Source organism: Ptiloglossa arizonensis, chromosome 1 (genome assembly GCF_051014685.1).
Source record: "Ptiloglossa arizonensis isolate GNS036 chromosome 1, iyPtiAriz1_principal, whole genome shotgun sequence".
Lineage (NCBI taxonomy): Eukaryota > Metazoa > Arthropoda > Insecta > Hymenoptera > Colletidae > Ptiloglossa > Ptiloglossa arizonensis.
This window is the reverse complement of record NC_135048.1, coordinates 31,196,545-31,340,723: the sequence shown is the minus strand read 5'-3', so window position 1 is coordinate 31,340,723 and position 144,179 is coordinate 31,196,545. Positions and strand designations below refer to the sequence as shown.

Sequence of the window (144,179 nt, the reverse complement as noted above, 5' to 3'; positions counted from 1 at the left end):
TCCGTTTTCCTTCACCTATTCGACTTAATCCGTAAGAACCGCTCGTATCGTCCCGCTAATGTTCGTCCCATCCGATTACGGTCGTCTCTTTCGGCTGGCTGTCGTCGTACAATTAAATTCCAAACTCGGTTCCACCGTATATCTTGCTATTAGGATTCTAGGTAATATATCCACGATACAACGAGCATAATTTCCTCTTCGACCTACTCCACATCCTTTCATCTTCGACGTGCCACGTCCAATTGTATCTACCGTTCGTTCGCTAACAACATTTTTTTCTCAATTTTATTTCATCGATGTACGGCTCGCAACGATTCGGTATATTTTACTAACGTTCCAATGGGTGTGCCGATAAATAAAGATAGGCAGGTGTTGTCGACGAGGCAACCGAGCTGTTCGAAGTTGCTCTCGAGATTTCAAAGAGATACGATATTCTACTCCTTGTTCGCTAATTTATACAAGGTGGGGCAATCGCCAACTTCGATCACCTTGAATATCTCTGTTATTTTTAGAGATACGGAGAAACTTTGTCGACAAAAGTTTCGCGACATGTAATGGATCGTAACACGGTGGTAACAATTTTTTTATAATTCAAAGACTTTTCGAGATTTCAACGACCGATTCGAAAGCGACAAGCGTGATCCTTTGTAAGTCTAGTTGCTTTATTCTGTTGTCGAACGACCTTCTATTCGAGATCGTTGAAATTGTCCAAAAATCCGTTATTCTACCAAAGGGAAAATCCTGGAGACTTCCAAAAACCATCAAACTATAACAGAAAGTTATTACCGTCGTATCACGGGCCGTTTCATGCTGCAAAACTTTCGTTAACAATGTTCAAAAGTAACAGAAATACTCCAGATGGTCAAAGTCATTGCAACGTGTGTCAATTGTTGCATTCATTTCCACGAATTCGACGTTCGATTCGAAACCAAAGACGTCCCAACCGGTTGCGCGGTTATTCCAACGTGTTTTTGAAGACGTTAGGAAAGAAACTTACGCAACGAGGATCGAATCGATTCATTCTTCGAGGCGAAGCACACGATACATCCCCCGTCGTCGCGTGCACGGCCCCCGATTCCTCTCGAAATAGAAATAGGAACGATCGGATGTCCCGCACCCGAGGAATCGAGTATCTCCCATTGACGGGGCCTGGTAATGACAAAAAGGAGACACCTTTCGGAACAGGTCGTCGCGCGCACCTGGAGAGGAAGTCGTGGCTCCTCGTGAGCGCACGGTGCATCAAGCTGGATCATTTTTCCTATCGCCCTCGTCGATCGAAACGCTCTTCGAACGAGACAGACGCCCCACTTCCAAATGAATTTTCGACGAAACTCTCTTCTTAAGCTCGCAACGACCGCCTCCGTATTTCGTATAAACTTTACGTTTTTCATATATCGCTCGAACGATAATTACCCGGGTAATACTTCCTTTAAAAAATTGTAACCAAGAAAAAATCGAGTCAACGAACACGTTGCTTAGTTTGTGCGAAAAAGGGCAAAAAGAAAGACTCTCGGGGTACTAATGTGAAAAGTGTGGCGCGAGATTTTGTACAGACGACTGCTTCGAAGTATATCGCACGCTGTATCGTTTTTAAGATTAGTTGTTCACTCTGGACTGGCATAAGATATTGTCGTTGAGGGGCACGCGACCAATGAAAGTATATGTAACGAGTTCGATGCACTTAGAACGAGTCAGATGCAATATATAGATAAAATAATTTCGAATTCGTTGCTTCTCACAAGTCGTGCCCTTTACATTGCTATGACTTCTGACGAGCTCGATCCATTCAGGAGTGGTCAGTTGCAACGCGTACGTAAAATAGTCACGTAACCGTCGCTTTTCGCAAAGCACTCTTCTTTTGCCATGACTTGTGACGAGTTTAGTTCACTTCAGACGCGTCACACGCAACATACACATAAAACGATCTCAACTCGTTGCTCGTCACGAGTCATACCTCTTACTTTGCTACTTGCGACGAGCTCGATTCAATCAGGACTGGTCAGTTGCAACTCCTACGCAAAATGGTCACGAACTCGTCGTTTTTCGCAAAGCATTCTCCTTTCGCCACGACTTGTGACGAGTTCGGTTCACTTCAGTCTCGTCACACGCAACGTACACGTAAAACGGTCTCGACTCGTTGCTCGTCGCGAGTCGTGCCTCGAGGCAAGCCTCGTCATTTGTACAAGGCCTTCGCTCTCGAGTCTCGAGGATGTTTCGAATTCGTGGTTGGTACTCGTAACCGAATTTCGAGCGGGGCGCACGCTTCGCGCGGCGAGAAACTGCAAAGTCCACAGAAGCCACGCGAACGTCTCCGCGCGGCTGGCAGCCGCGACGAGTCTAACCGTAAACGCACACACGCGCCTAGCGCCCCTTCGCGAACAATTTATTAGACAGTCCCGGATAACTGGCAACGCTAATAACGCCCCGACTCGAGGAGGAAGCTGGAACGCGATAAGAGACCCGTCGCGGCATCGACTACCACCGCTCCACCGGTTCGGGTTTCCGGGTCGGTGTTGCTCGAGTTTGGAAAATCGACCATACTCCCACGCCTACGGGATGTGTTTCGTCTGTTCGACTCGCGGCCGAACGAGAGGGAGTTCCGCGTTACGACGTCGATTCTAATCCGAGAATCGAGCGATCCTCCGCGCTCGGTTAGTCCGTAAAACGAACACTGCTACTCTCCGGGACACTTTGTTACGAGGTTTATCGGTAGGCCTCGATGGTGTCCCCCCTGAACGATAAAGCGACACGGTAAAGGATCGACGCGTCCCGTTGAAACGCGGATCGCGAGAGTTCTCTCCGTTTGTTGGAACATCCGCGCGCGAGTAACGAGTCGTTTATTTTTCGTTCTTTTTTTCTTTTTCTTTCTTTTTCTTGAGGGAATTTACGGTAGATTTTCGGTCGTTTCGAAGGTGGGCGTGCGTTGGACGAGAGTCTCCAATGGAAATAATAAACGATTCTTCTCGACACGAGCTTCGTTGTTGGAAATGGTACCAGTTAATGTTAGAGTTGTTACCTTCTTCGATATTACCTTTTTCTTTTCGGAAAGACGCTTATTGTATAAAGTATACCTTTTCGTGGAATATTTCTTTTATTGAGCGTACCTTGTTTCACTTGGGAATTTTCGAAGTGATTATCGATGATACGTTACCGACTCGAGGATATTGCGTAGTTTATAGTGCTACGCGAGAAGCACACTTCCGGTATAATACCAGAGGGTTCATCTTCGAGCAATTGCTTCATCAGACTCTGCTCGCGTCATCTGTTAATTTTACGACGCAAAATGTCCCGATCCAAAAGGTTAGTCACGGTTCGTTAGAAAAGTCTCTGGAAATAACGGACGAACGTTGGTCGATGATCACGCTACCCGTTATTAACGCGGCGGTGATGGTTAATGATTTATCGGGTGAGAAAACGAGAAGAAATCGAACGCGCGCGAATAAAATCGGCAAGAGTACTCGTCGATGCAAGAAAGTTCCACACTGTAGCGATTATGAATATCTTGGCTATAATTAAACTTCATTGATCGGAAGATCGTTGGCTGAAAGTAGTAGCGATGTCCACCAGTACCGGAAGGGGAAATTAACTCGTAATAACTGAACATCTCGGCCTATTCGGACCATCCAAGATGAGTACGGGAGATCCTGGACTTCAGTTTCTAGTATGTGTGTAAAGTTGCACTTTGTAGCTTTTATAAATCTAGAGTTTTGTGCCTAGTATCTTATCGATGAGAACATCGCGAAGAAACAGTTGTCTGTCCCCTTGTATTCACCACTATTGACTCGGAATAACTATACCTCTTGTCCTCTTTGAATTCTCTAGAACGAAGGACTCTAGTCTCCACTATCTGTGTAAAGTTCCACGTTGTAGCTCTCATAAGTTTGAAATTTTGCACTCGGTATCTCATCGACGAGAACATCTCGAGCAGTCACCTATCCTCTGGTATCTACCGCTCTTGATTCGGAATAATTATTCTTCTCGTCCTCTTCGAATTGTCGAGAACGAAGGACCCTAGACTCTAGTCTCCAGTATCCGTGTAAACTTACACTTTGTAGCTCTCATAAATCTAAAACATTGCATCACTACTTTATCAACAAAGACATCACGAACATATTTACCTCTACTATCCACCACTACCTGGAGACACTCGATTCCGAATGACCAGACCTCAGATCGTATTCGAATCCTCCACAATAGACTACCCTAGGCTTTAGTCTCCAGTATACGTGTAAACTTGCACTTTGTAGCGCTCATAAATCTAGAACTTTGCATCCACTACCTCATCGATGAGGACATCACGAACATATTTACCCCTACTATTCACCACTACCTAGAGACACTCGATTCCAAATGACCAGACCTCAGATCGTATTCGAATCCTCCACAATAGACTACCCTAGACTCTAGCCTCCAGTATCCGTGTAAACTTGCACTTTGTAGCTCTCATAAATCTAAAACATTGCATCCACTACCTCATCAACAAGGACATCGTGAACATATTTACCCCTAGTATCTACCTCTCCTGGACACACTAAATTTCAAATGACCAGACCTCAGATCGTATTCAACTCCTCCACAATAGACTACCCTAGACTTCAGTCTTCAACAGTCATGAAAACGTTCGCTCTAGCCTCGTTTTCACCGCTAAAATTCTTCACGGATCCCATCGAACCGGAATTCGGACTCAGCTCGAGCGATCCATCGTCGCGAGTTACTCTCCGCTCGAAAACGCTCGACCATCGTATTTCGAGCTAGTCGTAAATCGCGATCCATCGTCTCGGGCGCGGATCTCGTTACAATATAAGGCCAGGTGCTTGCGCGCTCGCGTCGCGCTCAACTCGACGGAAACGCTCGACGAAGTGGAACGCGTACCACTTATCCGCGCGCGTGTCCGAAAATCCGTTCCTCGTGGCGGACGCGTTTCCGCGCGTAAATCAAACGGATTGGCCCGGCGAACGGTCTGAACGTACCGGGTGACACCGCGGACCGTGTCGTTCGGACGATAAGCCGACAGGCTTTTTCCATCGGGCGCGCGATAAATATCGAGGGCCCCCACCGGCTCACCGTGAACGAGAGTGATGCAACATTAATGGAACGAAGAAGGAATTCTCGTCGGGGTCATTGTGCCAAGGACGGAGAAAAGGGCCAGCTCGAGCGCGTACCGTCGAGAAAGGGACCACGGTTGGGGGGTGGAGAGGGGGTTGGGTCATCGGTTTCCCACATTTCGAGAACGGTGACGCGGGCGTGCGCGCGCGCTTCCACCTGTCTTCGGGTTGCCCCCGAGATTCGCTCTCTCGAGGAAAAATACCGTACTCGAGAACTCGTACGGGCTCGTCCTCGGGAGAGGATCGTCCATTGGGTCTCCGGGTGTCCCGTACAGGACAGTTTCACCGGTCGGGAAGGATCTTCCGCGAATACAATTCCAGCGTCGTTGCGGCTGTGCACGGACGGCAGGTAAACGGTGATAACAGGTTCACGGGTATTAGCATAATCGTCATAAAGCATGCAGCCTCGATGAATTATTTATCCGTCGGGAGGATAGTCGGTGCACGATATACGGAAAGGTGGTTCGAGGTAGGGACGGTGTAAAAAGTCGAGTTGCGCGTTCGCGCACGCGCAAAGGGAACCAACTCGGGAGGTAAGAACGAATTACCCGTGGTTGCGTATATCCGTTCGCTTCCCTCTTCTTGTTGTTCGCGGTCCCGGTTGTAGCTCCGCGGTCTGTACGGCGGTCTCGCGAGACGAGAAAGAACGCGAAGCGGAAGGCGACGGTGAACGAGATGGGTAAAGGGCGGGAGGGAGAGGCGGTGACGGTGACGGTGGCTGTGGCGGTGGCGGTGTCGGTGGCGGTGGCGGTGGGGAGAAGATATCTTCCATTCTCTTCCTCGTTTCGTCGAGGCGCGAGCCGGCCTCGAGACATTTGCATATTACGCCTGGGCTTTGGGTAGCCAGTCCCCCGAGCGGAGAGATGCGTTGCATTAATTCCCGATTCCGCGACAAGGGGGATGACCTTAACCCACCGTAGGACCCAGACGCGTCTGATTACCGTGCGAGAAAAACATTGCCACGTGCTGCTGCCCTGGAGACGCGGTCCACTCGTGGAATTCTTACGCGGGTTCCTTCGTCTCGCGTCCCTGATGGATACGATCGCGCACGAGGTCACCAGGTGGTCGCGAAACGGTTGGAACGAACCGGTGGCGGGTTACGCGCGACGAGTGCCAGAATCCGCGATCGTGGTCGAGACGATCGGAGAAAGTACGTTGGAAAGTCTCGAGTCGATCCGGTCGAGTCGCGGTGCCAACGGTTTTCCGTGAGAGACCGATCGGGAACCCTTCGAACCATCGCGAAATATGCCAACGAAATCCCCCGAGGTGTCCTCGAGCTCGTCCCTCCCCTACCGAACGGAGAGGATCGTCCGATAGGCAAAGCAGCCGAACACCACCACGATGTTCCTACGAGGCGGAAGCGTGAAGAGGAGACACCGTGAGAGAATCTTTCCCACAGTCTTCGCTGGTGGTGGCGCGGCACGATGCTTTTATTATAAATCTCCGATGATCGGGCGAGGAGAGAAGAGAGCTCCGAGAGGAGAGAGGTAGGGAGGGAGGGAGGGGTTTACGAGGTAGCTCGGGCTGTTTGAATAGGAAGAGCCCAGGTAATATGCCGATTTGAATATACCTGGCCGAAGCCTGTGGCTCGTAGGCCCCGCGTTGCCCTCGATGTCTCGGCCGCGGTGCGTTCACCGAGGTTGGCCCGGTGTCGTTGCATAATTTAAAATTCAAGGGTGGCTCTCTCTCTCTACGTGGAACCAGCTACGGGAAGAAGGCTACGGTAAAGGGGTGTAGGGGCGGTGAGGGTACGGGCTAGCGCGCAACCCTTCTCCCCGTCGTCGATCTGGAACAATAAACACCCGTGGAAAGGGTGACCCCGTGGTATCGGACGGATATAACCTTGCTCAGGTACGCGCGATTTTGCATAGATCTCCATACGTTACGCTCCGGTCCCTTCGCGTGGTCTCCCTCTGGCGCGGTCTCGCTCTCGCTCCGACGAGCCGCGTTTAAAGGTCCAGGTATACATCCGTACGGTGTCATCCCTATGGGAAAGTGTATGCAAACCATTGTGACCCCCGCGTTCCGTCCGTTCGAGCCGTGAGGGGGGACAGGGAGAGAGGGACCACGGCAAAGATCACACCCCTGAGATAGATGGTCGTCTCGAAGGCATCGTCGTCGAACCGTGAGGATGGAAACCCTTTCCTTCCTTCCGCTCTTTCCGCTCTCTCCCCCTGCGGGAGACAATCGTGCATACGTAAAGAGTTCTATCTAGAGCCGAGCGGTGCAGTCTCGCGTTCGATGCTGGGTTTCTCGGTTCGGGACCAATCGGCGCGAAAGCGTAACAGAGCGAGAGAGGGAGACCGCTCCTCCATTGTTAGGCAAAGAAGTAACCGCCGAGAGCTTTTCCATCGACCGTTTTTTTCTTTTCCATCTTTTTCCTTTCCATTCGGTCGACGCGACTCTCCCCGAGATATACGTTACGGATTGCTGGCTCGCTCGCTCGTTCTTACGGCAATTTCGATGTTCAGCGAAAGGATGCGATCCACTTCCCGATCCGCGAGATTCGCGACCTATCCGTGGATAGGATCGACGCTCCGTGGACGACGGGGAGATATTCGCGCGTGGTCGAGCGTAAACAGGTGTCGGGGACAGCGGATAAGTGGACGGTGTATCTATCGCTCGGTGGTGAAACGCGCGTGGGAATGGATTCTGACAAGGAACGAACCAGTCTCGGACGAGTCTACGATCGAGAGTTACTCGCGAACGTTCGGTTCTCTTTCTTGGAACCAACGCGTGCACAAAATCCTTCAACTCGTCGACAGTTGCCTGTAATTACTCTCCAACTTACGCCCACTTGACTCTGTCCTTTCCTCGTCTTAAAGTTCGCCTATATCTACCGAGTGTGATCGTTTTTCGAGCCTGGCGTGGGTCTTCTATGACCCATGATAACTTCCACTCGATCGTAGTCAACTTTGGAAATTGAGAAGAATCGCGACGTACGATAGAAGGTTCTCTGGTAATGTTCGCGGGAGTTCCAGTCACGGGTCACTTTGGACCCACGCGCGGTCTCTCCCGCGTTTCTTCTACGCGTTTCGTTCGTTTCGCCCGTGGAGATCTCTCGATCGAGTTCGAGGACGGTGGTATTTCGCGGCAGGGAACGGACCTTCGAAAGCGAAGGTTTCCCGAGCGGAAAGGGAAAGCGGACGAGACGCCTCGGAGGAAAGTTCGCGCGCGGGTCCATCGTGGTGCGAGTCTCGCAGGTCGGCACGAGCCGCGGCAGGTGCAACCGCCGCGGCGCACGGCCGACGTCCTTTGCACCTGATGAAATTAAAATAAACGCAGTCATCTCATTTTCATCCTCATTAGTATACGACGAACAAGTGGGTTAACGGCTTCCTACGAGCAGGAGAGACTCGGGGCCCGGACCTTCTCTCCCCTCTGTCTCCCTCTCGTCTCGTTCACGGGGTGAGGGAATCCCGCATAACATTAAAACCTTTAAGGCCGTCGAGAGTCGGTTCTCCTCTACCTCCGCCCCCTCCACCTCCACCACCGCCACCTCCTTATTCTCCTCTCGTTTCCACCTTTTCGTCGCAGGAGGTTTCCATCGGCGACACGCGTCACGATTTTTCACGACTCGTATCGTGGCTTTTGTTCCGCGGGAGCAAAAAACAAAAAAAAAAAAAAAAACGAAAAAAAAAAACCGTTGCGCGCTCGAAATACCCCCACCGTCGCGCGGCGTGCGACTACGTTGCGTCTCGAAACCTCTCACGGTCGCGTGCCGAGCCACCACCTATGAAACAGCCCGTGCCCGAGCAAAACCTCTATGCTAATGCGCGCCGCGTTGCGCACCGTCTTTCCTTCTCTCTTTCACCGACTTTCCACCTCCCGCTCCCTCCCCACCCTCTCGATCTATTTTCCCGTAGGTAGACACGAACCACTCGTGTCTTCGATCTGTAGAACCGCGAGCGAAACTCTCCGCGTTTCTCGCGACGATACCGAAGAGATCTGCGTTCCACCAGGGGTCAGTTTCGACCCACGCGCTATCTCAACCGCGGTCTCGCGAAGATCCACGCGGTCGCTCTTCGACCTTTCGTCGCTTCTTTCCCGAACACTCGTCGATCGAAATCTCGAGACACTTCAACCCGATCGAATCGCGCTCAATTGACAAAGTGTACTCCGAAAACAAGGAAACGGAAAAGTATAAACCGAGAACAGAGATCGCTCGCGTATAAATTTCTCTCTCTCTCTCTCTCTTTCTCCCGGGAACGACTCTCTGGATGTACACGTACCGTATCTTACAACGCTCGTTACACGCCGCGCTCTCGATCTCTCTCGAACCATACTCGCGCGCGTACTATGCGAACCATATTTTTCTCGCAGGTCGTGCTCGTTCTTCCGTGTAAACGTTGCTGGTATTGTTACGTGTTCTACCGGTACCGTGGATTCCAAGGGCACCGCATACTTTTTTTTTCGTCTCTCGAAGGAATCACGATACTTTTTCGAGACACGGTACCCTCGTGGTGTCGGAAAGGTTCGTTCGGGGGTCGTCGGTTGGATTCGAGGCGAGAGGTTCGGTCGCGCGGGGGTCGTACGTCGACGAGTAACGTTCCCGTTTGCGTATTCTATTAAAACGATAGGAAAATGATAAAGCGGTGATTAATGGTGGCGCGCGGAAGGTGAAGGATTAATGGGGGGACTGTAGTCGCGGCTACCAGATCGGCGGACGGTATACATAATGCTAATGCGAATTGACCGGTGAATGCGAAAGCCCGTTACACACTGTTGCTCGAACGGAGCTGGTAACTTCATTAACCGTGACAAAACGAGACGCGCGGTTTCATAGAAGAATGCGAGTTGACGTCTTACTGAACTTGCAATGCGCGAGCGAAACCCGAGACCGCGCCGCGCCACGCTCGACGTCCAGCTACGCGTAATATATGCGCGTGTTTGTCATTACGCGCGCTTAATAAATTTGCCGCTCGCGATGCGATTTATGCGTCTTCGAACGAAAATTAATTCGCGCTCGGCCGCTCGGCGATGCGTCATTTTCGTAATTCAACTCGACGCCGCCGGTGCTTCGTTCCTCTCGGGCCCGTGGAAAGCCTCTGCCCCCCGAACCCACTCCCCTCGTGCCCCTTCTTTCGATCGATATCGCCACTCGTCTCTCTCGTTTTTTTGCGAGAAGAAAATTTCGAGAAATTTTCACCATGGATATTTTTTATCACATTCTCCACCTCGATGGATTAAACGAATAGTTCTGGGTAGGGAAGTTGAGATTTTAGAACGGTGCATCGAAGATTTGGGAATGTTTATTGTAGGTCAATAACAGGAAAAATGGTCTGGAAAAATTGTGGTAGAATTCCAAGTTTGCAAAAGAGAAGAGTGTTTTCTTCTCGTGAGAAAGTTTCTTTTTTAGGGAAAAATTAGTCGTTTTTAGAGAATTTACTAATAGATTTTTTTAAGGATAAAGGAAGAGTTCAAAGCACGGAAATTGAGACTTTAGAACGGTGCATCGAAGATTTGGGAAAGTTTATTGTAGGCTAATAAGAAGAAAAATTGTGGTAGAATTCCAAGTTCGCGAAAAAGAAGAGTGTCTTTCTCTCGTGAGAAAGTTTCTTTTTTAGGGAAAAATTATTCGTTTTTAGAAAATTTACTAATAGATTTTTTGAAGGACAATGTTCTTAGAAAGATTCAAAAACCTATGATGGAAAAGAATATTTTCGATTGTGCATGGTCGAGGGCAGAAGGAATTTTCTTTCTTTCGTATCTATAATCGTCCTTCCTCTGAATGTAAAAATGTCACACTGAAGTGTAAAATTATGAACCAGCGAACTTGGCGGTTATCGGGAGCCCTGAACCATTTCCAATTAAAAATCAAGTCGGATGGAAATTGGACTCGAGGCGTATTACTCTCCAGTCGCATCGGTCCGCGGATAGAATTCAACGTTATATTCCGTATTCTGAATCAGCGACGAGTAACCTCTGTTTTACTATGTTCCAAAATTGAAAACCTATTCCATGCAGGCCGCAACGAACGCAATATTGAATAATTAAATAAGTTTGTGAAAAGAATTTAATTTCCAGAAAATTTCACTTCTAAATGTTTTGCATTCAACGATGAAACTATTCTTTAATTTCTTTCTTTCCTTCTACGCACATTTACGTTCCGTTCTTACAATAATTTGCTCAAGTTTCGACGAAACTTGTATCGATAAGTTTATTCGTGAATTACTCGTACACAAATGAGAAAGGCGATTCACACGATCGTGATAACTATAACGCATCGCTTCTTTCTACCAATTTTTATTCGTTTTCTCTCATCTTCGCGATTCTTTTTCCACTGACCACTCATTACGTGCTTTGTAACGTCGATAAATCACGCTTTTTGTTCAAATGTTTACACTAGGATTAAACCAAAATGTTTCAACGAGCTGCGAGTTACGGGTCGCCATTATACACCATTTACGCGCGCAAAAAAAAATCGTAACTCTTGGAAATTTTCCACGGATGGGACCCGTTAACCGAGAACGACGAGTTAACTCGTCATTGGAAAATGTTTCTCCAGCGCGCGCGACGAGTTAACTCCTCACGGATATTTTAAGACAGCTGTGTGACAGCTAAACGATAAAAATTCGTAAGTAATCACCGCACGGTTGTTTGCCTTTTAAATTACATCGTTCTGTGGGATGAAATCGAGTTTCCTTAAATTGTTTGCAAACGTCATTGTGTTACCTATGGTTCAATAATCGTATAAATCGAAAATTGAACAAATTTCATTTACCATGAACGGGACGAGTTATCTCGTCGTCGCAAATTTTGCACGCGGTGTACTTTCGACTCTCCGCTTAATAGATCAAGAGTGACCAGTCGTGTCGGTTCGAAGCGTTTCGATTCCCTGCTTAATAGATCTGGGTTAGGGAAAAATTATTCGTTTTTAGAAAATTTACTAATAGATTTTCTTAAGGACAAACGAAGAATTCAGAGTACGGAAATTGAGATTTTAGAGCAGTGTATTGAAGCTTTGGAAAAGTTTATTGTAGGTCAATAAGAGGAAAAATGGTCTGGAAAAATTGTGATAGAAGAATTCCAAGTTTGCGAAAGAGAAGAGCGTCCTCCTCTCGCAAGAAAGTTTCTTTTTTAGGAAAAATTATTCGTTTTTAGAAAATTTACTAATAGATTTTTTTAAGGACAAACGAAGAGTTCAGAGTAAGGAAATTGTAATTTTATAGTGGTGCATCGAAGATTTGGAAAAGTTTATTGTAGGTCAATAAGAGGAAAAATGTTCTGGAAAAATTGTGGTAGAATTCCAAGTTCGCGAAAGAGAACATGAGTGACCAGTCGTGTCGGTTCGAAGCGTTTCGACTCCCCGTTTAATAGATCAAGAGTGGCCAGTTGCGTCGGTTCGAAGCGTTTCGACTCTCCGATTAATAAATCAAGAGTGACCTGTCGCGTCGGTTCGAAGCGTTTCGACTCCCCGTTTAATAGGTCAATAGTGGCCAGTCGGATCGGTTCGAAGTGTTCCGACTCCCCGTTTAAGAAGCGTTTCGACTCCCCGCTTAATAGGTCAAGAGTGACCAGTCGCGTCGGTTCGAAGCTTTTCGATTCCCCGTTTAAGAAGCGTTTCGACTCCCCGTTTAATAGATCAAGAGTGGCCAGTCGCGTCGGTTCGAAGCGTTTCGATTCCCCGTTTAAGAAGCGTTTCGACTCCCCGCTTAATAGGTCAAGAGTGACCAGTCGTGTCGGTTCGAAGCATTTCAACTCCCCGCTTAATAGGTCAAGAGTGACCAGTCGCGTCGGTTCGAAGCGTCGACCGACGAAAGAAGCTTCGAAAATATGCCCGCTGATTTTTCCTATCGGAAACCGTCTCGAAAATCGTCGAGCTCGTGTCTTCTCCGTTGTCCCCCGTGGTTCACGCGCAAATAAATTGGGACCGTTAAGGCGTCGCCCCGCGAGAAATTCTTGCGTCGCGGCCGCGAGCCGTTATGTACGCGAAAAGCAGAAAACTCACGGCCGGTGTTCTCGCGTAGGACGCACGTGTGCCTTCGACCGGGTGAAGGTGGTCGTGTGGGTGCGACGCCTAACCGCGCAGTTGGGTCAGCTAGGTGGAATTCTCGCGCGTGTGGGTCAGACGGCGATCGTCGCGCGCAGCACGAGGCCCCGAAACGCGCCGTGCCTCGCCCCCTCGCCCCCCACCCCGCCCCACCGCGGAGACAGGGGGCCCCATTGCGCGACGCTCCTTTCGAAATAACGGAGCGGCTTGTTACCGTGTTTTTTTGAAATTTTCGGTCCCGTAGGTGTCTCCAGAGGAGACTCGAGGGAACCACGAGTTTCGATGGAGGCGTCTCGTGACGAGAGATTCCATCGAATGAATTCCATCGAACATACAGTAATTAATAATTTTCTTTTGTAAGTATTTTTTGTAATATTACGGAATTGAAAGTTACGAAAGTACCACAAGTGAGTTGCTAAGTTGACGAGTCGAAGGAAGTTTCGTTTCTATCGGAATAGACTCTGTTTAGTTATAATTATTAGACACTATAATTTTTGGAAATTATTTCTTACTACTCTGCGTGTGTGCGTTCAAAAATAGAGCATCGATAACTATATTGCTCCTATGACGTCTCGTCTACAGATTCTCTGTATTCGAAGGAAACTAACCCGGTGAATAATTATAGAAATTTTTTAATTAATAAAATCTGTAAAAATGAATTCAACATTCCGTGGCTGGTCGATCGAAATACTGCGTCGAGAATCTTCGTTACTTTACCCGACCCTCTCCAAATCGGCCGAGCGGATCCACGACGCCGAAACGTCTCGTTTGAAATATTGTAATCGAAACACCGGTGCGCGCGCGGTTTCAATAAGCCACGCGGGATGACGCGAGGACGCGTCCGTTATTAAAAATGGAATCGATCCGGATGAATGCATCGCGTTCTACTTAGCTCCGTAAGCCGACGCGTGTTCCTTGGTCGCGTCGGTGTTGAATTTCAACGAAATCGCTGCATTATTCCCCGATATCGAAACGAAAGGTTTATTAAACGAAAGCAATTACGAGCGTGGGAGGCCAGATGCGATTCCAATTGCAACGACTCGCCGTTCGCGCGGAAATTGAATTCGTTCGGTAGCGCGGGCGCGCGCGCGTGCTTGTCCGTGAGCGAGGAACGGAGAATAAAAAAAAAAAAAAAAAAGGAGGAAAAAAAAAAGGAAGAAAAAAATTGGAAGGCCACCGTGGCCGATTTTAATGAAATTATTGGAGGGTGTCCAGCGTGCGATTCCGGTTCCTCCTGTTTTGCGCGGCTCGCGCGCCATTATCGTTCCCGGCGATTGCCGCCTAATAGACGAAATTAATTGAAATGCGTCGACGAAGGGAACAACGCGATCGTACGCGCGAACAAGCACTCCTCCTCGCGTCCACCGAGACAGAATTTCACTCGTCCTCGCGAGGGAAGACGACCTACGCGAACCGTAGATACGTATCGACGCTTAACGCACCGCGGTGCAACTTTCTCGATGAATAAACACGTTGAGTATTATTTCCTTTCAATGGAGGAAAGTAAAGAATCGTGGAAGAATAGAAGTGGAAAATTTTTGAATTGTACTTTAAATCCATTAGTGTAATTCAATCGAGTGTTTGTTTATAGAGATTCTACGCAAGGGGGATAAACCTCGAAAGAGGAAGGATTGGAAAGAGAGAGAAGAATCTAGGAATTATAAATTCTTTCGTGTTGACACGCCGGTGAATAAACGTAGAATTCGATGCTACGTGAATCTCGATTCATCGAAACTGAGTGCGGAAGTTCATCGCAAATTTCGAACCTTTTCTTCGAAAATGCGTCATTAGTGTTGGACGTTATCTTTTCAACTAGATCTTTATAAATTGTAATTACGAAAAGTCGAAAAATTAATTCGGTGAAAACTTACATTAAGTTTTTCAAAGGAAACTTTACTTTTGTGTGGATCGATCGATACATAGTTGAGCTCTCTTCGAAAAGGTACCAGTGTGTTTAGGTTGAAAATCGATCGAATCGGTTGAATTTTTATCCTCGAAAAACTGCACCGATGCAACACTCGTAAATTGCATCGGGACTATCGGTCCGGAGCGTTCGAAAGCGGAGAAAATTTCCTCGTCTAACGATCGTCATCGCAATCGAGATTTTCAGCGTGGTTCCTCGCGAGCAGAAATGACTCTCGCTCAAAGATAGTCTCGATTTTCACGCGATGAGTATACTTTAAGTTTTTCTTTAATAAAACATTACTTTTGCGCAGCTCGATCGATACATAGTTGAACTCTCTTCGAAAAGCGTGTCTAGTTTGAAAATCGATCGAATCGGTTGAATTTTTATTCTCAAAAAACTGCACCGATGCAACACTCGTAAATTGCATCGGGACTATCGGCCCGGAGCGTTCGAAAGCGGAGAAAATTTCCTCGTTCAACGATCGTCATCGCGCTGGAGATTTTCATCGCGGCTCCTCGGGAGCGGAGGCGACTCTGGCGCGTTCCGACGACCTCGACGCGCGCTCGCGGCTCCCGCTCGAAGGTGGACTCGATTTTCACGCGGTGACGGACCGAGGCGTGACGTCGTTCTCCTGCTTGACGGGGCATGAAACGCTTTCAGATAACGCGACTGGAAAGGACATTCCGGTAGGCTTTCGGACCGAGAAACACGCTCGCCAGGGACTCGACGACGGTGTTCGAGGCTATCTCTTTAAAAGTCGGTGCGTCGATGTTTCGAACTATCTAGCGCGCGGAGAACGCGCGCGGTGTGCCGAGTATACCAGATCCTCGTACACCTCTCTTATACAGGGTGTACCGAACGATCACGGTGAAACCGTGACAGAAGGGTGGCGGACTCCGCTCTGGGAAAAACGAGTCGACGAAACGGTAGAAAATTTCAACGTTGGAGAAGTTTCTTATCGAGAAAATAAATCGTGGCCGCGTGCACTCGGAGATAACGGGAATCGGATTTCTTCGCGCTACGATCCTATTTGTAAACAATGTCGTTGCTCGTAACAACGTTCCTCGCCTCTTGTTATTCTCGTTACGTCCGGTTAGCTTTCGAATCGGTGTCCGCGAGACGTTGCGAACTTCCCGCTCGATTCCCACGAAGAACGAACTCTCGAGATTTCTTTCCCTTTCGATTTGTTTTCGAGAAACAGTGGAATCCTCTACCGTTCGTTCGGTGGTCCAGCGATCACTCGGTGCGCTCTGTGTTTCGAGGAAACGATTTCTCGCGAGAAAAAAAAAGAAGAGGGAACGAGCCGAGCGAATTACGATGTCTCCCCGTCGACGCGTTGCAGTTGCACGAGGTTTGCGGAAAAAATTATATAAAATTAACACGCGGAGCGAAATTAAACAAATTTCAGCCAGGGGCGGCCGCGAGAGCAAATATTACGTCGATAAACATTCCCGCTTCTGAAAGGATCCGGTGTGCTCGTCTCGAGCTCCCCGCTTCTCGCCGCGGCCTCATCTTCGACGCGTCGACGCGCTTCCGACGACTGGCCAGGAAACGGGACACTTCTGGTAACTGGTCGGGGGACAGTCCACGGGACGTCTGTAACCTCGTTGATAGCGAACTAACACGGTACCTCCTCTTTGAGACGAAGTTTTATTGTTCATTAATCAGGAACTGTTCGAAGAAACTCGAGCGAAAGGTTGAAATAGAAAGAATTTGAAAAAAAGCTCCAGAAGTGTGCACTATCGTTAATTTTATATTTTGTAAAGACACCATTGAGATTCGTAAGATGCACAGTTCTGGTATGAGAAGAAACTGTTCGATTTTTTATTCTGGATCCATGTAACAAAATGCTAGACTGCATCTCGTGGTATAGGAAGGTTCATGAAGAGTAGTGTTTGTTTCTTCGGAGGGAAACGAATGTAATTAAAAATTTATATTTTGGAATGTTAGGGAACGTATGTCGAAAGTTAGAAGTGTAGAACTGATTTGAAAAACAGTCTATAGTGTCTCTGATATCTGTCTGATACGGAGGACTCTAAACAGAGGTATTACATCAGCTTAGAATGAATTTTCTTTTTTACTTTCCAGTACATGGACTCGAATTGCAGGTAACTTAATCAAAATGTCCCTCAAGGTGACCGATTCTTCTAACATCCATAATATCTACTCTCCAGTATCCATCTTTACCAATAGTGTTAGGCTCGGACCTCTAGAGCTCTTTAAACTCCAGCAACAATTACAATACACTCAACTTTACATTTAACTCAATTCTATTAGGAATAATATTCTTCAAACTTCTTCCAGACCTACCGAATGTTAGGGAACGTGTATCAAAAGTTAAAAGTGTAGAACTGATATTCAAAACACTCTATAGTGTCTCTAATATCCATCTGATATAGAGAACCCTAAACAGAGGTATTACTATATTTCTTACTTCTCAGTACATGGACTCGAACAATTCAATCGAAACGTCTCTCAAAGTGACCGATTGACCTAATATCCATAGTATCTACTCTCCAGTATCCATCTTTACCAATAGTGTTAGGCTCGGACCTCTAGAGCTCTTTAAACTCCAGCAACAATTACAATACACTCAACTTTACATTTAACTCAATTCTATTAGGAATAATATTCTTCAAACTTCTTCCAGACCTACCGAATGTTAGGGAACGTGTATCAAAAGTTAAAAGTGTAGAACTGATATTCAAAACACTCTATAGTGTCTCTAATATCCATCTGATATAGAGAACCCTAAACAGAGGTATTACTATATTTCTTACTTCTCAGTACATGGACTCGAACAATTCAATCGAAACGTCTCTCAAAGTGACCGATTGACCTAATATCCATAGTATCTACTCTCCAGTATCCATCTTTACCAATAGTGTTAGGCTCGGACCTCTAGAGCTCTTTAAACTCCAGCAACAATTACAATACACTCAACTTTACATTTAACTCAATTCTATTAGGAATAATATTCTTCAAACTTCTTCCAGACCTACCGAATGTTAGGGAACGTGTATCAAAAGTTAAAAGTGTAGAACTGATATGAAAAACACTCTATAGTGTCTCTAATATCCATCTGATACAGAGGACCCTAAATAGAGGTATTACATCAGCTTAGAATAAACTATATTTCTTACTTCTGAGTACATGGACTCGAACATGCAGATAACTCTTTACTTGCAGATAACTCAATCGAAACGCCCCTCAAAGTGACCGATTCTCCTAACATCCATAGCATCTACTCTCCACTACCCATCTTCACCAAAAGTGTCAAGCTCGAACCTCTACAGCTCGTTAAACTCCAGCAACAGTTCCAATAAACTCTCGCCTCAGCATTGAACTCAATTCCATCACGAACAACACTCTTCGAACATCACCAAGACCTACCGCGCGCGAAAGATAATAGATCCTCCCCAATAGCTCGACAACAGTGCACCTTGTACCTCGGGCTGTCAATTCCGTACCGCTACTTACGGTACGTGTTCTCCATCATCTACCCCCTGGATTCCAGCACAAGCTAGACAACCAGATTAATTTCACCGTTACGATTCTCGAAACGACTCGAAGGTTCACAGAGGACCTTGCTCCTGACTCCTGCCAGTGGATGTTCCCTCGTTCGCGATTTTTCTCGATAATCGATACCAGTCCTCCGTAAAATGATCGCCCGGAGCGCGAAACCAACGCGACGAACGCTACACTCCTGTCTCGCTATCGCGGTCTCCGGCTTCCTGCATTCGCGAGAAGATTTAAAAGCCGGATCGACGTTACGACGTCGAACGCGAACTCACCGCGACAGCTTCCAAACAGATGTTGCGCAACTTCTTAACGACCCGCGGAACGACACGGCGCAATGGTATCGATAACGCGGGATCTGGTGAAAGCTGGAACACGCATCCGCGCGTAACGCGGGAAAAGGACCGCGACGAGGACGAGGAGGACAACAAGAACGACAACAACAACGACGTCGACGATATTCTCGACACTAGGAAGTTCTTAGGAAGACCTGGACGTACGAGTTACGCGCGTTCGTGGACGCGGTCTCTTAACGGACGCGACGTGAGTCGGACTCTAAAAATAGCCGGCCGCGATGCTGCGAAAAATCACTGTTTTCACGATAATTACCGTCACTTAGTGACCCGGCTCCTTTCATCGCGTCTCGCTGGTATCGTCCACGCGCACGACCACCGCGTCTCATCCTCTTCCGTGACGCGCAGTGTTCTTCGACGCGACACCGTAACGAACCCAACTCGAATGCCTCGGATAGCTACGGATCGGGACCTATCGCGGGGCTATTTCGAAAATGAAAATAAAACGAGCCGCGCTTATAAATCACCGATCACTTTTATACCTCTTCGCGATCCACCGACCGAATTCTCCGTTGCGGTCATCCGTCTTACGCCGCGGCGAACTTCAGGTTACGGACGTCGAGACGTACACGGGTTTCCACGGACCACGTGGCTCGATTTTCCGATCAACGGGGACATTTTTTCGAACGCGAACAAATTTTTTTTACAGACGATACGGTTTTTAGAGACTTAGAGGTGACGGTGTTCGATCTCGTGTTTTCGAGATCACCTTGGAACCTTTCCGTTGAAGAATGCGAGTCTCTTGGGTCGTTGGGTTAGGTATGCGATACTGGTTAGCTTAGAAGGTGATCTATTTAGATGTAAAAGTGGATAATGACTCGTGTGGAAGGATGAGTGTGCGTATGTATAATAATTATTGTGCGAGAGACTTTAATTTTAAGTTTATGTCGCGATAATGAGTCTAGTGTAGTGTTCTCAGAGTGAGAGAAATGTCCAGGGTGTTATTTTTCGTAGAGCATGTATGTATACAGAGTGAGAGGTAGACTATTGTATTACAATAACTTATTTTCTATTCACGAATTGTAAATATTTTTCGTCTTATTTACCAGCGTGGTTCGTTGTTATCCACCCTCATAAGATAGATGCTAGACGAGAGGAAGAAAAATTGTAAAATTGTGGATGACTTTGGGGTACACGAAAAATGAATCGTTATTGCTTCGAGATCATTTAAAATTTTCCACGAAGAATACTATCGGTTTCCTTCTTAATTATGAAACAAATTTAAGTGGTCTGCTCAAAGGACTCGGTAATAAAATATAATTTTCACCGCGCACAATCTTGAGCCTCGATTTCAATTTTCTTGCGAGCAGAGATTCAAGTAACGAATCAATTTCCTTTTATAATATAATTCGTCACCGATTTTTTTATACAAAGAGTGGTACCACGTGTCCGGGAAATTTTCCACGAAAATGTATTTCCACCGGTCGGATGCCGATGATCGCGCGGAGACGCGATTGGAGTCGGTCGAGTCGAGACCTCGTAGGCACGCTAGGTGCGACGAGGTTTATTATAGCACGAGGCTTCCGTAAGCGATTCGATTTATCTTTCAATTATCTCCCGCGCTGGCGGTTCTCTTCGTCGACAATAGGGAAGATCCGAAGGCTGAAAACGCTCCACGCGACCCACTTCGAGCAGGATCCGTCCCGAACCGTTTCGATCTCGTCCAAGGAATTACGAAATTATTTATTTAATCGCGCCACCGTCCCATCGTGATCCAGGTTAGGTTCTTAACCGTACACGGATATATTGTGCGGAGTCGAGGAGACCGATTTCGAGGGCTACGAGGAGGGAGGGGGAACCGCTGGTAAACCGTAACCCTTCTCGATTTTACACGTTACTTTTGCTTCGAGTGTCATTTCGAAACATATTTTTTAACGTAATTTGTTATATAGTTTCAAAAATCGTGGTACGATTCGAAAGGGAGTCATTTCTCGTACAAATATTGAAAATGTAGAATGACAATTTTGATTTTTCTTTTTAAGAAAATTGGAAAAAGAAGGTAACCCTTCTTGATTTTACACGTTACTCTTGCTTCGAGTGTCATTTCGAAACATATTTTTTAACGTAATTTGTTACATAGTTTCAAAAATCGTGGTACGATTCGAAAGGGAGTCATTTCTCGCACAAATATAAAAAATGTAGAATGACAATTTTGATTTTTCTATTTCAGAAAAACGAAGAAAGAAGGTAACCCTTTTACACGTTACTCTTGCTTCGAGTGTCATTTCGAAACACACTTAATTCGTAATTTGTTATATAGTTCCAAAAATTGTGGTACGATTCGAAAGGGAGTCATTCCTTGTGTAAAAATCGAAAATGTAGAATGACAATTTTTATTGTATTTTTGTTTCAAGAGGAAAAGGAATGTATCGTTTTAACACCGCCTTGAGCCATATACAAGGTACAGTGAAATCCGCTTATTACGATCGATCTGGGAGTTGCAATTTTTGATAAGAATTAACGCTCGACAGCATTACACGGTGGATAAGAAACCTTCGTTATCGAACTCAATTTATTACGATCAATTACGACATTCGTACACAGTTTCGCGCGATACTGGCTTCTCGCGTGGAAGTTTTCAATGCCATGCACTCGTGTAAAAGATAAAAGGTACTCTTCGGTTGAAAGTAACTTTCAAAGAGGTCCGTTCGGTACGAATCCGCTGAAAAGTCTAATTAAGGATCCTCGTCGGTCCCCCTCGAGTGTAATTATCACGATCGATGCCGATAAAAGAAATTCGATCGTAGCGGGCAGATTGCTGTATTACCAATTTTACACGAAATATTCCCGTAACACCGCTCGTAACGTTCGATCGATAACACTATCCTCGATCGTGACAAGTCTTCCACCGTGACGTCTAAAATTACTAAACAAATATTTGAATTTATTCACATTTATAAAAACTTTGCAAAAAGTGTCCGAAATTTAACGTACACGTATATACCGGTATCTTTGAAGGGAGGTTAATTTTTTTCCATTTCTCAACAAAAGGTGTTTTTAAACGTAATACAATTACATTTGGTTTCAACTTCACGTGTACATAACCTAACATTTGACTTCTTTTTAAAACCCTGTAAATATTGCCATGTACCGGTATCTTCGAAGAGAAGTTAATTTTTTTACACTTCTCCACAAAAGGTGTTTTTAAACGTAATACAATTACATTTGGTTTCAACTTCACGTATACATAACCTAACATTCGACTTCTTTTTGAAACCCTACAAATATTGCTATGTACCGGTATCTTTGAAGAGAGGTTAATTTTTTCCATTTCTCCACAAAAGGTGTTTTTAAACGTAATACAATTACATTAGTTTTCAACTTCGCATATACATAACCTAACAATGTTCGACTTCTTTTTAAACCTGTGTAAATATCAATGTTTTCCCGCGCTGGTCGTTAACAGGAACATCTTTTGGAAAACACGTATAGCGCGCCACGACGTAATCATCGTAATTACGTACCATCGTCGCCGATCCCGATCGTCTCCCGCGAGACGCTCGCCGACCGTTATCTCGTCCCCGACGAATCGGAACGTAGCAACGGCTCGAAAAAATAATTACCCGCGGATAAGGGCGCGATGAAAAAAAATAGAGAACTGGCTCCGACAGCGATCGCGATTTATCAGCGGATTACCGTTCCCTGGAAAACGGGCGCGAGCTACCGTACCGTGGCCGATCTATCAAGGATACGGTCCTTTTACGCGGAACGCGTCCGTTCAGCCTCGCCGCCTCGTCAAGGATAGCGGGGCGCCTCCACCACCACCACCACCACCACCACCACCACCACCACCACCGCCACCGCCGCACGGAAAACCGGAGCAAAGGAAGCAAAACGGTGGAGCTCGACCGGCTCGACGATAACGCGCGGGGATTCACCGAATCAGGGGCGAAGGTGCGCTCCGGATCGGTACGGGGAATCGGGCCCCGGTTCGGGGCCCCCGATACCGCGAGCCGACGTGTGTGGGCACGCGTGCTCGGATCGCAAAGGTCGAGCAATATAGCAGTATTCGGCCACCGCTTCTGCGGCTGTTGGTCCCTGTCGCTGCGAGGTCTCGCGGCCGGTTGGGCCGGGGCCCTACCTCCACCTCCACCTCCCCCTAGCCCCGAGCCTCCCACCCTCGCCCCGTCTCTCTCCGCGGCGTGTCCCGAGCCCGTCTCCGTTTCTTTCTCCGTCCGTCGTGGTGGTTCAAATAAGTCAAACCGCTTTTATTCTCGGTCTCTCGGATATTCTTTATAGCGTCGGTGGCGCGTCCCTCGGCCCTCCCGGCTCGATACGTGTGCCGTACGTTATGAAACGCGAGGCAGCGGCAGCAGCAGCACCGCGGCGCAAACTACAAGAAGAAACGGAGGGTCCGCGAGCCGGGGGCCTCCTCGTGTTCGGCCCCTTACTTATTGGACAGTTTACACGCCGTGCGTTTTCGTCTCTACCCCGTACCCCCTCCCGGCCCACTCCCGAACACGTACACCCACCACCGGGTGGATCGCGCGGGGCCCCGCGGCACGCCCACGGGAATCCCCCTGGTACGTTTTCTTCAGCGATATATCAAACACCGCGGCTCGAGTCGACCGCGGGAACGACCGAAATCGCGCATCGACGTTTACGATCGACCTTGTGGATCTCGCGAGGTTACGGGCCCTCGACCTCCCAGCAATTTTCCAAACGTATTATCCCGAGCTGCTCCGTTACTCGACAGTTACTCCGTTGGAGGATGAAATCGCGACCACGAGGGGTAGAGAGAAAAAGAAAAGAAAAAGGTTTCCTCGATCCAGCCCCGAAGAAAACGGTATCGAGAGTGGGCCGACGCGAAAGGTCGTTTCGAGCGAGGTAAAATGGGGGGATCGAGGGGGTAGGTAGCGGTGGGGGGGACTGCGGCGTGTACGTCTTCTGGAATAGCGGCTAATAATATGCGCGCGAAGTTTATGTCGCCGGTAGATTCATACGTCACGGCTTTATTGTGAGGTCTCTCGGTCGAGGGCCCGGGGGATCCTCGTGAGACGGCGTTTGCATAAAAATACGCCGGGTGATTGAGCACTTTAGAAAATTTAAGGGCTATAGATTACGCGAGGGCCACGACGGAAACAATGCCTCGTCGCGGCTTCCTTCGATACGGGGGACCGCCGACGAGGAATTTTCGAGACGATTTCCGGCCCGGCGCCGGTTTTCGTTCGTTTCCGCTCGCCCGGGCCACCGTGGATCGTCCTGGACCGCGTCTGGGGCCCGAAAATGGTTGCAAGTTTGCTTCGGGACGAGTCGAAACGTGACACGTTTCTTTTTTTTTTTTTTGTATATTTATCGGACGAGTATTCTTCCAGTAAGTACGACAACGCCCGCTTTCGAGTCGTTCCTTGAAACCGGGGTGACTCGAACGCGAACGAAATACTTTTTTCGATATTCGTAAATTTATCGGGCGAATATTGTATTTCGACAGGCTGGTAGATTTATTTTTTATATGGGCAGGGTAACAGAGTGCAATAATTCCCGCTTTCGAGTCATTCCTTGTAACGAGGGTAATTCGAAAGTAAACAAAAGATTTTTTTCAATATTTGTAAATTTATCGGACGAATACTTCGATAGGCTGGTAGAATTATTTTCTACATGGGCAAGGTAACAGAGTGCAGTAATTCCCGCTTTCGAGTCATTCCTTGAAACGAGGGTGATTCGAAAGTAAACGAAATACTTTTTTCGATATTCGTCAATTTATCGGACGGACACTTTGATAGGCTGGTAGGATTATTTTCTACATGAGCAGGGTAACAAAGTGCAGTAATTCCCGCTTTCGAGTCATTCCTTGAAACGAGGGTGATTCGGAAGTAAACGCAAGATTTCCTTTTTTAACAATTTATTGAACTTATATTTCGACAAACTATTAGAACTACTTTTTACACGATCTTCGCGAACTCAACTAGGTACGGTAGTTCCCGCTTTCAAGTCGTGCGTTAGGACCAGGGTAATTCGAACGTAAACGAGACATTCTTTGTACAAATTTATTGAACGAATATTTCAACGGCAGTATCTTCTACGCAAAATCCGCAAAATTTAATCGATTACGTTAATACCCGCTTTCAAGTCGTTCATCGATGACCGCTACGAAACATCATCTTCCGCGTTCATTCCGCGTTAACTCTTCGGGGACCAGTGTCGAGCTCGGTATATCCTATAGTGGACAATAAAAATTGATTTGAACCGTGTGTAACGGTTCCCCGAATTAAAATAAAAAGCCTCGGATAAAGAAAGTTTTAGATACCCTAGGAGTGCTCTCTTCTCCGTCCCCGAAGGGTCAACGCCATTCTTCGTTCACAAAAGAACGGGCGCGTTTTCCTCGCTGGTTCCAGACTCCTCGGTGTTCGATATTCGTGTATTTGCACGCGGTGCGCCGATTAATATTCTCGAAGGACCACCATTGCCAAGGGACTAACGAACGGTTCATTTTTCTATATTTATTCGAACACGACGCTCGGATACGAGTTGCACGGCGAATTTGAACTTCGATTCGAAAGCTCGAAGTCGACTCGGTCGATCCTGACCCGAGTGTTCGCGATCTAGAAACCATCTCTCACGTAGGGATTTTCTAGACGTCGAAATAGGTAACAGTCGCCCTTTAGGACGAAAGTATAGTACCTACTAGTAGTGTATTTTCTACTATACCAGTAGTGTAGTCTCTATTGTACCAGTAGTATAGTAGTAGTATAGTATCCATTATATTGGTTGTATTGTATCTTCTATGCTAGTAGTGTAATATCTACTGTACTAGTAGTGTAGTATTTACTATGCTAGTAGTGTAATATCTACTGTACTAGTAGTGTAGTATCTACTATGCTAGTAGTGTAATATCTACTGTACTAGTAGTGTAGTATCTACTATGCTAGTAGTGTAATATCTACTGTACTAGTAGTGTAGTATCTACTATGCTAGTGGTGTAATATCTACTGTACTAGTAGTGTAGTATCTACTATACCAATAGTATAGTATTATATTACCAAGTTCGTATCCAATCTCCATTGGAGAATTCGGTACATTATTCTCCTACTAACTATTAACACAATTAACCCAAATAGTTATCGACCTAATACGTCTAAATCGACAAACCGCGTAATCTGTATCACTCGTGACGACCGCTGTCGCGTTACCAGAGCGGTCAGTAGCAACGTTCTCGACCGAACCAGCATTGCCAGCTACGCGAGACTCCGTTCTGGAACGTCATCGAAGTATCGTTTCGCGCGGTAAAGTCACCTTTAACGTTCGCCCGTGTCGTAAATCCAGTAATCCGGTCTTCGACACCTCGACCATCGGTATCTAAACTCACTCACGGTTACTTCGGTGGCGAGCACGGACGCTCTCGTCTGGGTAATCTTGGGCCACGATCGCGATACTTCCAATTATGTCCGGCGAAGATGTCCTCGATACCCTCGAGGAAAGCGAGGATAGGTCGAGGCTCGAAGATCGTAAGGGCAGAGAAAGGTGGAAAGAAAGAGGGAATATCGTCGACGGTGGTTGTTCCACCCCGCGGTGAGATCCGGTCGAGTAGATGATTATCGGGGCATATAGGAAATTGAAAGGGTGTCTAAGGAGGTGTCTAGCGCGCGGTCCGCGGGGGCGGTTTTCTCGGCAGGGTGGCACTCGACTTATGGGGTCTTAAGGGTATTCGGACACCCACACGGGAAGATGCTGGCCGCCGATAGCCGCGTTGCCCGTCTCGGATAATAGGTTCCACGGGTTTCTGTGGGCCGCAGAAGCGGCGATGGTGGTGGCGGTGGCGAGTAACTTCGGGCTTCCTCTCGGTCTCTCCTCACGGCGTCCACGGGTCCTCTTCCTCTTCCCCGAGTGCCGATCGCGGCCGATTCTCGACTCGTCCTTCTCCCTCGGCCCCGTCTGACGCGCGCGCGCACCGTCAGGTGCACACCTCTTCGCGTTCACCGATCGCTATCTGCCAAATCACTATCAATCACTCGCTGATCCAGACACCGGACGCTCAATGAACCAACCTTCGAACCGATCCCCGCTAAGCCTCCTTTCTTCTCGCGATAAATAAATCGGACTAGCGACTTTAACGACCACCCGTCTCTCTCGCTCTCCCAATGGCTGCCTTTTTACTCCCTCCCGGTCTCTCCCGTCTCGGGGACAAAGCCCGACTCGAGGGGAACGTCGCTCGCCCCGGAGAACGACCGGGAAAAAAAAGGGAAAAAAAAAAAGAAAAACACAGAAGAAAAAAGGGGAAGGAAACTCGAACTTCTACGGCTATCGAATAAATCGCGAGAACAAAAACGATAACGACTTCTTCGCGATAAACATTCTATGATTTCTAATTTTTTCTTTTCTTCTTTTTTACTGCCCCTCCTCGTTCGAAGGCCCGGAAGAACGCGGGCCCCGATTCTCGTTAAAGTTCACCGTGAAATTTGGCAAGCTGCTCCCGCGTGGCTGGCCACCGCGGATCATCGATCATGCCCGGCTGACGGGGCCCTGGAAACGACGCGCGACCGGGAGCCTCCGGGGCCTCTGGCCGACGAGCTCGTCAAATCGCAATTAAGCGGACGATTTAAAAGAGATTTTTCATCGGTGATCCGTGGCTATCGTTGGCAACTCGGTATAGAACGGTGGGGGTGACGGTGGTTTCTGGTTCGGTTCGGCGACAACCGCGAGACGACGCCCCCTACCGGCGACGCGAGCGCCCCCACCCCTCCCTCTCACGATCGTTTAGCCGGCGCGCAACGGTCCGAGACCGGACCTTTATTATTGTCGCGGCGATACTATCGGCACGCGATTTATAAACGATCTAAATATAAGCGAGTCGAGCTCTCCCCGAACAGAAGCACGGTACAACGCTTACCGTTACCGCGGCGGACAGCTGCGCGCCGATACAGCGGACAAATGCGCGCTCCTTGGCCTCGCGATTAAATCGTTCGATCGGGCCGTCGTCCCGATGAAAAACTCTCTCTATTCTTGGACATTGCATCGGTCCGCGGGCAACGGGGACCGGCTACCGATCGACGCGGACCGCGTTGACTTTCATCGCGAGCTTTTGTTCGCCGAACGCTTTCGGGCGTGTCGTTCGGGGAAACCGCGCGGAAGTGCGCGTTTCAGCTTCGAAGGATTTCCTTCTGGAAACGATCGGCGATGGTTCTTCGCGCGAGGAGCAATCCACGTTGAACGGAGAACAAGATGGAAGCATTGGCCCCTGCGGGGATGTATCGCCCTTCCGGTTACTCGTATCGGGGTATGTACGGAAGGTTATATGGTAGGTTTGGAAAGTGAGAAAGCTTGCGACTGGAAACTGTTAGAGATGTTTTTTTTGTACGATGGAGATCCACGTTGGGTGGAGGGCAAGAGTAACATGGAAGTATGGGTTTTTGTTTGAAAGTATCATCCTTTATCTTGTATCCGGGCAAGTCGATACTGATAGGTATTGCAAAAGCAACATGGAAGTATAGGTTTTTGTTGGGAAGTATCATCCTTTATCTTGTATCCGGGCAAATTGATACTGATAGGTGTTTGGAAATGGAAGAAAGCGTCTCGAACGAAGGAAACGCGTGAAGAGAGTTTTCTTTTTGCAGAGGGCAATCCACGTTGAATGGAGAGCAAGAACAATATGGAAGTATGGGTCCCTGTTTGGAAAAATCCTCCTTCTGGTTCAACTCCAGGCAAGTTGAGAAGAAAACTACCTGCTAGGTTTGGAAAATGGAAAATAGTGTCTCGAATGCTGAAAACGGGTGGCGATAATTTTCCTTGCGGAGAACAGTCCACTTTGGGTGGAGAACAAGAGCAACATGGAAGTAAAGGGTTCTGCTTGGAAGTATCATCCTTTTAGTACTTTGTATCGGAGCAAGTCGATACTGCTAGGTTTGGAAGATGGAAGAAAGTGTCTCGAATACTTGGAAACGCGTGAAGAGGGTTTTTTTTTCTGGAGAGCAATCCACGTTGGGTGGAGAGAAAGAGCAACATGAAAGTAAGGGATTCTGCTTGGAAGTATCATCCTTTTGGTACCTCGTATCGAGGAAAGTCGAGAAGGCTACCTGCTAGATTTAGGAAATGAAAGACCACGTCGCTGGAAACTGCTAACGATACTTTTCCGCGCGAATGATAATCATAGTTAGACGGAAAGTGCAAGTAACACAGTAGTACACATTTTTATTTCAAATGACCACCCTTGAGTTTCTGAGAACTGTTAACCATGATCTTTCGTACGATAGAAGAGTCTGCATTAAATGAGAAGCGCAAGGGACACCTAACCCAGTTGCTGGTAGGTTCAGAAAGCTGAGAAAGGTACCTCGTCGCTGGAAACAACTAATGACACTTTTCTCGCGCGAGCAACCCAGGAGTATGCATTCTCGCAGGTCTAAAAGGATATCCCTAGGTTCAGAGAGCCGAAGAAGCTTTACCTGGTCTTTAGAAACCCCCAACGACACTTTTTCGCGCGAGTAACACAGGAGTACACGTTTTTACTTCGAAGGACCACCCTTGTGTTTTTGAGAACTGTTAACCATGATCTTTCGTACGAAGAGGAATCTACATTAGATGAGAAGCGCAAGGTAAGAACATAGTTGCTGGTAGGTTCAGGAAGCTGAATAAAGTACCTCGTCACTGGAAACAACCGATGACACTTTTCTTGCGCGAGCAACCCAGGAGTATGCATTTTCGCAGGTTTAGAAGGATATCCTTAGGTTCAGAGAGTTGAAAAAGGTACCTCGTCGCTGGAAACAACTAATGACACTTTCCTAACGCGAGCAACCCAAGAGTATGCATTCTCGCAGGTTTAGAAGGGTATCCCTAGGTTCAGAGAGTTGAAAAAGGTACCTCGTTGCTGAAAACAACCGATGACACTTTTCTTGCGCGAGAGATGCAGGAGTATGCATTCTCGTAGATGTAGAAGGATATTCCTAGGTTCAGAGAGTTGAAAAAGGTACCTCGCCGCTGGAAACAACCGATGACACTTTTCTTGCGCAAGCAAATCAGGAGTATGCATTTTCGCAGGTTTAGAAGGATATTCCTAGGTTCAGAGGGTTAAAGTAGGTACCTGGTCCTTCGAAACGGCCAACATTTTTTCTCGCGAGCAACACAGGAAGATCCATTCTCGCTTGGAAGTATCATCCCTGCGTCTCTTCCTCCAAAGTATCCCAGATCCATAACATAGATATCCCTACACTCGGAAAGCTAAAGAAAGCTAAAGAAAGCTAAAGAAAGCTAAAGAAAGCTTAAGAAACCTAAAGAAAGCTAAAGAAAGCTAAGAAACGATACTAATTTTCCACGTAGAGCGATCCACGTTAAATCGAACAGCCGAGCAACACGTGAACGTTTACTCTCGTTCGGAAAGTACCCTGTGCTTCCTCCCATCCGAGTAGTCGAAATCGAGAAGAATGTGCCAGCTTCGAAAAACGAAAGTATCTCGTCGCCGAGAACGACCAACGATACCTCCTTTTTTCCCTCGCGGAGAATGGATCCGCCTCGTGATCAGAAGCGCTTCGCAACCCCTTTCGCGAGCACGGAGGAGGAAACAAGAGATGTCGGTCGAGGTCGAATCGAATCCAGTCGAGTCGAGTCGAGTCGAGTCGAGTCGAGTCGAGTCGAGTCGAGTCGAGTTGAGTGGAGTGGAGTGGAGTCGAGTCGAGTCGAGTCGATTCGTTGGAAAAAGCACGCGTTCTTTCCGACTTCCTCGGCAGCTGCCGCGAGCGGATCGGGCGTAAAAAGGTGTCCGGTTTGGCAACGCGGTCGCCCATTCACCGTTAACCCTCGGAGATAGGTTTGCGGGTTAGAGAGCGGGTCCGAGATCACCGAGCGAACGAGACCCGTGGACGGACGTATCGTCGGGGAAGGGGGAGAAAGAAAGGGAATAGAGGGCTGGTGGGGGTAGAAACACGAGATCGGTGGAGGGGAGGGTCGGAGGCGAGACTCGTTATTCCCTAAAACCGATGTCCCTGGACCGAACACGAGCGCGCGATGATACCTGCGCGCACGTCCTCCTCCTCCCCTGCCCCCCGTTCCCCTTTCTGCCCCCTTTCTCCCGCGTTTTCTCTCTCCTGATATGGCCGGCCGTATCGGTGCGTTCGGTTACCAAACTGGACATAAATTAATCCCGTCAAATGTCCTCGTTCGTTAGCCGACCCGGGACCCGACAGTCCCCCGTGCTGCGCCCCCCGTACCCCTCCCCGTGCCCCCGCGTCGCTAAGCAAGGTTAATCTTAACTTATAGGTATACGAGGCTTGCGTAAGCCCGACTCGTTCGGCCGCTCTCGGTCGCGTCTCCTCGATCTTTCCCGCTTCTCTCTTTCGGGGCCGATCGATCGATCCGAAAAAAAAGAAAAAATGAAAAAAAAAAAAAAAAAGAAAAATATCTACCCGACGATCGTCGTGGTTCCGTTGCGTTCTCGCGCTCGATTTTACAATCGCAAAGAACGTTCCACGTATAGGAACGCTCTACCCCGAAAGTTCACGAAAGTCGCGGGCATACTGGACCCCCGGGCCGTGAAAGTTCCGAAATATCGTAAAAGCGGACGGTTCCGATGCGTTTTTAGCGCGAACGACAAATAAAACTAGTAGCGAGCAGCGGTTCTCAAACCGGCGAACCACTTTTGGTTTTCTAAATCGATTCCCTTTTAACGAATAAGTGATATCAACCCTTTACACTCGAGGCTTCTTTGCTACCGGAAACCGACGTCTCGAGAGAATCCTTCAAGTCGTAAAATTAATCCAAAATGAAACATTTTTATACACTTTGCGTACACGTGTTTACACTCTACAAGAACGTAATGTTTCAATTCCAATTTGAATTCCAAAACACCAAGATTTCTCGGATCTACAAGAACGTAATGTTTCAATTCCAATTTGAATTCCAAAACACCAAGATTTCCCAGATCTACAAGAACGTAATGTTTCAATTTCAATTTGAATTCCAAATCACCAAGATTTCCCAGAAATCAACCAGGAGGAGGTTAACCACCAAGGCTTAACCCTTTGCACTCGAGGTTTCTTTGCTACCAGTTACCAACGCCTCGAGAAAATCCTTCAAGCCTTAAAATTAATCCAAAATGGAAAATTTTTATATATTTCTTTTTATAAACTATGCGTTTACGCTCTACAAAAACATAATATTTAAATGTCCAATTTGAATTCCAAACTACGAAGTTATCCCCGATCGAAAATAGTACAGTGAATGAGGTGTCGAGCGAGGATCTCCTCTCGAGTCCAAAGGATTAACCCTTTCCACTATAGGTTTCTTTACTACCAGGAACCAACGCCTCGAGAAAATACTTCAAGTCGTAAAATTAATCCAAAATGGAAAATTTTTATATATTTCTTTTTATAAACTATACGTTTACGCTCTACAAGAACGTAATATTTCAATTCCAATTCAAATTCCAAAACACAAAGATTTCCTGGATCTACAAGAACGTAATATTTAAATGTCCAATTTGAATTCCAAAACACCAAGATTTCCCGGATCGAAAATAACACAGTGAATGAGACGTCGATTGAGGATCTCCTCTCGAGTCGAAAGGGTTAAAGTTCTACTTGTAAACGATAAAGACACCGAGGAACGGGTCACGGTGTTTCGCGTAGCGATAAATAAGACTCGGTACTGTTACCGAATAACCGAAAAACATTCAATAGTGAATGAAACGTCTCCCCGCGATTCGTTAATCGCGATAAACCGGAGAAGCTAATTACCGGACGTTGTTCCGTCGCGGAAGATTCCGAAAGCGGCGGCGTGGTCGTTCCCGGTGTCGTTCCCGAGACTCGACTTTCCACGTCGAGACGGAGCGACTTATCGTCGCTAAGCCAAGGTTTCGAGCCTCGACTTAAATCCGCCGCGAAAGTGATGCAACCGGCCGCAGCTGCCCGCTTACCGTTTTACCCAAAGTAACGTCTAAGGATGCCGCGCCGCGTTACCGGTTCCACGGGACAAGCCTTATCGGGCGGTCAATCGCGATCGATCGATCGCCGAGCCGAACGACTGTCCCAGATAATGGCCGCCGCGGGATCATTTCTGAAAAAGTACAACCACCGGGAGAACTCGAGGATTTACGGGCGGTGAAACGCGACGCGGACGAAAACCACCGCCCGGGTTTCGATCGAGCGATCGAACCGATTCTCTGGAAACAACAGTACAGGAGAGCGATCTTCGATCGGTTCGAAACACGAAGAACCGAGGATCCCTGAGAAATCGATCGATTTAACCCTTTGAACTCGAAAGGAGACCCTCGGTCACCACACAATTCGGTGTACTTGTTCCAATTGGAGAAAATTTCGTTACTTGAAATTGAAATTGGAAATTAGGTATTACACTCTTTTAAGATGTAAACACATGTACGTCAAGTATTGAAACAAAAATGTTCCATTGCGTATGAATTTTTCCGATTTAAAAGATTTCATCGAGGCGCCAGTTTCGGGTAGCGAAAACGCTTCGAGTGCAAAGGGTTAATTGTTTGTGAAATTTCGGGACATTTCGCGGGTCGTATTTATCGTTACGAGATATGTGAAAGAAGCTTATCATTCTGTGTGTCTTGTAATGAAATTTTATTATTATTTTTGAAAGAAATACGAATCAATTTGAAACGAAACGTTTGATTTCATTATTTGTGAAATTTCGGGAAATTTTCAGGGTTGTATTTATCGTTACGAGAGATGTGAAAGAAGCTTATCATTCTGTGTGTCTTGTAATGAAATTTTATTATTATTTTTGAAAGAAATACGAATCAATTTGAAACGAAACGTTTGATTTCATTATTTGTAAATTTCGGGAAATTTTCCGGGTCGCATTTATCGTTACGAGATATGTGAAAAAAGCTTATCATTCTGTGTGTAATATGATGAAATTTTATTATCATTTTTTAAAGAAATCAAAAATATCGTTAAGGAACGAACGACAGGTAAGAGGATCTTATTTTCTATCGTTCGATAATTTCGCTAGTTAAGGGAATAGAAAAGAACGAGAATAGGGGACAAGAAACATGAATAAAACCATCCCGAAACTAGCCAAGGATTCCAATGGGAATCCTCAACCTCGGTAAAATTTGACACGCGGACAGATTATTGAAAAAACACCATACGTATATATCGTTCGTTGGATGACGTTCACGGGGTCCGAAATTGCGAGTAAATTGGTTAGTTTAGATGCACTATTACTAAATATATTATAAATGTACAATTACCAAACATATGATAAATGTACAATTACCAAATATATTATAGACGTACAATTACCGAATAATCAATTATAAAGTATACGTACGAAGTTAATAATGATTGATCTGAACCGTGTGTAACATTTACACAACGAAAATGTTGGATTTTAAGCAAAAAGTCCAAGAATCATTTCATCTTCTCTGGTCCTGATAGTACTTTAAACCACGATTTGGAAATTCATCGACACCTTTTGTTTCCTTGTACCAATCTACCCACTTCTTGACAAACTGTGGTCACTTGTGCAGGTATTTCACAACACTTGCAAAGCTCATTTTTTGCCCTTTTGAGCGACTACACAGGAAAAACCACCTCGAACTGTTTTGCGTACACAGCACTCATCTCGGAAAGATCTGTTCTCGATGGAAACGAATTTAAAAGGAACTTAGCTAATACGTATTGGCAAGGACCATATACTATTGAATTGTTCGTAAAGTAATTTCGTTTTCCAAAATGAAGAATATATAATTGAATAAAACGTTTATACACTCTAAAAAAAATCGTGTTTCATTTTCACCAAAAAACGAAATGACTTTCCGAACAACCTAATAGATCGTTGAATAAGTTTTGTCGTTTCTTTCATTGTAAAAAAGTACTATAACACTTCAACGTTCAAACAACTGTACATATACGAACGAGTCAACAGATCTAAATGAAACTTCACACACATTCATCAAACGATAGTATCATCTATAGAAAAATAGAACAACGAACCTAACATCTTCATTTCTCCACAAAACTTATCGAGCAACTTATTATCGAGCATCATATACTATTGGGTTGTTCGTAAAGTAATTTCGTTTTACAAAATGGAAAACATATAATTTAATAAAACGTTTATACACTCTAAAAAAATCATGTTTCATTTTCACCGAAAAAACCAAATGACTTTTCGAACAACCTAATATCTTCATTTCTCGACAAAACTTATCGAGCAACTTATTATCCCTCGAACACAGCGCTTTGCACGAAACGTAAGATACAAATGACCAGAATTACTCGTGAAAAAATGAAAACCGACAAAGATCTCTAAACGTTTAGCCTACCAAAATGCGTCAAACGCCGATACAGTTCCGGTAACATATTCGGATAATCACACTCTCAACCGAAGTGTGTTTCAGTGGGTGTGGAGTTTCGAAGATATCGCCGACACGTTCTTACTCTACAGCCAGTACACTCGGCATCATTCTCCACCTCGGAAATATCTCCTGGAACGCGAAAGTAATCGATCGAAAATCATGTTTGGCGTTCAACTTGGTCGTAGATCGCGAAACTTTCGGCCAGAGGCTCTCCGCGATCTCGCAGTGCTCGCGAGAACATTAACTACACCCCGAGCTATCGTTTCGTTTCGTTTCGGGCCGTGGTCGCGATCCATCCCCTCGTTATAGAGAGAGGGGGAGGGGCCTTACATCCCTCCGTGCGGCAGTCCGCTGCCAAGTTACCGCGTAGGCTATAAAACGATACTGCTCCGCGAGAGAAAGCATATTGCGGTTATCGTTGAATTAAGCCGAAGGGTTCCGCTCGCGAGACGAGCTCGCCGAGTCGCGCGATCTCGACTCGGATCGAGCTCGTTCACGGATTCCGTGGTAGGATTATCGAGGAAATTCCAAGACGGATAACAAAAGAAAGAAGAAAAAGGGGAGCGAAATATCGAGTGGGTACGGCGCAGCTTCCGTCCCCACGGTGGATTCGAGCTATTCCAGAATCTCCCCGAGGTTCCGCTACAACGGGGTGTCTCGCGATTTATGCAAAATGGTACGTGGCTCCCCTGGGAGCTTCTCGATTCGACCCTCTATCTAACACGTGCGATTCGGTCGAGGTTCGCGGGCCCTCGTACACCACCCCCTTCGAGTCTCCTGCAACCACGCTCGAGGAACATCGGCCCCGAGAAGGGGCCCTCACCCCGTACCTTTCGATTCTCTCGCGTATAGCCGCGAACAATCTCCTCTCGAACGCCTCGAAGCCATTTTTTTCGATAGTCGACCGCGAGGATCGTCTACCCTTCAACGACCAACCGGCGATGTTAGAGCTAGGTGCGGTGAGAGTGAAGGTATTCCTATTTTTGTAGGAACTTGTACGTAATATGGCTCGATAAGTTTTGTCGTTTGTGTTGGAATGAATTCAACAGTGATCTTAAGGGTGCCAGATGTCGATGTCAGTTTTAAGGACTGTCTTCATATTGGCGCAAAAGGGTCGTCCGCCACGCGGTTAATGGTTTAGGTTGTTTTCCTTTTGGTTTTTGTTTTTAGTCGAGTTCCAAGTTTAGAGTCACGATGACCACACGACACTGTTGTGGTTTACATCAAGACATATAGTATCACTGTACACTTGTTTCTTCGGACTTTGTATTCTTATATGTACAACAATTATACTACTACATACGCGAGATCCCTGCATATTATGATAAACTAGATATTATAATCTGAACTTTACAACAGTTTGGTAAGAATTGATGAGAAGAGCTACTACATTTATCATTCGTCGTTTTGTTTTTCTAAAGACGGTACTGTTTGATGAACATGGCTGAAATTTCGTGTTGATCGAAGGATCGTCTACCCTTCAACGACCAATCAGCAACGTTGATGCTAGGAGTGGTGATAGTGAAGGTATTTCTATTTTTATAGGACCTTGTACGTAATAGGTTGGCTCAATAAGTTTTGTCGTTTGATAAGAAAAGCTATTAGATTTGTCGTTTTATTTTTCTAAAGACGGTACTGTTTAATGAACATGGGTGAAATTTCGTGTAGATCTGTCGACTCGTTCGTATATTTACGGTTGTTCGAAGTTTAAGTGTCATACTATTTATTTACAATGATGAAAACGAGAAAAGTTATTGAACAACCTAGTATCTTCAAAGTTAGACGGGGAAAGACAAATTAATTTACAAGTATCACTAGTGATCTGTTTTGACAACTGTCCACGAATATTCTAGGGTCTCGCAACTGCAGATGTTTTTTTTAATTCTTAATAAAAGATAAAAGATTCTACGTGTATTTTAGGTCCACTTCCCTTAAATTTCGTGCCAATAGGTTACTAGTCCACGAAAATTACTTAATAATTGAGTAATTTTTAAAAAAATTGAGCCCTTTGGTGATCCCAGTGTCAAATAACTAAAATTCGTAAGTAGGTACACAGTTTAATATTGTCTTACACGTTGTGTTGTGCAGGCATCGAAATTCCAAATTACTATTGGGTAAGACTAGATAGAATTTAGATCATTGCCAAGTCATGCAACTGCAGATGCTGTTTGTTAATAAAGGATAAAAAAATTCTACATGTATTTTAGGTCCACTCACTCCAAATTTCATTCCGATAGGTCACTGGTTCACGAATATTAGGCAAAGACAAGGTAAATAATCCAGTAATGTAAAAGAAAAAAATTTGAAACAGATTAAATCGATCCCTTTGGTGGTTCTAGAGTTAAGTGACGGGGAAATTTAAAAAATTTTTGAACGCGATCCAAACTATTTTTCACCGGGGCTCGAGTACCATTCGAGGGGGTGGAATCGTCCCCTCGAAATAACGCAATTTTTTCGGTAGGACGAGAGATATTGGAAGAGACATCGAACGAAAGTCGAAGCTAGGGGGTACAGAATTTATACTTCGGTGGTAACCTCCCCCTGAGAATTTCGCAAGGTGAAGGTCTCGAGCGGAAAAAAAGAAAAAAACAAAATAGAACGCGAAGCTCGATCGTACGCGCGAAATGTGATAAAAGACGTTTACGTAGAAAGATTTTCGGTAATCTCTGAAATGAAATTATTTCTCCCGTAATGGTTGCTGAATAAATTTACCCAGCAACGAGATTTCGAGGCAATATTACCTTGGGAATTTTAACCGTTTGCACTCGAGAGTCGACTATCGGTCGGAATTTTTCCAATTTTTCTACTTTTTCCAATCTCCAAGGAAAGCTTTCCAACTCGAGGTAAAAGAAATGCTGAAAGAAATGCTTCGCGACATGTACAAAGATATAAGAGTTGATTCTACGATTTGTTCTTTTGATTCAAGAGACGTCCACGAGGTTATCATTTTCCCGCGTAAAGGAACGAATCGAGCGCAAAGGGTTAACATCGACTGTAAAAAAGGTGAAAACGAAAGAAAAGAACGTTGATCGCGAGTATCTTTGTTTCGTTGAACGAGAAGACAACCTGAGGAGTCAGTGGGGGGTCTCGAAATTGGCGTCGCGCGCGCCGCGACGGAAGATTTCGTTCGGTTCGTAGGGCGTCGGAATAAATAGGCACTTACGAGCCGGATGATCGAGGGACCGTGGATCATTTAATTTAATTAGTTCGCGGGGGTTAATAGCGGAGATAAAGGTGGCTGGGCTCGTGCTGGATATTATAGAGAGTGGCCGAGCGCGGCGTGCCACGCTCGCCCCCGAGAATAAATCGTCCCCTCGCCGCTCCCCACCGTTTCGAACGAGGAGCGCCCCTCTGGTGGACGCGTGCTCGAAAAATTGCCTCTCGTTGCTTAATTTTCGAGACTCGAAGCTGTTGCGACGGTATCGAAGCACCCTCTCCGCGAGAACGCGTGTCTTGCGACAAAGACGATCTTTTGGACCAAAAGAGTGTCTCTCTTCCGCGAGAAAACGTCACGTGTTGCTCAATTCCGAGAACAAAAGTCGTCGCGACGTCTATCGGAGTATCTTGTATAGAAAACGTCACGTGGTGCTTAATTTCGAGAACAAATGTCGTCGCGACGTCTATTTAGTGTCTTGTATAGAAAACGTCACATGGTGCTTCATTTCGAGAACAAGAGTCGTCACGATGGCTATCGAAGTACCTTGCATAGAAAACGTTGCACGGTGCCTAATTTCGAGAGCAATAGTGGTCACGAGAGCTATCGGAACACCCTTTGCGCAAGAACGTGTAAATCCTGTCGAAGACAACATTCGAGAGCGGAAAAAAAAACTGGTTTCGCTGCTTAATTTCGAGAGTTAACAGTCTCTGTACTCTGCTAAAGTCACCGGTCTCACCGACCGGAGTTTTCGTCTCGAGAGCGATAACGCACATGGTGATTGACTTTCACGGTACCGCTCTACGAGGAGCTCGAAAGTCGGTGGAAACGTATAAAATATTGCTGCACGTCAGAGATGATTCCAGGCTCTAAATTGACGGTAATCGGAGGTTTAGAGTCGTAACGACAAAGTATCCTCTCGTCGAGAATGTTTACATCTCGTCGAAGACGACTTTCAAACACAGAAAAGTGTCTTAAAAATTGTTGAGCACTGTGACAATCTACCGTGTGCGTTAAACGCCTATAGGCGTTCAACGTATACGTGCAACCGATACGCGAGAAAATTTCCCGCACAGAGGGTACGTTTCGCGTCGAAGTAATCAAAGTAGTTACTTCCGTGGATGAAAACGATGACTAACAACGAAGTATCTTTCGCGTCTCGTCCAAGACGAGTTTCGAGCCGAAAGCCGCGTTTCCTTCTCGAGGAAACGTTGAGCGCGTCCCGAGCACGTGGATAGGTCGATTTGATTTCATAAACCGCAACTGTTGCCGCAATTCGGCTCGAAAGGGAGTCCCCCGTCCCGACCCCCTCCCGACTAACAGTTACGAGCTCGACCTCCTGCTCTTAATCGTCCGAACGACTATTCGACTCGCCCCCACCGCTCAAAATTCGAAATCGCCCTGTGTCGTCGTCGTCCCTCCCCCCTCGCACTCGTGCCCCAACCCTCTCCCCCACTCCACGCGCTGTTCCTCGAACGGTGTCGTTCCGCGGCGGTCGGACGTCTTTTTGCATCCGGCTAAGGGGAAAAGGAGCAAAAGGTCGGTTCGATTCGTCGATCGGAGTCGATGGGCAGAGAGACGACTCGCAAAAAGCACGACGCGAAAGAATTCGAAAGCAAACCGTAGGGCCCCCGACACGTGCTGCGTCCCCTCCGCTTCTCGTCTCGTCTCGTCTGGTCCCCGGGTCCCCGGGTTCGGTAATTTTCGATGGGCGGCCGTATTAACGATATTCCGATGATACGTCGGGCCCCGTAGGGCGGTTGGGCGGACGAGCGGAGTGACGGCGGGGGAGAGGGAGGGGGTTTGGGGAGAGGCGTGGAGGGAGGTTGAGCGGGGGCCCCGAGTAGACGGTTCGAGCCGCGGATGTCTCCGGCATTGTATGCAGATGAAGAAGGCAGGGCGACAATGACTCGGGACGTCGGAGACCGAGGACCCGTTCGTTTTGAACCGAAAGCGAGCCATCCGGCAGGAAAGGGGGCCCTTCTTTTGGCTCGTGCTCGCCACCACCGTGGCTGCCTTCCTTCCTTCCAGACGCGCTCTTATGTACTACGCATCCATACATTAACATGTCATCATCGCGCGGAAACCCAACCGATCGGGCCCGGACCCGGGCCCTCCTTCGACCGCGACGCGTCTCGTGACGCGCGACGCGCCCTCCACACCTCCCTCCCTTCCCCCGCCCTTCTTCCGAGGGCGCTCGAAACCTCGAGACGTTTTCGACGCGGTCCACGTGGGCGTCGGGCCCTCCGACCGTGGCCGGAAATCGTCCCTGAACGGGGCCAGCTGGCTACGAATCGCGAATCTATAGCGACGACGAACGGAAAAATATCCCCGGTGGGCGTGGCGCGAAACTGGAGGGGGAAACCAAGCGTCTGAGTAACGACGCGTCGAGCAACGAGATACTTTCATCGACGAAATGCATTCAAGTTTCGTAAGATCGGAGGAAAGTACCATCGGCGCGGAATCGAAGAGGTAAATCGACGAGTGGTGGGGGAAGAGGCGTGACCTCGTCCGCGTCCACCCCAGGGATCTTTTCTAACTCGTCGAGCAGTACGTAAAGCGTCCGAACGGTACGACCGGTGGTACGTCCGTGGAAAGCCAACGGGTTTTAGGTGGAAAGACTTCTTCGAGTGGCTTTCGGCTGAATCGGTCGAATCGAACCTTTGGAAAATCGTTGACGAGAGAATTTCGGTATCGCGGGAGGGGTGGGGAGGTCGGTGGCGGGTCGATACGACTCCGGGGGTTGTTTGGCAGAGATACACGTACACGCGAAGGTACAGGGCCGGCGGTGCCGGGGCGAAAAGGTACAGAGAGACAGGACAGGGGCGTCGGTGTTGGTGTAGGAAGAGCTGGATTGGTAAACCGGTCACGTAGTGCTCGGCGATGAATGGACCCGGCGAGTCGAGGCCAGAGCCGGGAATTGGCTACTGGGCATACCACGACCACCTACCCCACTGCGTCAGCTTTAGCCACCCCACGGCAACGTAAAATTACAAAGAGGTGCTCAAACCCGGGCTGCCGACCGGCCGGTCGTCTCGCGTCCGCGCGAGCGCCCGCGCGGAATTGCCTCGTCGAACGGCCGAACGAGCTCCGTCGCCTACCTAGACGCTCCTTTAACATCCACCTACGGAACTCACCGAGTTTGCACTTTCGACCTTCCGTCCCTTTTCCACGACCGATTATTTTCATTCCTCGAACGAAACCCACCCGACAACCGGAGGGAAGAAAACAACGACTCCGGGACTCGCTACGTGCGCGCTTACTTGTTTGTCTTGCGCGTTTCGCTAATTAACGGCGCCGGGGCCAGATTTCCTGGAAATCTTGCGAAACGAAATATCGTATGGGATCATCGTACTCGAGAAGGGTCGAATAATTATTTTGCAATAGGGGGGAAGTTCTCTTGGGGAACTCGTAACGCGAAATATCGAATGGTGCACTTTTATCGAGGGGGAAGTGGAATTAGGATTTCTCGGTAGGAAGAAATTTTCTACAATTTGTGAAAATATCGAATGGAACGTAGAGTATAAATAAAGGGAAAGAATAATTTTAGGATGAGAAGTTTTCTTGGGAACTCTTAACGCGAAATATCGAATAGGGTACTTTTATCGAGGAGGAAGTGAAATTAGGATTTCTCGGTAGGAAGAAATTTTCTCGTCCAACTTGCGAAAATATCGAGGATAAATAAAGGGAAAGAATAATTTCACGATGAGAAGAAATCTTGTGAAATTACAACGCGAAATATCGAATAGTGTACTTATATCGAGGTAGAGGCGAAACTAAAATTTCTCGATAGGAAAAAATCTTCTCGACGAATTTGTGAAAATATTGAATAGAGCATGGAGAATACATAAAGAAAAAGAATAATTTCGCGATGAGAAGTTTTCTTGTGAAAGTGGGATGGCATTTTCTTGGCGAACTTGTGAAATAAAATTTAGAGAGAGTAAATAAAAGAAGAGGTAGAATAATTTCACGATAAATAGAAATCTTGTGAAATTTATACCGCGAAACATCGAATAGTGTACTTATATCGAGGTAGAGGCGAAACTAGGATTTCTCGATAGGAAGAAATCTTCTCGTCGAACTTGCGAAAATATCGAATAGAGCCTGGAAGATAAATAAAAGGAAAGAATAATTTCGCGATGAGAAGAAGTTTTCTTGGGAAACTTGTAACGCGAAATATCGAATAGGCTGCATCGAGGTATAGGGGAAACTAGAATAACGTCGCGACGGGAAGAAATTTTCTTGTCGAACTTGTAACAAAGTATCGGGGAAACTTGGATAATTTCGCGACGGGAAGAATTTCTCCGCGAAGTAATTAATACGTCCTGAAAGGGATTAATCGGGGTGTAAACAATTTCGCGGTGATATATCCGCGTCAAGATCGGCGCTAAAATTCTGAACACCGTCGTACGAATCTCGTCGCGTTTGTATATGTGTACAGATATACGGTGTATCTACGCGAGCTGTGTACATTTAAAAGAAAAATGCTCGCTGCGTAAAGAATGCAAAATTTTGTTCGCCTTATCTCTGCACGGTCCCGAGCCCCGCGAAAGTTAACCACTGACGAAACAAGTGTGAATATTTTGCGTTGCGCAGGACCGGTTCTCGTGAAACTACACCGGCGTAAATTGCTACTTCTGTTGACCAATTGCCGCAAGATTGTTCCCGAAAATATCCCAGTGTTAACGAATCGACTTTACGTTCGAGCTGTCGTCCAAGTTATTAAATCTTATCGCGGTTCTACGTACGCGGTGTTACGATAAATGTGCACCGTTTAACGGAAACTGTTCCATAAAAGAGATATGCGTCAGTGGATCTCTACGACGTTACCCGTAAGCGGAAATGTTGTCGAGTTCGATAAAAAAAGAAGAGAACAACTCGTCTCGCGTATTTCGGCAATTAACGGACTTCGAGCCAGATTTCATGGAAAATTTGCAACGCGAAGTATCGAACAAACTCTACTGTTCTAATTACGTCTACTACTACTATCTAGGGTATACTATTCTGGAACTAGAATAATTTCTCGATGGTAAGAAATTTTTTTCTAAATCTTGCAAAGCAAAATATCGAATAGGTTACGAGAAGCATAGGGAAAAAATCGGATAATACTTGGATTCTCGATGGAAAGAAATTTTTTCTGCAAAACTCGCAACGCGAAATATCGTATAAGATATTATTCGAAGAAGTAGAAGGTAAATTCAGAGTAACCTGGGTGTACTACTCTAAGGTATACTATTCTAGAACTAGAATAATTTTTCGATGGTAAACAATTTTTTTCTAAATCTTGCAAAGCAAAGTATCGAACAGGCTACGAAAAGCATAGAGAGAAACTCGGATAATTTCTCAATGGAAAGAAATTTTTTTGCAAAACTCGCAACACGAAATATCGAATAGGTTGCACGGAAGAAGTACAAGACAAACTCGGATAATTTCTAAATAAAAAGAAATTCTCTTCGAAAACTATAAAAGCAATAATATCATCGAATAAGCGTACCTGTGAGAAATGTTCTTCAGATCGCGAAATGATGAAAAGTTGATCACGATCCGAGTTTTGGTGTCTCATTCGACGCGTGAACGTCTAATAGAAATTGTACCAGTGGAACGATACGCGTGAACGTTTCTAAAACGCAAGATGTCGCGGGACACGATGGATTACCGATGACGTTACACGTAATCAGGATTCCATTTGCGGAATCCTCGAGGGTCTGGCTGCTCGTTGTCGCACGGTGTGGAAACGATCCTCGGACGCGTCGCAGCCGACGCGGGTACCCCCGTACCGTGTCCGGGACCCCCCGTGCAATCTAAAACGCGGCTCTGATCTGCCATAAAGTAATTTCGTAAGCCATCCCGAGGGTTAAGTGCCGTCGAGTCCCAAATCCCGTGCGCCGTGATCGCCGTGCTCGAAAGTTTCGCGTCTATTCGGCCCCCCTGTTCGCGCCCTCACCGCATCGATCGAAGATGCAACTTGTCTCGATCGAGGATCGGCATTGTCTCAACGCAAGAACCAAGTTGTCTACATCAAAGAGCCATATAGTGCGCAATAAAGAAAGAATATCTACATCGTCACGATGAAAAGAATGTAACTTCCATCGGGCGAAAATCGGCACCGTCTCGATGGGAGGTCTTCTACATTGTCTCGATCGGAGATCGGTATCGATGCTCGAATCTTGGATCCACGTCGTCTCGATGGGAGATCTCTACATTGTCTCAAGGTTGGATGCGCGACGATCGTCCCTTTCCGCGGGACGAAATTAGGCGCGGAGAGCGGCCGATCCGCGCCCGAGAGGAACGAGAGTTCGGGCGATAAATTCGGTAAGGGAAGGACCGCGGGTGTGAGCGGTGGCCGGAGGAAGAGGGTGACTCTCGCGCCCGGGATTAAAAAATAAAAGCTCGTTATAAATCAAACGGCTTGTCAACGAGCAGCGTCGGCGTTGGCGGCGTTGGCGGCGTTGGCGGCGGAGGCGGCGGCGGCTGGGCACGGCTCTGTGTCGCGAAACGGGCGAGATGGGGTGGCCGAGCCCGGTGAAAACCCTTTCGTTAATTGCGCATCGCAGATGCCGGCCGTTGCAGCCGCTCTTTACGAGCCACTCTTTTTTTCCCTCGGTGCACGCCGAACGACCCTGGAAAAAAACAATGGAAGAGAAAAAGAAACAAGGAGTGCCCCGTGCTTCCTTGTCCCGCGGAGGGAAACGTCGAAAACGGCCCTTACCGGGCTGGCTGTGAACGTAACGCGACCAATTCGAGGACTCTCGCACCCCGTCTCGCACGCGGCCAACTTCGAAACGACTTTCGGAAACGGTAATCGACCCTGTCGAGTCGCACCGACCGGGACCGAGTTGATTAAAATAACAGTGGACGTTTTATACGCTTTATACGATATCTTTATTTTTTTTTTTTTTATTTGATTCCGAGTCGAAGAACGAAATTTTGACTGAACGATGTGGCGATGGTAACTAAAGAGACACCGAGGAAACGAAATTTTTTCTCCGGCGGGACGAACGTGGCTGATTTTTAACGCGAAAGTACACAGGTCGGTTTTCCAAACGCGTTTTATCGTTTCGGTGAAGTGGCGAAAGGGTTGAACGATTCCGCGACGGGAGACGCGGTCATCGGTGAAAGGTAACGAACACGAGAACGCATTTTACATAAAATAATGTATTTATTGTTAATACCCCACTTCGCTACAGCGATTAACATTGATTTAACACAACTTATACCGTAATTCTATGTAATGTATGCAATTTCCACACTGACACGATGCCTGGCTGCGACGGGACCCTGGAACGATCGCTTGGCAGCAGGACGATACGAGAGAAATCTGTAAGCTGCAACAACACAAGCAAAACCCTGTTAAAACGTTACATTCGGAGGTTCCGCCTGGGGATACCGAACTCTCGACCGATCGAGATGTTATCGATCTTTGTAATATTCACCACCCTCGCGTGTTTCGCCGAACGGATCGCACGGTATTCGAGATGAATTTTCAATAAAAATTGTACTCCGAGCAGTTACAGTAAGGGTAGAGCAAATTTCGAATTATTGTTGAGCTGGGTTGAGTACGATACGTATTTGGATACGTCGAGAAAAGGGGTAGATTGATCCTCGAATTAAGAAATAAATCGATACACTCTATTCTTGGTCGAGAGATCTTAATAGGTACACACAATGCGCCGAATCTCAAAGAAACGTTAACAATTTTTTATTTTACATCCGTGTTGATAAAAGTGATACACGTGCGATACGTTCTTCGCTAGAATTAGTCCCTCCTCTTGAGTTTCACGCCAAGAAATCGATCTAGATCGTGTTCTAACCTCAAAAATCGTTCCTTTCGTTCCCACCGAATTGAACTTTTATCGTGTACTAGAATAGTTCGCAAGTGTTCCTCGAAGTATTCCAACATGCAAGAGCAAGTCAGTTAAGTGTAGATTACCTCTTGGTCGAGAGATCTTAATAGGTTAACACAATTATCGATACACACAACGCGCCGAATATCAAGGAATCGTTAACAATTTTCTATTTTCCATCCGTGTGGATAAAAAGTTGCACACGTGCGTACGTTTTTTACTCCGATTATTCCCTCTACTTAAGTTCATATCGACGCCAAAAAATCGATCGCGATCTAACCTCAAAAATCGTTCCGTTTCGTTTCCACCGAGTCGAACTTTTATCGTGTACTCGAGCAGTTTGTAAATATTCCACGAAATCTTCCAACGCGCAATATCCAAGAAGGAGTCAGTTAAGTGCAGATTATCTCTTGGTCGAGAGATCTTAATAGGTTAACACAATTATCGATACACACAACGCGTCGAATCTCAAAGAAACGTTAACAACTTTCTATTGTCCATTTTTCTATTGTTCTATTGCGCGGTACGTTCTTTACTACAATTATTCCCTCCCCTTGAATTTGCCGCCAAGAAATCGATCTAAATCACGTTCTAACCTCAAAAATCGTTCCTTTCGTTTCCACCGAGTCGAACTTTTATCGTGCGCTCGAGCAGTTCGTAAATATTCCTCGAAACGTTTCAACACGCAATTTGCAATAGAAGATCTGAATTAGGTCTAGGTTACCTCTTCTTAACTTCGCATCGACTCCAAAAACTCGATCGCGATCTAACCTCAAAAATCGTTCCTTTCGTTCCCACCGAGTCGAACTTTTATCGTGTACTCGAGCAGTTCGTAAATATTCTTCGAAACGTTCCGTAGCGGAATTTCCAAGAGTGGGTCACGACTATCGTACGTAACGACCTGAGAAAATCAGGTGGGCCCAGAAGCTGCGGAGGGTGGTCCCGTGTCGTCGTGATTCCGGTAAAACGAGCGGGGTGCAGGGTCGCGCAGGTACGGGTTTGGCAGGGCCTTCCGGGGGTCCGGGAGAGTCCTCGGATATCTCCAAGGCGAGATCTCTTCTTCGCGGGCGAAGGTGGAGCCGTGGAGGGGGGGCAGCGAAGGGGGAGACCCAGGGAAACGTTATTAATTGGCTACACGATAAAACAGTGTTAGTCCCCATTCGCTGTCCTTCGCCGGACCCCCCCTGGCTTCTTCTTAAGATATGGGGCCACGCGACTTGCGGGCACGAGTGTGCGCGCGCGTGTGCGTGCCGCGTATATCCGCGTGTCTCCTCTCCCCCCTCCGTTGCCGTAGGTCCCGCGAGAATCGGTTCCCCGGGGTAAAGGGGGTACAGCCACGACCTCGACGGAGATGACGCGCTTTCGGCCCGAAAACGGCCCACGGGAAGATCGAATCGCGGATCGGGAACCGCGGGGCCCTACGTCCCACCAACCCCCACCCCTTGCTCGAGCTTCGAGGCGGTAGTCCAAGCACGAGCAATCCTCTCGCTATTTCTCCGGAGAATTTCGTCGTTCAGAGAACACGACGCTGGATTTTTTGCGAGCGTGGATCAATCTCGCGTCGATTGGGTCGCGAAACGAAGGAAAACGGTCTTATCGGGCCCCTCGGTGAGTTCGCGGTCGTTTCTAACGGTATTTGAATTTTAATTGCCTCGAAATAAACGAAACTGAACGAGAACGTGTACCGCGTACGTATCGGTACTTAACCGTACTTGGTTTCTGCAACTGTTGGGAAAAAAGTATCCGAGCGACCTTGAAACAACCTTCACGGAATAAACACAAAGACGGAGTATTCGATCGGTGGGATTTCGCTCGGGAGAAATAGACAAAATCCCTGGCTCTTTGTCCCGTAAGTGGTTCAAGCGTTATCGCGGTGGACACTTATCTTTAATTAACATCCTTCGTATTACCTGGATGGCAAATTATCGAGTTTAAAGGTCGCGTTGCGTACACACGTTCACCGTTGTCTCCGACAATCGTCAAGATTTAAATAACAGAATCGTCGCGGTTTGGATTTCGGAAGCTCTTTTTCAATTTCTTCTCAAGAAAATGGGAAAACGGTCACGGAAAATTCTTCGTGAAAGCTTCGCTCTGTTTGCAACGAAATCGAAACAATCGAGTATTTCGTAATTATTTCGAATACTCGCTGTGTATAAATCCTCCCCGTCGAGTTGTCGCAGTTTCGTCGGACCGACGCGACACTTCTCGAGGGAATCCACCGTTCCCCATCGATCGTCGTTCCAAAGAAGCGGAAATCATCGGTTCTTGGAAATCTTCGGTGCTCCGCGCGGTGTGCCCTCTCGTCGATACGATATTCTAATTTATAGGCTACTAATTAAGTGGTAGGGACGGGGTTCGGGCGCGAGGTAATTAAATTTCTCGCGGTGGAGAGGAAAGAAACGCGAAAATACAAAAGGGACCCCTCGGTCCGTTTCCACCCCCGGCGCTTCTCCCGAGTCCTTCCTCTCGTTCTCCAGCGCGTTCGTTTTTTGCTCGTTTCTCGGTTACAACGCAAATGCCTTGGCCTCCCTCTTTCTCTCTCTCCCTCTCTCCCTGTTTTTCTCTTTCTCTCTTTCTCTCTCTTCGTGCAGTCGCGCGCAGGCCACTCTCGTTCGCTCCTTCTCGATTTCTGTTCTACCTGGGGATCGGCGGGTCCTTTGGTTCGCTCGTTACACAGAGCCCGGTGTCGATGGGGTATATATATCGCGTGTGTTTCGCGTTTCGTACCCCTATCGTTTCGCCGTCCCCCGTTCTCCCACTCTGCCCCCCTCCACCGACTCCCCCGCGCGCGTTCTCTCGAGCAGCTTCGCCACGATTCCTCTTCCGTCTCGCTCTACCCCCGATCGTATCCTCTTGGTTCCTTTTTTTTCTTTTTTCTTTTTTATCCTCCTCCTCTTCCTTTTTTTTTTCTTCTTTTTTTTCGCGATCGCGGTGCGTGCATGTCGGCCGTTGTTGCCGTTGTTGTTGTTGTTGTCCCTCCCATGGACAAGGGAGCGAGCGTATGAGCGCTATAGGCCATAAGGGCTAACAAGGCGATTACTCATGCCTCCCATAAGAAGAAGTTACAAGCGGGTTCGAAGGTTTATTGCGGCAAATGGCGAAATTTGTACCTTGCTAACGATCGACCGTCTTTTTTGCTCCTCCGCCTGCGCGCCACCCTCCCGCCCCTCCGCGCCTCCTTCCTCCCTGCCCCCCAGCCCCCTCCGTATCGGCGACGACCGCTACACGGACCCGCTCTAGTCCCGCTCGACGGTAATAATTAACGAATCGCAACGAGTTGATCCACGAGCTCGCGACTGCCGATTACCCTTCCTTCCCTCGCGTTGGAATCGTAAATCCGCCGTCTCCTCCCCCTCCAGCGTCGGCGTCGTTCGCTTCGGAGAACCTCCAAGCTCCCCGTTTAACCCTACGTCCGTGAAGCGACGAACCGATAAGCCTCCGAGCATCGTTACCGTCTTCCGAACGAATCGAGTATCGCCATACCGTGAAAAATATTCATCGTTGTACGAGGATTCGTTGAAACTCGCGACGAGTACGGGGAACCTACTGTGCGGAGCTGAGAAGATTACTCGCGAGAGAAATTGCGAATAGTATCGAGTTGGATGTTTTGGTCGACCTTCGAAGAAGGTCTGGGACTGAGCAAGCATTGATCTAGATTCCTCTTAGGTACTACGTTCACTTTGAGAAAGGTTATATCTCAGCTCGACACAGTACTGTGAGGAACTGAGAAATTGACTCTTGGAAAATATTTAGAATAATATTCATGAGTTTTCGAAGCTTTGGAAGTAAACAAACATTGCTCGATGCTGTTCATAATTTCTTTACACATGGTGCTACTGTCTGTTCGCGAGAAGAAGGCCAACGAGTGGTCAATCCCCAGTTTGGTAGTCTATCAGCTCCTGTTCTGTCACACACATACCGTGACGTTCATCCTCGACCAATAGGGGAGCTACTAGCCTCTATTAGGAATTCTAGACATGGTACTACATTCATCTTGATCAAGGTCACATTTCAGCTCGACATAGTACTGTGAGGAATTGAGAAATTGACTCTTGGAAAATATTTAGAATAATATTCATGAGTTTTCGAAGCTTTGGAAGTAAACAAACATTGCTCGATGCTGTTCATAATTTCTTTACACATGGTGCTACTGTCTGTTCGCGAGAAGAAGGCCAATGAGTGCTCAATCCCCACTCTGGTAGTCTACCAGCTTCCTTATCATCACACTCATACCGTGACGATCGTCTTCGACCAATAGGGGAGCTACTAGCCTCTACTAGGAACTCTAGTCACGGTACTACGTACGATGCTGTTCATAATTTCTTTACACATGGTGCTACTGTCTGTTCGCGAGAAGAAGGCCAACGAGTGTTCAATACCCACTCTGGTAGTCTACCAGCTCCCCTACTGTCGCACACATAACGTGACAATCTTTCTCGACCAATGAGGGAGTTACTAAATTCTACTAGGTCACTCTATCCAAATCATCTCACTCAGTCTAAGTTCTACTCTGCACTCGTTTGCGTTCTTCTCACGGACCGACAGTACATTCCATGAGTCGTCTTCCAGCTCCTAACTGTACAACTCTCCACGTGTCCAGCACAAAAATTGATCTTTCGAATACAGAACGCACAACTTGGAGCAAGATTGATATTTTTTGACCCTCTTTTTTTCAGTTCACAGACGACAGTTCCGTACGAATGTCTCCGGAGGAGTGAAGTCTTACCTCGAATCCGACGACGATCGAGTCCAAGCGTTCGAACCGCGCGCAATCGACGGACCTCGTTTCCCGGACCTCTGGAGCGCCTCGAGAATCGAACGCCATCGACGAGGACGACGAGGACGACGACGAAGATTGGGTCCAGGAGATGTCCACGGGACGACCGGCGATCCGAGGGCAGCGATACTGCAATTTCGTGAAGCAGAGATTTAGATTTGCCATCATCGGGTTCGATGGATCGGGTCCATCCACGGCTTCCGAACTGTCTCGATTAAATACTAAATTCTCTCCTCGATTAGAATTCAGGTGAGAAATCGGACATGTTTGTTTCAAGGAAGCCGAGGTGGATATAGTTTACTCGAAGAGAACGGTCGAATCGTAGGTAAGAGAAGAGGTAAGAGAAGAGAAACGAGAATCGGAGTCACGACTTATTTATTTGTATAGTGTCTCGGTCGAACGAGATCACCTTAACGACAGGAAAAACGTTTATGGAACAATTGGAGTGATTTCGAAGGAAGAAATATATCTTTCCAACGTTTCGAGTATTTTCAAGGTTGTTAATATTTATAACGTACATTGTTCGTAAAGGTGATCTTCGATCGGGGTAAGTAATATACCAAGATACACGGTGTTTGTTTCTAGATATCAACGTTCAACTTCTCGAGACGTTTTATATCAACGCTGACTTCTCGCTGGAACTAGAACGCAACTGTTGGTGACAGTTACTAATAAATTTATTTACTCTCACTCTCTCTCACCCCTTCCCTCCCTCAATAGTTACAGCTATCGATGGTTCTAGCGTTGAACAATTAAACTATGCCTATTAGAACATTCTATATGTACCTATGCTGGTTGGACATTGCACGAAAGAACCCAAAGAACGCGTTTAACGAGCATTTAAGATTACATAATATTATGTTCCGAGAAGGTCCACGCTACCTAGTGGTTAACGTTCGTTATTTTAATATCCAACGAGAATGTAGGACGACCGATGGAAGATAAGGAAATTTTCTTTTAAATTAAGTTTAACTAAATTTCGAAACTACGATCTTGGTACGCATACATTGCACTAAGGTAACATCTCTCTTTTTACAATACTATTACTTTCCAGTCGTTAAAGGGCATCCTTGTCGACTATCTCGAAAGAAAAACAACTCTGGATACTCCCAACGACCGAATCTGGACATTATATTACAAATTAATTAAAATTTTCCCACGAATCCCGTCCGGGTTAAACTCTAGAATGCTTGAAATCGGAAACTCCGCTGACTCCGCTGACTCCGCGTGGGTCACCGGGCGTCACGCGTGACGCTCAGCGTCAGCTGACTCCCGGTTCACCGCCTAACGCCCGAACGAAGCACAGATCGGTCTCGTCACCGTTCTCCGCGCGTCACAAAGCGTCTCGATTCGCACGATCGACGACAATGACGTCCGTATCGGTGAAAAATTGATTCGCGAGAACGATCGTGATTCTTCCCTCCCCTCCTTCGTGTTCGACTCGGTGCTAATGACGGTTCTCGGGGACGAGAAACGATTCCGATCGGCGTCTCGAAAAGGGGTTACGGGTAACGCGGCGGTCATTTATGGAAAAATATTCCACCGTCGAATCCTCCACGCCTCTTCGAGTTCTCGGCCGGACGGTGCTCGCTGATGATGCAATTAACGTAATCCGTTCGATCGATTACACGTTACGTTTCGCGTCGCGACGATAATGCCCCCCCCGCGAATCGAAATTATTGACATTAGCGTCGCTAAGCGCTCGACTCGATAATGAACGCTCGAACCCATCGATCCGCTATCGGCCGCGCGAGAAATAGCACGCGCGAAACGGTAGCGAGTAACGCCTTCGCGCGAGTAACGATCGAAGACGTCCGGCGCGAGGAATCGAGCTTCGTTCCCCTACCGCGCGCAACATTCGATCCAGTCCCAATTAGTTATCGAGTCCCCTCGTGGTACGCTACGAATATATGTATTCCAATGGTAGGTAGATCGCGCGAGAATTTTCCAGAACGGAATAATTATTTTCCGCGGCGCGCAACGATCGCGATGGAACTCGACGTTGATCGATCGACCAAGCGAAGACGAAAACAACCGGTGTCACTCACGATGGAAAAAACTCGAATCGATATCGAAGGAAACTTTGATCGTGGCTCGAGGACTCGTTTCTCTTTCTTTTTTTTTTTCTTCTTTTTCTTATTTATTTTCGCACCGTTCACTCTCCATGGGACTTTCGTCGTTGGATACGCGATCGTCGTGCACGGGGAACATTCTTGTTATTAATATTTATTTCGAATCTCCTTTTGCCACGGTAACGCCAATAATTGTGGGTAAACAAGCAATTATGTGATTTTTTCTTTTTTTTTTTTTCTTTTTTTCCTTATCGACGGTAATTATCGGTCTTTAAGTTGTAGGTGGCCGAGATAAAGGTCTTTTTGCTTTTGATTCGTTGTTAGAACGTTTCGCTCGAACGTAACGCGACCTTCGATCGTATCTGTTCGTTTCTTTCCGTTTTGTTACACTTTGTTGCAATCGATAATTCACGGTTGCTCGATGCATCGACGATGATAAAGCATCGCGCGATATTCGATCATTTCCAGGGAGATAATTTATAAACGGAGAAGAAAACTTTGCGGATATTATTTTGAAATTGTTCCGGGTTTCGAGGCTCGCGGTCGTCGAGGACGATCCGGCCCCTGCCCCCCGGAGGCGGATCTTCCACTTTCGGAGGTCGTCGCTCGTACTTGGCTCGACGTTTCTCGTTTTAGAAACACGTAAACAACCGTCAGAATGATTAAAAGTATCCGATTACAAGCGAAACGAAAATAAACGTCTTGAAATAAAAGTTAACCATAGTGTAACTACGAATAATAACTGCAACTTGGCGATAATAACTAATAACCAAACTAAAACGCAAACGGGTTATAAAATCAGGTACAATTGAAAATAAAGAAGGCGCAGAAAGCTTCTTCGATAACATTGACGAATTTCGAGTAATCGAATGATTTATAAAAATCGACTCGAGTTAAAAAGAAACATAACATTCATTCTTTGACAAAGTCGGAAAATTCCCACCCATACGGGCCCAGAAACGGGGCCCCACTTCCAATGGCTCGCGCCTCGTTCGTTCGAACTTAATACTGGGTTATTCCACAAGTTTTGTCGTTGGATAAAACTTCTTGAACAGTACCAAATTATCAAAATTATCAAAATTATCAAAATTATTCAACTTATTAAAATTATCAAAATTCTTAAACTTATCGAACCAACTATTACGTTCGCGAGCAGAGAGCATAGAAAGTCCACGCGGAGGACAGGCTGCACACCGATTGGGGTAGGGCTGTTGGTTCTCCGTTGCGGAGGGAAAACGCTGGGTAATATTAATTTAAATCGCCGCCACCGTAAATAAAGGAACCCGCCGACTCGGTCGGTGAGATAAAAAATTCGTTCCGCGTTTCCTTCCCGCCGATAGAGACGCCACGGTCCTCGTTGCGTCTCGGTTCCGCATGCGGGATAACCGAGCGAGAGGTACGAGGAGACGGTCGGTTCGGGGAGGCTTAAAAAATGAACGAGGAGTCGCCCGGTTAGTTGGGCTAATTAATGACCGAATTCATCACCGTGGACGCCGGCACAATGAGTCGCGCGGGACCACGGCGAGGAGGCGATCTCACCCTTGGAGGCGCGGGGCGGACGACGACGACGACGACGCAACCCTTTTGGTTTTCTGCTCGCGCGGACACCTTTCTCCGTGCAAGCTGCCCGAGCGAGGAGACAAAACCGTGACGGTTAGAGACGGGCCGGTGTCGAGGCCGCTTCCTCGGCCGGGCAACGGTCATCCTGGACCGTTTCAGGAGGATGAACCCGATTCGAAAACTGGATTCCGATGCGGCCTGAAAGAGGCCTCGGGTCTCGAGTGCCGGCGAGTAGGGTAAGCCGCGGGAATTGTCGGCGCGAAACGGCCAAGAGAGAGATTCTCTTCCGCAGGGAAATATAATAGCGAGCACGAAAGTGGACGCAGAGGTGGATACTCGGGACTCGAGCTCCCCCGGACCTTGCCGCGCGAGCGAAAAAAACACGGTGATAAAATTGTTCGCTCAACACCGGTAGGCACGTGTGCCCGGGTCTCGAACGCGACTACTTTTTCTTAACTTCGGAATGGCGAGTGCTAAGATGTGGATGCGATGTTTTTTCCCAACTTTGGAACGACGAGTGCTAGGACGTGGATGCGAGGGTTTTTGTCAACTTTGAGATGACGAGTGCCAGAACGTGGATGCGATGTTTTTTGTCAAGTTTGGAATGACGAGTGCTAGGATGTTGATGCGGTGATTCTTATCATCATCGGTGTAGTATCATAGTGAGTGCTAGGATATGAATGTGCTATTTTTTTGTCATCATCGGTGTAGTACCATGGTGAGTGCTAAGATGTGGATGAACACTACTTTTTATCATCTTCTTGCTAGTACCATAGTGAGTGCTAGGATGTGAATAAACACTACTTTTTATCATCTTCTTTCTAGTACCATAATGAGTGCTAGGATATGACTGAACACTACTTTTTATAATCTTCTTTCTAGTACCATAGTGAGTGCCAGGGTGTGGATACGCTACTATTTTGTGATCTTTGGTATACTATCATGGTGAGTGCTAGAATGCGGATACTTTCATTTTTATCATAGTATCACGGTGAGTGCTAGGATGTGGATCCGCTACTTTTGATCATCTTTGGTATAATACCATGAGTGCTAGGATATGGATATGCAAATTATTATCATCCTCGATATAGTACCATAGTGAGTGCTAGAATGTGGATACGCTATTTTTTATCATCTTTGGTATACTATCATGGTAAGTACTAGAATGTGGATACACTAATTTTTATCCTTCTCGGTATAGTATCATAGTGAGTGCTAGGACGTGGATGTGTAAATTATTATCATCATCAGTATAGTACCATAGTGAGTGCTAGAATGTGAATACGCTATTTTTTGTCATCTTTGATATACTATCATGGTGAGTCCTAGAATGTGGATGCGCTAATTTTTATCTTCTTCGGTATAGTACCATGGTGAGAGGATAAAGACCGTGAGACCACGAGAGAAAGTAATTCAAAGAATCTGAAGCAAAGAGGATACGTTAATTAATTATATTTTGAGAAGATGTTCGTAGAAAAGACACAGAAGCTGCGTTGAGATTGTAACTCTGCCAGAAAAAATCAGTCCCAGGTTCTGGAAGAGAAACGATGCCCCAATATTTGCCATTTTTGTACAGTGACGAGAGAACTGAGTGCAGATGCGTCGAGATTACAAAATCACAAAAAATATTAAATCACTTACAGGAAAGCCGATAAATTAATGATTCCCATTTCGAGGAGACGTTAGTGTCCGAACCGTGCATCGTCTGCCTCTTCGTAGCACACGTGGATATGAATTCTAGCACTCGCTATAATAATCAGCATATCCACATTCTAGCACTCGCTATGATACTACACCAAGAATGATAAAAATCATCCGATACACCGCGAAGGAACTTATCCAAAACTTGAATACCGCGAGAAAAAAAAAAACGATTCACAATGCCTGGAAAACAGTCAGTGCATACTAAATCACTAATACACTAATTCCTTTCGTTCTCATTGCAGTATGGCGAGGACCAGGAAGAAACTCGAGCGTGAAAATTCGTTGTAATCGTGGCGAAAGACGACGAGAGGGTAACACAGGGCCCTATAGGACGCGCGGTGGGGGTTAAGAAGGCGTGGCCACGAGACCCCCCACCCGAGGGATCGTTTTCCAAGCAGTGGAGGTATACGCGAGCCGAATCGTCTCGGCGCTACGCAGGCCGGGGTACTCTCTCTCGGAGCCGAGACTGAAATCTCGAATCGATAACAAGACAAATTGCGTAGCTACTCCTATAATTAAAGGTCCGGGCAGAAGCGGTGGCAGGCAACGGACCAGCAATATCTTGGATCGCGCAGAATCCAAGCGGAGGCTCCGCGTATCCCGTGGCTCTCTCGGTTGGTTCACGCCGCGGCAAGAAAAGCAAGAGGAGGACTCCCTCGGTTTCTCTCCGGGAACGGATCAGATAGTGCGCGGTCGTATCGGTGTCGCGCGAAGCTGGTCCGCGCGTAGTATCAAGTCATCAGAGAGCCGGCCAGCCGAGCGGCCGGATGAGCTGGAGATAGAGAGAGAGAGAGGGAGAGAGAAAAAAGAAGCGCGAGAGAGAAGAAGCTCGAAGAGAGGAGAGAAAGAGAGAGAGAGAGGGTGTGCAGCGTGCTCGTTGTAACGAGGCGCGTTCTCGTCCGATGATAAATGATACGTTGAAACGTAGTGGGTAGCAGGGGGGGAACGGGTCCGCCGATACGGCGCGAAACTTCCTCCCCGCTGGGGTAACAGCCTCGCGAGGGAAACGAGGAGGCAGAAGACGGAAGGAAGAAAGGCGAAGGGAGAGAAGAAAGCCCGCGAAGAAGACGAGAGAGCCGTGAGCAGAGAGCTGCTGGCCAAAGAGTCCGGTCTTCTGCGTCGCAATGCCGACCGGTGACCAGCAGCCGATCCCACCGCGCTCTTGCGAGTCCCGAAGGCTAGAACTCCTAGGGAATCCGGGCAAAACCGGTCCAGTCGGATCCGGAGCACCCGCTGCTCGGTCCGGGCTGCCTACTATCCTCTACCTGCGCTCTCCCGCTTTTGCTGCTCTCGCGTTGAAACCGCCCGGCGCCGCCCGGCTTCGACGTCTTCCGTTTACCTTGTCTCGCGTCGCGGAAACGTTCGATACGTCCACGAAGTGGTTGCCTCGTCGAATCGTACTGCTCGCGACACGCTCGACGATCCAACGACGATGTATATTCACGCGTGGATCACAGACGTCGTACAGGATCGACGGATGCTCGCGAACGATCGACCGAGATACCGGACCGGCACCTGCGCGCGACGAGAAGCCTCCAGTCGAAGGCCTCCGCCGACCGGCGAGTATCGAGCGGTATGCGGTAACAACGTCGCGAGATCCTATCTGGATGAAAAAACTCGAGCGTCGTGGACGTCGATGACGCGATTACGATGGAACGTCGTCGTCGTCTTGGTCGTGGTTCGTCGTGGTTCGTCGTCGTTGGGTCACGCCTATGACGAATCACCGCGAGAACCATCTAAGGACGCCCTCTCTCTTTACACGCTTACGAGCGCCCCGTGAACTAGGCGGCTACCCTGTGGCTTGCTCGAGACTGGATACTTTGGAACCTCCGCTCTCCGAACGAGTCATCTCTGGACGTTTGACACTCTTGGACGAACCTTGGCCTCCCTTTACCGTTTATCTTGCACCGCGAGACTTATTTCGTTTCTTCTATTCGTCTCGATTCTTTTATTTCCGTTTGTCTCGCTCGGATCGGTCTACGGTCACTATCCCTTTCCGTTTCGTGTACCGTTCTACAGGCCGTCTCCAGGTCGTTCGACGTAACACACTGGAGAGTCTACTTTCCAGTCTCTGGGAGCCAACAGGGTGTTCGGTACCCTTCGTTGAATCTTGGCCCAGTGTTCCTCGTATCTTCCATCCAGGATCTCGTTTATTCTTATTCGTTTTGGTTTCCCCAGTGAGTATACTTCTTTGTTCTACTTGCTACACAAGTTCGAGACAAAGGTGATCGAAACGTCTACTTTCGTTCTAGGTCGACCGTGGACGACAACAGGATGTTTGGCACTCTTCGTTGGATTCTTGGCCTCGCTTTCCGCTTATCTTCCACGCGGATCCACTTTTATTTTTATATTCGTCTCGGCTTTTACGGAGCGACTCTTGTCCCGCCACTTTGGTCACTCTTCCTTTCCACTTTACGTTTCATCCCCTTTGTGCCAGCCACCGTGAAACCTTCCCCCCGAGTAAAGACCAAATGTCTACCGTGAGTAGATTCTTATCCGGTGGAGCTTCAGTGTTCAATTCGATCGTTCTATTTCACGATTTTACTCTTTCCGTGATAACTATTTCCGTACCGTATGTCTCAAAATGGCTACCTACGATCGTCTCACCGAAACACTACCACCTTTCGATTATCCCTAAATGTTCGAAACCGCGTCTCGCAGTATCCGACGAAACTCCAAGTTTCCCTCTCGGTTGAAGCTAACAGTACCCCAAAGGCTGTCGTCAGTCACCGCGAACCCTGACCTCGCTGGAGATCGATCTCGTCGTCGATCACCATTAGATCCCCTCGGTCTGGCTAGCTGTCTAGGGCCTCGAGGTAGACGAGGAGAACCGGGCGATCACCGTACAAATTTGGGAATCGTAGTCCTATTGGAATCCTGTCGATGGTTGGGACAAGGGATATCGAGATACGCCTCGGGAGACGTTCCGTCCTCGCGAGACCGGTCGCGCGGAAACCCAACACCGGGTGGATTGTTCTTTCGGCGTAAACGGCGCGGAAATCGTACACGCTCGGTTTTACGATAACCGCGTGCGGGTAACACCTCGGCGCGCGTTGTAAAACTCGGCTCGAGCCGGCTCGCGGACGGGCTGTTACGCGCTCGACTTTATAGCGACGCGCGACCGGCTCGAAGCTCGTGGCGGACGTTATCGCTGACCGTTAATAGAACCGAGGCCCGGACCTAGCCGCACAGATCCCTCCGCGTTTATCACGACGTCTCAATAATTTCGTCGAGTTTACGGCGACGAGCCACGAGCGAACGCGCGCGAATCGATAGCCGTGATCCGGTTGCCCCACGATCCGATCCCGATGTCTTCCTCGGGATAATGGATTTTTCGCCACCACCTACCGCGAGAGCCCCGCAGCACCTCCCCGTTGTATTCCACGCGACTCGCGAGCCGACTTGCACCAGCTACCGCCTCGCAATAACGTTTTTTACTCCTACACGATGACAGCTCACCGTTAGACTCGGCCAGCGCGGACTCTCTCTTTGCCATTGTTACGCGCAGACTCCGGTTATAATCCCGACGCTTCGAACGCCTCCGACCGTAACCTCGTACCGTACACTACGACCTGTCTCTCGCAAGGTTTGTCACTTTCACGTTTTACGAACGCAGGTGATCTCTTATCGCGATGCAACTTCGATACCCACCCGAGTACCGCGGCCGTGTTGCGTAACGCTCGTTCGTTTTATTTTTCATTTACGTTTACGCAACTATCGTGGAACGTTGCGCCGAATCTCGTATTCGTGGAATATTTGTAGCGAAAATAATTAGTTGACGGACGAAGCATCGTATCGAAATTGACCGTTTGGAAACGAAACGATTTCTACGAACGGGTTCCCGAATTGTTTCAGAAGCTGTTGCGCAAGCGGTACGCGGTCACCGAGACTCAAAAGCGCGAAGATTTATAAAGGAGTAGATTCGAAGACCGAGTGTTGCGCACGGTTCGGTTCTCGTCGGCTACTCGTCGCGAGTTCCGAAAAGGATCGTGCCGAGCGAGCATGCTCGGAGGATTACGTATACCCCGGTGCTCACCTTCGGCATTCTAGCCCCGGCCACAGAAGAGGTATAGAATAGACGACGCGTCAGCCGATGCTATTTTCCCTCGCACGATTTTCGGGCTCCGGGGTCCCATTACCATTTCCGTGTCTGGTCCAATGTCATCGATGAGGACATGGGATACGATTTCGGCGTTCGTCGCGCGTACGGAGCCAACACCGAATCCAGGGACCGTCGATTATTACGCAAGTGATCGTAATAATACTCGACCGAGGCGATAATAGGGGGACTTCGAAGTAACAGATTGTTTAATAAGTTTCGTCGATCGATAGAACTTATCGGAGAGTAGTAGATTGAACAGTGCTGTTCAACCTAGTCAATTTATTGGAGAGTAGTAGATTGAACAGTACTGTTCAACGTAGTCAATTTATTGAAGAGTAGTAGATTGAAGAGTACTGTTCAATGTAGTCAATTTATTGAAGAGTAGTAGATTGAACAGTACTGTTCAACCTAATCAATTTATTGAAGAGTACACTAGATAGTACTCTATTGAAGAGTACACTACATAGTACTTTATTGAGTAGTACTCTATTGAAGAGTACACTACATAGTACTTTATTGAGTAGTACTCTATTAAAGAGTACACTACATAGTACTTTATTGAGTAGTACTCTATTGAAGAGTACACTACATAGTACTTTATTGAGTAGTACTCTACACAGTACTCTATTGAAGAGTATTACGTTGAACACTATTGTTGAACATAGTACTCTAATGAAAATTACTACATTGAACTGTACTGTTCAACGTAATCAATTTATTGAAGAGTACTACATTGAACAGTACTGTTCAACATAGTACTCTAATGAAAAGTACTACATTGAACAGTACTGTTTAACATAGTACTCTATTGAAGAACACTACATTGAACAATACTATTCAATATAGTACTCTATTGAAGAATACTACATTGAACAGTACTGTTCAATATAATACTCTATTGAAGAGTACTACATTGAACAGTACTGTTGGATAAGTTTTATCGAATGACAAAACTTATTGAGCAATCTAGTACTATACTGTTCAACAAGTTTTATCGAACGACAAAACTTATTGAACAAACTAGTACACTGTGTTCTCGTAACGCACTCTGGTAACAATTCGAATAAAGGTACAGTTGTTCAAGCATAAATCAATTTCGTTTACTCTCCAGTTATTTGCCCCTTTCGATTATAATTCTCTAAATTCTTGCGAGGATTTATAGATGTCTACTCTTCGTATCGGAAGGACCCAATGGTAAATGTGACACGATTGCAGGGATTCTTGTAACTGCGACAACGCAATTGCAAGAAATACACAAACTATACAAAACGTTCGAAGTTCTACGAAAGACATTTGAACCGTTTTTGAAAATTTTCTACCGGGAGAGTACACCAGGGGTGGCGCTATTTAGCGTGTTCTCGGAAATTAATTTCCAGGAAATCCTCTCTGGATTCCGTTTCGAGGTTCTCGGTCTCGCTCGATGAACGAACGTCGGGACCCGAGTTGATCGAAGAAACGGCATAGAAGGGTCGAATTGAAAAGAACTATTATCGTTTATTAACGTGGATGTACATTTCGCGCGCGTTAACGACAAACACCTCGTACAAATATTTGTGCAACAATAGGTGCGCGTACGCGGCTCTCGGCTCGTCCTCGGGCCCATCGACCGTGGGCCGGCGCGGTGTGGCGGCCGCCTCGTCATCGGCGCGGCTGGGCCCGTGCGTGAAAGTTCACGTGCCGACTCCTCGGCGTGAAACGAGCTCGGGCCCTTGCGCCACGGCCGCTCCCTTTGAACCTTCCTGACGTTTCGGCTCCTGCAGCGGTTCTCAGGTTCCTCGGTGATCACGCGCCGATCCCACGGAGATCGCGCGCCGGCCTGTCGACGCTCGAGTACTCCGAAACATCGTCCCGAAGGGAAACTTCCCGCGTTTTATACCACGAAACGTTTCCGAGTATTTTCAATAACGGTTCGTTCGATCGGACAACAGTTCAACAGAACGAACAACGATTCGTTCGATCGAACAACTGTTCAACAGAACGAACAACAGTTCAACAGAATGAACAACGGTTCAACAGAACGAATAACAGTTCAACAGAACGAACAACAGTTCAACAGAACGAACAACAGTTCAAGAGAACAAACAACAGTTCAACAGAACGAACAACAGTTCAACAGAACGAACAACAGTTCAAGAGAACAAACAACAGTTCAACAGAACGAACAACAGTTCAACAGAACGAACAACAGTTCAACCGAATGAACAACGATTCGTTCGATCGAACAACAGTTCAACAGAACGAACAACGATTCGTCTGATCGAACAACGATTCGTCTGATCGAACAACAGTTCAACAGAACGAACAACAGTTCAACCGAATGAACAACGATTCGTTCGATCGAACAACAATTCAACGGAATGAACAACGATTCGTTCGATCGAACAACAGTTCAACAGAACGAACAGCGATTCGTTCGATCGAACAACAGTTCAACAAAACGAACAACGGTTCGTTCGATCGAACACGCGGTAACCGATGATCGGTGAACGCTCGAAAAATTCTTCGATTGTACATAAATGTAGAAAAATTTTAGAAAAATTTGCCCTGGATGGAAGTATGCTCGCGACGATTTCGCAGCGATCCGATGAAATAACGGGGTTGGAGGACGTTAGTCGAGTAAAAGGATCCAGTTCCTAACGAGCAGTTTTTCTCGCGCGGTGACAAGACGAAGAAGTGTTTCAACGATGCATGTTCGAAGGCAATTAAATTCTTCGGTAAGCACCGTCGACTCGTTCGACGACTATCGTCTCGTAGAAGAAGCGTTTTCCTTTCGAATCGTACACGAACGTTAATTTCATGGCTCTGCGGTGTTTGCCGCGCGTTAAGTTCCCACCCTGTATACACGGAGTTCGTAGTCAAAGGGTTAATAGAGACCTCGTAGTTTGCGAAGATCGGGACGAGATGCACACGGGAGCGGGATCGATCGCGAAAAGGCGCAAGAAAAGAAGCGGAGAATCGCATACAGAGAGAGAAAGAGAGAGAGAGAGAGAGAGAGAGAGAGAAGGTCGAGCGACGATTGGAGCACGGTGAAAGAAGAAGAAGGACGCGGGTCGTTCGGTCGGTCGGCGTGCGCGCCGGTTTTCCAGTTTCGTCCGCGAGCGAGCCGGATTACATTCCCGAGATCTTAACGAGACGTAATTACACGGCGAAAGGTACGAGGCGACGGATGCCTTCGGAATATAGCTACTAACACGATAATTGCCGCTATTACGCTCCGAAACGTCGTATTTAACGGTTAAACGGCGTTCGCCTACTACTAATCGCACGGGGAAGCCCCCCCGTTGATCGATCGGAATCGATACCCCGCGTTACGCGTACCTTTCGCGTTCTCGACCTTCTCCGCGAGCGAGGCTGGACTCCTGGTACTCGACTTTCCCGTCGAGCGACAGTTCGGTCGTGAGAACAGAAGAGACGGAGCTCGACACGATGGAACGAGGGAAGTGGAACTTTATTCGATGGAACGGGAGAAGCGAAGCTCGATGAAGTGGGAGGAGTGGAGCTCGATTCGATGGAACAAAAGATGTGGAGCTCGATGGAACGAAAGGAGTGGAACTCGATGGAACAAAAAAAGTGAAGCTTGATTCGATGGAACAAAGAAAGTGGAACGTGGAACTTGATTTGATGGAACAGGAGAAGTGGAGCTCGATGGAACAAAAGTAGTGAAGCTCGACTCGATGGAACAAAGGAAGTGGAACGTGGAACTTGATTTGATGGAACAAGAGAAGTGAAGCTCGATGAAATGGGAGAAGTGGAGCTTGACTCGCTGGAACAGGAGAAGTGGAGCTCGACTCGATGGAATAGGAGAAGTGGAGTTTTACTCGATGGAACAGGAGACATGGAGCTCAATTCGATGGAACAGGAGAAGTGGAGTTGGACCCGATAGAGTAGGAGGACTGGAGCTCTATGGAACAGGTGAAATGGAGCTCAATTCGATGGAACAAGAGAAGTTGAACTTGACTCGATGGAACAGGAGAGATGGAGCTCGACTCGGTGTAACAAAAGAAGTTGAGCTCGACTCAGTGGAACATGAAAATTGAGCTCGACTCGATGGAAGAAAAGAAGTTGAACTCTACTCGATGGAAGAGGGGAAGTTGAGCTCGACTCGATAGAAGTGGAGCTTGGCCACTTAGAGGTCGTTGACTGTGCTTAAGTCGACTAAACTGTTTAGTCGACGCAATAAAAGACGCAAGTCAATACGAGTGTACACAATCAGTGTACAGAACAGCTTAGTCTACAAGAAAATCGGTAGCACGCGCCTCAGCTTGAGTTTTCTTTTTACCAATTTCCCTGATACGGAACAACTCAAAGGAAGAACTTCCTTATATTCCCTGCAACTTGAAAAATAATTGACCGGCCGATGTTACCGTTCCACCCTGTACATCGTGTCCCGATCATCCGAAATAACGATGTTCCAGGCTCCTCGTCCCTGGACGAGGTAACGCGGCAAATGCGTTTACCTGGCAGCCGTGTAATCCTGTAAGCGCCCCTTATTACGCTCCGCGTGGCCCATTGTCGCTCGATCTTAACTTCTACGGATTATAAACTGTTTCTCCCGCGGCATTAACTTTTTTGTTCCCCGTTTTTCCATCCGAGCTTTTTCATCGGCTCTTCTCTCACTCGCGTGCGCGCCCTCCCGCTGCGCGGTCTCGATCTCGTTTCGAAGATCGCACGAAACCGTCCCAGGAACAAAGATCCCGCCCCGATCCTTCCTTTCGGAGCGGAGGACCCGACGAATCGCGGTATTCGATGAAAATACTTGGGGTGACGCACGGTTCGTCCTTCCGAGGAAAATAACTTGGCAATTGGTCGTCCAAAGGTCAACGTTCACCGATCGACCGAAAGGTGTGAGAATTCTTCGTCCTGGACCCTCCGATACTTAAAACGAAATAGCTATCGAGGTTGTCGGTGTGATCCAGATCGGGTAACCTTCGACCCTCTGCGATCACGATGTATACCAACATCGCATCTAGACACACTCGGTCTTTTAGAATCCGACTGTTTCAGTACACTCCCCGATTTTACAAGTTTCTGGAGATTCAACGAAACTTCAATCTTATCTACGCGAAAGCTTTCGATTTCCAGATCGACGAGGTTACTCTTACTTGGGATCTTTACGAAACTGTATACTGAAAACATACCTCTGTGGTGTAACTAGCGTTCGTTAAGGGTTCAAATGGAGTGGTTTGGAAAAAGAAACTCGGTGAAATTGATTCTCTTTTGGAAAATTTAGAATCTCCGAGTAACTTAATCTCGAGAAATGATCTCTTCCTAGGTCGATTTAACGTTCGTTAAAGGTTGAGATAAATGGTCTCTTTCTCTGAAAATCCAGTTGCCTGTTAAGGAGTAATACAGGGTGCCACGAGGCAAGGAATATTAACGGATACCTTGGGTTTCTCAGGAAACTCCATCTCGAGAAGTGGACTCTTCTTTGAAAGATTCAGTATTCGTTAAGTGTTAAAATAGAATGCTACAGTTCAAAGAATGGACACAAATTGTTCGAGATCTCCAAAAACTCCGTTTCTGGAAGTGGACTCTTGAAAGGTTCAGTATTCGTTAAGTGTTAAAATAGAGTGTTATAGTTCGACGAGTGAACACAGATTCCTTGAAATTCTCAGGAGATTTCATACCAAGAACTTCTACTTGGAAGATTCAGTATCCGTTAAGTGTTAAAATAGAGTGCTCTAGCTCTAAAAGTGAACACAGATTCTTTGAAATTTCTAGGAAACTCTCTACCAAGAACTCTTTCTTGGAAGATTCAGTATCCGTTAAGTGTTAAAACAGAGTGTTGTAGTTCGACGAGTGAACACAGATTCCTTGAAATTCTCAGGAAATTTCGTACCAAGAACTCTTTCTTGGAAGATTCAGTATCCGTTAAGTGTTAAAATAGAGTGCTCTAACTCTAAGAGTGAACACAGATTCTTTGAAATTCCTAGGAAACTCCCTACCAAGAACTCTTTCTTGGAAGGTACAGTATCCGTTAAGTGTTAAGACAGAGTGAACACAGATTCCTTGAGATTCCCAGGAAACTCCCTACCGAGAACTCTTTCTTGGAAGATTCGGTATCCGTTAAGTGTTAAAACAGAGTGAACACAGATTCCTTAAGATTCCCAGGGAACTCCTTACCGAGAACTCTTCCTTAAAAAATTCAGTGTTCGTTGAGTGTTACAACCGAGTGCCAGTGTTGAACGAGAACAGATCCACGATGGAAAAACGTCCTCGATTCCCCGATAACTCTTATCGAGGTCACAGCTCGCACGGAACCGGACGGATCGCCGGATCCTCGGTCCTACGATTTAGTTTCGGTTTGTGGCCGCTGCGCGGGGCGCCCCGTGTCGCGTTAGCGAGCGCAATTTACCCGAAGGAATTACGCAAATAATAAATAATCGCGGTGGCAAGGGAAGGCTTATCGCTGCCCGCGCGGGCGGGGGCCACCGCGAAAAAAGATATCGCGAGCGAGCGGGCGGGCGAGCGGGCGAGCGGGCATATCCTTCGCTTCGGAGCGGGGCCGATGCGCGGATAAAGGCGGATCCATAATTCCTCTTTCTCTTTTCCCTCGCGCGCGCGTACCCGGTGCCCCCTGGTAATTAATGAACACCGTGTAGAATAGGGAGAATTATTGCGCGCTTACGGGCGCGCGCGAGAGTTCTTTTATGAAAGGACCCGAGATTGAAATCGTGCCCACGGATGCGCTCCGCTCGCTCGCTTGCCCCGTGAATTTATGCGCGTTCCATAAAACCGAGAATGGAGCGCGTCATTGGACACGTGTCGCGCCACCGGTCTTTCGATTCGACGCAACAGTGTCGCCGCCGCGTGTCTTGTTCCCGGGGCAAGACCCGAGATAAATCACCGCGTTGTTTTTAACACCGTTGAGCGCCGGTCACCGGTGACCGACGGTGAACTCTACGCTCGGAATTGGCGAGCAACCCTTGCGGAGCTTTAACAGACGTCGACGATGAACGTTTTTCACTCACGAAAACGAGAACAATCGTAACCGAACTTCAATCCCACCGATTAAATGTGGATTAGTGACCCACTGTACAAAATGTGAGAAATATTGACAATATTTAAATATTAAAATATTGTCAAACTATCCGCTCAAAATTGGTGACCATCGATACAGAGCGTGAGAAGTGTCCAACACGAAAGCTGTTCAATTATGAGAATCAGACAAAACTGAAACTTATTTTTATTGATATTTTGCGACGTAGTATGATGTCTGGGACAATTCCTTGGAAATCGGACAACTCTTCCGTCTCTTTTGCAATCTGTGATGCAACGGATTGCTCGAGTCGACGTAAACAAAAAGAGCGCGGCGCTTAACGCGTTAATTTCCGTCGATCGGATCGAGCAGTTCTTCTCTACTGATCGTAAAACGAAAACGGTTCTCCGTACGCGTGTTCTACGAAGTTCGAACGAGTGCAAATAATACAAATACTTTCTAGTTCGAACAACGATAGCACGTGGGAATCGAGCGCCCGTAAAGTATCAAATTGTTCGAGTACAGTCGACGTAACGGACAACGGGTGAAAATAAAAAAATTAAAAATGATACCTGCTCCTTGATCGTCGATCGAGAATAAATTTCTCCTATGCGAAATCATACCGACACCGGAGTCTGGACTTGTGAAAATCAATTCCAGGGGTGTGTTAATCGATACAAATTTAATAGGAATATTTCGATCGCAAACATGGCGTACAGTATTAAATCCTCCGTATTGTGTCAACAATCCCCGAGGATCTCGATATATGTCTTGTCACTGATAAAATCAAAAAATTTTCCAAAAGTTGCCAAAACAAAAATATTCAAATTTTCTACTAATCCGTAAAGATCACTCGGCATAACATCACCGTTAAAAAGAAGACTATGACACCTTCCAATATACACCGTCTGCCAAAATAAACGACAAAAATGGAACCGAGTAGATTCTGACTCACGAAAGAAAATCGCATCGATGCCCACGTCTCGAAGAAAAATTCATTTGAAAATCGTTCTAATTACGGATCTCGTTACGCATTCCATTCAAGACGATTAAAGTGTCTTTCGCGCGCTAACGAGGCAGTTATCTACGGTAAACAGTACCTGACATTGTATCCCGTACAAAAACAATCACACACTAGCCTTTTTTAGCGAGAGCCAGTGTACACCTAGCGCCAGTCGTCGATAATGTGTAGACTCACCGAATCGATTTCCAACTTATTTCCAGTTTTGTTCGCTCCCTGTCTTCGACTCGCCGTGTGTGTGTGTGTGCACCGTAATTCGTTTGCAATTACAGTTTACAAAGCTTGTCGATCGAATGAAAAAACAAGTTTTCACCAACTGACCCGAAACCGTGGTTCGATTCAACGCGTTTGTATCCGATTCGTCGGATCACGGACAGCTGCACTATCGTGGACCCCCGTAAGCGGAACGCGGAGAAGCGTGGCGAGTCGCGAGAAACATCGACGCGGACAAAAACAGCGCGTGCATCGGCGCACAATGCAACCATTGGACAAAAGAGGAGCGAACGCCCAAAAATCCGGCGAGATCCGTTCCATCATCGAACGTCGAACGGGACCCCGAATTTTCAAACGTGGAGGTGCCAACGGACGCGAACCACCGAGACCGATCCGATCGTCTGTTCGCGGGAAACGCTTCGAAAGCGATCGTCGACGCTTGGCCGTGAACACGTTAATTTTATAGTACTTATCTAAAGTTCAAGGCGAACCTCCGCGATAACTGCGACGCAAACGCGACCCAAAGGGAAGAAACGATCGAGAAAAAACACACGGGTGACGCGCGACGAAGTTCGACGAAAGAGAGCGGGGGAAAAAAATAAACGAGCAGCGGAACCATAACGCGATCGATCCGAAGATATCGATCGCGCGATCGTGAGCTTCGACGTCGTTGGCGCGTCACGGTGAGTCATCGTCGACCTTCGACGTTGTGAAACGACGCTCGAGAATCTACGACGTCGAGAAGATACTCCGACGGAAGATACGAAGTCGAACGACGAAGTTCGAACGAGAAATCGAGACGGATGCGCGAGAATAAGATATCACGAGGGGATTCGGGCATCGGATAGGGCCCAGAAAAAATTGGGTCCATTTTGGGAAAAAAATTAATCGTTTATGAAACAGTTTACGAAGTTTTCGGAAACTCGTGACTTTCGAACGCTCGAAAAACACCTCCGTAGGAGATTTCGAATATTTATGGTTGTAAGGCCCCGCTTGCGTGACGTGCAAGTTTTTTTATAAAATTATACGCACGCGAGTCCAGACTCGCGTACTTCCCACGATTCACGGTCGTTATCCGTGTACTCCACTTTCGATGTCATTTTCGTTAAAAATTTCAACGGGGTGTGTGCGAGAATTTCTGGTAGTGGGGGAACTCAGGCCTTGACAAGGCCCAGAAACTAGCGGGATGGTTTTCGAGTGCAGAGGATACGAAATATGCAATTTCATCGAGTTGAATGTTCGAAACTTGGAATGAATTGAAAATATAGAATATTTATGGTATTCAATGCCCTCTTTGTGTAACATGCAACGTTTTTATAAATTCATGGTCACGCACGCCTGTATTTGTGCTCCTCCCACCGTTTACTGTCGCTCTCTACGTACTCTTCATTCACTACTTTATTCCTACGCGAATCACTTTCAAGTTTTTATATCTTTCGCTAATATGCATTCTTGGCATTGGCAAACTCTTGTTATCCACGTATCTATTGCATATTATATAACATAGAACCTATATGACCATCCGGAGAGAACATCGACAGAATTGGTCCACAGATTCGATGATGAAAATTCTCGAGAAAGGTTAGTTCACTATTTGATCATGATTTCGTAACAAAGTCTCCCACCTGCGAGAATTCAATTCATACTGTTCTCACATCAAGAAATCGCTTAAAGGCATTCTTTAGACCTGAGCGCAGTACATACTATTTCCAATCTGCCTACCCTCTAAAATTACACATAGTACACACTATCCAAGTGACTTTAAAAATTATTCTTCGACACTCCCGACCAGTAAAACGACGCCTAAATGATAAATAAACAATAAACAATAAATACAATAAAGATAAAAAATACAATAAATACAATTTAGACAAAGATACAAATTGGCTAATATCCGATAACAAGAGTGACTATTGCCTCCGAAACTCTGGATCCTTTTCGACAAATTCTCGAACCAGAACCCCCCGATCCAGAAGAAGAGGGGGGGCGCGAAAAATCACGGAACGTGCCCGGAAAAATAGGAAGGGCCCCCGGGTCCGGTTCCCTGTGCGCGTCGCGAACAAAAGCGAGAAAAACCAGGAGACCCACCCCCCTCTCGCCTCTCTCGGTTTTCGGGGATCTCGTGGTGGCCGTTTCTCTCTCCGCCCCGCGTCACCCCGGTTACAGCGTCTCTTTTCTCGCCCACCGTTACCGCCGCTAATACGACCGGACAACAATGCGGACCCGTCCGCATTGCACGCGTCCGACCGCTAATTCCTCACGTTTTTTCTCGCCCCCTTCCGTCGCCCGTGTCGCTCCAACCAACCCCGCGGACACCCTGGCCCCCCCTCGTGCGCCACGTCTTCTGTTTCTACGCGTCGCTTTCCCTCCCCCTAACCCCTACCCCTCACAGCCACCGAGTCCCTCGGTTTCGGCGCCGTTCTTTTCCCGCGTTCCTCGTGGCGCTCTCGCCCCATCGACGATCGCCAGCTTGCCCGTGCCCGGAATTGGATTTCAGGAAAGACTTTTTACGCGAGCTGGCCATCCGCACGGCACGCTTCCGCGCCTCGATCGTTTCGCGTTCCACGAATACGAACCGAGAGACGACCATCGTACGAGAAACCACGCGAGCGAGTTTCCTTCTCTTAAGAACGGAAGAGTCACTCGGTGGCGTGGTAACGAGAGCCCCCCTCCTTTCTTTTGGAGAGGAAAAGTTGATTCGGGGTCCGGAGTTCGAGATGGTTAACCTTCTTATTATTCTTCTTCTTTTTTTTTTTTTAATTCTAGCGGTGCGAAGTTTTTCCAAAGGGGTTAGAGAATGATGAGTACGGGGAGTATGCGAAATATCTTGGTTTTGTATTAATTTCACGCGTGGACCCCCTTCGACGTCACTGTATGGGTCCCCAACGAAGAGATTGACGCGGTTTCTGTACAACTGTGTCACGTACTGAATAAATAATTATTGATTACCCGTGTATCGCGAAAACTCCTTTCCACGTGTGAATCTTCTCGGACCCAGGAAAGTAACAGAATGTGTACTCTATAAATTTGCGAGAGCAAGGTTAAATTAATAATCTAGTCAAGGGCTCAGAGTCCTCCACTTTCGGAAAGTGAAGAATCCTTGACGAACCTCGAGACTCGTTGTTATCATCCCCGAGGTTTCTCTCCGGTTGGATATCATCGTCTCCGAGGAGGAATGGTCACGATCCGGTCGGTCAGGAAAAAATCGGCGACGAAACGAGGTCGAAGCGACGAATCGAAAGAGAAAGCGAGCTAGAAGCGAGTCCGTGGCGAATGCTGCGCGGGGCGGGGCTTTCCCGTCTTTCGAGGATTCGTATCGAGCCGATGGAAAATGCAAATTCCCCGAGCGTTTCCACGTGAGGAACGAGAACGAGAAGGAGAGACACGGGGTGGCATCCACGAGCATCGAAATTGATTTCCGGTGGATACTGGGCCGACACGGATCCGTGTTTCGTGCGTTGACAAGGTCGACGGTTCGGTTAGCCACGAGAGTCCGTGGGACCGGGCCGAATTAGGATTCCGCGAGGCGGCAAAAACGACGATACCGGTTTCGAGAGCGCTTTCGAGAATCGCGAGTGCCGGGGACGGACGTTCCACGCTACGAAGGAACGATAATCGACCGCGATAACGACCCAATTCGAACGCTCGAACGAAATCGATCCTCCCCACCCCGCAACGCCGAGTGATCCCGCGCAAACCCTTTCGAATCCACCTCGATTAACCCAATAAATGAAATTCTTGGAAAATGGAAGCGGACAAGCTACCACGGGGCAAGAAGCAACGATCCACCTAACGAGGAATCGAATTCTTGGAAATTTTAGCGATCCAACCCTCCGGGTGTAATCAGAGGCGAGGGAAATCGATGCAACGATGATCTTTAGAGTCTACGGAGAATTGAGATGTTTAAGGGAAACGATTACCGATCTTTTTAGATTGCAATCGGTGTGCAAACAGCTCGAGTACGCTTCGATCGTAAGTTAATTATGACCTCACCGACCCCTACAGGTGAAACAACAAACAGAGAAGATGGATGCAACCTTGATTTTGAGAGTATCGTGAAAATTGAGATACTTGAGGGAAATGATTACTCATCTTGATCCAATTATAAATAAAATACCTGGAAATTAAAGAGATCACCAACCCCTACAGGCAGAGTAAGAAACAAGAAAGATGCATTCTTGATTTTGAATTTTCCTATCGTGAAAATTGAGATATTCGTGCAAAATAATTACCGATCTTACACCTCGATCCAATTATAAATAAATTACCTGGAAATTAAAGAGATCACCAACCCCTACAGGTAAAGTAAAAAGCAAAGAAGCAACCTTGATTTTGAGAATATCGTGAAAATTGAAATATTTGCTGATAATAATTACACCTCGATTCAATTATAAATAAAACCCTTGGAGACGAGAACATCGACCCCTATTGATATAAAAAGCATAGAAGATCGACGCAACCTCGATTTCGACATTGCGATATTTATGGAAAGACGCGGATATCGCGTTTTTATTCTTCGATCCGCAAATAAATTGCACACCCTCGCGAACTTCGCGCGGTTCTCAGCACCTGTCGACCGTCTTAAGGAAAGCGACAATTTTCGTAGCGGTGCAATGCAAAACTGAACACGTTAACAACGACACTAGACCCATAATATGCAACAGTGCCAATAACCTCCGTAAACCTCGCCGACTTCTTTCCTGATTCCATTTACATTTTTAAGCGCGCCACGAGGAAACCAGTCCGCGAAAACTGATAAATTTCATATTGTCGTACGTCACCGATATTCTCAACTTTCTATGCGCTCCACATGCTTGCGCATTCGTTTCGAGTCCGCGCTTATTATTTCGCTCGTGTACGACGAGCGGTGTACGTGTGTACACCGGTACAGTAGCTGCTAGAATCTTTTGCAACGGACGGCGCAATTACCGCTAGCGTAATATCAATTCGACGTATATAAAACCGCGCGCGACCGTTCAACGCGTTCGCCGCGGACAAGCATTTCTAATAAGTTTATTTCGGTGCCCGCCGCCTCTAACTATGTAAAAATGTAACGTATCAAATTGCTCGATTATGTATTTCGAGTAACGTGTCCCGCATAATGGGACACCGACCTATGATTGGTAATTGGACACGGTGTATCGAGCCCGAAAGTTATAGCAACGGGTCGTGCCCGTATTTATGTCACTCTATAGAGGCTATCTCGACTACCTGTACACAAAATATACTCGAGTAAAAAATATTAACGAAAGACCATTCAGATTGCCTCGTGAACATTTTTCGGGGTAATGGAAACGGATACGTGCAGCTTCGACCGACACAATTTGTACGTATACAAGTGCAACATATGTTCCCTTACTTGCAGATTTATTTCGTTTCGATTAACTTGCGAAATTGTACAAGATTCTACACCGAATGTACTTTATGGAGAAAGAAAAATCATCTGCAAAAATTCTTCCACCCTGTTCCTCTTTCAGGACAGTTTAAATTATATCGTAAATATTTTTCATGTCGTTAAAAACAGAAGATATTCAGGTGGACTTTTTCCTCGACTTCATCTTTTGCCCTTAAGTATAGATCGATTTAATTTCCCTCAACTTTCGAAACTATAAAGGTCGTACAGCAAATGTATTCTAGGAAGAAAGAAGGACCAATCGTAACAATTACACCACGGTGTCATTAGTCACCTTATGTGCAGTTTACATCTAAGCAAAAAATAATCGACACAACAGTGACATTTTTCTGGAACCAAAATCGATCTTTCCTTCTTCCAACAATACATTGCCAATATTCAACTTTCGAAACTATAAAGATCGTACAGCAAATATATTCTAGAGAAAAAGAAGAACCAATCGTACAATTACACCACGGTGTCATTAATCATCTCATGTGCAACAAAATCGATCTTTCCTTCTTCCAACAATACATCTCGTACTACTCAACTTTCGAAATTATAAAGATCGTACAGCAAATGTATTCTAGAGAAAAAGAAGAACCAATCGTACAATTACACCACGGTGTCATTAGTCACCTTATGTGCAGCAAAATCGATCTTTCCTTCTTCCAACAATACATCTCGTACTACTCAACTTTCGAAACTGAAAAGATCGTACAGCAAATATATTCTAAAGAAAAAGAAAAACCAATAGTACAATTACACCACGGTGTCATTAATCATCTATTGCAGTAAAATCGACCTTTCCTTCTCCCAAGAATACATCGCCACTATTCAATTTTCTAAACTATAAAGAGCGTACAACAAATGTATTCTAGAGAAAAAGAAAAACTACTCATAAAAATGACACCACGGTGTCACTAGTCACCTCATGTGCAACAAAGTCGATCTTTCCTTCTCCCAACAATACATCTTCTACAATCCTCGCGATCTCCGACCTCTCGCCTGCTCGTTCTCATCGCTTCTCTCCAATCGTTTCGATAAATGCTACCGTACACTTCTCCGTTTCCCTCACTGGTTCGCAAAATGAAAAACACCCATCCTCCAACCGGCGATACTCTTCGAGGTTAATCCGTGGTAAGCGTAGGACTCGCCGCGCCCGAAATACGTGACGCGGTATCGTTGCATCGAGCGTGTCGGTGCACTAAATGGCAGCTATCGGGCTCGAGTTTCCCGCGGGTAAATATTTCGTCGGATGGTAGCGCGCGTGGAGGACGGTCGTTAAATTTGTCAACGCCGGGCCCCGTGGCCGGAATTCGCGCGCGTCTGGTTTATCGTTGCCACCCGGTATATTCGGTAGCCCGATAGCGGCGCCGTTCCGGCAACCCGCCTTCCTCTATCTCTGCTCTCTCCCGCGTCCGAAATTTGCATGGCATTTACATCCGATTGCGGCGCGACGCGGCCTGAAAGTACCGACGCGCCCCCTCGCGGATCGAACTTGCCCCGAAGGGCACCTGCCCTTCGAGGGTCACGGACGCTGCAGTCTATCGCGAATTGCGCGTTACTCGCTCGTATCCGCGACGAGTACGAACCGATCGATCGGCCGAGAACCGACCGTATACCGTGAGTGACCGTGCCGGGTCATTTTTGACCCGTACTGCGACTACATTTTCCCGTGATTGATCCTTCCCAAGCACTCTCGATCATTGTACGATTCAGTGTCGAGACTTATTACGAATTTCCTAGAAATTTTTCCCAATGATCGAAATATCGTGTAAAATGTTGGGATACGTGGAATATTTATATAAGAGAGTTACGTAATTATTTTTACTGGGTGAGATACTCGGTCGGGATGGAATCGAGTGCGAAGGGTTAATCGTTGATCGGTACGTCGACGTTTTGACAACGTATTGTGGAGTCGTTTACGATACGTGGTTACTGTTTTGCGCGGTTATCGATGGCCTTAAATGACAGTAATAGTTGTGCGGAGTACAGAAAAGAAAAATGAGAACGTCGAGTGTACAGTCGAATGGAAGAATGCTTTAAGGTCAAATGGAACGGTTTGGTAATTTTGTACGGAAATATCGATTGTTTCGAGAATTCCGTGAAGTTGCAGAGTCGGTTGTTTGTTTAACTTTAACGCGTTCTTCGGTTCAGTTGTATGTTTATGGTCTCTGGGTCGAAAATGTCCCTAATGGACGGAACTTGTGTCTGTAACTCTGCGAGCCAACGAGTGAACCAAGAAAGTACAAAAACGCAGAGTCGCGAGTCCGCGAATAAAAATTTCGGAGGACCTTCGAGGAGATGACATTTGATTTTTTGCGCGTCTTCGTTTACGTAAATTTTCAAGGTCGTCTTCGACTCTATCCGCGCATAATAATTTCGCCTATACGCCGGCACATGTCGACGACGAAATCCAACGAGCCGGGGAACGAGAATTTAAAAAGAAAAAACCAAAAAAAGAGAGAGAGAAGAAAAAACAATTATGGAATTGTGTATGCGTGTGCGAGAAAAAATTTAAGGTGACCTTGAAAACTCGTGTACGAAAATATACCCGGAGAGATCAAATATCATCGCCTGGAAGGTCCTTTCGGTGGAAAAATTTGAAAAAAAAAAAGAAAAAGAAAGAAAGAAAAAGGTGCATCGACACTCTATCCAAACGAACTCTTTCGACTTCGATAGAAGTGGGACACCAGGGAAATTAAACGACAAACTTACGGTGGAATGAAATTGTATTAAATAACGTTATATCGTGAGAGAGAAAAAATGGCACTTCTCGGTCGATTTTCGCAACGATAAAAATATGTTAAAGTGATGTACAGTTCATCGAGAAGGTGTCAAGCGAGAGGGCCTATCCACCGAGTTACGCGCTTCGTCCAAGTGGGCCGCGGACTGAAAAGTTTGAGAAACGCTGTATTAATAGATGGAAACGTTGCGCGAGAATAGCGACGCGTCTTGGGCGTCGACACCGAAGAATGGCACTTTTACAGACACGCGTGCGCGGATGTTTCCGCGATGCGAAACGGGAATCGATGGAACCTCCGTCCTACGAGGTTTCATTGTGTTCGGAGCCGTGGCTCGGTACGCGTCGAGCGAAATAACGCGTTAGGCGCGAGGACGCCGATAGCTCGACATTTTATTGTAGCGCGAGAGGTAGCGAGTGTCTTGGATTTTTATTTCGTTCGTCCGCAACCTTTCGAACCTGGAACTCTCCAAGTGGCGAGCAACACGTGCTCGTTAAGCGTCCAGGTATTTTTATTTAGAAATTCAAAAACGGAACTCTTTACGTATGTTCTACGCACGCGCAAATTCGAGTGGAATGACAATCCACGAACGAATCCATCTCCGGGTAGAAATTGCGTTAAAGTAGAACGCAAAGATCCGCCTCGAATAGGTATGCAAATAGTGGATCTTCTTTGGAATTTAAGGAAAACTGATTAGGAGTCTATCGATTAGAACTCGAGATGGGAAGAATTCAAGTAGATCTGGGGTAGAATCAATTGTGGAAACGGACGGTGAGGGTGAGAACTTACTGTGCGTAGAACTCGGAGAACACAGATGAGAACTCTATCGCATTATGGAGAAGTAGGAACTCGATTAGAACTCGAGATGAATACGAATCATAGAATATCGATTAGAACCCAGTATGCGAAGAACTTTAAGAGAACTCGAACACGTATTGTGGAGAGATGGAATTTCGATTAGAGAATTCGGAGAGAACGGATGGGAACTCGATCGTGTCGCATGATGGAGACGTGGAATGTCGATTGGAACTCACTGTGTAAAGAATTCAAGCAGAACTTGAGTAAAATATAAGATCTCTATTGGAACTCACTATGTAAAGAATTCAAGCAGAACTCGAGTAAAATATAGAATCTCGATTGGAACTCATTTTGTAAAGAATTCAAATAGAATTCGACTAGAACATAGGATATCGATTGGAACTCACTATGTAAAGAATTCAAGCAGAACTCGAGTAAAATATAGGATCTGGATTGGAACTCACTGAACAAAGAATTCAAGTAGAACTCGACTAAAACATAAGATCTCGATTGAAACTCACTATGTAAAGAACTGAAGTAGAACTCGACTAAAATATAGGATCTCGATTGGAACTCACTATGTAAAGAATTCAAGTAGAACTCGACTAAAATATAGAATCTCGATTGGAACTCACCGTGTAAAGAACTGAAGTAGTAATCAACCAAAACGTAAGATTTCGATTGGAACTCAACACGTGAATAACTCGACTGCGCTAAAGTATTCAGGCCAAAGGTCACACAGCAGGTTATGGCACACCGTTGGAAATCTTACGAGCGGAGGAGTCCTGCAAGAGTAGTCACCGCGAAATTGAAAAAAATTAATTTATCTTAACTCGGTCCTGGAGACACAACGTCTAACCCAACTCGAACCCAACGCTAGCGCGAACTAATTTTCGTTAATTGCTTCTTGAAATCGTGGAGATGCAACGAATTCGTTCAATTAGTTTTTCCCTCGCTTGAAGTGATTAAAAAAGGTAATTTTCCGAGCGAGACGTTCGCGATATCCGTGACCACCCTCGTTGGACCACTCGTAAGCTTTCCACCATTGTCCCATCGAATGACCTTTATCCTGAACACCATGATATCGTCGAGAACTAGACCTCGGTAATTATTTCCAAAGGACGTCGCAAGATTTGCTTTCGAAAAGTTTCCAGACAGAAATCCGTCGATGTTGCTCCAAAAACAAAATCGTGTTTTTGTATAAAAAGCGCGTGAATTCGATTTCGGCGCGAATTCGGTGCGAGCGTTCACCGTGCGCCCACTCGCGCGAGCATTCCTCGGGATTTCCGAGCGAGCGAGCTCAAGGTAAACCGAGCCGAGTCAGGGTCATAGGTGCAGTTACGTCGGAATTGGACATTATTTTCAGCGAGTGCCGGCCACTTAACTTAGGCGACCGCGCGAGCGCTAGCGTGAGCGCGCGCGCGAGTATGTGCGTGTCATAGGTCCTATTATCGCGGCCACTTGGTGCGCGAGCCGACTATATCGAGTCTGTGGGCCGAAGCTCGCGCCACATTTTCACCGGATAAGCTCGATGCTTTACGGTCGGCCGCGTTTTCGAGGCTCGAAAGCTCGAATCGGAGAATTTACAAAGAATTCGAAGCGTTGATTTTCACTCGAAAGCTCGAATTCGGAGATTTCCAAGGAATTCAATCGATTTTCGCTCGAAAGCTCGAATCGGGGGATTTCCAAAGAATTCAGTGCGTTGATTTTCACTTGAAAGCTCGAATCGGGGGGTTTCCAAAGAATTCACAACGTTGATTTCTACTTGAAAGCTCGAATCGGAGGATTTCCAAAGAACTCACAACGTTGATCTCCGCTTGAAAGCTCGAATCAGGGGATTTCCAAAGAATTCACAAGGTTGATCTCCGCTCGAAAGCTCGAATTGGAGGATTTTCAACGAATTCACAAGGTTGATCTCCGCTCGAAAGCTCGAATTGGAGGATTTTCAACGAATTCACAACGTTGATCTCCGGTTGAAAGCTCGATTCGGGGGATTTCCAAAGAATTCACAATGTTGATCTCCGCTCGAAAGCTTGAATAGGGGGATTTCCAAAGAATTCACAAGGTTGATCTCTGCTCGAAAGCTCAAATCGGAGGATTTCCAACGAATTCACAAGGTTAGTTTCCACTCGAAAGCTCGAATCGAGGGATTTCCAACGAATTCACAAGATTGATTTCCATTCGAAAGCTCGAATCGAGGGATTTCCAAAGATTTCACAAGGTTCATCTCCGTTCAAAAGCTCCAATCGAAGGATTTCCAAAGAATTCGAAGCGTTTCGCGATACACCTACTAACCAAAGTCTCCGATTTCCTGTTAAAGCGTACACCCGCTCTCGATCGTCCCTTGACCCCGTTCGAAAGCTCAAGTGAATGAATTTCAAGAAGAATTCGAGGCGTTTCGCGATATACTTCCCCGCGAACCGTAGTCTCCGATTTCCTGTTAGCGGGAACATTACGTTCTCGATTGTGGCCCGACCTCCGCACGAGAGTGTAACGCGCGCGATAGGATTACCTTCCGCGTGGCTCGGAGAACGCGACCGATCGCGGAGCGTGAAATCGTTTCTTTTTCGTCCTCGGGACCGTATCTCTGGCACATCCTCTAGCCAGGAGCAATAGGCCGGTTATAAAACGCTTCTCGAGCCATCGTAAAAGCGTGGACGCGACGCGAGGACTTTGATTTTTATCGACGTGCGAGTTTTCAGTGCTCGGTAGGGGCAAGCGACAGAAATCGAGTAATCGAGAGGACGATCCTCGAGGAGGTCGAGAGAGTAGCCGAGCGGCTAATTGAATCGTCGCTCGTTCGAGATTAGAAACGCGTCGCGGGCGAGCGCGAGCTACGAGCACCGTTCGCGCGTAAACCGCGCCGGATCGGCGAATTGTATATTAAGTGGGCCCGTTTTTATGGGCCATCCGGGAGCCGATGAGAGGGCCCGTAAGGCGATACGAAGCTCGCACACCCGCGCGGATCCACACCGGGTACGCCTCCGTCGTTCTGCGAGACGGTTTGGAATTTCGTCCCGGGACGAAAATCGACGCTGCGCCTTCCGCCTCGCCTCCGACGAGCGTGCCGACACCTTCTCCTTGACATTTTCCGCTCGACGCCTACGGATCTAGCGCCGCGGAATTCAATCGCCGCGTCGATGCGATTAGACGCGGTGGAATCGATCGCTCGAGACGGTCCCCGAACCGTTCCTTACGGGGCTGGGACTGTTTGCGCGAATTATTCGAGTATCGAAATATACGAGGTCGATTGGAGAGATCGAGTATTCGGTGTGTATATGTCGTGAGATCGAGTATTCGATGAATTGAAGTCGTGAGATCGAGTATTCGACGAATACAAATCGTGAGATCGAGTATTCGATGAATGTTAATCGTGAGCCCTGGTATTCGATAAATGTTAATCGTGAGCTTGAGTATTCGGTGTATATAAGTCGAAAGATCGAATATTCGATGAATGTTAATCGTGAGTTCTAGTATTCTACGAATGTTAATCATAAACTTGAGTATTCGGTGTATATAAGTCGTAAGATCGAGTATTCGACGAATACACGTCGTGAGATTGAATATTCGATGAATGTTAATCGTGAGCTCTAGTATTCGATGAATGTTAATCGTGAGGTTTAGTATTCGACGAATGTTAATCGTAAGCTTGAGTATTCGTCGAATATAAGTAGTAAGATCGAGTATTAGACGAATATAAATCGTAAGCTTGAGTATTCGACGAGTACAAGTCGTGAACTTGAGTATTCGAGGAATATACCCAGCAGATCGAGTACCAAGATATTCGAGAAATATAATTCCAAAGAATGAGTATTTGAGTGTTCTACGAATGCTCACCATAGGCACGAGTATTCGAGTACTCGACAAATATAATTCAATTTTTGACTATTCGAGTATACTCGAATACAAATCGACCAGTTCGATGATTCGACTATGCAGCGAACGTAGTTCGAGTAACTCGGATATTCGAATATTCCTAGCACTTCTCGAGTATCTAAATATTCCCGGCGATCGAACAGCGCGACGTGGACCATAAATCGAGTACTTTAAGTTCGTCGTAAAAGCACAGTTTACACCTGTTCGTACTAAAACGAAACCCGACTTAACGTTCCCGATGTTGAATTATCGCGAGCGTAGCGATAGATCGCGACGAGCTAGGCGCGCGTGCGCGATAATGTGCCCTACTATAACGTAAGATATGTTACGTAAACAACCCGTTGTATTTGTGTCCATTAATGCGCAACTGTATTTCTATATGTTTATATGCATGCATATTATTCATCGACCCAATAATCGACCAGTGACGAGCTATAATATTTAAATACACCGTCGGTATTCGCGCGATCGAAACGGTGTAAATACCTTCTTAGACGAACAATAACAATCGAATGCTCGGATTATAGACGTTTGAACACTTATAAATTATTCAAACTACAATACTTATCGAAATCATTTTTAATTAATCGCGTGTGTATACACGATAAAACATACCAAAGGCATTTCCACGAGTGCACAGATATTCGCGTACACGCAACACTCGTGCACATCCTAGAAAATCTATTCACTCCGAGCAATTAAACCGAACGACACAGCGAAACAACGCAGACTACACTTAAACGCGCGGGTGGGGGTCTCGGTGACCTTGAACGGCCAAAATATTCGTCCATGACGCGTCACTGAGATCCAACAGGTTCAGTTCTCCGAGAATCCTTCCTTCTCGAGCCTCCGACATCCAAACCGATCACCGTTCGAGATTCCCATCCACCGAAACCAATCCTCTCGAAACTTCACTCTCGTTCGATTCACAGAACACGCGATACGTACGAAGAACAGCTTTCGGTAGAACCGAATCACCACGAAATCGAAAGTTCGGACGAACGAGGCTCTCTCTTTCTCTCTCTCTTTCTCTCTTCCTCTCTCTCTCTTCGGGGTGGTCGCGCGGAAGCTGCCACTGGGAAAGTTTGCATTCCGATCGATCGCGTTACGGGGTTGGCCCCCGCGCGGAGGAGATAGCCACGAAAAGAGCGCGGCGGTCGACTCGGCCGCGATTCGATCGGAGCGCCGATAAAATTGAGAATGCACGCGGTCTGCCGGTTTTAATGAATGAACGTCTCGTGGATGCGGCCAAAGGGGCGGGCGAGCGCGTGGAGGGGTGCGGACGAGAGAAGAACGGGCCACCGGACCGACGCGACCGGAGGAGGGGAGGTGCGCGGGGTGGTGGGAGGTTGGACGCGCGGCGAGGAACCACGCACACGGTCGAAACCGCCGCGTGCACGTACACGCGCGCTCGCGCGTTCATAGGAGAGTTAACGGCGTTTGTGTGTGTAACGGCGGGACGCAGCCGGAACGGATAGCGCGCGCGCACGGATCTACATAATGTTTATTATGCTAACCTAGGCCAACGCGCTTGCATCAACAAGTGTTATATTATCATTCAAATAAAATGTTTTAATCTGCATACGTTTTATCGGCCTCCCGCGGGCACGCGGAACGCGCCGGCGACACGAGACGCGCGTTCCACGCGGGATAGACACGCGCGCGACTTCAACCCCCTCCCCTCCCCTCCTCTACCGTGAACGCGCGGGTCTTTTCAATTTTTATAAGCCCGTCCACCGATCCGCTCGCGAATCGTTCCATTGCGAGTCAGCGATCCGTGAGATAAGGAGAGAAGGACGAGAATACGACGGGACCTCGATAATTGTCGAGATACTTTCTCCGGAGTGCGTATATCGGGGTAAACGATTTGGTAAGAAGCACGGTTGAGCGATACGGATTTCGTCTCGGAGAGGTGCTTCTTAGAGGTACTCGCGTTAGTCAGCGAGACGATGGAACGAAGTTCTCGTCGGGGTTGCATTTATCGAGGTTCTAGGGCAACCTCGATGTAAGTAACTTTGAAACTTCGAAGCGTGTATAGATTGTCTGGAAAAAATTACTGTATTCGAAGAGACGATCTTCCGTTTGTCGTCGCGGTGTTACAACGAGGTCCTTGTCAAGGTTACATTTATCGAGGTTCTCACGTATGTTCGATGGAAATAATTTGGAGGCTTCCGAATATGGTTTATCGTAGAGAGAAGATCGCTGTATTCGAATAGACAATCTTCCGTTTGTCGACACGGTGTTACAACGAGGTCCTTGTCAAAGTTACATTTATCGAGGTTTTAACGTATATTCAATGAAAATAATTTCGTAACTTTCGAATACGGTTTATCGTAGAGAGGAAAAAGGATCGATTTTGGATAGATATTCTTCCACTGGTCAACACGGTGCAACGAACAAAGTTACCGTGCAGTCGAGGTTACATTTATCGAGGTTCCAGAGTATCTCTTGTATCGAAAGACAGAAAGATCAGTTCCGAATAGAGACACGTCTCAATCGAGAGGTTCTCGTCATACTCGATATAAAAAACGATCTCCTCGTGACTCTTATCGAGGCTCTGGCGTCACCTCGATAAAAATAACTCAGAGCCCCCGAGACACGGTGTATTGCATAGCGAAAGAAAGATCACGCTTGAAAAATCGTTCTTCCACGTACTTCGAAGCGGTAAACAAAGTTCTCGCGTATTACGGACAAAAACTTGGAATCGTCAAATTGCGACGCATCGTAGAAAGAAAGAAACATCGATCTTGGAAAGAATCTCGAGCCTCGGTTCTACCATTCCTCTCCTCGCTACACCGAACGAGGTCCCGTATTTTAGGTGGAACTTAGGATCCTCGAGGCAACGGTGTATCGCATAGGGAACGGAAGATCGATCGAGCGAGGAACCGAGCAAAAATCACTCGACACCGTCCAGGCACATCGGTTTTCCCCCATACCCCGCGATCCTCGACGTCGATCTCGCCCACGATTTAGCAACGAAACCTTCGACGTCCGAGCGTAGTGTCCCGCGCAACGCGCAAGGGACGGAGAAGGACAACCAACGGCGCGCGGTCGCTCACGGTCCATCCACGGATCGGCTATCAAAGGAATCGGCAATAAACCTTCGCGCGGGATTATAAATTCGTTAGCGAGTCGGTCGATCCGGTGCAGCTGCGAATTTACGAAGCCCGGAGTAGCGGGTGTCGGCGCGGGCCAAAAGGTCAATAAAATTACTCGGGCGCAAATACGCTGCAGATTCGATAGCGTACAAATGTTACGGGCGCGCGGCAACGCTGCCGATAAATATACTCGCCAATCCAATTACGATCGGCGAACGCTCGTCCATCCTTCGGCCCGAAAATACGGCGTAACGTCCCATCGCGATGGTACCTCGAATTTGTTACACCCGGGAGGAGAGCGCGGCGTCTAGTTCCCTCTTTCGCGTAGACGAGAGAAACAGAAGGAGAAAGAAGAAGAAAAAGGAAAAAAATAAACGAACAAACGAAAGTAAAATAAAAGAAACGTCCAACGCGTGAATCGCGCCGCCGTGGAATCAGTTTATACGGAACGAATTCGACGAGATACGCGACTCGGGGAGACGGTTCGCGTGAATTTTCCAGCGTACGGTGTTTCGGGCATCCCGAGACCCTTTATCATTCCACCGCCAACCGGTAGCCGAGCTACGGGCAAAAACTTTGCGACAGATTTTCGATTAGACGGGACGGAAAGGACCCACTCGAGATTCGCGAAAAAACTTTTCGAGCAAAACGGTCGCGTAATCCAACGGTTTATCGGTCTCGTGGGGGCAACCGCGACGTATAGTATAAAACGACACACGCACCGGATAACTCGCGGCCCGGGCGAGATCGAGTCACGCGAGCGGAAAAGGGCCGAGCAGACGCGGGAAAAAGTCGCTCGATCCTGTGTTCCGTTCGCTCGAGCTCGCTCGGCCGAAAGCACGACTAATTCGTGGCAAACGCCGCGCAACGCGGCGCATAATTGAATCGAACGTCCGCATTCTTGTCGCCGAGGAGGGTGGGAGCGGAGAAGACCGCTCAAGAGGGAGACGAGGCTGCGCGCGCGAGTGCACGCGAGCCCGGGTGTGCATGCACGCGATCTCGTCGCGCTGACGCGTGCCATTTCCGCAGGGAGGTCGAATTTCGTGTTCTGCTAAGAAAATTGGTGGCTTTGGATGGGAATGCGCGCGTTGAAATCTCCGCGTGCGTGAATGGGGGCGAACGAAACACGCGTGATCGGTTAGAAGTTCGTCTCTTCTAATTAACCCCTTGCTTCATGATTTAGTTTAAAGTAGACATGATTATTTTTGCAAGGTGATCGAAATTTGTATCTAGTCGAGGAAATAGGTATCTTTACAGGAAATTGCGTGCGTTGGAATCTCCAGGTGCGAGAATGGGGGCGAACGAAACACGCGTGATCGGTTAGAAGTTCGTCTCTCCGAATTAACCCCTTGCTTTACAATTTATTTGAAAGTAAATGTGATTATTTTTGCGAGGTGGTTAAAATTTGTACCCTAGCGAGAAACTACCTTTAGAGAAATATGCGTGCATTGAAATCTCCATGTACAAAAATAGGAGTGAACGAAGCACGCGTGATCGGTCGAAAGTTCATCTTTCCGAATTAACATTCGCGGTTTATTTTAAAACATTAGTGCCCCTGTGCCCACGATTTCATTTTATCGTGAATCTACGCTCGCAATTATTAAAAAGAAAACTGTTCTTTCGCGAAACTGTTCCATAATTTTCTTCGATTACTGTGCACAAATCGCTATTGCCCTCCGCGCTAGCCAGTTCCACATTTTACAAAAAATTAACGAATTCACCTCCAGAACTATATCGACTGTATTGAAACTATATTGAAACTCTATCGATACAATTGAGATGCAAATTGCGCATTAAAGCGACCGATAATTAACAATCTCTCGATTACGCTACAACAACCACATCAAACCCTGCAATTTTTCAATCACCTCGTGTCACAAATTAACAGAAACTATTCCCAAATACGATAACCGAAATTTTGAAACACCGTGACGTTTCCATTGGAGAATTCGAAGATTCGATCGCGAAATAAAAATCGCGCGAACAATTATCGAGAGCAACGATTCCTCCGTACTCGGTTATTTTTCCATACTTATTTCTAAAAAAAAAAAACCTACAATTTTCGAAGAAGTGACGAATGTTTACAAGTCGGTGTTCGCGATCCTGCTCGCTACGAACGTCGAGTACGTTAAACTCTCGTTCGAGAAGCGAAAGTGGTGGGGGATTGACGGTCGAAGAAAGCGAAATTCCTTAAACTTCCTCGAGACTCACGGCACAACATCCTTGAACACCGAACGCCACTTGGAATTAAAATTCGCTGCTGTCCCTCACCGGAGAACTATATTCCCTATTTGTTTACGGGTGCTCGATAACGTGATTCCCGCGCGAAACAATGTTTCCCGCGCGCGGCAATTTGCGCGGCGAACGCGAGCGAAATTCTCGATCCGAGAATTACACGCTCCGGCGGAGGAAACTCGCTCGCTCGCTCGCGGTAACCAGTGATATAACCGAATGAATAATAAACGCTGGGTATAATAACAGCGGCGTCGAGGAATTAATGAATAAGATATTTCGCGTGCCGGAGCGATTTCGACTTATTTTCGTATCCGAGCGCGGTTCGCGTTCGAGGGATCCCTCTGACCGAACGTTCGACCCGTTGGATTTAAATATCCAGTTATGCAAAGCATCGTGACGCCGCTCCAATTGTCCCCGGGGGGGAAGAATCGAGTCCCAGGTTGCTCCCCGCGAGCGGAAAACCGCGCACGGAAGTCTCGTTGCGGACCGAGTAAATAGAAACCGCGAGTTTCGGTTAGGTGGCAAAAACCGGTGGGCTGGTAGCGTGGAATCGCGTACAATTCTCTGGATGTTGTCTCTCGAGCGAGGAGTACCTCGCCTCGTCTTTGTCTGTCGCTAGAATCGTGCGTTTGTTGCCCTCTCTCGCTCTTTCGCTCGCAACGCGCGCGAGCGTGCACGGTTGCTTTCTCTGTCTCTGGGTCACTCGCACGGGGAACCTGGGTGGGATCTTTCCGTGCCACCTGTGTCTTCGTTATTCAGCAATGCAAATAGATTACCGCCGGCATTACCATAATTAGATTCAATATTTGTAACTTGTCACGCCATTAGTATAATTCATCCGGTCGCGGTCGTCGAGTTCGCTCGGGAGGAATCTGTCGGCGAGGGCAAGGTACGGAGACCGTACCGGTTCGTTTCCCTTTTGAAATTCCCGCCCTTTCCAACTATCTGCAATCTCGATCTTTCGAAACTGTTCGCAGCACCGAGACGATCGTACCATTCGACGATCTTACGTTCGGATCTCGAGGTTTTCCGGGAGCTTTCGAAATGGAGCTTTTCTCGTGTTTCAACGCCGAGAACCTCGAGGAAGAACTCTTTGGAAGCTGCTTCGAATCTTAATCGTTTTCAAGGTGTCTCGAGGCTCTTTCTAGGAGCTTGCGCGCAATCGTTGCTTAAATTTTTCTTCGAGAAAATGTGGAGACGATAAGTGTATTTTTTCTTGGAAAATTCGCGACCTTTCGATGTATTTTGGGTATTAGTCATTTCCTCGAATCGCTGTCTCGTGATTGTTTAGAAGTTGGAACGCAATGTATCTTTCTGGTATATTTAAAGTGATTTTGAAAATTTTCTCCGCAATGACACGGAGACGATCGAAGTGTCTCTTTTTGAAGATTTCTTTTTAGAAGCTCGATCGCCAAAGTGTCTTGCAACGATTCCAGAAATCGTGCAAAATCGTTTCTCGATGTTCTTCTCTTTGAAAATTCGGACCTTATCGGGTTTCTTTCGATGAGACTTTGGCTAGTGATTAAGATGGGAAATAGATCGAACGAGGCTGAATTTTTTAAAGAGATGCACTCTGATCGTTGGTGTCTCTTTGCGGAAGAATTTATGAAAATCATTTTGCAAAATTTCAGGAAGAGTCATAAAACGTTAGCTCAGCGATTAAGATTGAAAAAAAGTTTTTAATTCAAAAATTAGATTCAGAAATTTCCCTCCGAAGAAACGAAGACGATCAGAGTACACCTCTTTAAGAAATTCATGACTATTGGATCTATTTTGAATCTTAATCACTAGCCAACGTATACTCTTTTTGAAATCTTGTAAAATAATTTTCAAAAATTTCCTCACAAGGAAACAAAGATAATTAGAGTGGTCCTCTTTAAAAACTTGCGTCCATTCGATTCACTTTTAATCCTAATCACTCGCCAAGGTATCTTACTCTTCCCGAAATTTTGCAAAATAATTTTCAAAGATTTCCTCCAAAGAAACAAAGATAATTAGAGTGGTCCTTTTTAAAAAATTTGCGCCCTTCTGATTTACTTTTAATCCTAATCACTCATCCATACCTAGCCAAGGTATATTACTCTTCCTGAAATCTTGCAAAATAATTTCCAAAAATTTCCCTCCAAAGAAACAAAGACAATGAGAATGACCCTTTTTAAAAATTCATATCCATTCGATTTACTTCTAATCCTAATCACTCGCCAATGTATCTCATTCTTCTCGAAATCTTGCAAAATAATTTCCAAAAATTTCCCCCCGAAGAAACAAAAACGAAACGTCTCTCTTTCGAAACACAATGGTCGTCGATCAGCTTGGAGTCTCGAGCGGCGTATCGTGTCGCGTCGTTTCCATAGATCACGCGAAATCATTTTTCTCGATGTTTCTCCGGGCAAAGAAACGATCGCAAGAAATTCACGATGAATTCGCGCCACCGTGTCGATCTATCGGCGATTTAACGACGCTCGGTCGATCGACGCGTCGATACCGCGACGTCGTCGAGTCGAGCGGAAGCCGCTGCGCTCGTAAAACCCACGACGCCTGTCGCTATAAATCTTCCTCGGACAAAAACACACACGCCGGGGGGAAAGGGACGTCACGATGATTTTCCAGGTATCCGAACGATTTCATCGATTTCCGCGAGAACTCGTCGACGCGTCGAAATTCGCGATCGCGATCGTCACTCGGGACTCGAGCCGGTGGAAACGGTGGGGAGGGGAGGAGGGGAGAAAAAAAATCACAATCGACGATGCACTTCCAGAGAATCGCAACTCTGTTCGCGACCTTGGTACCCGTTTCTCTCCCGCTCTCTCTTCTGCGAATCGTTGCATTCGCGTTACGAATTCGGTCTCCGGGGGTCCTAACGAGACTCCTCTCGCGTTCGAGATTCTTCGTTGGGTTTTCCCTCACCTCGTCTACGGAATATAAAATTCCCCCGTGACAACGTTAACACCGTAAACTTCGAAACGATACAACATAAATTCCTCGGGTCTCGTAACGTACGAGATTGGAAGGCCTCGTAACGCGTCTCTCTCGTATTACGACTCGGTCCTAAGTCTCTTACGGTGGGTGATTAAATTATTCCGAACACTTGGACGCTACTGCGTATTCCAAGTTTCGAAGTTCGGTCACGAATCGAATTGAAAATGCACTTAATTCCTACCGACGACTAACGACTGTTTCAAAGTTGCGGCGATGCAAAAGAAAGAAAAAAAAATATACACGCCTCGGTATTTGATCACGCCACCTTTCTCGTCTGTAATTACACGGACACGTGTCTCGGCATGCTTTTCATAATTTTTTCGACAATCTTCTCGCGTCGGCGTACGAATATATATTTCTTTGATCCGTTGGTTTCGTTGCACGTGGATGCAAAGAGCGGTACGGTCGAACATTCGTAGATTGTAAAAGTTTTGGAAAATAGTTGTAAAATATCGTTAGGAACGATACATTATTTAATAAACCAAAGTATCGTTTGCAATTTCATTTTTGACCAAACATCAAGTAACGAGAAATTTCGAAACGTTTTTAATAAATTGATCACCCGCTGAATATCTCTCACGAGACACCGAACTTTCGTGGATTGCAGTGGAACTGCAAAATTGCATCGCGAGAATGCAAGTTGAGTTCGATGAACGACTTTTTCCAGAGACGTTCGATCTCGGCGATTTTCATCGCCATTATTTTCATTACGAAACCGTTTAAAATATCTAAATCGTTTCTAAACGCATCTTTGCAAAAATACGACGACATTCCATCGAAAGATCCCTCTTTGTAAATTCGCGCCCTAAACGTATCAAAAGATTTCGAATGAACGTATCGATAGGCCCTAGAGTAAAGTGAAATGAATAATAAGGAAAATAAAACGGAAGAACAGGTCTCGAAGCCCGCGAACGCTTCCACCCTGAGCGTCGAAGGTCGCGGAGAACGCGCGTAAGCGTTTATTCCGCACCGTCCGAAGGTCGACGACAACGACGTCGACGTCGACGTCGAGGAGAAGAACGCCGAGTGTCGGTGTCACCCGCGCCGATCCCATCCGGAGCGATCCCTCGATCTTCGATCGAGAATCGTGGATTCCCCGCGTTGCGTAATCGGCGCGGCTCGCGAGCTGACTCGCTCGCGGAAATATATATTATTTCGACGCAATTACGCGACGCGACGCGGCGCTGGTTCTGACGATGTTTTCGGCACGGTGAGTACGATCGGTGGTGGACGTTTGCCCTCAATTAACTTCATAAGTGAGTAAGGAGGCGTGCGGCCGCTCGGTCGTCCGTCAGTTCGCGCGTATCTCGCGCCGTACGACGCCGACGCGGCGACTCGCGCGAACCAGCGATTCTTCGGGAACACCGATGACTGTCAGTGTCCCTGTAACTGCCGCTTCAATTATTTTGTACGACGGAAACCGTACAACAATTGCGAACAAGACGATCCCAGACCCGAAAAAATACCGATCGAGATCGCGTCACGGGGAAGAGAGAAAGAGGAATTGTGAGAAAAGAGAAATCGTTTAACTCGTCTATTAACCCTTTCGGGGTCTCGATGGCGATTATAGTAAGCGTTGAATACCTGTGAACGCTAGAGTCGACTATAGTCGGTGTAGAGGACCTGTGACCTCTAGTGTCGGTTATAGTCGGCGTAGAGGACCTGTGAACTCTAGTGTCGATTATAGTCGACGTAGAGGATCTGTGAACTCTAGCGTCGATTATAGCCGGTGTAGAGGATGTGTGACCTCTAGTGTTGACTATAGCTGGGGTAGAGGACCTGTGAACTCTAGAGTCGACTATAGTTGACGTAGAGAACCTGTGAACTCTAGTGTCGACTATAATCGGCGTAGAATACCTGTGAACTCTAGAGTCGACTATAGTCTGCGTAGAGGACTTGTAAACTCTAGTATCGATTATAGTCTGCATAGAGGACCTGTGAACTCTAGTGTCGACTATAACTGGGGTAGAGATCCTGTGAATTCTAGAGTCGACTATAGTCTGCGTAGAGGACCTGTGAACTCTAGTGTCGACTATAGTCGACATCCGTGTGAAGTATTTGTATCCTAGATTAGGATCAGCGATTATGGGTCCACGTAACGAGCAGTCGATTGTAGCAGACTTCCCTGTACAGGGAAAGTAAACTCGCGAAACTTATATCGGAACGAGGGTTAACTTCCACGTTCTTAGGATGGATTGTATTCGGTATGGCTACCCTCTGTGTACTCTAACACCAGTTAGAGTAGATGATTCCTAACTTATTCGTTTAATTGTTCTCGAGGTTACTTAACCTACAAATGGTTCCAGATTAAAGCATTGTTAAACTCGTACGTTGCTTTCGGTAACAATTGTTTCACGTCTCTTTTGTTTGCGACCATTTTGGTTTAAACGTTACGATGAATCGATTAGTAATTCATATAGCGTACAACGAGATCAAATGTGAGATAGTTTTGTTTCCCACAAATCGGATCTGTTACGATATTTCATTTCCTTCCGAGTATATTCGCCCCTAATGAAGCTTATGATAGTCCAGAAATTCAGTCACCCCGGATACAGGTCTAAGTTGAATACGGGTTAGTTCGAATTCGTTCGAAAATATCTGCTATCGAGTAGTATGTGCCAACAAAGAACAATCATGTGTGCTCGTACCCTACAATTTGATATTCCCTCGATGCGAATAGAACTGTCAACAAATATAAATTAATTTCCCCCTCCAAGTTTCTTCGTTCGTTCGAGAATATCTTATGAAATAACTTCGTTTCCAATAAATCCCATCTATTACATTCAGGTAATATTTGATTTCCTCGCGAGTGCTATTCGTTTCCAATTGATCGAACGACCCAGAAACGAGGCGCAGGGATACCCCGGATATAGGTCGAGCCGTCGAATCGGGACGAACGAAAACCGTAAACTCTCGCGGCGATCGGCGTCCCGAGGCGCGGTGATATCGAACGCGAAATTGTCGCGAGTTTCCTCGATCGCTCGTTATCGTCGCGACACGGCCGAGAGAGGAAAATTTTCTGGCGGCTCGCGAGCCGCTTTCCGGTCTGATTCCGCGACCGGCGGAGAGCAGCGCGAGCCGGTCGCTGTAATTTACGCTCCTCGTCCTTCGGGCCGAGGAATCCAGATACCGTGTCAACGAGACCGATCGTCGAATCCGATCGAACTGGACGAGAAGTTAACTGGACGCTGGCCGCGTCCCCGAAATCGAGGAACGAGCGCAATCGGGGCGAAAAATGATCTCTTAATCGAGGGAATGTACTGTGAGGAGTTAGAAAGATGTCATTTGGATCAAGGGGAACGTCTAAGGAGACTGTGAACAGTGTTGAATTCATTTTGAACAGTAGGCCTTCTAAAAGAACCCAATGCGCAATTTCTTCCAGATGTCAACTTTTCAATTATGCATAGTACTATGAGGAGTTGGAAAAATGTCATTTGGGTCAAGGGGAACGTAATACCGCGTGTAAGGAGATGTAAACAATTAATTTTGAGCAGTAGGCCTTCCAAAATGTCTAAACCAATGCACAATCCCTTGTAGATGTAAACTTCTCAATTACGCACAGTACTATGAGAAGTTGGAAAAATGTCATTCGGGTCAAAGAGAACCTCGTACAACGTAGAAGAAAAATGTGGACAGTGTCGAACAAATTTTGAACAGTAGACCTAAAATGTCTAACCCAATGCGCAATCCCTTGCATATGTAAACTTGTCAATTACGCACAGTACTATGGGGAATTGGAAAAATGTCATTCCGGTCAAGGGGAACATGGTACCGCGTGGAAGGAGAATGAGAACAATGACGAATTAATTTTGAGCAGTTGACCTTCTAAAATGTCTAAAACAATGCGCAATCCCTTGCAAATGTAAACTTCTCAATTACGCACAGTACTATGACAAGTTGGAAAAATGTCATTCGGGTCAAGGGGAACGTGGTACCGCGTGGAAGGAAAATGTGAACAGTGACGAATTCATTTTGAGCAGTTGGCCTTCTAAAATACCTAACCCAATACAATATGCAATTCCTCCCAGATGTAAACTTCTCAACTAAGCACAGTACTATGGAAAGGTGGAACGATGTAATCTGAACCGAGAGAGATGTAGTAACGTATATGAAAATAATATAAACTTCGAGTAATTCTTGCTCGGTCCCATTTAAAGATAATTCCTTCTAGATGTCAACTTCTCAACTCCGCACAATACAAAGTGGAATGCTACGCAGCTCGAGAACGCTAGCTCTCGTTATCGATGAATCGGTCGTATTTTCCAAAGGTCGAATCGAGCTCGAATTCCAGGCGTGTCGAAATTTCGTAAAAAGAAATCGTAAATGGAGACCACGCTCCCGTGGCGTTCCACGGGAGAGTTATTTACGCAGCGTGGTAAATCGCGTTTTCGAAACGTCGATCTCGAATTCCACGGGACGCTTCGAAACGGGGTGGGGGGATAAAAAATGTCGAAAACGTCACCGGATCCCGTGCCGTCCACCGTGGCGGTCCTCTTCGCTGTTTCTTCGAAACGTCGATCTCGAATACCACGGGCCGTTTCGAAAGAAAAAAAAAATCGCGAAGTCGGTGGCTGGATTCCGCGATCCGCGATACCTCGAACTCGGTGAGCTCGAGCGCGAGCGCGCGCGCGCGCGCGCTTGCTCGCTCGCGTGCTCGATCTTTATTGTTCCACGGCCTCGATCGGTGCCCCGGCGCTCTTTGGACGCGCGTAAAAACGGCGTCGTCCGTAGGATCCAGCGAGACACTCTCGCGAGAGTCACGCCTACGCGAGAATTTGCCGCTCGGGAGAAAGAAACGCGAACGGAGGACGGGGGACGAGGGGGGACGAGGAGAGAAGCGCGGTTTTACGTGTGTCCGAACGTGTGTACGTCGTGGTCGCTTGCTCGCTCGCTCGCGCTCGCGCGAGCAGGGACCCGTACACGCCGCGCGTAGCCGTACAGGTGTACGTTTCACGAATGCGCGCGTAGGCTCGTTTACTTAGCCAATGCCATACCTGAGTTATTTATCTGTCTTTTGCCCGGCAGCACCAACCGAGAATGCCTCTATATACGTAGCCCCGACACTCTTGGAGAGCCGTACGCGTGGGTCCGGAGAGCCGTTCAAGGCCTACCTGCTCGCTCGCTTACGCTGCTTGAACGCGCGATCGCTTCTCTCCCTCTCTCTGTCTACCCTGTAGCCGTCTCTTTCTCCTCGCATCGGCTACGCAATATCGAATACGCGCGCGCGAGCGCACGTTGACGATGAGAGAGAAAAAAGAAAAAAGAATATACGGAAACTCGACGATGGAAAAACGAAACTGGGAGCGAGACGGATCGAGAAAAGTCGATCGGGGCCGCCCTTGCCCCGAACGCGGGCCACGGGCCCAGGTTAAGGCGACACTGGACCGACCAGACCGACCGAACTCCCGTAACAGGAGAGACGGTGAATGGTGGATCGTCGCTGACACTGTGTCTCAGTTTTCTTGAATAACTTTACATTTTTTAACACGATGCACAAATTTTGATGGACCTCCTATAACACGATTTAACAGATTTGGATAACCTTAATTCGTAACACGAATTCTTCCATGAGTGTAAGTTTGGCGAGTAGGGTCTAAGTTTAACACGGTTTCCATCCGATACTAGATTCTCGCAGAACGGTGCAAAAAATGGTGAGAGTCCTCCTGTAATAAGTTGTTCTATATATTTTTATAGCACAGCTCGATAAACTCGGACAATCTTGTGCAACGCGAACATTTGCATCGCGATGTTTAGGTTTCGCTCAACACGGTTTCCATCCAACACTCGACCCTCTCGTAACAAGGTGGAAAAATTGCGACAGTCCTCCTATAACGCGACATTCTCGTAACACGGTTTCCACACAGCGCGACTTAAGAAACTTGGACAACCCTCGTATAGCACGAACGACCTTTCCATCGTAATGTCAAGGTTCCGCTCGACACGATTTCGATCTACCACGGGACGGATCGACCGTGTTATAGGCAAGTTGAAAAAAAACTTGTATCGGGAACGACGATAACCGTAACTCCGAATGTAATCGCGGTCCAACGAATATCCTACCCGAGAGACAAACAAACATTTGTCTTTATCACGGATAGAAACGTCTCCGCAAATCCGAATCACGATTACTCCTAACTCGGCACGAGGACCGATACAATCTAACAAAAAATCCTTACGGAACATTAATCATTCCATGCAGACCTCTTCGAGCAAGACGTAGTCAGCTCCAACGCAAACTTCCAAAATACGAATCAGTGCATTCGTATAGTGCACACCACAAAGTGTCGATGGTCCCAAGTTTCCCCCACTGACCGCACGGGGTAGTGTACAAGGCCCCTCCGAAGATCCAAAAAATTCGTGAAACCGCGAACTGGAGAATTTCCCGCGAAATTGAACGCGTGGATGGAATCGTGGAAGAATCGTAGAAAGCTCCGAAGCTGGTCCGGAACGGGGCCCAAGGCCGCCCTTCGAGAGTCCCGAGTCGCGTCTCGGAGGTCCGTGCGTGTCGAGAAACGGGGGTACGCGGTTGGCGAATAATAAAAGAAAGAGGAACGGATCGACGCGTCCTCGATCGGGGCGACGTTGGGCGTCGATCGGAGGCCGCGAGAGGAAACCGCGGTGTTTCGCGCGAGGTGTGGGTATACCTAAACGACGAGCTCTCGACGCGGCGGTAGTACGTGGTCTCTCGGAGCTCTCCGTAGCCGGATTGTCGAGTGACGTCAGCTCACCGGAAATGGAATGTAGGTAGCTGTGCTTATTAAGCTTCGCTGGCTGCCCGGAGAGGAAGAGACGGGCCGGGGCTTACGGAGCGCGGTAGGGAAAGGCGGGGGGGTGCGTGTGTGTCACGAGGGAGGGAGAAGGCCCGCGGAGCGAAACGAGAGAGGGAAGGACGGCGTTCAATTGTTTCCTCCGCACACGCGTGCCGCGTATCGTCGACGTCGTTCCTCCTCGCGCGAACGGACGTGCGCGTTGCGCGTATACACCACGTCCGTTTCGCGCGGGGCGAACGCGGTGCGGCGGCCCTCGACGGAGAAAACGGTCGTCGAGCGACGACGACGGCGAATCCTAGTGTGGGCATCGGCTATTAAATCAATGCGCCGCTGTCAGGATCTGTTCACGCCTCGCTAACGCGTCCGTGGAATGTCAACGAGCCCGAGCGCCGCGCGAGCTCGCGGAAAACTCGCCGAGTCGATCCACCACTCGGCCCACCGACGACCGCTCGAGTCTCGGTGTCTCGCGTAGGTCGCGGCTCTGGGTTACACGAATCCACCTTTCTCGTAACGCCACGTACGTAGGATCGATCGAGTTGCTTCTTCATAGAGGAACGTAATCGTCGCCGAGAACGGAACACCACCGTCACCGGAATTCTGGGAACCGATACTCGCCGAGTCGCCGGAGAGATCGGAGATTTTACAAACGAGAGGGAGAGGTAAACGCGGGAGCGGTCGTCGTTGCATTTTTCCGAGCGTTTCACCTTGAGTGGGACGAACGCAGAGATCTCGCGACGCGGAACGTATATAGAGGGTATCGACAGACGTGGAACAAATAGGGAGGTTATCGATAGACGCGGAACATATATAGAGGATATTGATAGGCGTGGAACATATATAGACGATATCGACAGACGTGGAACAAATATAGAAGATATCGATAGGCGTGGAACAAATATAGAAGTTATCGATAGGCGTGGAACGTATACAGACGGTGTCGATAGACACGGAACGAATATAGAGGACATCTCTAGTCGGTGAGACAATTATGGAGAATGCCTCTGGTCGGTGGAACAAACGTAGAGGATACCTCTGGTCGGTGGAACAAATATAGGGGATACCTCTAGCGAGTGGAACAAATATAGAGGATACCTCTGGTCAGTCTAAGAAATATATAGCATACCTGTAGTCAGTAGAAACAAATATAGAGGATACCTTTAATCGGTCTAACAAATATAGAGGATATCAGTAGTCAGTCTAACAAATATGGAGGATACCTCTAGTCGGTGGAACGAATGTAAAGGATACCCCTAGTCGGTCTAACAAATATGGAGGCTATATGTAGTCAGTCTAACAAATATGGTGGATACCTTTAATCGGTGGAACGAATGTAAAGGATACCTCTAGTTAGTGAAACAAATATAGTGGATACCTTTAGTCAATAGAAACAAATATAGAGGATACCTCTAGTCAGTCTAATGAATATACAGGATATCTCTAATCAGTAGAAACAAATATAGAGGATACCTTTAGTCAGTTTAACAAATATATAGGATACCTGTAGTCAGTCTAACAAATATAAAGGATACCTCTAGTCGGTAGAACGAATGTAGAGGATACCTCTAGTCAATGGAACAAATATAGAGAATACCTCTAATCAAAGGAACAAATATAAAGGATACCTCTAATCAATGGAACAAATATAGAGGACACCTCTAGTCAGTGGAACAAATATAGGCATCTCTAAACGTGTAACAAATATAGAGAACATTTACAACCGTGGAACAAATATAGAGTACATCTCTAATCACGGGACAAATATAGAGTTCGTCTCTAATCACGGGACAAATATAAAGAACATCTCTGCACATGGAAAATCGAGTCACGAGTTTTCTCCAGCCTCCCAACTGTCACGGAACGTCACCGTTCCTGAAAACATTACCAAGAACCAAGTATACGACTACTATTTTCCCCGTAACGTCTCGTACAAACGTATACAAAGCTAGAATATTTTTCCCAAGTGTGCTTCCCGGTGCTCGCCACTCGCTGAACACCACCGTCGCGGAGAACGCTACGCAAGTGTCGAGTACGCGTACCGTTCTTCGCACCGTGACTCGAACAAACATCGAGGCCATCGCTAGCCACGGAAAAGTCGACGGGACGCGTTAATCGAGCCCGCCCGTTACGAGTAGCGTTACGCGTTTCCGCGGAAAGAAACGAATCCGTACGTTCGATTCGCGGCGGCGGCGGCGGCAGCGGCAGCGGCGGCGGCGGCGGCGGCGGCGCAACGAAAGGACGTCTTAACGAGACGACTGCACGACCCGGCGCATACCGAGAAGCCCACGGAGGAAGACATTTGCCGCGACAGGCTGCGGTTAAGAGCATTCTATTTTTACCGCAGGTGGCTGCGGCGACGTCTTCCTCCGTGACACGCGACGCGGTGGACGTTCGAATCGAATGCTTCCCCGATGTCGTACAACCTGGACGACGTATCTCGACGTCCCGTGGCTCGCGTTGCTCGCGACATGTTCCCGCGATTTGCCTCGAGACCGAATTGGTAAAACGTTGGAAAAACTGAACCGGGGTGGCGAAAAACGTGTACACCTTCATCTTGTTCTTCTTCTTCTTCTTCTTCTCCAGCACGCTCCGTTTCGCTGGAAGTTCGGACACTTTGAATGGGACGCGACGAAGATTCGAGGGCCCCGTGAAAGGAGTTTCCAGGTATAATTACAACGTTCCGGTTAAGGTCGCGTTACGCGAACCGCGCCTCGAAAGGCCGGCGCGCGCGTTGCTCGCTCGTTGTATACTTTTATCTCGGTCGACTATTAAACGCGTCGCTCGTGCACGCGCCTCGTCGATGCACGCTCGTAGGAATGTCAACCCGGTTGATAGAGGTCCGAGAGGCTGGCGCCGCCGCGAGTTATCCACCGTTGGAGGGAAAAGAAAAAAGAAAAAAAAGAAAAGAAAAAAAACCTGTCCGGGAAGGACGTTGATTTTGAGAAGTTGATCGATACACCTGGCTTCCGCGATTCGACCAGATCGACTCGACGAGATTGCGCCGGTGGAGACGATCCTCCGCCTTGGAATCCGGCTGAAACTCGACGTAACCTCTTCGAGAATCGCGACACGTACGCGTGGATTTTTAGTTTGTGTGACTCGAACATCGTACGATACTTTTAAACTACGATTGTACGTTGCAATCGTCCACCGACGATGTTCCTTCGAACGTAAACGCTTATATCGTGTACCGAGAAGCGACAGTTCGCGATAATTCGACAAGCGTGGCTGGATTTCGGTGTTCGAGTCACTTTAAACGTCCCACGATACTCGAAAATTGTCACAGGCTACAATTTCCGACGAATATGCATGACCCCTTCCTTTCGACGAATTATTTAAAATATTGGAACAAATATGTACGCCCCCCCGTGTCGTAAATACGAGTATTGTGAACCGAGCATTGACTGAAATAATAACTACAACTATATTCCCTCGAAATCTATCTAACATTACCTGTCCAACGTTACCCGATAGCTCGTTAATATTCTAATATCGAGTAGCCAAGTTAGTCGACATCGATCGTAACGAAATAATCGACACGGTATTTATCGTGTTCGTCGCCGGTAGATTATATTTCTTTCCCGACAGTCCACGGTAGGTAATTTTCCAACGCTAGAACACCGTGATCGCGAGATCGGAGATCGGTAAATGTCACGCGTCGGCTTGTAGTTTATGTCACCTCGGACAAACTGCTCGGTCCTCGGAGAGGTTAACCTCGGTCCGAGGACCGAAAAACTCGTCTTGTTCTCTCGTTCTCGAAAATTCACGCCAGGCTTCTCCGCTCGTACCCCGGTCGTACGCAACACCGATTTCGCGATCGGAGAGAGAAATTTCGTACGATCGGAGCGGTGATTTTCCATTGGTGGCGATACGAAGTCGAAATCGATACGACGGACGACGGTGTTGGATACCTGTGTCTCGATAGGGGTGGTCACGAGCGTATAGAGGGGGAGTGGAAAGTTTGAGAAACGTCGACGTAGGTAGGATGACCGATGCACACACGCAAAAGCCTCGCGCGAAGCTTTCGACGAGTCGTAACGGGAGGAACACTTAATGGTCCCGGACTATCGCGGCGTCGCAGAGAAAGGACGATCCCCGATTGAATAATCCGTGGAACGATATCCCGGGTATCGACAAACTCTTATCGGGGGATTGCGGGGGATAAGCCGTAACACGAATCTCGAGCGTGCACGTACGCGAGCGCCGGAGCGGTGTACGCAGACGTCACGGTACGCCTATAACAATAATTTCGGTAGGTGTGAACGAAATGTGCGCGGCGAGCAAAGGGTGGAAACGTCGAAGGACGAACGAGGGTGGCGGCGTGGGGCCGCCGCAACCGAGAGCGCATGTCTTCCCGTAAAGCGAACCCCGGAGTGGGGGGTTGCGGAGCTAGGCGCCTGCGCCTGGACGTCCCTGCCCCCTAACCGGCGTTGAGCAGTCTCCTTTTTCCCCATTTGTCTCTCTCTCCTTCACCGCGCCTCGTCGTACCCAAATTCGTACCCCTTTTCCGTCAACCCCGTCTCCCTCACTTTCCATTTCTCTCGCATTTTTTCTCCCCCTTCCTCTCTCACCCTCCCGCCCTCCTCTCTCGTCCGCTATATCCCCCACCGTACACCCACGTCTGTGAAATCTCTGCTCGCCTAACTACTTGTATCATCTCCCCCCCTTGCGATCCCTCCGTCGCTTTCCCTTCCTCTCTGCGTGTCACCGTCCTTGCGTACCGGCTTCCCCCCCGTCTCCTCCCGTCCCACGCCCCCCACCACACGATAGTTTCACCCCCTTTCGGCACGGCGCTCATTGTTCGCGCGCGTCACGCACCGACTAGGTGAAACCATCCGACGATTTCCTGCTTGACACCTGGTTTCGCGGCTTTTCCTCTCTCGCGGCCAGATCTCCCCCCGACCCCCCCAATTTCTTCGTCGATTCGAAGGGCGACGACGCTTCTCGAAGGATTTTCGACAGGGATACGACGTCACGTACCCCGGACGTTGTTTTGCGAAATTCGACGTTCCTTCGAATAAGATTCTTCCGTTGAGTTTCAACCGGCCCCCCTGATTTCGCGTACCCCTTCTACCGTAAAATCGATTCCTTCTTCACTCGTACGCAAAACTGTAGCAAATGGAAAATGTGTTTGCGGAAGATTCGGAATAATTGTCCAACTCATCGTCACGAACCGCGATGCTGTGTAACAGAGCCCCCCTACTGGCCCCCTATTTTCCGTACTAGTCGCTTTGGCTCGTGATGAAAATTTGTTCACAATCTCGCATCAAGTGCCCCGACATTCGTGAAATCTGCAGTGTGTCTTAGAGTAGTGTACTTCCGACCATGTTTCGCTTGGCCCCCCGATTTCGCGTGCCCCTTGTACGATAAAATCGATTCCTTCTCGACTTGCGTACGAAACGGTAGCAAATGGAAAATATGTTTGACGAAAATTCGGAATAATCATCCGACTCATCGTCGCAGACCTCGATGCGTCATAAGGCGGCCCCCTACTGGCGCCCCATTTTCCGTACCAGCCACTTTGCTCGGCGTTGAATGTTTTCTGATAATCTCGGCACCATGTGCCCCGACATTCGTGAAATTTGCAATCTGTCTTAGAGTAGTATTCCTCGGACCAAGTTCCGTCAGGCCCCCCGATTTCGCGTGCCCCTTGTACGTTAACATCGATTCCTTCTCAACTTACATACGAAACGATAACAAATGGAAAATTCGAAATAATTGTCCAACTCATCGTCACGAACCGCGATGCGTCATAAGGAGGCCCCCTACTGTCCCCCCATTTTCCGTAACAGCCGTTTTGACCCTCGTTGAATGTTTTCTCATGATCTCGGCACCATGTGCCCCGACATTCGTGAAATTTGCAATCAGTCTTAGAGTAGTATTCCTTGGACAAAATTTCGACCTAACCCAGACCTAACCCAGGCCCCCCGATTTCGCGTGGCCCGTGTACGATAAAATCGGTTCCTCCTCGACTTGGGTACGAAACGGTAGCGTGCGAGACGCGTTTGAGAAAGATCCAGGACAGTCGTCTACCGAATCGACGGCGCGTACCGCGATGCGCGATGGCAGGGCCCCCTCCCCGTGCCCCCACCCGGTGCGTTGCGTCACTGGATGTCGCAAAAATTACGTCGCCTCGGTTTACGCGCGAGAGTCCCCGAGATCCTAGAGCCGATAGGGGAAACAAGCTCGTCGGATTCGAAACCTGTTCTGAAAATCGATTTAACGGTCACAGCTCGTTCCCAGCCCCGCTCCGTCGGTCTCCCTCTAACCGCGGACCGAACAAAGAATTCCCTCTGCCTCCCCCCTCACCGTCCCCTCCTCCACCCTCCTCCCTCGTCGAGAAGGCGAGGAGGTAATCGCCTCCCGCGCCCCGTGGTATCGCGACGGTTAATCGCGCGCTCCTTTCCATGCATAATTAAACGCAATTCGCGCTTCCACGTAATAATCGGTGCTCGCGCGCGGATGCGCTCCGAAGCGGCGCGGAGTCGCTCGGCCGCCGCCGGTCGAGGAGGAGCGCGTCGTTCGTACGCCCGCTCGCAGGAACCGGAAACGCGTGTCCGCCGCGCGATCAACGCCTTTATACGGACAAGAGATGTCCGGTTTGCTCGCACGAATGGTCCCCTGGAATATCCGACCATCGAGGGCGAGCGATCTCCTTCCGTTCGGGGGGTCCCTGATAATTCGGGGCACGGGCGAACCGAGCTGCTCGCTGGAATCGCAAACGAGACTGGAGAATGTCAAGGTCTTCGAGGAAGGATGGTCTTTCGCGAACAATTGTGAGTTTCGTGGAAAGAAAGAGTCACGCCGCGTTACCCCCTTCGTTTAAATAACGGGGCACGCGATCAACGTTTTTTACGACGAACGAAAGATATTCGGTTTGCGGGTGAACGGTCCCCTCAAATATCCGGAACGATCCCCTGGAATACTCGAGCATCGAGCCCGAGTTATCTTTTTCCGTTCGGGGGGGTCCCTGATAATTCGGGGCACCGGGGGCCCGTTCGCTCGGTGGAATTGCAAACGAGACGGGAGAATCTCGAGGTCTTCGAAGAAGAAAGGTTTCGTGGAGAGATTCGAAAGATAGGGATCCATAAACGAAGAGTTACGGCGTATTAGCCCCCCTCTAAATTGTGGGGCACGCAAGCAATGTCTTTAAATGGACAAAAGATATTCGGTCGCAGGTGAATGGTCGCTCCAAGTATCCGGTCATCGAGCGCGAGTTATCTTTTTCCGTTCGTGGGGTCCCTGATAAATCGGGGCACGGGGGGGCTAATCTGTTCGGTGGAACCGCAAACCAAACGGGTGAAATATTTAATGTCGAGGTCTTCGAAGGGGAAGAATTTCGCGTGCATTTGGAAGATTTTGTAAATCGAAAGTAACGAATTGCGACAAGTTGACCCCCCTAAATTGCGGGGCACGCGATCAACGTCTTTACACGGCCGAGAGACGTGCGAGTTGCGAACGAACGATCGTCCGGGATATTTATCGGGGACGAGCGACCCCCTTTCGAGTTTATTCGGGGGAGGGGGGCAAGAGTTCAATAATTCAGGGTACAGGGTTTCATCTACTCGACGAAATTGGAAACGGAACGAGAGAATCTTGGGAAGCAAGGCGCACCTATGAGAGTAGATGGATTGAAATCCAGAAGCAGAGTTATGGCAGGTCAACCCCCCGTTAATTGCGGGGCACGCGATCGACGTCTTCATACCGACCGGGGATGTCCGGTCGAGCACGAACGGTCCCCTGGAACATTCGATCATCGATGGCGAGCGATCCTCTTCGAGTTTCGGGGGGGTCCCGAGAGTTCGATAATTTGGGGCACGGGGGACCGATCAGCTCCGTGAAATGGTAAACGAGACGGGTGAAATGTAATTTCCAAGGTCTCCTCGGAGTGGGAAGAAGATTTCGTGCACAGTTATACCGATCCAATGAGTTACGACAGGTTAACCCCCCTTAATTGCGGGGCCCGGTATTGTAAAGTGGAATGCTACCGCGAGACGCGTTGAAATACCTTACTTTGAAACGAAGACTTTGATATTTGTTCGGTATTGTAACAAAGGAATTTTAAGTGCACCGGACAGCTTCGAGCGACGAGCAACTCTTTAAACAATGACGTCGATGCATTTAAACAAAACTTAACCAAACATCGCTAAACGTTGTACTCTGTACACTTACACTTACACCAGTCTGTCATTGATTTCTTAGTACTCTTCTTAACCCTTTCGAACCTGACACGTGCACGTTACTGTCAATAACCTGACATACAATGTACACACAACGATCTTTGTATATTTCATCGTTATTTACCCAGAACGATCGTGAAAAAGAACGATATCTCTTTACCGATCCCCCCACCCGATGTAAAGTAGTCAACCTCGTTTATACGCGTCACATAATATACGATTGTTTCATTTTTGGTGTAACTTCCGTAATAAGGGGCTTACCGACCGCTCGAATTGATAAATAAAATAAATAATTATACACGTCGTAATAATAGGTGGACCTAATCCTCGATTCGCACGGTAGATTGGCCCCACGAAAGTGTCGCGCTGTTCGAGGCTAACGTTTATACGCGAAATTGGCGGATAGGTTCCGTAACGTCCAATTAAACAATTTGCATACTTTTCGAGTAAATTTGACGCGTAGATAAGCGACCGCTTAAAGATAATAAACGTATCGAAAAATAGAGTTAAGGTGGCTCCGAGGTACGGTAGCTACGAGCGCTTTTCGATTGTTCGTAACTAGGCTTCGAAACGAACGTTTCTAGTATTTTCTCGCACGGTGACGAATCGAAGGTTAACCGCGACAAAAGGTTTCTCGCTAGGGGTCGAAGCCAAGGGAGGATCCGAAACCTGCATAGTTCTTTTCCTCGCGAGAAGAACCGTCTTCGGGTAGCTCTCGAGCCAGACACTGAATGGGTAGTTTCCAGTTTGTACACTTTCGTTCCCAAGCACCGGATCATTATAGCTCACGAAGCCAGCCTGTCGGTAAATCTGTTAAACGACCGACTGGTTTGTCTACGCGGGAACGCCCGAGACAACCAGTCGTCGCAGCTATCGACGATCGGGTTCGTTCGATTATTAATATCATCGTCCGGTCGCGCGAACGGCCCTCGGGTAGCCGGAAGATCGTAACGCAACACCTTTCAACGACACCTCCACGGACGGATCGAGCCCGTGGAAAATTTATTCGATCGTCCCTCGTCGATCGTTCCCGTGGCCCGATTCACCGAGTTGCTCGAAAATGTCCACGGAGAAACGGACCGTGTGACACACCGATCACGAGAGATCGTCTAATCCCGGCCCGCTAAAAGTACCAGGTACTTCGTAGAAAATTTACCTTCACCTCGAACACAAGAGAAAACAAGATATACCACCTACTCGAGTTCATAGGGAAACGTAAAATAACAGACGATGCAATGGGACAGATACGAGTGTTCCCCCGTTGCTAATGACCGTGTAGTTCACGTACCGTGCCGGTCAGGAGTGATCGGCCAATTCCGATCCACCGAATAGTACGACGCGCTTCGTAGAAAATTTACGCTCGAATTTCTCGAAGACGATACGAAAGTAAACAAAGTGTGCAACTTGCTGGAATTTAAGGAGAAACGCAAAACGATAAACAAATTGTGATAACGGTGTAATTAAGGTACGATGTAATTGATGCATCGCAACGGTCACGAGTGGTCCCGTAATCCTTGCGAAGATTGTGACGTGTTTGGTGAAAAATGATAGAAAAGGAACTAAATACACGATTCACTTGCGTTCAGAGAGGAAAGTAAAATATTAGATGAAGTACGATAACCGAATAATTAGCCCACGGGGCAGTTGATGCAACTCATCGATCACAAGCGGTCGCCTAATCTTTGTCCAAAGTTACGGCTCGCTTCGTAGAAAATTTAAAAGAAAACAAAATACACAATCTACTCGTGTTCACGAAGGTAAGGAAAGTAGAATAATGGACAAAGTATGATAACAGAGTAATTACGACCGTTCCCCCGTCACTAATAATCACATAGACGATGCAACGTATCGGTCACAATTAATCACCCGTGCCTGATCTTCACGAAGTACGACGTGCTTCGAAGGAAATTTACGTTCGAACCTCTCTTGGAAGACGATATTCGGAAAAAAAAAACTACGGGATCGACTAGAATTCATCGTCGAAAGTAAACTAATGGACAAAGTATGATAACAGAGTAATTACGAACGTTTCCCGTCGCTAATAATCGCATAATCGACACAACATACCGGCCGCGACCGATCGCCTGATTCTGGTCCGCCCAAAGTACACGTTTCGTTCGAAATTGAGAACATTCCCTTTAAAAACAATATCTACGCTCGAGTTCATCTAAAGGAAAAAAAAAAAATAAAATAGTGAACGATAACAGAGTAATTGTGACTCCGTCGCTAATAACCGCGCAGTTAACGCGAGGTGAACCTTCGGTCTGTATAAAAAAAAGAAAGAAAGTGGAATTAGCATAGCCAAAGTCCCGATTTCCTGCTCTGGCCCGTGGAAACACTGTTTACAAATGATTGATCCCGTCGGTGCGCCTATGCATCGCGTTACAACGAACTTACTTCTCGTGGGGAGAGTCTCGACCACCGGAAGTGCCCGTGCACAAAAATTCCCCGAGTCACGAGTTCCCGGTGACAGCATTTATCTTAAGCCAGCGTAATCGTCGACCTGGCTGATACTCGAAACGAGCGAGTAGCATTAACGCGACGCTGAGACGAGTTCCACGTGAACGAAAGGTACAGACTGTTCGAAAATCGATCGCAATACTACCACGTGGGATTAATTTCTTTTTTCAATTGATCATCAACGAGCATCGTAACACCTTTCCCAGTAACGAAAAGTTCAAGACGATGGACACTCGCAGAGAATATAAAAAAATGAATTCTAATACGAAACACAGCTACGTGAGACTTTGAAATACGTTTCGATATCAAAGAAACCGAGCCACGGTTGCTCGGTTCGTTAACAGTTCCAGCCAATCCGGTTGCACGATTTCGATCACTTAGGTTCCGTTTCCATCGATGCGAAAAAGTATTCGCGTGGACGACACTCGGTTTAAACGGTCTCGATACTTTACACTACACCGTTTCGAGTATTATAAGTGAAAATTTGTCGCGTAGACGAACGAATCGGTCGAAAATCGACGAAAAAGCACGCCGCCTGGTTCAAAAAACGGGGAAGAGTGGAGAACAACTTCGACGACTAGATTCGGTCAGATTTACGAGACGTTCGGACGCGTCCCGAATGCAACAAGAACGCGAGACTCGCGTTCAGCCGTTGAAACGTCGTTTCCACGATCCTCTGTTCGTCGATTTATACTTTTATTTTCGTTACACGGCTCGTATATACTTTTCTTCCCCTCGTCCATTCATTTCCTCGCGGCCTCGACTCTCGTGCGCTTTAACCCGCGTTTCGCTGTTACGTGTAACCTGTGCAATCTATGAACGTCAACTCGACCGCGAAGAAAGTCTCGTGGATTTTCGTGGCAGCGTACTACCTGCGTTTACCCGAACACGCGTTTAATCTTACGGGGCGATACTCGTCGGGGTAAAAACTGCCCTTGTTCTACCCACGTTTACCTAAACACGGTGTACTTAATTCCCACACGTGGGTCAGTGGACCGTGAACGCGTTAACGCTGGAACTATCGATGACGAATGCATACTTTGTACAACCGCACCTGTCCACTCGAGATAGACAACCTACGTGCTCTTGCGTATAGTTTTTTTTTTTTTTTTTTTAAATAAAAATTACAAATATAAAACACACTTGCTTTCGTAAATCCGCGTTGATACGCGGAGAGCGAGTAACGTGTTTCGAGGCACTTCGAAGCGCACGAATTTCGATTAGTGTTTTTCCGTTGCGAACGTGGATCGAAATTTTTTTCGTGAAAACAACGATAAGCCTCGAACGAACGTATATACACTTTTCGTACACGCGTTTCGCGTCGATACCCGTGAAACATCGTCGCGAAGAATCAAAGATAGTGAAAATATATTTTTGAAAAACAATTCTTCGATACGAGAAGGGATGTTACGCGTTGGAAATAATTTTCCCAGCCAGCTTCGTAACGAGCAACATTCGTAAGCGCATAATTTCGATACCGTCGCTCGCTCGCGGGAGACCCCAACGTGTCGAGATAAAACAATCTATAGACTACAGGTTGCAACCAACCATAAAGCTACCGAGTCCGTCGTTTTGACGAGTGTGTTTAGGTGTACGTCGGTGGAATTATCGAAAATTTAAACGAACTTGTAAATTCCTACCACGATGCCGAACTAGCGTTAATAATTTCGATGCGAGGAATCCGAAATGATTTTCTACGACAGAGCCAGTGTCGGTGTTCCCAGGGGACCCTGTCCCGCGCGATAAACGATTTATCCGTCCGCATACTCGAAAATGCTCAAGAATTTCCTCCTATCGGACCACGTTCTTCTATCGAGCCTCGTCTTCCATTGAACTGTCTCTTATCGAGGCGTCTAACTCGCTTCGGAGCGTATTTTCGCGATACGGAGGAACGTCGCCAGCTGTGCAAAGTAGATCACCTCTCCCGAAAAAACAAAGAAGGTGTTGCGCAATCCTAGGATTCACGAGTCGTGCCATTTCGAAAAAAAAAAAAGAAAAGAAAACGAAAAAAACTCGCGTCGATTATTCGCTATCGCTAGCGCGCGAAAAATTGAACCAGTAGATCCCGGGCTCCAATTATGGAGATATTGGAACCGGTGGCCGTCGGGATTGGAAACGGCGCCCGGCGTCGTGGGAACGTCGATTATATAATCTGCGTTCCGTCGCGAAACCGTGATTCGAGGAACGCTGGACGTACGGGAAACGAAAATGGTAGACACCGTTTCGAAAATTCTCTCGGATGGATGGCCGAGTTCCTCGCGGATAGGTGGCTAAAACGATCCCTGATAGGGTCACGTTGGAGATCGAGCGTCGCTTCGGATCGAAAGAGACGCTCTTTGCGGAAAGGCGGAGGAAAGATCAACAAGCGGCAATTAATCGACGCGGTACGTGCCCGCGTGCTATCAACCGTGCGGGGAACAAGCGTGAATCATAACGAATCGTATTGTCTACGAATCGTTCGCGAGACTCCCGTTCGACCGATCGCCCGAACGTGGAAAACGTATAGCCCCTGGGTGGAAAGATGACTCTTCGATCGAGGGGGATCATCATAGCGTCGTGTGCGAGGTGAATGTAGACAGTGTCGAGTAATTTTTGATTGGTCGTGGACCGAATGAAACATGTGACACGATACGAATAGCAATTACTTATACAGGTCATTTTCTCAGTTGTGCACAGTACTGTGAGGAGCTGGAAAGATGACTTTTAGATCGAGGAGAATGTAGTAACGTGTGTAAGTGAAATGTGAATAGTATCTAATAAGTTTTTCTCAATCGTAGACTTTGGAAAGCAATTTCTTTCAGAGGTCAACTTCTCGGTTGTGCACAGTACTGTGAGGAGCTGGAAAGATGACTTTTAGATCGAGGGGAATGTAGTAACGTGTGTAAGTGGAATGTGAATAGTATCGAATAAGTTTTTCTCAATCGTAGACTTTGGAAAGCAATTTCTTTCAGAGGTCAACTTCTCGGTTATGCACAGTACTGTGAGGAGCTGGAAAGATGACTTTTAGATCGAGGGGAATGTAGTAACGTGTGTAAGTGAAATGTGAATAGTATCTAATAAGTTTTTCTCAATCGTAGACCTTGGAAAGCAATTTCTTTCAGAGGTCAATTTCTCAGTTGTGCACAGTACCATAAGAAACTGGAAAGATGATTCTTTGATCGTGAAACATGTAGTGTATAAATGGAATGTCTATAGTATCGAGTAATTTTTGATTAGTGGAAGATTTTCGAAGTCAATTCCTTTCAGAGGTTAACTTTTCAACTCGGCACAGTACTATGAGGAGCTGGAAAGATGTCAGCTGGAGTTAATGAACTGTAGAACCGCGTGTAAGGGGAATATGGTCAGTGTCGAGTAACTATTGATTAGTTACAGGTCTTCGAAAGCAATTCCTTCCAGAAGTCAACTTCTCAGTTCCGTACAGTACTATGAGGAGCTAGATAGATGTCAGCTGAAGTCAAAGAACTGTAAAATCGCGTGTAAGGAGAATATAGTCAGTGTCGAGCAATTTTTGGTTAGTTACAAGTCTTCGAAAGAAATTTCTTCCAGAGGTCAACTTCTCAGTTCCGCACAGTACTATGAGGAGCTGGATAGATGACAGCTGAAGTCAAGGGACTGTAGAACCGCGTGTAAGAGAAATATGATCAGTGTCGAGTAATTTTTAGTTAGTTAGAAGTCTTCGAAGGAAATTTCTTCCAGAGGTCAACTTCTCAGCTGAGCACAGTACAAACGCAATCTGCGCATAAATTCCGTCTCACGAAGAGGAATCGAAGACCGCTACGACAGCGTTCTATTAGAAACCAGTCCCTTTTGTTCGTTTCTCAGGGGCCACCGGTTGCATCGTGCAACGAAATCGTTCGAAAGGGACGACGTCGCGCCGATTCGAGCGTCTTTTTCTCGGTTAATAATGCCGCTCGTCGCCATCGGCCATCGCGATGATTAACGGTCGCGTTCGAGTTCCATCGTTAACCGCAGCCAACAATCGGCGAGGATTACGCGAGAAAACCGTGAAGGAATCGCGAACGAGCGCGCCTAATTTCGATACCGGACGCAGCTTGACTCATTGATACTTTTATAATGGTTTCGGTGAAAGTATCGCGTCTCCGTAGGAAGTATTAAAATCAACGAAATATATCCGTGACGCGGCATCGATCGTCTCTAAACGTTTTCGAACGCACGCTTGGAAATATCGAAACGAAGGAAAGTCAATTCGATCGCGAATTAAACGGTAAATTATTCACGAAGCGTCGACGTCGAGCGCGAAACGAGACGTAAGTGCTCGTAGGATTAGTCGTAAGCCGCCGTAATCTATGGATAAAATTGGACAAAATAAATAGAAGTTGAAAAGTTATTACGTTTTTCGGTAGAGTGTCGGATAGCGGACGATACAAGTGGGATACATTGGTGACTTCTGGTCGAGAATTTAAACGGAGAGTATTATTTTATGGAAAAACCGACGGACATCGTTTACGTCCCGCGAAGTGCCTCCATCTTGCGCGGACAAAAAATAGCAGCAACCGGAAATATCGCGCGAGCCCTGTTTGTCTTCGAAAGTGTAATCGTGTACTTTTTTTCCGACGAAATAAATTCGTTTGAATCCACCTCGCTTATTTTTCGTTCGCGCACAGACTCGTCGTTGCATTCGCGACTCGTTTCCGAAAACGATTCGGTATCGGTCTATCGGCCGCAAGAATCGTATTTTTCGCGATCTTTAACCACAATTCTCTACACCTCGAAGCTTACGAACGATCGACGAACGAAATTCCGTGTTTCCGCGAGCGGAGGAACGACGCGCGCGGTACGCTCCGAAAAAATCTTGGGGGAAGATACGCGCGCGATTCGCTCGGCATGCGGGTGGTAATTTGCCAAAGAAAGCAAAAAAAAATAACGCCAGTTCTGTTTGTTGTATTACTTTCATGTCGTTTATTAATTAAAATTCAGTAGTAATTTAGTTTCTGCCATTCTAACAAAACGTCACCACCATTCGCCAGATCTTTATTTTACGTTAATAATAATTAATGTTTAATTATAATAATATACAGGGAGAAGGAGGAGCTTGTTTACAGTTTTTTGCTTGTGATTCGGTTTTTCGCGTTTTTTACTCGTTTGTTTCTTTGTTTGTCTGCTTTCTCTCTCTCTCTCTCTCGCTCTCTTTCTTTCTCTCTCGCTCTCTCTGACATACACACACACTCTCACTCTCTCTTTCTCTCTCGTTATTCGTTTCGATTCTCTCTTTGCTCGCGCGTGACCGCGGCGTGACGCGCGTCATCTTTTCTCGTTTTTCTTTCTTTTCTCGTTTCTCGTTCTTTCGTTGCTCGCGTACAATCTATAAGTAACTATACACATGCCATCACGTGACCCTTTCGCGCACAGACACATTCTTCGATCGTCTCTCCCATTCTCTCTCTCTCTGTCTCTCTCTCTCTCTCTCTCTCTAGCCGCAAACACGACGCATCGGTCGCCAACGCAAAAGTTTTACGCGCGCACGCACGCCGTCGCACGACGAGTAAAAAAAAAAGAAAGAAAAAAATGTCGAAAATCGAACAAGTTCGATCAACGTCCGCCGAAGCGCAAATGTGTCCGCGATCGCGGTTTTTCCGCGCGGTGAGAGAAAAAAAGTAAAAAAAAAAACAAAAAGTGAGCACTGTCGCGCGTAATCTACATTTTCCTTTTTCATTTTTTTTTCCCTTTTTTCTCCTCTTTGATTCTTTCGTCCGCTCGGACGAACGGTGACCGCCCTCTTCGATTTCGTGCCCCCTTTCCTCGCACGCGTGCGCAAAAAGAGAAGAAAACGAAAAAAAAAGAAAAAAAGAGAGAAGAAACAAGAACGATCGAGGCTGTCTCGTCGCCCGAAAGTCGCCTCGCGGTCCAATGTACAAAACACGCCGATCAACACGAGCGTGCGCGCGTCCTCGCGCGGATTCGTTGCGCCAACGAAACGCAAGGTCGTGCCCTCCCGAGCTTTCCCGAACGCCCGCGACGAAAAACACGCGAACAATAATCAACAAAAACAAACGCGATCTCGTCGTTGGCCCAACGAACCGCCCGATTCGTTCTTCGCTCTCCCGTGTGTGTCTCGCGCGTCGTGTTTCTCTCGGTGACACCCGAACTGGTAAAGGGGGGGGGCGGTAACAAACGAGAAATAACAAAAATAAAAAAAAATAAAAAGAGAAAAGAGAAAAAACAAAGAAAAACGACTCGTTCCCCTCGTCCGAGGAAAGCTTCTCGAGAAAATCTTTCAAAAAACTCTCTCTCTCTCTCTCTCTCTTACTCTCTCTTTCTCTCTCTCTTTCTCTCGCTCTCTCCTTCGTCGAAATAAATAGGGGTTAGCCGCGTTTAACATCGAACAGGGTTCGTTTTCGAAGATCTCTCGAAACGATCGGGGCCAATTGAGCAAATACACTGACCAGAAGACGAGACGATCCCGTCGCTACCGAGGAACCGACGGAACTCGTTCCGAAATTCGAGAGTGGGGGCCCAGATTCGTGGGCCCGGACGAACAACACTCGGGTTCGAAAACTCGGTACGCAGGGAGCGCGCGGGGGCCACGATCGCCACGGTCTCTGCCCGCCGTCGGGACCTGTCACTTTTACGCTCGCGGCTGCTGCCGCCCCCCGATATTAAACTCGAACGAACTCGGTAATCGTCGGGACGATAACGCGTCACCTGGCCCACCGAGTGTCCCCGGGGCACCCGTACCGTGGATCGTGGATCAGATTCGGTGGTCTCGGAGGACTGGCTAGCCCCCGAAACGAGCGAGTTTATTTCACGGGGGGAACCGTGTCGGTGCGACGGTCGAGCAAATCGCCGGAAAAGCGAGCAACTCGGGGGGATGGAACCAAACAGGGGGGGCCACGCTCTCCTTTTTTGCACGGAAGTCGCGATCGAATCTTTCTTTTCTCTTTTCTTCTCTTCTCGTCTTTTTTTCTTATTTTTTTTTTTTACAGTTTTTCGCGTTCCAGCGAACGACGCAGCAGCGCTCGAAATCACCCGGCGCGGGCTGCTAGCGCATGCCGCGCGCGTCGAGCGATCGTCTCGCGCGCATACGCGTTTCGCATAAATCGCGCGTGCCCCGAGAAACTTATTTCGAGAATTCTTTCGCCGACCACGACCAACGGAATTCGATCTTCGAGGAGTCCGAAGAAACCTGACGGTTTTTCGAGTTTCGTATGCGTCTCGAAACTTTTCCAAACGAGTCCACTCAGGGGCGGGGAGACGAAAAGAGGAACTACGGGTTCGTAGCTTTCCCAGATATGTGTTCAAAGGTTGTGCTCGAAGGGGGAGAAGAACAGACGAGTTTCGCGTAGGCACACGGGGTACACGCACCGCTTTCGGAGAAAAAACCACGGGGGTGGAGGAACGAACCGCGCGCGACCACCTACGCGCGGAAAGGCGTTAAAAAAGGTGCCTCGAGGTCGCGATCGCTTATTCACGACGCGAGCCTCCCGTGAGAACAAAATTCTACGCACCTTCCCGCTCCGACGGTCCAACCGGAGGAAATTAACGAGTCTTTTCGCGAGTGGTGGACCCCTTTTGTGAAACTGCTTTCGAAGGACCAGAGTGGCGTGGACTTGCACCGCTCGGTGATCGAGAAATATTCGTTACATTTTCTCGGACAGAGAAATCGTTGAAGAAACTTTGATTTCGAAATTGGAATCTCTAAGATGATCGTACCAGTCTTTACTCGAGTGTAGAATTTAGAGAACACCGAATCACTTTTGTTGGTTGAAAAATATTGCTTCAAAGAGAGCTCAATTTTCCTCGACAGAGTCTAGAAACTATCCTGGACGAAACTGTGACTCGAGAATCGAGTCCACGAGTAATTTTTTCGAGCGTAGAATCGCTTCGCGAATAATTCTCGGATTCTTCTTTCGGAGAATCGTGTGGTTCACTGATACCGACAGCGAAATATTCGTTAAAGTCGCGAGGGAACTTTGATTTCGAAATTGGAATCTGTAAGAAGATTGTACCAGTCTTTTCTCGAGTGTAGAATTTAGAGAACACCTTTTCACTTTCGTTGGTCGAGAAATGTTGCTTCGAAGAGAGCTCAATTTTCCTCGACAGAGTCGAGAAACTATCCTGGACGAAACTGTGACTCGGGAATCGAGTCCACGAGTAACTTTTTCGAGCGTAGAATCACTTCGCGAGTAATTGTCAAAATTTTCTCTCGAAGAATCGTGTGGACCAATCGCGAAATATTGCGGTCACTTCTCGACCCCTGATTTTCTTCCAAGTGGCGATTAATCGTCGAGCTTCGTTTTCGAAACGTTGACACACGAATTCTCGAAGTCGAGTTACGATTTCAAAATGAAATCTACGAGTCGAATCACACTACTCGCGGGTTAATGGTGACACTGTTGTCGGAGAATCTCACGGACCATTGTATCGAGACGATACCTCGAAGAGACCCTCGATTCCCTGTCCATAATCGCGAGACGATCGTGAACGAAGCATCGATTCGAAACTCGAATCTACGCGTGGAAAAAATGAAATCGAAGAAAACGAGAAACACGAGGGGGCAGCTGGTGGAAAATCGAAGAAAAAGGGGGACCGTGCCCGGTCTCTGACGAAAAGTCGAGCGTCGCGACGGCACCGCGACGCTCTCGGTGAATTTCGGCCATTCTCACGACGGTTGTTTCTCCTCCCAGCGTGTCGCGAGAGGTTTGGATGGTGACACGTAACGGCCAATCGGAGCAAAGGGGACAACGCGAAGACTCGACGCGGTGAAAAATCCGACGCGCGGCGTCCGCCGGCACCGATCGCAGAGCGAGTATCTAGCCGAGAGAAACGCGACGACTATGATCGATTCTCTTCGTTCGATGGGTTCCTGGTCGATGGAACCGCGAAACGAGAGACACGAGTCGAGGTGAAATACAGTGTATATTTTCTGGTTTTTTTTTTAGGTCGAAAAGAAAGAAAAAAAAATTGAGGGGGCGTCAGTGGGTGGAGACTATCGAAAGGGGGACGAACGGAGCGACGAGACGAACGGGAGAGAATCAAGAGAGAGACGAAAACGCCGCGGAAACCGAGAATAAAGAGAGCAAAGAAGAAATTCCGCGATTCGGGTGCCCGGCGGCGGCTGCGGCTGCGGCGGCGACGGTGGCGGCGGCGGCGTCGGCGTCGGTGGCGACGGCGGCGACGACGACGACGACGACGACGACGAATCGACGCAAGGTTTCGCTCTGCGATTAACCCCCGTGCGAACGGAACGACGACAATAACATTAATAATAGTAATAATTAATAATAATCGGTAATAATAAAGAATAATAATAAATGACAATAAAGAGACGACGAAAAAAGAAGAAAAAAAAAAGGAAAGAAGGAAATATAATATCGATAATAACTAAAAAAAAAGAAAAAAAAAGAAGAAAAGGAATAGGCTCATCGCTGACTCCGCGATGACGAATAATAATGACAGAGCTGTCTCGTCGTTTACAATAAGTTTCTTTCGTTTTTCCGCGAAACGGTGCCTCGACGATGAAAGAAAAAAGAAATTGTCGCAAATAATACGTATACACACTTTTATATATATATATATAAATATACATACATCGATATACGTAGATATATATATATATATATGTATATGTATATGTATATGTATTTATGTATACATAGCTACAACCTCTCTCGACGTCGCCATAGATATCTCTCTCTCTCTCTCTCATATACATAGACTTTGTTTTTTTTATTTTATACATATATAATATTTATATCCGTTCGTGTGTGTGTTCGTGTGTTTTTTCTCTTTCTATATATATATATATATTTATTTATTTATATATATATTTATATACTTACTCTTTATACAGAAGGGGTTTTTCTTTGCGAGGGGGTACTGCTGTCGCTAGGATTCGGCACACGTTTTCCGCCGGACACGCGCGTCGAATTCGGTTATTATTATTTTTTTTTTTTTTCGTTTAACTCGCCCCCGTATTTCTCCGGGCGCGTGTCCTGTCCCTCTTTTTTTGCGAACAATCATCATCGGCCTCCGTTCGTCTATTTTTCTCGGGTCTTTTTTTCGTCGGCTCGGGTCGCGCCGCCCGGTTTCTTGAAGAACGCGCGGTTTCCCCCGTGTTTTCCGTTGACGGCGTATAGAGAACGACGACGAATAGAACTTGGACGAAGAAGACGTCGACGATGCACGCTCTCATCACTTAACTTACTAGCATTTTTTTTACGTGGTACGTTATTTACAGTCCATATTTACTTATGTTACATCATCCGGGCGGGTTTGCTTCGCGCAAATCACCGCCGCGGAATATACACCACCGCTCTTCGCCTACGACGTGGCTTCGCGAGTTTTGCCGCGCGCGTTACGTTATCCTTTATTTTATTATTTAATCCTACGCGCACGGGGCCGCCGTCCGTCCGTCGGTGTTGTCCGTCGAAAGGACGATATTAATTTTGGAACAATTCTCTCCTCGTCTATCCCTCCTCGCCCGTACCGTACTTGGTCGATGCACACAACGTTCCCCCGATTCCGCGCCGACCGGGAACGAAGAAAAACATCGCGCACTTCGTCGTCCGCGCGGGGTCACGAAGGAAAACCCCGTGTCGCCGTGAAACGGCCGTAAACGACGACGCGCAGCGTCTTGTCTTCGCGAACCGTTACGCAAACGAACGAACTAACGAACGAACGAACGAACGAACGAGCGAACGAACAGAGCGGACGGACGGATCAGGAGCGATCGTGCACGAATTTTGACACTTCGCGGCAGCTGGAGGTATATCGTCACCGCGTGATCGCGATTCGTCGCGCGGCGATTCAGGACACTAGAACCGATCGTGACGAGTGCTCCCCCGTTGGTGACGGCGGCTGACTTTCGGCTGAGATTCGGCTGACGGCGGCTGACTCGGGCTGACGGCGGGTGACGGCGACGATCAGGCTGGGGGTAGGACGTGACTCCGTGGCGTTGCGTGCGTGCGGCGTTAGCGTGACTCCGTCGAACGGAGCGGCGGTTTGTCGCGCGCGACTCCCGTCGCGCTTCCATTACCAAGCCTCCCCGATGGCTCGGGCTCTGGGCCTCGTGTGAACCCCGTTGTTTCAATGTCTCGTTGAACTCCGTAATTCTCGTTCGAATGGTGATATTCGATCCACGGGAGCGTAGATGTACCGACCGCGATCGGTGAGGATCTCTTCGATCTTACGCAGCCCCGTGGTGGTAGACTCCTCCGTCGAGCTGCCGACTAGGAGCGGACAGAACGCGAGGCGCGTCGGGACAGCTCGTTGGCCACGGCTACGAGGTGGTCGAGTAGCTGCCCGTGCGCGCCTGCAGGTAGTGATGATAGAACGGAGGGAGCGTGTCCGGCGGCGACGAGGCCGCCGGGTTGTTCACCGAGTTTTGAGAGGTTATCGAGAGGCCCAACGGGGGAGGCCCGGGCGAACGCTAGTGAGCCGCCAACGAGTGGGCCGTGAGACCCTGAGGACTGAGCATCGGCGGACTGTGGCTGTGGCCCATCGGCGAGCCGTGTAGGTGATCCTGCGTGTGGTATCCCTGATGGAGACCGGCTTGTCCCTGATGACCGGGCGGCATACCCTCCATCATACCGTCGCCGAGCGTGTTCGGCGGGGTCATCCTCTTCTCCTTTTGCCGTCGGTTGCAGAACCAGACCCGCACCACCTCCTTCTCGAGCTGGAGGCTGTCCGCGAGCGAGGTGATCTCCTGCGCGGACGGTTTCGGTTGTTTGTGAAAGTGTTGCTCGAGCGCTCCCTTCACCGACACCTCGATCGAGGTGCGCTTCTTCCGTTTCCTGCCCTGGGCGGCGATCTTGTCGATGCTCGTCGGCGATCCGGTCGTCGAGTCCGCCTCCTCGAGCCACTTTTGCAGCAACGGCTTCAATTTGCACATGTTCTTGAAGCTCAACTGGAGCGCCTCGAACCTGCATATCGTCGTTTGGGAGAACACGTTTCCGTAGAGCGTGCCCAGCGCGAGACCAACGTCCGCCTGGGTGAAACCGAGCTTGATGCGCCGTTGCTTGAACTGTTTCGCGAACGCCTCGAGATCGTCCGAGGTCGGGGTGTCCTCCTCCCCGGCGCTGTGGTCCCTGTCGTGCGCGTGTCCCGGGTGCAACGCGTGACCGACGGGCGAGCCCGGGTCCCTCAGGTTCGGATGCAGGCCCGTTTGATGGTTGTGCAGCTGGGGATGATGCTGATGCGGGTGCGGGTGGAGCATACCGTTCATCGCTGCGTGGTACTGTTGGAGGGTGGTGGGCGAGGCCGCGCCACCGCTCGGATTGTAGTGAGCCGACGGTACCACGGGCGCGTGCCAAGGATGAGGCGAGGCCATACCCGGGGACTGATGAGGCCCGCCGCGATGATGCATCGATTGATCGCTGGCAGCGGCCGCCGCGGCCGCGGCCGTCGCTGCCGCAGCGGCCAACGGTTTCACGTCCAAACCGGCGTTCGTCTGGTGCGGATGGTGATGGGGATGATGGCTGGTGTGGTGCATCCCCATCGACGACGCCCAGTGATCGCTGCTCGGCTGCAGGCTCACCCATGGATTCGCCGACGACAGGCTCGCCGTCGGATGGGACAAACCGTTCGGCGACGGTGACGACGAGACCTGGTGATGATGATGATGGTGGTGATGATGCTGCGGCGCCGGCATGTACTTCATCTCCCCGGCGTCGGCGGCGCTGCGAGGCGAGCCCGAGGAGTAGCCACCCACGGCGATGTTCATCCCGATCGCGGTACCCGAACCAACATCCAGCTCGGACGACACTGCGCTACCAATCGGCATGTACGTGGTAGCTGCCATCTACCTCCCCTCGTGCAGAGGTTTGCGACAACCAGCTCGCTTGTTTCCTTAAACCGTACCGTAGGTCTTCCCAGGGGCGTCAAGGGTTGCCCCTGACAGGGCACCCTCTTCTCTCGCGGTTATTCTTCTCTCCTTTCTGTCTCACCGTGTACGTACGTACGTCCACTCTGCCGTAATCGTCTACCGGATCTCTCTCTCTCTCTCTGTATCACTTTCTGTCTCTCGTTACGAGAACGCTCGAACACGGGCCGATCGACGGTCGCACGAACGCGCACAAAGCGACGATTTCGAAACGCGAAATATCGAGAACTGATCGATCGAGCGTCCTCTCGCCCCGACGGGCGATGTACAGTTCGTGGTGACGAGTTCCCTTCGATCGTCCCCGAGGTAAGTCCAGCGGGTTACCCTGGTCAGCGATCACCGATCACACGCAGCGCACAGTCCATCGTTCGCGACGACGCACCGAATCCCGAGCAAGCGGCATCATCGTCGGCCGCGCGAACAACTCCGTAGTCCATAGTTCGCCTCGTACGAGGTGGTGATCTCGTGTTTGAAAACGGCACCGGTACGACGAACGAACGTAACACAACCTGGATCTCACCCTCGAACGTTGGCCAATTCAACGGAGCAGCCTCTTCTCCGTCCACCGGGGAGCGGATCTCCGCCGGAGACGCTTATCACTCACTCGCTTATCGAACGAGGATCGTTTACTCGTTTTCCGGTCCCTCGTTGCGCGGTGGTTGGAACCGTGGGCTCGGTCGAACCGCCCGGCGTGAAGACACCCCCGGTACCCGGGGGCTCTCCGGGCTCGGTGAACGAAAGAAGAAAAAAAATAATAATAAGAATAATAATTCACTCGCGTGGTCCACGGGTGTCTCGATGGTTACTCGTCAGCGATCACCACTCGCGCGGTGCCCCCCGATTCGTAGTCGGTCACTTGTTCACGTAGTACGAGTTGCGCTCGACGACGAAGACGAAGACGATGATCTCGTCCAGGACTCCTCGAGGCAGAGACGGACACTCCGGTTCGAGGACGGTGCACGGTTCGCGACACTCGCGAGGTGATCAACGACGACGATCGCTGCTGGCGCGGACGCGGACGGTAACTCCGGGGAACGACGAAACGGATCCGCGACGACGAGTGCGGACGATCGCCAGCACGGTAGGCGAGTAAAAGGTGCACGACGCCGAGTTGTGTCTCCCCGGGTTTTGCGCGCGTGTGTGCGCGTTTTTCCTTCGCGGCACGGTGTGTGCGCGTCTCTCTCCGTGGCGCGGTGGTTGTCGTCGTCGCGCCGCCGATACGTGTGTGCGCGCGCGAACGAACGAGCGAACGAGCGAGCGAGCGAACGAACGAACGAACGAACGAACGAACGAACGTACGTACGTACGAGCGAGCGAGCGACCGATCGCGCGCGTGAGCGAGAGAGATATATACAAGGAGCGCGCGCGAGCGAGCGAGCGACCGTGCGAGAGAGACCACCGACGAAACGAGCGTGTGCGTGTTGCGCGCGAGAGGAGAGACGACGGGTCGCAAAAGATCTCGCTCGGGCTCTCTCATGCGTTATGCATGTCGTAGCTGAGAGCGACTGACTGCCTCGCCTCGCAGCTCGCTCGAGGTTCCCGAGGCTCCCGGACCGCCGCTCGGTGGAACCGAGTCATGCGCGCCACCGTCCTGCACATCCCCACCCCGCGGCGCCGCGAGCCCACCGATTGGCCCGGCTCGCAAGGTGGCCGTCGACGAACGTCACCGTCGGGCGTGCCGATATACGGCCACGCCCATCAGGCATCCTACGCACCCCAGGCGCCACCGCGTTCACCCCTGTCCTCTCGCTCCGCGCGCCCCCGTACAGCGACGCGGCGAAGCCTTCCACCGAGGAGACTCGCCTCGAGCACCAGCGCCGCGGTGCCGTACGCTCGAGCGGGTACCTCTCCCCGCTTTTGACGTTGACGCCGCCGTCAGCCGCGCGAACACCTACGACTACCGCTGCTTTCGACGCCGGCCAGATAACCGTCAGCCGCGCGACTCGAACGATGCGCTACGAAGCTCCGTACGCAACCCTCTCGCGCGCGTACACCCGAGTACCGCGACAGCACGGTCCCTGATTTCCTCGCTCGCGTCGGTCTCGCGGACCTCTGAGTCCCGCGATGCTTCAACGGGGAGGGGGGACGCGGAGGGGCGCAACAGGTCCCAAATTTTTCGAGGTTAACGTACCGAACGCGTAGCCGCGGACGGAACGAGAGAAACAAGAAACCGGGGCGCTCCGTAGTTTCGCAGGTTCGTGGAATCGCCAGGGGGCGCAACAGGTGCCGAATCGTTTTCGAAAATCGTTTTCTTCGTCGTTCTCGTGACGGAAAAACGACACCGGGGGTACCGGAGAGTTTCACGGGGACAACGCCGCGGCGAGGTATCGGACTCCGTGTGGTTGAGGGGGGAGGGGGACGCGAGTACGCAACAGGTACTCGAGAGAGCTCGAGGTGATTAATCGGAGGAGAAACACCCGGGCCAGCAGGGCCCCCCGTACCGTGGGGGGTGGTATCAATAGGAAACCCGGGGGCGAATGAAAAAAGGCTGTTTCGTTCGGGGGCGCGAGTTAACGGCGTAGCGGCGAGCGAAACCGGCGGGTGGAAGGGGGAGAGCCTAGCGAGCGAGCGAGCGAGCGAGGTTTAGTACATTTAAATGAGAGCCACAGGTAGCAGCATTATGCAGTACGTGCCAGCCACCCCTCAGGAGGGGTGAGTTAGATCATCGTGTGCCGGGGATCCCCCTGTGTCGTACCGTTTCAACTACCCAGCTGGCTTTGCGCCTTCGCACCTGTGGGGCACCCGGGTGCACTGGAGGGGGGCAGTGTGCCGGATCCGCGTTGATCTTTACCTCGTTCTTTTTCTCTCTCTCTCTCTCTCTCTCTCTCTCTCTCTCTCTCTCTCTCTCTCTCTCTCTCTCTCTTCGCTTCGTTCCGGGTTAACGGCGGTTCGTGGTTTCCGGGAGGCGGACGTTTCGAAAGGACGCTCGGTGCCGGATGTACAGCGCGAGATTCGGCTCGTACGGGAGAGTACAGCGGAGAGTTTTCCGGAGAAAAGTCGCGAGCGGAACGCGAGGGGCACGCGAGCTGCACAGGTGCGATGTTTGCCTCGCAGGGAAGAAATTATTTCGCGATAACGTCCGAGTGTGGGCAGATCTTCCGCGAATGCTCCGGAATATGGGATTCTAGAGAGGGAGATGGACGTATCCTTGAAGTTTGCAATTTGGAACCTGGATGCGATTAGTTTGTTTCTGAGTTGGTAATTTGGAGGTGGGGGAGATGGTTCTATTTTTGAAGCGTGTAATTTCGAACGGGAACGCGACTAGTCTGTTCTCGAGTTATTTTGGAATCTAGAGACAATGGTTGTATTTTTTATATTTGTAATTCGGGATAGAATACAGTATATTCGATATTCGTGAAATTTTTTATTTAGAATTCGGCCGAGATGGATGTATCTCGTGTTCGTAGTTCAGAACGTGGACACGAAATATTCTCTGAGTTCGTAATTGGGGATAGAAACGCGGTAGGTCTGTTTCTCAACCCTTTACGCTCCAGAGGCGGCTCCGAGTCAAGGCTCGAGATTCAAATACCGTGTCTCTTGAAATACGAAGGGACAGAAAATATCGAAGGAAGACGGTTAGACTCGAATCTCTCTTCTCACTTTCAGTTCGTAGCTTGACACCTAACCTAGTCTGTGTTTCGAGGTGGCGATTCGGTATCTAAACGCAGTTGGCCTGTTTCTCGAGTTCGCAATTTGGAACGTAGACGCACTGTTCTTTCAAGTTCGTAATTTCTTCTGTTCTAATTCTCGCGCGTAGCTCGGTGAGCATCGAACGCGTTAACGTTAGATTTACCAACTACTCAAAATGACTGGTTTCGACTGGTTTTGCAAAGAAATTTATTTTAAATTCCATAGTATATTTTCAAAAGACGTTACAACTTCCATTCGATACGTGTAGTAAACTTTACAAGTTCCTCGTTTTCCTTTATTATTGATTTTCCTGAGATACTTATGAGGAACATCTCGATACACTCTATCGGTGGCTCTAGCGTTAATAGCCAATCGACCGCGACTATTGATACTCTAAATATATAGCATATGACTCTTTTATAGCATAGCGGAGGTTGTGACTTTCTTCATTCGATACACAAATTAATAAATTAATAAATTTCATAAGCTTCTCGTTTTCCACGATCATCGATTTTCCCTAGGTACACACGAGAAATGCTTACTCTAGCGTTAATAGCCGATCGACCACGACTATTGATGCTCTAAATATATAGCATATGACACTTTTATAGCATAAAGCACGTTGTGACACTTTCCATTCGATACGAATAATAAATTTCTGAACTTTCTCGGTTTCCACGATCATCGATTTTCCCAAGACACTTACGAAAAACATCTTGATACACTCTATCGGTAGCTCTAGCGTTGATAGCTAGAGCTATTAGCGGCTACTGGCGCTCTAAATATATAGCATATGACTCTTTCGTAGCATACTGGACATTGTGACTCTTTCCATTCGATACACAAATTAATAAATCAATAAATATCACAAGCTCCTCGTTTTCCACGATCATCGATTTTCCCTAGACACACACGAGCAAACGCTTACTCTAGCGTTAATAGCCGATCGACCGCTACTATTAACGCTCTAAATATATAGCATATCATAACCCTTTTATAGCATAAAGTACATTGTGGCACTTTCCATTCGATACGAATAATAAATTTCTTAACTTTCTCGTTTTCCGTGATCATCGATTTTCCCAAGACACTTACGAAAAGCATCTTGATACACTCTATCGGTAACTCTAGCGTTAATAGCCGATCTACCGCGACTATTGATGCTATAAATATATAGCATATGACTCTTTTATAGCACAGAGGTCATTGTGACTCTTTCCATTCGATACACAAATTAATAAATCAATAAATATCACAAGCTCCTCGTTTTCCACGATCATCGATTTTCCCTAGACACACACGAGCAAACGTTTGCTCTAGCGTTAATAGCCGATCGACCGTGGTCCCCGCGTTATCGATTAGAAATTGGCGTACGATACCGTGGCCACGGGGACATATTTATGCGTTGTGCGTCGCAACGGACGAGCACGAATGACAAGTGCTCCGTAGCGATGGAAGACCGGTTGCTCGTTCGAGTAACCGGAGAAGAGTTTCGTAGATTTCCCCAGCGCGCGACAGATCGAACCGAATTTCCTCGAAATCGATTAAATTCGCCATAGGGGCGATACCGTTTCCCCTAACCCCCCACCCCCACCCCCAACCCCCTACCCCCCTGCGCGCGTAGTTTTATCGACTGCGCGACGCTCGGGCAACGATTCGAGGTATCGCGACGCTCGAGTCCGAATATATTTTCTCGAAATGGCAAACGCGATTGTCTTTACCAGGCAAGAGAAGAAAGGTCGCTCGCGTGGATATACGCTCTTGGCTTGTTGCGCAATCACGCGAATATGTTCGCGAGGGATCGGCCCCCACGACTATTGTTCTCTTTGCAATTGTCGGCGAACTGAACCAGTTTTTACGAACTTGTCGCAAAACGCGATAAATAACCTCGAGGGCGGGTCACGGTCCGAACGTTTCCCCGCGTTTCTCGCGAATCGACGTTCTCGGTGACCTTTCCTCCGCGTTGCTCGTTTCGAGCGTACCGCGGCGAGAAGAAAGGAGAGGAAAATCTGTGTGTACGGATACGCGTCCCGATGGACACGCACGAACGTTGACATTTTTCCGATTCTGTCCCGCAGTGTCCCTAAACGTGTCCCTAAACGTGTCCCGGTGACCTTTCTTTTCCACCGAGAAGAGAAAAGAAAATTTGCGCTAATTCTCCGCACGAGTATCGAAAGTGTATTTTAAATTCTCGTATTCTTTTCTTGTTTAGAAAACTTTGTTATCTCGATCGAGTGGGAAGAAAAGGAAGAAAGAAAAAAAAAAAGAAAATATGTACAAGTATCTCCATAGGTACCAACAGTGGCAATATGTTTCAGCTCCAGCTCGTTCTCAGAGATTTTTCCTCTTTGCTGCGAAAACATCGTTGCAAATTTCGATCGATTCCAAAGAAGAGGAAACCTTGAAGATATAATAGAAATTGTTCGGTGCTGGACGAGCGTCAACGTTTCTCAACTCCTCGTGTATCAATCGACAACGATCTCTCTTCTTCGCTGCAATTTCGATCGATTGCGAAGAAAAAGGAAGAGACACCCACAGAGATTCATTCCGTACACCCAAGTTACTTGCGTTAACATTTCTTACGTCCTACTCGTACACAGAATTCCCACATCTACGCTGCGATTTCGAGCGATTGCGAATTAAAATGAATTCTCCCTGTAGCTACTCAAGTTACTTGAGTCGATGCATTTTACTGAAAATGAATAAACTATGCCTATAGAAACTCACTGTGACGTGTAAATAACGTATAAATAAATTCTCTGTGTTAACATTTTTTATATTCATCTTGTGCACAGGATTTCTATATCTTAACTGCAATTTCGAGCGATTGCAAATTAAAATGAATTCTCCCTGTAGCTACTCAAGTTACTTGAGTCGATGCATTTTACTGAAAATAAATAAACTATGCCTATAGAAACTCACTGTGACGTGTAAATAACGTATAAATAAATTCTCTGTGTTAACATTTTTTATATTCACCTTGTGCACAGGATTTCTATATCTTAACTGCAATTTTGAGCGATTGCAAATTAAAAAGAATTCTCCCTGTAGCTACTCAAGTTACTTGAGTCGATTCATTTTACTGAAAATAAATAAACTATGCCTATAGAAACTCACTGTGACGTGTAAATAACGTATAAATAAATTCTCTGTGTTAACATTTTTTACATTTATCTTGTGCACAGGATTTCTATATCTTAACTGCAATTTTGAGCGATTGCAAATTAAAAAGAATTCTCCCTGTAGCTACTCAAGTTCCTTGAGTCGATTCATTTTACTGAAAATAAATAAACTATGCCTATAGAAACTCACTGTGACGTGTAAATAACGTATAAATAAATTCTCTGTGTTAACATTTTTTATATATATCTTGTGTACAGGATTTCTATATCTTAACTGCAATTTTGAGCGATTGCAAATTAAAAAGAATTCTCCCTGTAGCTACTCAAGTTACTTGAGTCGATGCATTTTACTGAAAATAAATAAACTATGCCTATAGAAACTCACTGTGACGTGTAAATAACGTATAAATAAATTCTCTGTGTTAACATTTTTTATATTCATCTTGTGCACAGGATTTCTATATCTTAACTGCAATTTTGAGCGATTGCAAATTAAAAAGAATTCTCCCTGTAGCTACTCAAGTTACTTGAGTCGATTCATTTTACTGAAAATAAATAAACTATACCTATAGAAACTCTCTCTGCGTACCCATGCTCCCCAGACTCTCATATTTCACTGCAAGTAAAAAAGCTATATCCATAAAAACTCTCTATATAACAGGTTGTTCGATAACTTTCATCGAACGACAAAACTTATTGAGCAACCTGGTACTATACTCTTTTTATCGAACGACAAAACTTACCGAACAACCTAGTAAATAAACTAGTATTAGTTTATTTGTATAGTTAAGTTTGTAATATATAAACTCTCTCCGTGTAAATTTCCAATGATAATTTTTATATCCATCTCGTACAGCAAACAATTCGAGGGTCTCTCTTGGACTCGAAATAGTCTCCATAAAATAGTCTCTATATACTATACCTTCTTTTATCGAACGACAAAGCTTACCGAACACCCTAGTAAATAAACTATATACATATATACACTCTCTCCATGTAAATTTCCAACGTTAACAATTTTTACATCCATCTCGTACACTACAGAATTCGAGGGTCTCTCTTGGACTTGAAATAGTCTCCAGAGAATAGTTCCTACATACTATACCTTCTTTTATCGAACGACAAAGCTTACCGAACACCCTACTAAATAAACTATATACATATATAAACTCTCTCCACGTAAAATTCCAACGTTAACAATTTTTACATCCATCTCGTGCATTAAAGAATTCGAAGATCTCCCTCGTACACGAAATAGTCTCCAGAAAGCGAGGCGTCGGCCATTCGGGTCTCGTGGTCCACGAAGTGCAACAGTTGTGTCGGTACGTTTCTGGGTCGTGGTCGTGGTCGTGGTGGTCGTGGTGGTCGTGGTCGTCGCCGGTTGGAAAACTTCGCTCGAGCGATCTCTCGCGTATTTCACCGGGGTGTGTGCGCGCACGCATGTCCCGGGGCTGGCTAATATCGACTGACACTCGGAGCTCACCGGCGCGGATTCCAGCTGTCCGCTCGCTAACGATAAGTATAGTCGGTGGCTCTCGTACCGAACCTAGGAGTTTCGAGCGCAACCGTGCGCCAATTATGCGCTCGACGCTCTGTCATTTACCGCGGCCCGTCGTTACACGCTCTTAAGTTGCGTCTACAGCGAAACATTTTGTCGATGTGGAAGAAAAAACAAAAAAAAAACAAACGCTCCTTATTGGCAAACGTTGCTCCTGGTTCGCGACAGAGTATCACGGTTTCTTTCCATTGGGTGACGATGGAAGAGAAGTAAGAAACGCGCGACAAAGGACGCAATAATTAACAATTGTCGTAAAACAGAAAGCTTGTACACCTCGATGGTAATACTGGTCAAAGACACCACGAATTTTATTATATTAATATTATAATCGTAAATAGGGTGTCTTTTAAATTGTGTCGTTGTTACGGTAAGTGAATATTGTAGAACGTTAATAAATTGTACCGTAATCGTTTCCTTGTTCACCCTTCCGCGTAAGATTCAAATCGGTGAATATTCAAGAAGCTTGGTATTTAAGTTTCGTTAAATAAGGAGTGTATTTTACTCTAAGAACGTATGCATTTACACATATTATTTGTCCTGTATATATATAATATCGGTAGATGAAATTCCCTCGATTATCTTTCGGTTCATTCGATCATCTCCGCAACTCCAACGCGTGTTTGACACGCGGTTGAAAATTTCGTAACCAATATCACTAACTTCGATATTTTCGTAATCCCTCGACTGTTCGATCCTTCGTATCCTATCGAGAAAAATAAAAAAAAGAACAGAAGATCGACTAATCGAGGTATCGCGAACGAAAAGATCGGTACGGTTAGTAAGTTTCTCTCCGCGTGAAAAACTCGCGTCGCGACGTCTCGATCGATCGTGGAGCGCGGGCGTCGTCTTCGTAATGCACCCTTAATTCGATTTCGCGCAGCCCCATTGTGTCAAATTGGATCGAACGCCGCCGTGAAATATTTGCTTAGGACCCGACAGGTAGCGAGTTCGGTCGGTTGCTCGCCGCGAGGGGCGACGCGAAGGACTCCTGAAGGGACGAAGACGAGGAGGGAACCGCCGGTTGGAGGGGTGTAGGGTGTGGAGGGGGGTCGACACCGCGTGAAAACACTCTCCGCTACCTGAACCGCTCGCATAATTTCGCCCGGTCTTCCGTGACCCGGCGCAAGGCCACCTTGTAACCCCCAGGAGGTTCACCGAGCGCGAAAACAGTTGCGAGAAACAACGTGTGTTCGAGGTTTGAGGGACGAAGCACACTTTTCACGGTGAGGAGCTCGTAGAGGAGCTTTGGCTCGATGGAGGATCGATAGATGTTCGAGGATCGGTGGATGTTCGAGGAGTGGTGGATGTTGAGGATCGGTGGATGTTCGAGGATCGTGTAAGAGAACGTTGGTAGAGATACGGAAAGTGAAACGGTACCGGTGGAAAATTCAAGCAACTGGTTCCCGTTGCGCCACGGAGAGTAATAATAGTTCGAGACGCGTAGCTGAGTACTTTGATGATAACGAAATTAAAACACGGTGAAATTCGCGTATCGCGAATGGTATAATACTCGAGAAGTTACGTTTTGGATATTGTGGCGCTCTTTAGTGGGTTGAGTTGAGTACGGGTTAATGCGTCGGGTATGGATCTCGGTTAGGTGGATCTAGTATGGCGTTTTTCGATTTATTTATTTTTTTTTTTTGTGTATGCGACGATCGTGATTCATGGGATCGTTGCGGAGAAAATGTGTACAGAAATTAGCGAGAGGAGAACAATTAGGTTGAAATCGATGGATGAATATTCTTCGAGGACTGGTAAGCAGAATGCTCACGGATTTAACAATTGTAAAAATTTGGACTTTTGCTGGAAAATAAATTTTGTTAAACTCTTACTATGTTTTATTAAGTGTACGAATATTCGATTTATTCTAACCGTTACGATACGACTCGTAATTTAACAATGTTATTCCACAGTCGTTAAAATTACTCTCGATTACCCTCTGCTAAATAAATTTTGTCAAATTCTCTTTACACACTACTAACTTGCACAAATATTCGATCCATCCAATAATATCCAATGATACCGATAGTTTACCAAAAATAATTCCACAATTACAAAAATGACTGTCAGTTACCGTATTTCTTGTAACTTTTCGCGTTAAATTCCATCCACTGGAACATTCTACTTTTTCTCTGCAAAATAAATTTTGTCGAATTCTCTTTACACACTACTAACTTGCACAAACATTCAATCTATCCAATAATATCGATAATTTACCAAAAATAATTCCACAATTATAAAAATTATCGGCGGTTAGCGTACTCCTTGCAACTTTTCGCGGTGAGTTCGTTCCACTGGGAAGATTCGAATCGAAACTGGGGGCAAACTGGCGCTAGTTCGACGAGGATGCACGCTCGTCCCGATGTGGACCGAAAAGCGCGGGGCACGGGTCCCGAGCCGGCAGAAGTTCGGGAATTTAGAACGTGTCGTAGGTCGCGGCGGGGCCGTAAAAAAGGAACGATCGTCGCGCGACCCCCGTGCGTGAATGAAGGACGCTAACCGACGTAATTTCGCCGCCTTTATGCTTCGAATGAATATTTTAATATTTTAATACGAAATACGCTACGAGGGATTTTACGGGCGCGTCGCTATATAGCGTTTCCTCGTGGCCTGGGCTCTCTGCTCGGCCACGCGGCGAACGGGGGGCACCGCACGACCACGGAGGGGAGAGGAGAAAAGAAACGGCTAAAGGGTCGGAGGAAAGACGCGATAAGACGCGAGCGGAGCGGGAGGGAGGCAGAGAGGGAGGGGGACGGGAAAAAGAGAGGAAAACGAGCAACGAACACGGGGAAACCGGCGGAAAAGGGAGAGAAACTTGGATGGAATCGCGAGGAGTGGGGGAAACGCTCGGAGTGGGGATGAAAAGCCACAAGGTGGGGGTAACGCGAACGGAGGAGGAGCGAAGGACGGAGAGCGACTATTTGGAGAGAGACGAGACACTTGGTGAGAAAATCCGCCGCCAGGTGTCAGCACCGCGCGGCGTTCCCTTCCCGGTTACGGAAGGGTGGAAAAATTCCGCGAGCAACCCCCGCGCGACTCGGATTTCCCGAACGAACGCGACGTGGTGTTCGTTGGTAAGCGTGCTGCCATCCCGTGGGTGCTACGGGAACTATCCGCGCGCGAAACACGCTGGTAAACGATGTGATCGACCGTCGACCATGGGAAAATTCCACCCCGGGGGAACAATCCACGGGGATTTCCCTACGTCAGTTTCGCCCGCGCTTTCCAACCGGGATAGGGTTGCCGTTGGTTGATCGTGTCAAGCGTTTTCCGTACCTTCCCGTACAGTATGGACATTATTTTACATCGATGAAATTTTGTGATCGAAAGAGAGACGAGGTTGCGGTGGATTCTTTCGACGAGGAAAATGGAGTTTGGAAGGAAGTATATAGTATAGAAGTATAGAAGTATAGAAGTATAGAAGTATAGAAGTATAGAAGTATAGAACTATAGAAGTATAGAAGTATAGAAGTATAGAAGTATAGAAGTATATAGTATAGAAGTATATAGTATAAAAGTATATAGTATAGAAGTATATAGTATAGAAGTATAGAAGTACAGAAGTGTATAGTTAGCATCGAAAGGATTTTTATCATTTTTTTAAGTTTGTTGGAAATCAAGTGGAAAGTTTAAGAGTCAATGGACGATTGTTTGTTTGATTTTACCAAAGGAGACGATACACTTTCGTCGTAGAGAATTTCGGTGTACGGTTCAATCGTTTTCGAAAGTCTTTGAACTTGATTGACGATTCTTCTGAACGATTTTGAGAATCTGATCAACCGAATGGCGATCTGGTAGCTCGAGCAAAGCGTAACCATTTGAAAAATATAACGTACGGACGACGACGGAGAAGACGTTCCCGAGTGAACGAGAAAGTATCGACGAAGGAAAACGGAGATTCGATCGACGTTGTTCGAACACGGTGGAAAAGAAAAAGTTCGCCGCGGGTTCGTCGTTTAGCGTTTCGAGTTACGGGCCGGAGGAACGGCGGGGGGCAGGGAAATCGATAGCCCGCGCGTGGAACGATGCGTGGAGCGCGAAGAAATATGTCAACGATGGAGGGGAGAAAAAGACAATGGTTTTATTTACTGCCGGGGGGCTCGTGACCCGAATTTTTACGATCCACGGCTGCGAAACGACGCGATCCTTCTCCGGATCGGCGCGTGAATCTGACGTCTCGTTGGTCACCTTTTTTCTTTTTGGAGAAATGCACTTTTCTAATCTCGGAGAAAGTTCGACTCGAGAAAGAGACCTTTTCCTCTGGAAAACGCGCTTTTCTTACCTCAGAAGGATTTCAACTTCGAAAGGAAACCAATTCGAAAGATAACGGGGCACAAGGTGGAAAACTTCTCGGTTAGGTGTAGGTTGGATCTCGTTGGTGACTTTTCTTTCGGAAAAATACAATTTTCTTACCTCGGGAAAAGTTCAATCCGAGAAAGAGGCCTTTTTCTTTGAAGAACACGCTTCTCTAACCTCAGAAGGATTTCAACTTCGAAAGGAAACCAATTCGAAAGATAACGGGGCACAAGGTGAAAAACTTCTCGGTTAGGTGTAGGTTGGATCTCGTTGGTGACTTTTCTTTCGGAAAAATACAATTTTCTTACCTCGGGGAAAGTTCAATTCGAGAGAGGGACCTTTTCCTCCGGAAAACGCGCTTTTCTTATCTCAGAAGGATTACAACTTTGAAAGGAAACCAATTCGAAAGATAACAGGGCACAAGGTGGAAAACTTCTCGGTTAGGTGTAGGTTGGATCTCGTTGGTGACTTTTCTTTCGGAAAAATACAATTTTCTTACCTCGGGGAAAGTTCAATTCGAGAAAGAGACCTTTTCCTCTGGAAAATGCGCTTTTCTTACCTCAGAAGGATTTCAACTTCGAAAGGAAACCAATTCGAAAGATAACGGGGCACAAGGTGGAAAACTTCTCGGTTAGGTGTAGGTTGGATCTCGTTGGTGACTTTTCTTTCGGAAAAATACAATTTTCTTACCTCGGGAAAAGTTCAATCCGAGAAAGAGGCCTTCTCCTCGAGAAATAGCACTTTTCTAACCTTAGAAGTATTACAACTTCGAAAGGAAATCAATTCGAAGGATAACGGGACACAAGGTGGAAAACTTTTCGGTTAGGTGTAGGTTGGATCTCGTTGGTGACTTTTCCTTCGGAAAAATACAATTTTCTACTCTCAGGAAAAGTTCAACCTGAGAAAGAGACCTTCTCCTCGAGAAATAGCACTTTTCTAACCTTAGAAGTATTACAACTTCGAAAGGAAATCAATTCGAAGGATAACGGGACATAAGGTGGAAAACTTTTCGGTTAAGTGTGTGTTGGATCTCATTCGTGACCTTTTTTCAGAAAAATGCGCTTTTCTAATCTCGGGAAAAGTTCAACTTGAGAAAGAGACCTTTTCCTCCGGAAAAACGCGCTTTTCTTACCTCAGAAGAATTTCGACTCCGAAAGACAAGGTACAAGGTGGAAAACTTCATGGTTAGGTATAAGTAGGATCTACTCGAATGACTTTTCTTCGGAGTAATGAACTTTTCAACCTTGAAAGAAACTCAACCTCGAAAAGGAACAATTTAAAAGGAAATGATCCGTAAGGTGGAAAACTGAATCCACAGAACTGGATAAAATCTCTGTTAAGTCTCGTTAGAAGTCTTCTTTGGGAAAACTCACCATTCCACCAGTGTTATATCTAAAACAGGTCACATTAAAACACCCTCCATCGGGAAAATCTCGTAAAGTACAACGCGGAGGAAAATTCGAAAAGGGCACATTGTACCTGTTGTAATGAAAAGCTCGATGAACGATCGGGTGGTGGTTAGGTGATCGCACGAATCGACCAACCCATCGAAGAGCTTTCCTTCGAGAAAACACGCATTTCTAACATCGGAGGGGGGTAAGTTCGACGCGGAAACGGAAGAATTCGAAAAGGGAGTCGTAGTGCGAGGTCGAAAGCTTAATGGACGGAACTCGGTCGACGGAAACGGAAGGACGGTGAACACGACGGTAGTTGGCCCTCTCGGGTCCCGAATCGTTCGTCGGAGCGTCATAAGCGTCGGCAGGAATGGATTAAGCTTGTTCGGGGATTCGATTATAGCTGGCGGGGGATCGAATCGTCCCGGGCTAACTTCGCCGACCGCGATCCTTGGCGGGGAGTAGACGCGAAACTCGCAAAGGGACTCGCGGCGTACGCGAATTTGCGTTTGAAATCGAGCACCGACGACCCCCACCCACCCCCTTACCCCTAACTCTACCCCCACTCCTCCTCTCGTCGAATCTGCAAACTATTTTGAAGCCCCGCGTTGCCAAGGACCACCGACGAGAAACTTCCTCGACGTGACCACGCGACGTCATACGCTGCGGGATCGCAGCGACGATTCCTCGATCATCGGTCAGTAATCATGGTACGCGCTTCAACTGCAAGATGGACGATAAGGGGAATTGGTATCGAAGAATTGTTGAAATAGTAAAATGTAAAACTTTTTAGTATTGTAAGTTTTAGTGAAAAGTAAAGCTTTTAGTATTGTAAGTTTGAGTAAAATGTAAAGCTTTATAGTATTGTAACTTTTAGTGAAAAGTGAAACATTTAGTATTGTAACTTTTAGTGAAAAGTGAAACATTTAGTATTGTAACTTTTAGTGAAAAGTGAAACATTTAGTATTGTAACTTTTAGTGAAAAGTGAAACATTTAGTATTGTAACTTTGAGTAAAGTGTAAAGCTTTTTAGTATTGTATGTTTTAGTGAAAAGTAAAGCTTTTTAGTATTGTAACTTTGAGTAAAATGTAAAGCTTTATAGTATTGTAACTTTTAGTGAAAAGTAAAGCTTTTTAGTATTGTAACTTTTAGTGAAAAGTAAAGCTTTTTAGTATTGTAACTTTGAGTAAAATGTAAAGCTTTTTAGTATTGTAAGTTTGAGTAAAATGTAAAGCTTTATAGTATTGTAACTTTTAGTGAAAAGTAAAGCTTTTTAGTATGGTAACTTTTAGTAAAAAGTAAAGCTTTTTAGTGTTTGTAAAAAGTAAGACTTTTCGCTATTACTAGAAGAACCTTTTGACGATTCCTCGATCATCGGTGAGCAATCATGGAACACAATGCAACTACACGATGATCGGTACCAGTAATTGCGATCGAAGAATTATAGAAATAGTAAAATATAAAACTTTTCATTATTACTAGAAGATCTTGTTGACAATTCCTCGATCATTGTTGAACAACCTTGGAACCCGATCCAATAACAGGGTGATCGATACCAATTTGTAACGAGAAATCGTAGAAATAGTAAAAAGTAAGACTCGTTCGACATTTCTGGTAGCATGCATTATTAATTGAAATTTTATTCGAAGGGAATCCGACAACTTTACAACGATCTGCGATCGTTCAAAGTTTGCGGATTCATCGGACATAGGATCGACCGAGTGACCTACATAAATCTCTAGAAATGCGTACGAACAACGGGGGGAAAAAACTGGAAATGCGTACGAGCAATAGAAAAAGCCGGTGAAAAACTGGAAGCCAATACGGGCAAAAGAAAAAGCTGCCCGCGACCAGAAAAACCTCTAGCTCTCGAACGTGCAGTAAACTTTTTTAAGGACACCGGGAGACCTAACCCAGACCCCATCGGCGTAACGACGAATTATTCTCGATTTCTCTGTATTTTCGTTCGATTACCATTGGCGTGACTATCATCTATTTCTATTTTATTTTAATCTACGACACGTTTCGATGTATCGGGATCCTGTGAATGTTAATCGATTTAAGTAAGTTTGTTCATTGAGTACGTTCTGCAAGAGATACTCGAGCCATCGTCTTTGTAACCCTAAGAACGTTTAGTAAAATCCTACATATTGTTTAAATCTCGCTCGTGTCGATCGTTGTTAGTTTCCTATCGATGCTCGGTACGAAGCATTTTTTACACGAATAATTGAAAACAAGATCCAACGTTGTGAAAATGCCATCGTCGAGAAACCGAAGGGATCTAGGTGGATCTATGAAGATCTTCGATGAGAAAAGGGTCGAGATCAGCGTTCTCTCACCCCGGTGATCTTTCTCGAATCGTCGATCTATACACATCCGTGATCGTATCTCGAAGATCGAGCTCGTGTACTGTGTGTGCATCGCTTGATGGCACGTAGAAGGAATGCGGGTGTAATTTGACAAAGTAAGAAAGACACGTCATTAGCATCCATCTTCAGCTCTGAAGTACTATTTGTCGATAAAGAAAGTGAAGTAAGTGTAGTAAGAAACTACACACAAGGGTGAAACTTCTGTCGCGTTTAAAATCCTTGATATCGAATATGTTACACTCCAAGAGTAAACATCCTTGCAACTGACGTTCAGAATCCTACCTCACATCGTCATCTGTAATTCCAATACGGCGAGAAGTTATCTCGTGTCAAAACCACGATAATGGTGGATACCAAGGGGTAGATACTATTACAGTTCGCGATCTTCGGGACCAATGGTGTTAAAGCCTCGACAGTCGTGAACACTACGGTGTGGAACTACACACACACACGCACACAGTGGACTTGAAAATGTCACTAGGCAAATTTTTCCAAAATAAACTTCTACAAAAAGAGGGGTGGATACTATTACATTTCGCGATCTTCGGAACCAATGGTGTTAAAACCTCGGCACTCGTGTGGAACTACACACTACGGTGTGGAACTACACACACACACACACACACACACACACACACACACACACACACACACACACACACACACACACACACACACACAGTAGACTTGAAAATGACACTAGACAAATTTTTCCAAAATAAACTTCTACAAAGAGATCACCCAACGAGTTCATTGAATACAAAATGACACCGATGAATATTCTCAGCACGATTTTGGGACCAATGGGGTTGAAGGCACACCGACCTATGTGTACCCATGATCTCTCTCTCTCCCCCCTCTGTTCCCCCTACTGATGTTTCTCTAGGAAAACACCCGATGCCCGAAAAAAGCGCGAGACGCGTCCTTCGAGCGCGACGAGCCCGTGGGCAATTTTTTGCCCTTCTCCCCCGTTTCGAGCGCCCCTCCTCCTCTTCCTCCTCCCCCCTCCACCCTCCATCCGTTGCGCCGCAGAACGAAACCTCAGGAAGGGCCGAAAGTTTCGCGAGATAACGATCGAAGCCTGAAATATGCACCACGCCAATTTGCCGATCAAAATTATTATTAAGAGGTACCTCTGGCGAAGGGGCCCGGCGGGAGAGAGACGAAGCGCGGTCCCCACGGTGGGTAGGGGGAGGGGATGAAACGCCCTACCACCGTCACACCGAACCGGCGGCTTCTACTCGTTTTGCACCGTCAGGCTGTAATATTCGATGTGCGAAAATCGGAAAGACCGGAGACGCGACGTGGTAGACAGAGGTGGAGAGAGAAATAGGGGGACCACGGGGTTTCGGGGCACACCAGTCCCCCCTCCGTGAGGAAAGAGGACGGTTGTGCGCGCGCTCGTGGGTAGAGCCAGTCTACGTCGCTTATGAAATATATCGTAAACCTTCGGAGAAAGCCGGGCGAAACGGAGAGCGCGAAGGAAAAGGAAGAAGAAGGTGGAAGAGACGGGGGAGAACGTGCTCGTGGAAAGATCAGGGGGGTACAGCTGCGACGGGGGGATAGGGAGGGGGAGAGACGCGAGACGGAGAGAGGGCGAGAGGACGCCCGGCAGTGCGAGGCGAAAGAGAGACGCTGAGGGACTCGGGAGGGCTAAGCCTGTAATCACGAGATGGCCAGGAGCTACTGCAGCTGATTGTTATCTTGTATCTACACCCACCACTTTATCGCCGGCCATCTTATTATCCTGGACATATTGACGTCACGCACGTACACGAACCGGGATACCTTCCACCTCGCGAGCCTCGTTCGTCGTTCATCCCTATCACGAGGGGGGATGAAACCGCGCGGAGAACCCTCGCGATGCGGCACCGAGCCCGAAATATGCTAGAGAAATAACCCGGTGAACAAACGGGGAATCCCGGGGAGTCGCGGAATTTCTAACGGAGCGAAATTTGACAGTTTTGACCGAGAGAGGTGTAACGAAAGTATTTGGAAATTTTTGTAATATTATTCTTTGCGTTACCGAATGTCTACGATGGTACGAAAGTAGAGAAAATGAGAAAAATGTCGAAACGTTGGTAATAGAATATTTATATCGGTGGAAGGGAGTAGAGGTTCGGTCATTGGAGCGAAATTTGACAGTTTTGACCGAGAGAGGTGTAAAGAGAGTATTTGGAAATTTTTTTAATATTGTTCTTTGCGTTACCGAATGTCTACGATGGAACGAAAATAAGAAAAATGTTGAAATGTTGGTAATAGAAAATTTCTATCGGTGGAAGGGAGTAGAGGTTCGGTCATCGGAGTGAAATTTGACAGTTTTTACCGAAAGAGATGTAACGAAAGTATTTGGAAATTTGTATAATATTGTTCTTTGCGTTACCAAATGTCTATGATGGAAGGAAAATAAGAAAAATGTCGAAATGTTGATAATAGAAAATTTCTATCGATGGAAGAGAGTAGAAGTTGTATTATCGAACTTGACGTTATTGCGTATTTTTTTATTCACCGTAATCGATCGTCTTATTTATCGTTACTCGATATACTCGCGAGAGAAAATTCGTCCGACCTCGAGACCCCAATTATTGTTCATAATAATTCGCTAATTCAACGAAAGTGTTTATTAAGTAGCCATTACCGTCACCCATAAATGTCGTCGTAATCAGTATCGTTAATCGTTTCTACAATGCCCGTATTAATTCACGGAATGATATTTTATCGCCTCGATAACTTAAATATTATGATTACGGTTTCTTCTCAATTGCCCCCGTTCCCGTTCGTTGATAATTAAATCATAGTTTTCGTTCCCCGGAATCGACTTAAAATTCCGCACCACTTTGGGCGAAATTAACGACGAGAAGAGATCGATCGTTTCGTCCTATTAATTGCACTCGTAACTGCGCGTTATTTTGTCCGCGTATAAAATATGCACCAATCGTTATAATTTCTCAAGGTTTATTCTCCGTGTTAAATAACTCTAAAAAAATCGTGTTTCATTTTCACTAGAAAAAAAAAAAGAAAAGAAAACGAAATGACTTTCCGAACAACCCGATAAAACAGCACAGGGTAATCCGTGGCAGTGAACGGATTCATTATCTCGTTTTGCCCCGATACGAGACACTTAAAATGAAATACAGTGTACGAGATTTGACTCGAGCGAATATTGACACGTTTGTTCTCCGCGGTGCGCTCGATGTTTAAATATCGCGCGAACTGGTGTATACTTAAGGTGTCGTAACGCGAAACCATTGTAGAGAATTTTCTCGCGGTACGACGTGCCGCTCGGGTACGCGCGGTCTACGATTATTTCTGGCATCGGGATAATTAATCGATTCGCAGAAACCGTGCGTCGGAACGCGGACCGAGGTAGTTATTATCAATCGAATCGCTCGAATTCAGAACGATACGAATCGCGATTCCTCCTCCTTTCCGTCTTCGTTCCACGTTCACCGATCGAGAAGATCGAAGATGTCCTCGCGCAACCGGCCATTCAGTGGAAGGTGCCTCGTAACGTGGAAGAAGAATTGTCGAGGGAACGCGGCGACCAATCATAGCCACCGAGTCCCGATAAATTAAACGGTTACAAGTCGTTATTACGACTCGATCCGATCGCAGCGCTTTTCATGCGAAGTTTATATTACCGGTGTCCCGCGTCTCTCATGGGCCGAGTTTCTCTCGTCGTATATATACACCGCTATTTCGCGATCGATATTATACTTTGGAAAAACCCACCACCGTGGATTTCGAAGTTCACCATTGCGGGACCGCGGTAGGTACGAACCAGAGAAGATCTCGAAGGATCGAGTACAACGCTCGATCGTACAGGACCCGCGTTATAGATCGAGGATTCCACGCGCACGTGTACAAGGGGGATAACCATTCTAACTTTACAAGGATCCTGTAACTTCGGACACTTCTATTTATTTCCACCGTTTCGATTTATTCCTTCAATTCGCACTTCGAAGATATCGTTAGGTCCAAAACTTTCGGCAGTGCCCTCGTCTTGACCGTTCCTTCTCGTTTTATTCAACAAGAGTTGTTCTTATGCATTGAATTCGCTTCCGTAGTCGTCACTGATTGCTCACTTTGAGCACGTGCGAAAATTACATTTGAAAAATGGAATTGTTCAAGGTAACTGTCGTTATTAAAATTATAATATTCTGCGATGGAGAAAATTTGTTGTTTGCAACAATACCTCGAATTTAACATTTTTACAACGAACAAAGTCGTCGAAAGAAAAATATAAAAAGAAGCATCGAGGATGATTCATAATTTATTTTTCTAGTATTTAACTCTCCTCTTAATCTTGTATTTTTTCACTTTTCCTACCTCTTCGGTACCTTCGCTCTTCCTGACTCTTTTTCGACTTTTTCAAGACGAATAAGATACAAATCGAAGCACAGGTCGATTCGTGTTTGAACATTAAGAGTAATTTGCAATTTATTCCTCTAAAACTCGATTTTCATTTTATTCTCGTACTTCTCTCACTTTTTCTTCTTTTACTATATCTTCAGTCTTCGTGATCCTTTTTCGACTTTTTCAGGACAAATAAGGTACAAATCAAAGCACAGATCAATTCCTGTATGAACATCGAGAGTAATTCGCAATTATTCCTCCAAAACTCGACTTTCGTCTCACTCTTGTACTTCTCTCACTCTTTCTCCTTTTACTATATCTTCAATCTTCGTAATCCTTTTTCGATTTTTTCAGGAAAAATAAGGTACAAATCAAAGCTCAGGTCGATTCGTGTTTGAACATTGAGAGTAATTTGCAATTTATTCCTCTAAAACTCGATTTTCATTTTATTCTCGTACTTCTCTCACTTTTTCTTCTTTTACTATATCTTCAGTCTTCGTGATCCTTTTTCGACTTTTTCAGGACAAATAAGGTACAAATCAAAGCACAGATCAATTCCTGTATGAACATCGAGAGTAATTCGCAATTATTCCTCCAAAACTCGACTTTCGTCTCACTCTTGTACTTCTCTCACTCTTTCTCCTTTTACTATATCTTCAATCTTCGTAATCCTTTTTCGATTTTTTCAGGAAAAATAAGGTACAAATCAAAGCTCAGGTCGATTCGTGTTTGAACATTGAGAGTAATTTGCAATTTATTCCTCTAAAACTCGATTTTCATTTTATTCTCGTACTTCTCTCACTTTTTCTTCTTTTACTATATCTTCAGTCTTCGTGATCCTTTTTCGACTTTTTCAGGACAAATAAGGTACAAATCGAAGCACAGATCAATTCCTGTATGAACATCGAGAGTAATTCGCAATTTATTCCTCCAAAACTCGACTTTCGTCTTACTCTCGTACTTCTCTCACTCTTTCTCCCTTTACTATATCTTCTGTCTTCGCGATCCTTTCTCAACTTTTTCACGACGAATAAAGTCGTCGAAAGAAAAGAAAAAAAAAAGAAATTGAAGGAGCAACGCTTCTCCGTTTCTTTTGGCGCCTTCCCACGGCGCTTGTGCGAAATTTGCGAGAAAGTTTCACTGCCCCGCTTCGGAGCGAAGCGGAAACGACACGCGCGGCAACACGCGCATGACTCTTGCAAGGTGGTGCGCGGAACGCGTGGGTGGACAGTGGACAATGCGGCCGCACACGGCAGACGAACGATGAGAATTCAATATCAACGACGAAGGTGGGGTGAAAGCGACACGCTGGTGGCCGTGAACGTTTCGCCGATAGTTTTGGAACCGACCGGGGCGAGAACGCGGCATTAATCAGCCGTTTCGATTCCGTCCTTCCCGATTAAGTGGATCGATTGAGTCGTCCCACCTTTTAATTAAATCTCACGGGGATCCACGGACGGGTTCGAGCCGTGACTGGCCGCTCCGAAGAGACCAGAGGAATCTCGCTTGGGATTTTTTAACCACTTCGTGGGCATCGTTTTCAACGTAGGTTAATCTCGGACAATTTTTATCCTCGTAACATCGATTGTTATTATTTTTGAAGAATGGTACCGTGGTTAACCCTTGGCAGGGACACGTTACGAGTTTCTGTCGAGATGATGGAAGAAAATTGACGCAGCAGACTCGATAGTCAACATTTCGCTCGATGGTGAAACAAGGAGAGGAATCTTGTTTGGAATATTAATTCTTTTGTGATTATTGGAAACTTAATTCTGATTTTGGCAGGAGACTTGGTTTTATTACGATCAACGTTACACTTTTGTAAATTGTTAAGAACACGTGGTCGGATCGAGAAAATAAGCGGTAAACAGGACAATGGTCCTAATATTAGACTGCTCGGAGCATCACGTGACCAGAGACAAACAAATACATAATCTACATAACAGATATCGCGATTAGTACAATATTAGCATACATTCCAACAGTGATCGTCGTTTTGTTAGACGCACTAGGTGCGGAGAATGTTTATCCTCGTCGTAATATCGATTATGTGTTATTATTTTTGAAGGATGATTCCGATCACGGTTATCCGTTAGCAGAGACACATCGAAGGCTTCAACGGCATCTTGCTGTCGCGAAGGAAGAGAATTAATGCACCAGAGCCAATTGGTACCTCTAAAGAATCTCCCTCTAAAGCGAACCAAGGAGGAGAGGAATGTCATTTGGAATTTTAACGCCTTCCCGATCATCGTTTTGTTGTATGCACTAGGCTCAGTCATCTCTTATCGTGTTATTCTCTTTCAAGACCGGTACTAATCATGGCACGATTACATTGATTATTTAAGATTTCAAGCCCTTTGTGATTATCGTTTTTTTATGTACACTAGGTGCCATCTTTCATCGTATTATTACTTTTAAAGAATAGTACCGATCGTGATTACTCGCTAGCAGAGACTCGTTGCGTTATTTGGGATTTTAAGCCCTTTGCAATCATCGTTCTCTTGCACACACTAGGTTCTATTTTTTGTCGTGTTATTATTTTTCAAGAATAGTACCAATCGTGGTACGATTACATTGATTACTTAGGATTTTAAGCCCTTTGCAATCATCGTTCTCTTGCACACACAATATTCTATTTTTTGTCGTGTTATTATTTTCAAGAATAATACCAATCGTGATTACTCGCTAGCAGAGATCCATTGCACTAGGTTCCATCTATTATCGTGTTATTATTTTTCAAGAATAATACCAATCGTGATTACTCGCTAGCAGAGACCCATTGCACTAGGTTCCATCTTTTATCGTGTTACTATTTTTCAAGAATAATACCAATCGTGATTACTCGCTAGCAGTGACCCACTACATTATTCAGTATCGTAACGCCTTTGCGATCATCGTGTCGTTATACACACAAGGTTCCATCTTCGATCGTGTTATTGTTCTTGAAGGCTGGTAGCAATCACGGTTATCCGCTAGCAGGGACACGGTTTACGGGTCTCGGCGACCCGTTACTGTCGCGAAGGAAGAAAATTGATGCAGCGGACCCGATAGGCACCACTCCGGAGTCAAAATGTCGCGCGCCATCGAGAGGAGGGAACACGAACAGAGACGGTGGCGAGTCTCCGTTCGAAAGACTGCGGGATCGTATCGAACGGGACGCGGGGGCTCGAGGGAGGGCCAGGAAGGGAGGAGCAGACGGGAGGAAAAGCAGAAACGGCACGGACGAGGAAGGAAAGAAGGAATTCACGAACTGCAAAATGCAATTATCGGCATTTGTCCGCGGGGTATCACGATCCGGCGGGGCTGGTCCTGCCGTTCGAGTGGGTGGCGAAGCTTCTGTACCGGGTGTGTAATCTATCGTCGACGAAACCCGCGATTTCCTAGCCTCGTGCGTGGCGAGTGCATCGACGGAGACGCCACCGCGACGCTGCCGGACGCCTCGCAACGCTTCGATACTCGATTTCGGGACTGTCTTTCGGCTCGTCTTCGAATATCGAGCGCAAGAAAATTTTCACAACCGTCATTG

General features: G+C 47.2%; 2 protein-coding genes across 3 annotated transcripts; both read right to left on the bottom strand.

Moving 5' to 3' along the window:
- Window positions 1–45,408: 45,408 nt before the first annotated feature.
- Window positions 45,409–118,263, bottom strand: LOC143154146 (uncharacterized). Of its 2 annotated transcripts, XM_076326023.1 has the most exons (3): window positions 81,983–82,006; window positions 50,853–51,032; window positions 45,409–45,607 (listed from the first exon to the last, which is right to left on the bottom strand). In XM_076326023.1, exons 1-3 carry the CDS (start codon window positions 81,989–81,991, stop codon window positions 45,494–45,496), a joined length of 303 nt encoding a protein of 100 aa, XP_076182138.1. In that variant the 5' UTR covers window positions 81,992–82,006; the 3' UTR covers window positions 45,409–45,493. The 2 variants fall into 2 exon arrangements, 1 of the variants encoding a protein (XP_076182138.1); XR_012994000.1 differs by lacking the exons at window positions 45,409–45,607; window positions 81,983–82,006 and adding an exon at window positions 116,887–118,263 and having other exon boundaries at window positions 50,893–51,032.
- A 71-nt stretch (window positions 118,264–118,334) lies between these two features.
- On the bottom strand, window positions 118,335–121,446 carry Vvl (ventral veins lacking). Its single transcript, XM_076326003.1, has one exon. The coding sequence runs from the start codon at window positions 119,844–119,846 to the stop codon at window positions 118,476–118,478; it is 1,371 nt and encodes a 456-aa protein (XP_076182118.1). The 5' UTR covers window positions 119,847–121,446; the 3' UTR covers window positions 118,335–118,475.
- Between the last annotated feature and the right edge of the window lie 22,733 nt (window positions 121,447–144,179).

What these genes read in the sequence shown, in the direction of transcription:
- LOC143154146 (XM_076326023.1), bottom strand. An exon ending in CGATCGTCGTCGGATTCGAG is followed by an intron (nt 45,608 to 50,852) that starts GTAAGACTTCAC and finishes GTGTTGTTGCAG; the next exon opens with CTTACAGATTTCTCTCGTAT.
- Vvl (XM_076326003.1), bottom strand. Translation starts at nt 119,846, where the DNA reads ATGGCAGCTACCACGTACATGCCGATTGGTAGCGCAGTGTCGTCCGAG.